We start from the raw sequence: 128515 nt of genomic DNA, 5'->3' as shown, positions 1-128515 counted from the left end.
GTATATCATATTCTGCCTCAATGACCACTGCAAATAATTGAATGGCATCCAATAATTCTGAGGAAAATGAAGGACAAACATGTAAACTACAAAAACAAACCCAAAGATAGGAACTCATCCTTTCCGTCTGCACTCTCATCATCATTATCAACTTGCTCAAATCCTGGTCTTCATCCTCATAATAAATGCAGAATTCATCACTGCCACCACCACCATCATCATCACCATCATCATCCTCACCACCTTTACCATCACCATAACCATCATCACCACCTTTACCATTACCATAACCATCATCACCACCTCCACCATCATCATCCTCACCACCTTTACCATCACCATAACCATCCTCACCACCTCCAACATCATCATCCTCACCACCTTTACCATTACCACCACCATCGTTCCTGTAAAATGTTTCCTCATAATAACCCTAACACTGACTGGGTCCACAACATGAGGCTGATTGGTCGAGTATACACAACATGAGGCTGATTGGTCGAGTATACACAACATGAGGCTGATTGGTCGAGTATACACAACATGAGGCTGATTGGTCGAGTATACACAACATGAGGCTGATTGGTCGAGTATACACAACATGAGGCTGATTGGTCGAGTATAGGTAGCTAGTTGACCCTTTGAACATGGTAACCACCTTACAGAGGACATAGCTTGTTTAGAGAACACTTAGAGCTTCTCCATGCATAAAGAATAAAAAACAGTAGGCCAGTAGTTGACGTGCTCATTTCAATCATATAAAACATATATTCAATTTAAATAGATATCCTTTAGGCTCTGGTATTCAGTTTTGTGGTATATATAATGCTAGTAAAATATGTGTGAATCAATCATTCGGATAGCAATATACACTACAATCAAATCACGATGACAAGATCACAAAAAGCAGCATCACACTAAAGTATAGCCAACAAGGCACTACCCATTCCCCACTATCATTGCTATGTCGTCAGTTGACACTCACATTTGTGCTAAAATAGTATCTCATTCTCTATGTGAGACTCTGGAACCAGCACTGTCACTGCCTCAAGCTTTTTATATGAAGAAATATTTTTACATCATGCAGCACAGGCTAGAGCAAACGCAGTTCATTTCCGACTAAATGAGAGTAACTCAATCAGGGTATTGCTCAGATCATTTGGCTGATGTGGTGATGCCAAAGCAACCCTGTGTGATTTCCCACCACACAGTCTGTCAGAACACATAGATACTGCCTTTAGTCACACAGACAGTAATATGTAGAAGACTCTTGCTCGCTCTCTGTCTCTCTCACACACAGACACACACACAGTTTTATGGTATAATGCTAGTAAAAATATGTCAATTTATCCCTGTGATAGCTCACACATACACACACACGCACACACACACACGCCTGTCAGTCAATGTGTGTATTAATGATTTTGTTGCACAAAAATAAGTTACACACAATTATAATGCAAATAGGGAAACTAGGCTACATCACGATGTTAGCAATAGAAAATTGTATAGATGTATGCTATATGACTTGACACAAAACAGAGAGTAACCTCATCATTGTTGTTTAGTCTGCTAAAATGTCTCAGAATTAAATTAAAATGTTCCTCTAATTTCTCACTGCTGAATCGTGCTTGAATAGGGGTAATGCAACCTAAACGCATTCCTGCATGTTATCAAAAACAGAACAACCACCGAGAAGTGAACACGGACACACGCTTGCGCGGGCGCACACACATGCACGGACGTACGCGCAAACACACAATAGACTATAAAACGCTGCTACGGGCTCATCAATAATGCATTGCACTTCATGTTTATGCAATACACAGGGGGGGAAACGAGCAGAGGGTGTAGTAGATACAAGCTCCCTACATATCACGCCATACTAAAACCATATCTGTAAATAAAACGGTCGAAACGTTAAAGTTTGAATATTTACCGCCGATTGAGAGCGCGTGCAAGAGTGATAAAGATAGAAAAGTGAGTTTCACATAGGCCTACCTGTTAAAGCATTTCCTTTGATTTGGTTTATGCAGGCTTTAAGGCTTCATGATAACACCGCACACAGGATATACAACTGTAGTGCCATGGTGATATGCAAATGATTGGCTCTCGCTGAAGGCAAGTATATTTATTATTCATAAATTACTAATGTTTATGCAAATGATGGTGTACGGAATGACTGAGTAGAGTGGGGGTTGGTAAATTGCTGATTTTCCTCTTTCAATGCATATCTTTCTCAGATACAAGCAAATTAACCAATTTTGCATATATTGCTTTGACTGACTATAGGCTAATTGATTTCCCTTTTATGTTTAGTCTATAGCCTATAATTTCAGTTGGGAAGGATCTGACAAATAAGCAAATAAAATTGTTCTCCAAAAGAGCAAGACTAGGCATCCTCAAAAGAAAATAAAGTCAAATGGAACATTTATTGGAATAATAAAAACGAATTACTATGTGCAGATAGACAACAACTAACCAATCCTCTTAGCTGATGCTCAGTTTTTGCCCAATTGAATAGCCTACCACTGGGTATGTTAAGTTCGACTTTAGCCAAGAAGATAGGTGTGGATACATACAAAAACTACCAATCTTTACATTTTTACCATTCTTCTTGGCTTCTCTCGCTCTCTCTCTCTCTCTGTGTCCTTTACAAAAAAAGATTGCCGTTTTGAAACTACAGTAAAAGTGCAGTAACTGCAGTCGACTGTGGTATTTTGGACGCAGTTATTGCAGAATAACTGCAGTTATACTGCAGATACACAGCTAAATTACTGCAGTAAAATTATACTGTGTGTGTGTGAGAGAGACAGGGTAAGGTTTAAGAGGACTGCTCTAGATGTAACTTAGTAAATCAGGCACACTCCAATTAGTATGGTACTGTATGTTAAGTTTGGTATGGAATGTATTCATTTGTGGACATTATCATCCATTTCGTACGATATGTTGCAAATTACAATTTGTTTGATATGTTACGAATTACAATTCATATATGTTTAGAATTTGAAAAATGTTGTGGCTAACATTAGCTGGGGCAAGGTGGCCAGTGGTGGAAAAAGTGCCCAACTGTCATACTTGAGTGAAAGTAAAGATACCTTAATAGAAAATGACTCAAGTAAAGTCACACAGTAAAATACTACTTGAGTAAAAGTCTACAAGTATTTGGTTTTAAATATACTTAAGTATCAAAAGTAAATGTAATTGAAAAAACGCACTAAAATATCAAAGGTATATGGGAGGGGCACACTGCAACACTCAGACATAATTTACAAATGAAGCATGTATTTAGTGAGTCTGCCAGATCAGAGTCAGTAGGAATTACCAGGGATGTTCTCTTGATAAGTGCGTAAATTTGACCATTTTCCTGTCCTGCTAAACATTCAAAATGTAACATGTACTTTTGGGTGTCAGGGAAAATGTATGGAGTAAAAAGTACATTATTTTCTTTAGGAATGTTGTGAAGTAAAAGTAAAAGTTGACAAAAAAATATAAATAGTAAAGTACAGATACCCCAAAAACTACTTAAGTAGTACTTTAAAGTAGTTTTACTTAAGTACTTTACACCACTGTAGGTGGCTAACACTTGCGTTAGCAAAGTGGCTAATGTTACCTAGGCAGCTAACACTATCTAGGCTATGTGTTAGGGCTAAGGGTCAGGGGATGGGTTAGCTAACATGCTAAGTAGTTGCTAAGTTGCTAATTGGCAAAAATGCGAAAGTTGTCCGTGATGAGATTCGAACACATCTTCCAATGTGGTTGCTCAGTGGGAGGGATGTCCTTTCTTCCAGCCTCTGTCATTCTGTGCGTATTATATTTGTTTTGTTTATTATAATACAAAATGTTAAATAACTTACCAACATTAGACATGTCTAACAAAACAAAACTAAGGTTTAAACAAGAAAATACTTCAATGCACATTGAAATAACAAAACTAACAAAGAGAACGACCGAAAACAGTTCTGGCTGGTGCAGACACACAACAAAAAACACAAAACAATCACTCACGAAACACAATAGAAAACAGGCTACCTAAATATGGTTCTCAATCAGGGACAATGATTGACAGCTGCCTCTGATTGAGAACCATACCAGGCCAAACACAGAAATAGCAAATCATAGAAAAAATAACATAGACAACCCACCCAACTCACGCCCTGACCATACTAAAACAAAGACATAACAAAAGAACTAAGGTCAGAACGTGACAATACTAAATACATACAAAAAAGAAAAGATATATATAAATAACAAAAAATATCTAAAATATTATTATTATTATTTTTTTAAATAATGACAATTCTAGTGTAATTGTATACACAGACAAAAATCTCATTATACTGATTCAGGAAGATGTTATTTTTGTTATTCGTAACAAGACGATTAAGTTCAATCAAAAATATTTGTAATTTTGTAATATAATTCTGGAATTATTATTATTAAAAATATTATTATTTTTGTTTGTGTATGAAGCAACAATAATAAAAAAAGGCACACGAATTTCAATGGTGTTGTTATCCTTGCAATAGTAACATATCCTTCATGTCAAAACCATGGGTAGTGTTCAAAAAGGTAAATAATTATTCTGCAAGGTTTTCACAAAAATCTATCACAGTTTTACATTCATAGAATAAGTGAGTCAGATTATTTTTAGCAGAAAACACAGATATCATCAATAGCCACAAACATAGAATTACATGGATGTATCTTATGTTGAATCTTAAAGTGCAATTCCTTAAATTTGTTTGGTAAACAATATTTGTATGGCATCAACCAAGCTTTTTTTCCAGACAATGTCCTGATTGAGTGGTGTCTTACTCTTTAAAATACATTACACAAATTCTTGATATTTGAGAATGTAACTGAATTAACTTTAAAAATATTAATTTATTCTTAAAATACTATACATGCTTTATATACTGTAATTATGTAATACAATTTATGAACAAAAACATATTTTGCAACACATTACTGCAAGATATCCATTTGTCCACCCTGTTACGTGTACATGGATAACAGGGTGGACCATAACAGGGTGGACATTTTGAGAAAAAATGTGCAACTATGCTCCAAGTGATTGTGATGAAGCTAGGATAATGGTTGCCACTTGAAAAGGAATTTGCATTGTTTGACAAATATATTTTGAAATTATTAACGTCTTTTGTAATTTTGCTTAACAGGATGGACATGTTATGCTTTCCCACATCATATAATGAAAATGTAATAGTATGAAATATTGATACTCACCAGGTTCACCAGTTGTTTTCCCGCAAAGGAAGTGACATCATTTCCTGTTTGTGATCTCATTTTAGAAAATATACAGTAGGGCAAAAAAGTCTTTAGTCAGCCACCAATTGTGCAAGTTCTCCCACTTAAAAAGATGAGAGAGGCCTGTAATTTTCATCATAGGTACACTTCAACTATGACAGACAAAATGAGAAAAAAAATCCAGAAAATCACATTGTAGGATTTTTTATGAATTTATTTGCAAATTATGGTGGAAAATAAGTATTTGGTCACCTACAAACAAGCATGATTTCTGGCTCTCACAGACGTGTAACTTCTTCTTTAAGAGGCTCCTCTGTCCTCCACTAGTTACCTATATTAATGGCACCTATTTGAACTTGTTATCAGTATAAAAGACACCTGTCCACAACCTCAAACAGTCACACTCCAAACTCCACTATGGCCAAGACCAAAGAGCTGTCAAAGGACACCAGAAACAAAATTGTAGACCTGCACCAGGTTGGGAAGACTGAATCTGCAATAGGTAAGCAGCTTGGTTTGAATAAATCAACTGTAGGAGCAATTATTAGGAAATGGAAGACATACAAGACCACTGATAATCTCCCTCGATCTGGGGCTCCACGCAAGATCTCACCCCATGGGGTCAAAATGATCACAAGAACGGTGAGCAAAAATCCCAGAACCACACGGGGGGACATAGTGAATGACCTGCAGAGAGCTGGGACCAAAGTAGCAAAGCCTACCATCAGTAACATACTACGCCACCAGGGACTCAAATCCTGCTTAAGCCAGTACATGTCCAGACCCATCTGAAGTTTGCTCGAGAGCATTTGGATGATCCAGAAGAAGATTGGGAGAATGTCATATGGTCAGATGAAACCAAAATATAACTTTTTGGTAAAAACTCAACTCGTTGTGTTTGGAGGACAAAGAATGCTGAGTTGCATCCAAAGAACACCATACCTACTGTGAAACATGGGGGTGGAAACATCATGCTTTGGGGCTGTTTTTCTGCAAAGGGACCAGGACGACTGATCCGTGTAAAGGAAAGAATGAATGGGGCCATGTATCATGAGATTTTGAGTGAAACCCTCCTTCCATCAGCAAGGGCATTGAAGATGAAACGTGGCTGGGTCTTTCAGCATGACAATGATCCCAAACAAACCACCCGGGCAACGAAGGAGTGGCTTCGTTAGAAGCATTTCAAGGTCCTGGAGTGGCCTAGCCTGTCTCCACATCTCAACCCCATAGACAATCTTTGGAGGGAGATGAAAGTCCGTGTTGCCCAGCAACAAATATCACTGCTCTAGAGGAGATCTGCATGGAGGAATGGGCCAAAATACCAGCAACAGTGTGCGAAAACCTTGTGAAGACTTACAGAAAACGTTTGACCTCTGTCATTGCCAACAAAGGGTATATAGCAAAGTATTGAGATACACTTTTGTTATTGACCAAATACTTATTTTCCACCATAATTTGCAAATAAATTCATTAAACATCCTCAATGTGATTTTCTGGATTTTTTCTCCTAATTTTGTCTGTCATAGTTGAAGTGCACCTAATGATGAAAATTACAGGCCTCTGTCATCTTTTTAAGTGGGAGAACTTGCACAATTGGTGGCTGACTAAATACTTTTTTTGCCCCACTGTATATTGTATTTTAATGTCAAAATATATAAAATATATATAAGTGCCAGTAACCACAATGTAACCTGGTGGACATTGACTGAGGATGTACAGAAAATAGTCAATAGTCTTATAAAAAGTGCAGCATTTAACACAAAAGTCTATACATAAGATAACATTTAATGAAGAAAATTAGAAAATTAGGAAATGCTTTTTTAAATGTATATATTTTTTTCCAATCTCGTTGAAGTTGATTGAGCAGCACTTAGGACATTGCTTCAAACGTTTTCTGTAAGTCTTCACAAGGTTTTCGCACACTGTTGCTGGTATTTCCTGTTTGGCCCTGTCCGGGGGTGTCCTCGGATGGGGCCACAGTGTCTCCTGACCCCTCCTGTCTCAGCCTCCAGTATTTATGCTGCAGTAGTTTATGTGTCAGGGGGCTGGGGTCAGTTTGTTATATCTGGAGTACTTCTCCTGTCCAATTCGGCATCCTGTGTGAATCTAAGTGTGCGTTCTCTAATTCTCTCCTTCTCTCTCTCGTAGGACCTGAGCCCTAGGACCATGCCCCAGGACTACCTGACATGATGACTCCTTGCTGTCCCCAGTCCACCTGGCCGTGCAGCTGCTCCAGTTTCAACTGTTCTGCCTTATTATTATTCGACCATGCTGGTCATTTATGAACATTTGAACATCTTGGCCATGTTCTGTTATAATCTCCACCCGGCACAGCCGGAAGAGGACTGGCCACCCCACATATGCTCTCTCTAATTCTCTTTCTTTCTCTCTCTCGGAGGACCTGAGCCCTAGGACCATGCCCCAGGACTACCTGACATGATGACTCCTTGCTGTCCCCAGTCCACCTGGCCGTGCTGCTGCTCCAGTTTCAACTGTTCTGCCTTATTATTATTCGACCATGCTGGTCATTTATGAACATTTGAACATCTTGGCCATGTTCTGTTATAATCTCTACCCGGCACAGCCAGAAGAGGACTGGCCACCCCACATAGCCTGGTTCCTCTCTAGGTTTCTTCCTAGGTTTTGGCCTTTCTAGGGAGTTTTTCCTAACCACCGTGCTTCTACACCTGCATTGCTTGCTGTTTGGGGTTTTAGGCTGGGTTTCTGTACAGCACTTTGAGATATCAGCTGATGTACGAAGGGCTATATAAATAAATTTGATTTGATTTGCTTCCTTCCACTGAAATAAAAGAGTCTAAAATGTATAAAATGTAGTTTAAAGTCTATGTCATTATGCTTCTATTGTCATGAAGGCATACACACATGGATCCTTTTGAAATTTTATCAAGTGTATATCTTTTATATACAATTTTGAATGATTTATCTTGAGGACAAAAAAATAACACTTTTAGTGATATTGACCCACAAGCAAGAATATTACCCTTGCTGTCGAAAACACCAAGAGCAAAGTCAATATTCCTCTCATGCCAGCTCGGGTAGAACAATTACTTATGTCTGAATTATTCCTCAAAAAATAGCTTTATGTGGGAAACTTCATTCCCAAGATGGTAAAACTAAATGCATGCTCTTCAACCGATCGCTGCCTGCACCTGCCCGCCTGTCCAACATCACTACTGTGGATGGCCCTGACTTAGAATATGTGGACAACTATAAATACCTAGGTGTCTGGTTAGACTGTAAACTCTCCTTCAAGACTCATATTAAGCATCTCCAATCCAAAATTAAAACTAGAATTGGCTTCCTATTTCGCAACAAAGCATCCTTCACTCATGCTGCCAAACATACCCTTGTAAAACTGACCATCCTACCAATCCTCGACTTCGGCGATGTCATTTATAAAATAGCCTCCAATACCCTACTCAATAAATTGGATGCAGTCTATCACAGTGCCATCTGTTTTGTCACCAAAGCCCCATATACTACCCACCACTGAGACCTGTACGCTCTCGTTGGCTGGCCCTCGCTTCATACTCGTCGCCAAACCCACTGGCTCCAGGTCATCTACAAAACCCTGCTAGGTAAAGTCCCCCTTTATTTCAGCTCGCTCTTCACCATAGCGGCACCCACCTGTAGCACGCGCTCCAGCAGGTATATCTCTCTGGTCACCCCCAAAACCAATTCTTCCTTTGGCCGCCTCTCAATGACTGGAATGAACTACAAAAATCTCCGAAACTGGGAACACTTATCGCCCTCACTAGCTTTAAGCACCAGCTGTCAGAGCAGCTCACAGATTACTGCACTTGTACATAGCCCATCTATAATTTAGCCCAAACAACTACCTCTTTCCCTACTGTATTTATTTAGCTCCTTTGCAACCCATTATTTCTATCTCTACTTTGCACATTCTTCCACTGCAAATCTACCATTCCAGTGTTTTACTTGCTATATTGTATTTACTTCACCACCATGGCCCTTTTTTTGCCTTTACCTCCCTTATCTCACCTCACTTGCTCACATTGTATATAGACTTATTTTTCTACTGTATTATTGACTTTATTTTTGTTTTACTCCATGTGTAATTCTGTGTTGTTGTATGTGTCGAACTGCTTTGCTTTTTCTTGGCCAGGTCGCAGTTGTAAATGAGAACTTGTTCTCAACTTGCCTACCTGGTTAAATAAAGGTAACATTAAAAATAAATAAAAATAAACACATTGTTTGGAATGACATACCAAATTGATTCTGTATTGACCAAACATCTTTTCAACAAATTGGTCTTGAAAGTGTTATTTCCTGTTTGTGATCTCATTTTAGAAAATATACAGTAGGGCAAAAAAGTATTTAGTCAGCCACCAATTGTGCAAGTTCTCCCACTTAAAAAGATGAGAGAGGCCTGTAATTTTCATCATAGGTACACTTCAACTATGACAGACAAAATGAGAAAAAAAAAATCCAGGATTGTAGGATTTTTTATAAATTTACTTTGTTATATACCCTTTGTTGGCAATGACAGAGGTCAAACGTTTTCTGTAAGTCTTCACAAGGTTTCCACACACTGTTGCTGGTATTTTGGCCCATTCCTCCATGCAGATCTACTCTAGAGTAGTGATGTTTTGGGGCTGTTGCTGGGCAACACAGACGTTCAACTCCCTCCAAAGATTTTCTTTGGGGTTGAGTTCTGGAGACTGGCTAGGCCACTCCAGGACCTTGAAATGCTTCTTACGAAGCCACTCCTTCGTTGCCCGGGCGTTGTGTTTGGGATCATTGTCATGCTGAAAGACCCAGCCACGTTTCATCTTCAATGCCCTTGCTGATGGAAGGAGGTTTTCACTCAAAATCTCACGATACATGGCCCCATTCATTCTTTCCTTTACACGGATCAGTCGTCCTGGTCCCTTTGCATAAAAACAGCCCCAAAGCATGATGTTTCCACCCCCATGCTTCACAGTAGGTATGGTGTTCTTTGGATGCAACTCAGCATTCTTTGTCCTCCAAACACGACGAGTTGAGTTTTTACCAAAAAGTTATATTTTGGGTATATAGCAAAGTATTGATATAAACTTTTGTTATTGACCAAATACTTATTTTCCACCATTATTTGCAAATAAATTCATAAAAAATCCTACAATGTGATTTTCTGGATATTTTTTCTCATTTTGTCTGTCATAGTTGAAGTGTACCTATGATGAAAATTACAGGCCTCTCTCATCTTTTTAAGTGGGATGTAAAAAACGCCCCCTAACTAATTCAACTAGGAATACAACATGCTGCTCACATTTCCACACGTTTATTAGCTTTGGAAAGCGAACCGTGAAAATAAGACATGTGCAATGTTGTGCGCTATTTTTCCAACATTGTGACACTTATTTGGAGTCTTTGGCTCAAGTGGTTTGAAAGCGCGAATATCCTACTTGAAACTGTTTTTGTTTTTTTACCTCGGTGAATTAAGATTATTTTAGAGCTACCATGCATTTGGGAGACCCAGCCCAGTTTGCTTCATTGAACTATCTAATAACGTTTTCAATTTTACAGGCAATGTACTGTCCCATGCTATTTTTGGTGGCTAAAAAATTTGCTAGCTTGCTAGGTAACTTACCTTGAACATGTCATGTTTGGTGTCAGTATCTTCGAATCAATGACATCCTGACAACCTACATGTTCTGTTATGTGCAGAGCTTTACCATGTTTCACAATAGCTCACAGAGAAAGTTCTGGACATTCCACAATGAAGAAAGTATGAAACTGAGATGAACCCAACCGGGAAATATTGCAACAAAATGCTCACCAGTGGGAAGGTAAAATTATTTGTAGCATGTTACATTACATGTGATAATGAGTCACATTGTCTAGTTTTTTTTTTGCACTACAACTTTATGATTATATTTGCCACCTCCCAATGTTGTCATCTCTCATCCTTTCCTTTATCCCTTCCTTTAAAAAGCCTAGGGTTAGTGACTCTCATGAGGAGGACATCCTCTTCAGGCACTATGAGAAGAGACTGCTTGACTTCTGCAATGCTTTCAAGCCTGTGATGCCCAAGTCTGTTGTGGTATGTATTTTGTAAAGGTACACCTAATCACTCATGGAAATATACTGCATGTAAACCCAGAGAATCTGTAGGGACTGAATGGGATGCATAGGATAAGGCAGCAGTAGTTATAGTGTTTGTCTTCACTGGTTATTTGGACTAATCAAGATTTCGCAGTTGTTGGCATCTTTTGAATGTTTAAACAGAAGGAGACATTATGCCCATAACTTGCAAAGAGAGAAGGTCTCCATCTCTTCTCTTAACATGGACCCAGAACTTACTTGAGCAGCTGACCAATTATGTGAGGCTTTAGTACACCGTAAATCCGACCTAACCGGTTTTATGTAAGAGATTAACATTGCAATCATCAACAGGATACAGCCATCATGTATTTCCGGAGATTTTACCTGAACAACTCACTAATGGATACCACCCCAGAACAATCATGTGAGTGAGTAGTCAAGGGCTTGATTTTGACTAGTACTCCTATATTCTTATATTAAGAAATACAGTATATAGGCTCCTCTAATTACTTCTATTCAGGTAGCTACAGATACACTTGATTTCTGAACTAACCTCCATGTTTCTCTCCTCCCTATGCTCTCTTCACAACTTTTCCTTCCTCTGCTCTATTGTTTTGCTAACTTCCCACTCTTTTCATCCCACCTCTTCCCTGGCTTACCTCTTTTTTTCTCTCTTTCAGGCTGACCTGTAGGTGGATGACTTTAACGTGTCCAGCACCCAGTTTGTGGGGGATCTTGTGCAAGAGTGCGGCCGGACAGGAGGGCTCTGGAGCAGATCTTGGAGTATGTGCTCCTTCTCATTCAGCAGCTCAACTTCCACCTGGTGGTACACACCATTTACAGACTGATGGAGGGCCTGCTCATAGACCTCAAGGTGGGTGGATGGAAATGGAGATACCTACCAGGTCATTGAAGCTCAGTAGAGATACAGCAGATGAACATAACCTAATGAAGTCTGTTGCTGAGATTTAAAGACCGATTTTGCGGACTTGTAGGTGTGTTAAATCTGTACGAATAGAAAACCAAGCAGGTTAGGCTTCAGATAACTGCCGTGTATTGGTGACCTTTACCTCAGACAAGACACCCTCTTCTGGAGAACCCAGAGTCTCTGAGGAAGAGTGCTGATGGCTTCCTGACTCGGGCCACCCTGACGGACACTGGCCTGCTGTTTCCCCCATCTGAGATCGCCATGACGGCCATCCTGAACAGTGCTTCGCAGGCCGGCCTCAGCATGGAGAGGTAGCCAGCACCAGGGCTCTGTTCTAGACAAGAGCATGGCTCCGTTTCAGGGGATGAGGGCTGAAATGGAATGAGGCCCTAGCCAACATGGCCTCAGGACTGCAAGTGGCAACTAACATACTTTCATAGTGTATTGTAAAGCAGGGTAGTAATTCTCACGTTTTCATTCAATACAGTAATCTACGTTTCAAACTAGTTTTGTTTTCCACTTTGTTATAGCTATCTGACAGAATGTATGGGACTGAAGGAGGACAAAGAGACTCTTAAAGATGTACGATGCGATGATTCCAATTCCAACCACAAGGTGGAAAGCTTGATCAAATTTGACTGCAAATCAAAATTATACAAATGCTATTCATGGTGTTTCACAGACAATAATTTTCTTTTCACACAGGGATAAAAACTCATGAAGAAACATGAATTTCTGAAACAAGAGGTGAACGCTTACAAAATGAAGCTTTATTTATTTTTTACCTTAGTTTGGTAAATATTTTCTTAACTCTTCTTGAACTGCACTGTTGGTTAAGGGCTTGTTAGTAAGCATTTCATGGTAAGGTCTACACTTGTATTCGGCGCATGTGACATAAAGTTTGATTTGGAGAGGGCCCATGCTGACTTTGGCACAAACGCCAACGTGTATGTTCGTAAACACGGAGTATACAAAACATGCTCTTTCCATGACATAGCCTGACCAGGTGAATCCAACTGAAAGCTAGGATCTCTTATTGATGTCACTTGTTAAATCCACTTCAATCAGTATAGATGAAGGGTAGGAGACAGGATTGTGACAGGATTTAACATAAAGATGTTAAAGACTTGAGACATGGATTGTGTATGTGTGCCATTCGGAGGGTGAATTGGCAAGACAAAAGATTTAAGTGCCTTTGAACGGAGGTATAGTAGTAGGTGCCAGTCATATCGATTTGTGTCAAGAACTACAACGCTGCTGGGTTTTTCCACACTCAACAGTTTCTTGTGTGTATCAAGAATGGTCCACCAACCAACCAAAGGACATCCAGCCAACTGTGGGAAGCATTGTTGCCAACATGGGCCAGCATCCCTGTGGAACGCTTTCGACACCTTGTAGAGTCCATGACCTGACGATTGAGGCTGTTCTGAGGGCAAAAGGGGGTGCAACTCAATATTAGGAAGGTGTTCCTCATGTTTGATATACTCAGTGTATTGAGTTAATGAATGAATCTGTCGGTTACAAACACATGTAATTGTTGCATTGCGCAAAAAGAGTGTATACTTACATGGGTGCACTACCACACAACTGGGGAGGTAGAAATGATCAGCTGACTTATGTTCATTTTGTGTGATAGGAATGGCTGTCAGGTAAGGAGAAGATATTTTGTTAAAGACCACTTCAGAGTAAATAGTCTTGCACAAATGAAGCAATACCTTTTTCCAAACATACTAACAGTTTTATTTAGCCAGGTCAAACAAGTGTATCTAAGATGCAAAATATTCACAGTTCTGTCTATCAGGTAGAAAAATCTAAAATGAACACATCCGCTATATGAAATGAAGAGGAAGCAGAACAGTTACATTTGTACATTTTGAAGAGAGGAGTTGTCACCCATATCGATAGTCTAGTCTATGAACACTTGAGTCAGGTCTGTGTAATCTTCAGTACATCTAAACTGAGAAACTACAGGTTATCGGCTCCAAGTCTCTGACTTTGAGCTGTTTGGAAAAGCAGACGATGGTTGAACAAAATCAACCAGTTCTCATCCAAATGACAGGGTGATGAATCTGGGCTTGGCCTGCACAGAAGTTCTCTGTATGATCTTGGTTAGTGTATTGCCAAGGAAGGTGGGTTAGTGAGGGTTACATTGATGTTGCAATTATATTAAAGCTTCTGTTGATGAGCCCAGGCTTAAAAGGGAAGATTTCTCAGTTCCTTTAGTTTCTCAGGCCCAGACATCAGGTTCGTTTCACAGGTTACATTCACAGGTTACAAATAGGTCCTACAAACTGTTAAGCTATGACACAAATATGAACCTATAGTACAACTCCATTTCGCAGTCATACATACACAAACACTGGTTTTGTCATATAAGCCTAAGTGTATCCTATCAACAGGTAAAGCAGCTTATAAAATATATAGCTAGTAGCTTCAGTGATGTGTATATGTACATATACACTGCTCAAAAAAATAAAGGGAACACTTAAACAACACGATGTAACTCCAAGTCAATCTCACTTCTGTGAAATCAAACTGTCCACTTAGGAAGCAACACTGATTGACAATAAATTTCACATGCTGTTGTGCAAATGGAATAGACAACAGGTGGAAATTATAGGCAATTAGCAAGACACCCCCAATAAAGGAGTGGTTCTGCAGGTGGTGACCACAAATCACTTCTCAGTTCCTATGCTTCCTGGCTGACGTTTTGGTCACTTTTGAGTGCTGGCAGTGCTTTCACTCTACTGGTAGCATGAGACGGAGTCTACAACCCACACAAGTGGCTCAGGTAGTGCAGCTCATCCAGGATGACACATCAATGCGAGCTGTGGCAAGAAGGTTTGCTGTGTCTGTCAGCGTAGTGTCCAGAGCATGGAGGCGCTACCAGGAGACAGGCCAGTACATCAGGAGACGTGGAGGAGGCCGTAGGAGGGCAACAACCCAGCAGCAGGACCGCTACCTCCACCTTTGTGCAAGGAGGAGCACTGCCAGAGCCCTGCAAAATGACCTCCAACAGGCCATAAATGTGCATGTGTCTTGCTCAAACGGTCAGAAACAGACTCCATGAGGATGGTAATGAGGGCCTGACGTCCACAGGTGGGGGTTGTGCTTACAGCCCAACACCGTGCAGGACGTTTGGCATTTGCCAGAGAACACCAAGATTGGCAAATTCGCCACTGGCGCCCTGTGCTCTTCACAGATGAAAGCAGGTTCTGAGCATATGTGACAGAGTCTGGAGACGCCGTGGAGAACGTTCTGCTGCCTGCAACATCCTCCAGCATGACCGGTTTGGCGGTGGGTCAGTCATGGTGTGGGGTGGCATTTCTTTGGTGGGCCGTACAGCCCTCCATGTGCTCACCAGAGGTAGCCTGACTGCCATTAGGTACCGAGATGAGATCCTCAGACCCCTTGCGAGACCATATGCTGGTGTGGTTGGCCCTGGGTTCCTCCTAATGCAAGACAATGCTAGACCTCATGTGGCTGGAGTGTCAGCAGTTCCTGCAAGAGGAAGGCATTGTTGCTATGGACTGGCCCGCCCGTTCCCCAGACCTGAATCCAATTGAACACATCTCATGTCTCGCTCCATCTACCAACGCCACGTTGCACCACAGACTGTCCAGGAGTTGGCGGATGCTTTAGTCCAGGTCTGGGAGGAGATTCCTCAGGAGGAGCATGCCCAGGCGTTGTAGGGAGGTCATACAGGCACGTGGAGGCCACACACACTACATAGCCTAATTTTGACTTGTTTTAAGGACATTACATCAAAGTTGGATCAGCCTGTTGTGTGGTTTTCCACTTTAATTTTGAGTGTGACTCCAAATCCAGACCTCCATGGGTTGATAAATTTGATTTCCATTGATAATTTTTGTGTGATTTTGTTGTCAGCACATTCAACTACGTAAAGAAAAAAGTATTTAAGAATATTTCATTCATTCAGATCTAGGATGTTATTTTAGTGTTCCCTTTATTTTTTTGAGCAGTGTATATACACACATACAGTACCAGTCAAAAGTTTGGACACACCTACTCATTCCAGGATTTTTCTTTATTTTTCCTGTTTTCTACAATGTAGAATAATAGTGACGACATTAAAACTATGAAATAACACAAATGGAATCATGTAGTAAGCAAAAAAAGTGTTCAACAAATCAAAATGTATGTTATTCTTCCAAGTAGCCACCCTTTTCCTTGATAGCTTTGCACACTCTTGGCATTCTCTCAACCAGCTTCATGAGTTAGTCACCTGGCATGCATTTCAATTAACAGGTGTGCCTTGTAAAAAGGAATTTCTTTCCTTCTTAATGCGTTTGAGCCAATCAGTTGTGTTGTGACAAGGTAGAGATGGTATACAGAAAATGGTCTTTTACTAAATAGGGCTAAATCCAAATTATGGCAAGAACATCTCAAATACGGTAAACAAAGAGAAACGACAGTCCTTCATTACTTTGACACATGAAGGTCAGTCAATCCAGGAAAATGTCAAGAATTTTGAAAGTTTCAACAACTACAGTCGCAAAAACCATCAAGCTCTATAATGAAATTGGCTCTCATGAGGACCGCCACAGGAAAGGAAAACCCAGAGTTACCTCGGCTACAGAGGATACGTTCATTAGAGTTAACTGCACCTCAGATTGGTCGAATTGCTAAAAAGAAACCACTACTAAAGGACACCAATAAGACTTGCTTGGGTCAAGAAACATGAGCAATGGACATTAGATGGGGGAAATCTGTCCTCTGGTTGGATGAGTCCAAATTTGAGATTTTTGGTTCCAACCGCTGTTTCTTTGTGAGACACAGAGTAGGTGAACGGATGATCTCCGCATGTGTGGTTTCCACCGTGAAGCATCGAGGAAGTGGTGTGGGGGTGCATTGCAGGTGACGCTGTCAGTGATTTATTTAGAATTCAAGGCACAATTAACCAGCATGGCTACCACAGCATTCTGCAGCGATACGCCATCCCATCTGGTTTGCACTTAGTGGGACTATAATTTGTTTTTCAACAGAACAATGACCCAACACATCTCCAGGCTGTGTAAGGGCTATTTGACCAAGGAGAGTGATGGAGTGCTGCATCAGCTGACCTTGCCTCCAATTGAGATGATTTGGACCGCAGAGTGAAGGAAAAGCAGCCAATAAGTGCTCAGCATATGTGGGAACTCCTTCAAGATTGTTGGAAGAGCATTCTAGGTGTAGTTGGTTGAGAATGCCAAAGGTGTGCAAAGCAGTCATAAAGGTGACTACTTTGAAAATATTTAACACTTTTCTGGTTACAACACGATTCCATGTGTTTGTTGAATAGTGAAGACACCTAAACTATGTAGAAAATAGTAAAAACAAAGAAACCCCTTGAATGAGTAGGTGTCCAAACCTTTGACTGGCACTGTGTGTGTGTGTGTGCGCGCGCATATATGCCAGTGTGGACTGTAAAGCAGCCATTGTGGAGATAGGAAGAGGTTGGGTTGTAAAATCAAGTGAAGTAGTGGTGTGTAGAAAGGGAGTTAAGGCTTTCTTGGATCAGTGCTACATTAGATTTCCCTGAAGGTCGTTGTTATCGCTACGGTGCTTTGGCTAGCCCGACCCAAGGTCCTTCAGGAAGGTTCCACTGTTGACAAGGAGGCTAAATGTGTAGGGACCTCAAGGGTTCAAGTCAGGACAAAGGCCAAACCAGTCAACATACAGGAGATAGTCCAGTTTATAGTTCTCTGTAAGCTATATAACTCTGCCATGTAGGCCAAGTCTTCAAAGTGTCCTCTTGTCTGATTTGGCCCTCAAGCTTGAATATAGTTCAGGTTAGCATTGGGTAAGGAGTTACTCATTATTAACCAGTGTCTGTTCAAGGGCTTTGGGACTGGCAAGAGATTCCCAGATCCAGTCAGTCACATTCCCATTGCAGGACTCAGTCGGCCATAATGGATCATAATGTCCAGAAAGCTACATGCTCAATACAAAACCACCTAGCTTTTCGGTCCAGCGCTCCATGCCAGTACATGGCTGACTGACCTCGTCCCATTGGTAAAAATCACATTACCTGGATGATGGCAGCCAATGCCATGATGGTGCACTCAGTCCTGCAAGACAAAGTGCACACTGTTGAGGACTGTACATCAGTTACATCTTAATGCCATTTATTGACCATGCCACCATAACCCCTTCCACATCCATCCTGCTATGAACTCTGGACGGTCACGTCACACGGTGTTTACCATGGAGCGGTCATGACAGATGTACACTAGACAACAGGGGGGGGGGGGGGGTGCATGACTTGAAGGGATGATCATGGAGGTGCAAACAAGGAAAACAGAGGTTCTTAAAAACATATTCCAGCAGACTGAACTCCATGATTGACATTGCTTCAGTCCAGTCAAAGCCCACAGCTTACACAGGTCAACAATACTACATGTACCACCCGATTGTGCACTAACATCAGAAAACGTACAAATATATATTTTCTTTTTTTACAGGAAAAGAAAGGATACGAGGATGATCATGTAGTGAAAGAGCCCCAGATGACAGAAGTTGAGTCAAAACCACTTCACATTTTTGCTACCAGTGCCTCATGATTTACAGGTCATTAAATAGCTCTGTTTAATAGGAGCGGACTGATGAAGATCTGGATGACCTATGAATGATGCAAACAATGTTTTCATTTTTGTTTTTCACCCAACCCCCTGTTGTCACTGAAGGACTGTCAGCAATACTGGCCAATAGTCTCACAGGTCTACCCAATGTGTGCAAGATTCAACAACGAGAGAAGATTTAGATAGTATTATCTTTGAGGACATACATGATGCTTTTTCAAAAGGTCTCGTCTTCTGTAAGATACATGTTTTATTGGGTGTCAACTTTGAAATGCAAATGTGTTTTTAAATGACTTATGTAGTAAAAATGTGTATATTCCATGGGCATAACATCACTAGGCTCGGAGCACAGTGAATTTGCCAACATTAATTTGCCATACTTCAATACCCATTTTTGAAAAGTTATGATACAAGGCTGTTCTTACATCTCAAACCTGGATTTCTAGGCCATAACACAGAGCAGACAGCCCTGAAGGCACTTTAACAATCACTAATTACCTGGGGAAGAACGACTCCATTATCTACTTTACAAAACAACTTTAATAAGTGCATGCATGTCTGATACAATCTGTACTATTCAAAGATTTACTGCTGTAAACATTAACTTTATTTGTATTTATTCTGCATCTTGTCTGGCATTGAGAAGTTAAGGAAGAGTGAACCAAACAATCAAAATGTGATACAATTGGAAGGAAAAAACAAACAAACAGTTTCAACTATATACTCATGATTCCAGCAAGATTTTTTTTTTAATAGATAAAATAAACATACTTTCTGCAAGAATCTCCGGACAAAAATACAGAAAGAACCCCCAAATACTGGAGACAAATAGAAACGCTAGTTTCAGCACTTTGTGGACATTGTCACAACCATAACAGTAAAAAGCATTACAGGGTTGACTGTCGCTTCTTCATGTCAGTTGACTTTCCTCATATTGAGCAGGGAGATAGATATACTTTGGCAAACTGTGCTGTGTGGAAAAACATGTCTTGGGCATGTGAAGCTTTACTTTGAAATCAAATCTTTGACCCTCTTGATGAAGGGGAATGATACGCATACATGTACCCAAGTCACAGAATCATGAACACTGTTTTCAGAAAAAAAAAAAAAAAAACATTTCCTGCGCATACAGCAGTCTGGTGCAAGTTGAGTTTTTTTGTTTTGTTTAGGTACTGCGTTGGTTCGGTTTCCTGCTGCTTTCATTGCATAGCTCTCCTGGCATGGCAATGTGGTGGGTGGGACTGTTGTAGGAGGAGATGGGAGATGGAGGGGTGCCATGGTAATGATTGGAGCATGCTGGGTCAGGTCCCCTGTGTGTCTCTGTGCAGGGAGACAAAGGGAGAGAGCAAGAGAGAGAGAGGAGGAGTGCTGTACTACCTGTTGCTGTTGGACATGGCATAGTGATCTTGTTTCTGCTGAAGGAGCTCAGTGATGGCCAGCAGCTTTTTCAGCACGTGCTACAAAGAGAGTAAACAAGCGAGACAGAGCCATGGTTTACAATCACGACGACATGGCATGTTTCTGTAACTACTGTCATATTAAAAGGGGAAATCAGCAGTTGTACCAATAAAGTGTACACCCTGCCCATTTTGCTAAAAAGCAGAGGGATAGCCTGGAGAAATGTAACCACTAAAATTCAGACACGGATGCAAGGAATGACCATCCGTGATAACATGGTTAAAACTATAATGTTGATTTGAGGCTATATAGTGTTTGTTTACATTTGCCTTGTTTACACACATTGGAGTGAAATAAGCTTAAATGTTTTGGGTTCTGATGGGGTATGACAGTTGAACTAAGCTCATGAGGAATGTGTAAGTTACGATTCCGCTCTTGCCGAGGTTGATTCCTTGATCCACCTCTATGTAGATGACACCATTCTGTATACATCTGGCCCTTCTTTGGACACTTAACAAATCTCCAAACGAGCTTCAATGTCATACAACACCACTTCCGTGGCCTCCAACTGCTCTTAAATGCAAGTAAAACTAAATGCATGCTCTTCAACCGATCGCTGCCTGCACCCGCCTGCCCGACTAGCATCACTACTCTGGACGGTTCTGACTTAGAATATGTGGACAACTACAAATACCTAGGTGTCTGGCTAGACTGTAAACTCCCCTTCCGGACTCATTAAGCATCTCCAATCCAAAATTAAATCTGGAATCGGCTTCCTATTTCACAACAAAGCCTCCTTCACTCACGCTGCCAAACATACCCTCATAAAACTGACTATCCTACCGATCCTCGACTTCGGCAATTTCCTTTACAAAATAGCCTCTACTCTACTCAGCAAACTGGATGCAGCCTATTACAGTGCCATCCGTTTTGTCACCAAAGCCACATATACTACCCACCACTATGACCTGTATGCTCTCGTCGGCTGGCCCTTGCTACATATTCGTCGCCAGACGAGTTCAAACAGGTGCAGTTAATACAGTTGATGAGTGGAGAACAGGAGGTCTTCTTAAAGAAAAACTAACAGGTCTGTGAGAGCTGGAATTCTTACTGGTGGTAGGTGATCAAATACTTATGTCATGCAATAAAATGCAAATTAATTACTTAAGAATCATACAATGTGATTTTCTGGATTTTTGTTTTAGATTACGTCTCTCACAGTTGAAGTGTACCTATGATAAATTACAGACCTCTACATGCTTTGTAAGTAGAAAAACCTGCAAAATCGGGAGTGTATCAAACACTTATTCTCCCCACTATCTCTCTCACTAACTTTAAGCATCAGCTATCTGTGCAGCTTACCGATCACTGCAGCTGTACACAGACCATCTGTAAATAGCCCATCCAACTACATACCTCATCCCCATAGTTTTATTTACTTTTTGCACACCAGTATTTCTACTTGTACATCATCATCTGCACATCTATCACTCCAGTGTTAATTTGCTAAATTGTAATTACTATGGCCTATTTATTGCCTTAACCCCTTAACATTTGCACACACTGTACAGACTTAATTTTGTTATTGACTGTACGTTTGTTTATTCCATGTGTAACTCTGTGTTGTTGGTGTCACACTGCTTTGCTTTATCTTGGCCAGGTTGCAGTTATAAATGAGAACTTGTTCTCAACTGGCCTACCTGGTTAATAAAAGGTAGAGAAAAATTCAAGAATCTATTTAATTGAGAAATCCCAAAATGGGTGAAACAGATTGTCCCTTTAACATAGCCGTTCTTGCCTTTCAATCACTGGTTAAATACACTACATGAGCAAAAGTATGTGGACACCTGTCGAACATCTATTCCAAAATCATGGGCATTAATATGGAGTTGGCCCCCATTTTGCTGCTATTATAGCCTGCACTCTTCTGGGAAGGCTTTCCACTAGATGTTGTTACTTGATTCCATTCAGCCACAAGAGCATTAGTGAGGTTGGGCAGTGATGTTGGGCGATTAGGCTCATCTCAGTCGGCGTTCCAATTCATCCCAAAGGTGTTCGATGGGATTGAGGTCGGGGATCTGTGCAGGCCAGTCAAGTTCTTCCACACATCTGTTAGATGTCTAGAATGTCATTGTATGCTGTTGCGTTAAGATTTCCTTTCTCTGGAACTAAGGGGCCTAGCCCAAACCATGAAAAGCAGCCCCAGACCACCTCCAAACTTTACAGTTGGCACTACGCATACCAGGCAGATTTGCCAAATACAGATTAGTCTGTTGGACTGCCTGATGGTGAAGTATGATTCATCATGCCGGAGAACACATTTCCACTGCTCCAGAGTCCAATGGCAGCAAACTTTACCCCACTCCAGCTTGGTATTGCGCATGGTGATCTTAAGCTTGTGTGCAGCTTCTTGGCCATGGAAACCCATTTCACGAAGCTCCCGACGAACAGTTCTTGTGCTGACGTTGCTTCCAAAAGGCAGTTTGGAACTTGGTAGTGAGTGTTGCAACCGAGAACAGACAATTCTTATGCACTACGCACTCGGTAGTCCCGTTCTGTAAGCATGTGTGGCGTACCACTTCACAGCTGAAAAGTTGCTGCTCCTAAACGTCTCCACTTGACAACAACAGCACTTAGAGTTGGCTAACTGACTTGTTGGAAAGGCGGCATTCTATGGTGGTGCCACATTGAAAGTCACTGAGCTTGAAAGTAAGGCCATTCTACCGCCAATGTCTATGGAGATTGCAAGGCTGTGTGCTCGATTCTATACACCTGTCAGCAAAGGATGTGGTTGAAATAGCCAAATCCACTCATTTGAAGGGGTGTCCACATACCTTTGTATATACAGTGCCTTGCGAAAGTATTCGGCCCCCTTGAACTTTGCGACCTTTTGCCACATTTCAGGCTTCAAACATAAAGATATAAAACTGTATTTTTTTGTGAAGAATCAACAACAAGTGGGACACAATCATGAAGCGGAACGACATTTATTGGATATTTCAAACTTTTTTAACAAATCAAAAACGGAAAAATTGGGCGTGCAAAATTATTCAGCCCCCTTAAGTTAATACTTTGTAGCGCCACCTTTTGCTGCGATTACAGCTGTAAGTCGCTTGGGGTATGTCTATCAGTTTTGCACATCGAGAGACTGAAATTTTTTCCCATTCCTCCTTGCAAAACAGCTTGAGCTCAGTGAGGTTGGATGGAGAGCATTTGTGAACAGCAGTTTTCAGTTCTTTCCACAGATTCTCGATTGGATTCAGGTCTGGACTTTGACTTGGCCATTCTAACACCTGGATATGTTTATTTTTGAACCATTCCATTGTAGATTTTGCTTTATGTTTTGGATCATTGTCTTGTTGGAAGACAAATCTCCGTCCCAGTCTCAGGTCTTTTGCAGACTCCATCAGGTTTTCTTCCAGAATGGTCCTGTATTTGGCTCCATCCATCTTCCCATCAATTTTAACCATCTTCCCTGTCCCTGCTGAAGAAAAGCAGGCCCAAACCATGATGCTGCCACCACCATGTTTGACAGTGGGTATGGTGTGGTCAGGGTGATGAGCTGTGTTGCTTTTACGCCAAACATAACATTTTGCATTGTTGCCAAAAATTTCAATTTTGGTTTCATCTGACCAGAGCACCTTCTTCCACATGTTTGGTGTGTCTCCCAGGTGGCTTGTGGCAAACTTTAAACAACACTTTTTATGGATATCTTTAAGAAATGGCTTTCTTCTTGCCACTCTTCCATAAAGGCCAGATTTGTGCAATATACGACTGATTGTTGTCCTATGGACAGAGTCTCCCACCTCAGCTGTAGATCTCTGCAGTTCATCCAGAGTGATCATGGGCCTCTTGGCTGCATCTCTGATCAGTCTTCTCCTTGTATGAGCTGAAAGTTTAGAGGGACGGCCAGGTCTTGGTAGATTTGCAGTGGTCTGATACTCCTTCCATTTCAATATTATCGCTTGCACAGTGCTCCTTGGGATGTTTAAAGCTTGGGAAATCTTTTTGTATCCAAATCCGGCTTTAAACTACTTCACAACAGTATCTCGGACCTGCCTGGTGTGTTACTTGTTCTTCATGATGCTCTCTGCGCTTTTAACGGACCTCTGAGACTATCACATTGCAGGTGCATTTATACGGAGACTTGATTACACACAGGTGGATTGTATTTATCATCATTAGTCATTTAGGTCAACATTGGATCATTCAGAGATCCTCACTGAACTTCTGGAGAGAGTTTGCTGCACTGAAAGTAAAGGGGCTGAATAATTTTGCACGCCCAATTTTTCAGTTTTTGATTTGTTAAAAAAAGTTTGAAATATCCAATAAATGTCGTTCCACTTCATGATTGTGTCCCACTTGTTGTTGATTCTTCACAAAAAATACAGCTTTATATCTTTATGTTTGAAGCCTGAAATGTGGCAAAAGGTCGCAAAGTTCAAGGGGGCCGAATACTTTCGCAAGGCACTGTATAGTGTACATATCTACCTCAATCACTCCAATATCCCTGCACATTGTAAATATGGTATTGGAACTGACCCTGTATATAGCTTCTTCCTTTCTCGTGTTCTTATTTCTATTTCTCATGTTTTTTATTCTGCTATTTGTAGTAATGCTATTTGTAGTAATGATGATTAATGATAATGATTACTGCATTGTTGGGTTTTCAGCTTGCAAAAGCTTGCAAGAAAGGCATTTCACTGTTCTAGTGCATGTGACATTAAAACTTTACACACCTGCTGTGCTCCCCTCTCGTTGCTCAAGGTGCGGAGGTCGTCTGAGTGTGAGACACAGATCTCATGCAGGGCAGCAAGGTCACGGGACAGGTCTGTCCTAAAGTGCTCTGTAGCGTCAGGGAGGTCAGGGACATTCTAGAAAGGACACATGCACACACATTAATGTCGTCCCTAGACATTGGGAGAGAATTGCTATGACGTTTACAAGTACTTAAGAGTTCAAATGATGTCTAAAGGAAATGAAAACAGGTAACCTACACCCAACTCATCCAAAAACATGATCATCCTATGTTTGTTGTTTTTGATGAAGGGGTTCACTCCCTCCATGTAGGGCTCCTGGATTGAAAAGAGGAACACTCCATTACTTTCTGACATACAGATGGTAAAGTTATGAATGGGCGAGTCTGTTTTGCATGGCCACATGTCTTGGGTAGGTGGAGATTTCACTTGAGCCCAATGGAATGGTGTGAAATGTACAAACTCCAGCCCCCACGCCATGCCTAATAAACTCTCCCAATATTATAACTACTGTTCCATGAACCAGGTACAACACAAAGCTGTGAAGGATTACACTTTGGTTTGCCTGTGCTTAGATGACACAGGGATAGAAACGTCCCCACACTGAAAAGCGTAGGAGATTTAAGGAGGTCTTACCTTAGCACCAAACTCCACCAGGTTAGCCAGGTTCTGGACAGACTTGGCAACCAGAGTGAGGGTACGTCCCGCTGTTGCAGAGGGAGGGTCTACACAAAAAACAAAACAATTGAACACACACGGATATTAAGTAATGTATGGACATCATACTGTTCATTCCAAGCTAAGCAATAATCAATTTCTGAAATACATCGAAGGGTTAACTTTTTATGGCTGCAGGGGCAGTATTGAGTAGCTTGAATGAAAGGTGCCCATATCAAAACGGCCTGCTCCTCAGTCATAGTAGCTAATATTTGCATATTATTATTAGTATTGGATAGAAAACACTGACGTTTCTAAAACTGTTTGAATGATGTCTGTGAGTATAACAGCACTCATACCGGCAGGCAAAATCCTGAGTTGAAATCAAAACAGGAAGTCAGAAATCTGAGCTTGAGTCCCCAATGAAATCCCCTTGAGATATGAATGATGTTGCACTGCCTAGGGGTTCCACTAGATGTCAACCATTAATAGAAATTATAATGATTATTATGTTGTTGTGGGAGTGAATGAGAGAAGAATATATCAGATGTCCATCAAGCAGCCAATTTGTGATGGTGCTTTTTCCTCATGGTAGTCACTTGCGTTCCATTGCTCACAAACCCAAGAAGGAATACTCCGTTTGGAACTTTATTGAAGTTATGTTAAAAACATCCTAATGATTGATTCTGTACTTAGTTTGAAATGTTTATTCGACCGGTAATATCACTTTTTGAAGTTTTTGTCCGATATAACGCTGACCAGAATTAGCGTTTGGATATGTATACCAAACGCTCTAACAAAAGGTATTTGGACATAAATAATGGACATTTTCAAACAAAACAAATATTTATTGTGGACCTGGGATTCCTGGAGTGCTTTCTGATGTAGATCAAAGGTAAGGGAATATTTATCATGTAATTTCTTGTTTATGTTGACGCCATCTTTGCGGCTGTGGTGTTTTTACTTTTGAGCGCAGTCTCAGATTATTGCATGCGTTTCTTATTCCGTAAAGTTTTTTTGAAATGTGACACAGCGGTTGCATTGAGAGGTATATCTATAATTCCATGTATTATCATCTACATTTATGATGAGCATTTCTGTTGAATGATGTGGCTGTGCAAAATCACTTGATGTTTTTGGAACTAGTGAATCTAACACACCAATGTAAACTCAGATTTTTTTTATATAAATATGAACTTTATCCTATGAGTGTCATCTGATGAAGATAATTCAAGGTTAGTGATTAATTTTATCTTTATTTCTGGTTTTTGTGAATGCTATATTTTTCTGGAAAATGGCTGTGCTTATTGTGGTTTGGTGGAGACTTAACATACGGTAATCGTTTGTAGTGCTTTCGCTGAAAAGCCTATTTGAAATTGGACACTTGTGGGATTAACAAGGAAAATAGCTTTAAAATTATATAAGACACATGTATGTATGTTTTAGGAATTGTAATTATGAGATTTGTGGTTTGAACTTGGCGCCCTCTATTTTCACTGGTAGTTGTCATATCGATCCGGGAATCGGCATTGCAGCCATAACAGGTTAAGCTCACCAGTGATGATGTTGAACATTCTTGGGTTGAGGATGGCAGGACAGATCAGTCTCAGGAACACAAAGCCACTGGAATAGCCAAACAAGAAATCAGTACTTCAAATCAAAATTGTATTCATCACATGTAGAACTTTGTTAAATGTTCCCAATAGAGCTCCCCCTTGACCAAGGGCTTCACCATTCCAGTTCTCTGCGATGCCTATACATGAGGATTTCAGATCGCAAAGTAGAGTTATGGTGTCTATAGTTAGTTACCTGACCACCCGGGTTCTCATAGTGGTGTTGGGCCATTTCTGCTGCACTGACTTCTGTAGACACCCATAGATATATCGTAGAGTTCTGAAAGGGTCAATGAGAGAGAAATGTGAATACTGGAATATGACTTAAATATACTGTATACACGTCAAACTACCCTATGGATCTACTTTCATGTTTTCAGTTAATTTGTTGGTTTGTCCAATGACATAATAAATTGATTGTACAACAGAAGAACGTCATGATATAAGGTTCAAACTATGGAAATGGTTTCTTACTGGCAGTGTATATTTTACTGGCAGAAAATTAATGGCGGTGGGTGGTGGTACTCTAACCCAATGTTACTTTTCCCTTAACCTCAAACTATACCCAACCTTATTCTGACCCTCATTCCAAAACCTAACGTAAGTGATTTCGACCCCTATGTCTAAACTTAAGTTTGTGTTCTGCTGGTCGAATATACACTTCCTTACTTATTAGGGTTGGGCCGATGAACGATGTCATCGGGTGTCGACAATGATTGACAGCCATCATCGATGGGGACGTCATCGTCGATGACAGATGAAAGCCTATTTACACTTGACAAAGCAGAACAGTACAGACACAGTGAAATGTTTTAATTCTAGTCAAATGATCAACTGGGATTGATTCGTCTTTTTGCTAGTCCAAATAAACGAGTCACGATCGACGATATGACTAAAGTTCGTATATCACCCAACCCTAATATCACATGTGGATGGTTCCCGTGTTAGTTTGTTGGTATATGCACCGTGAACGTGGTGTGTGTGCTTACGGGGGCAGGATCTCAGCCGCCATGAAGATCTTCTCCACCAGCTCAGACAGGATTAGGAGGAGGTGGGCCAGGTTCAGATGCACATCCTCATTCTTCTCCAGTTTGGAGGGGTTCAGCTAGAGGGAGGGAGAGAGAAAGAGATGTTTCATCATAGACATACACTGAGTGTACAAAACATTATGAACACCTGCTCTTTCTATGACAGACTGACCAGGTGAAAGCTATGATCCCTTACTGACGTCACTTGTTAAATCCACTTCAAAATCAGTGTAGATGAAGGGAAGGAAAGGTTTGAGGCTGTTCTGATGCAGAAGGCGGTGCAACTCAATATTAGGAAGGTGTTACATGAGACCTCTTTCACTAGAGTAGGATTTGATGTTGAATGCAACTGTACACGATCAATGTTAAATGTCACAGTGTGTAATGTCCTCTGTCCCAGAAGAGATTTTCAGAGTCCTGCGGGATCACAACAGAAACTGGAGAATGCCAAGCAGGAACCAAAGTTGAATCTGTGTCATGTCTTCTGGGTAGCCAAAGTACTAATATGATGTTACAAATGCAGAGTGCTCCTTTCCACTCAGGAGATAACATGAATAAATAGCTGGGTTGGAGCCCATACACTTCTCAGCTGAAAGAGTTATGACTAACGTAACTTTACAGATGTTGCCCAAACTATTTTACAAGCCAAAACAGATACAGTAGATAGAGGTAGCCTTGTTTTTGTTTAGCCCAAGCTCTAAGTATGAAAAGCCTTTCTGCATAAATAGAAAGTGTGTGTTTACCTCGCAGGACTGCTTGCTCTCCATGATCTTGAGGATTGTATCTTTGAGGGCGTGGTGGACGAAGGGTGTGGCCGTGGCCTTCATGTACTGCTCCATCAGCGTGCTGGCCAGAGTGGTCGCTCGGAACAGGGTTGTCGCCTCGTCTGGGAAACGTCAGAGAGGGGGGACTTCTCGTCAGCCAACGGTGTGTGTGTGTGTGTCTGTCTGTCATAGCTTTCATGTTGAAATCATACTAACACAATCTGCCTCCAAGCATCTACAAATGGAGATACTTCAGGATGATAAAGACCCAGCCAAAGGGAAATGCTATGTCACTAAAATAGAATGATGTCACTAGAACAATAGAATATCTGTAAATATTCATCTCAATACCCTCCATGTTGATCTCTCGGTCATTGAGTGTCCTGAGTAAGGGGGCCTCTGTCCTCTCGTGTCTGAAGATGCGCAGCAGGATGCTGGCCAGCAGGGTGCGGTCCTGCCCACACACATGGGCCAGAGCATAGATCACATGGAACTCCTTCAGCAGGATCAGCTGAGGGACACGGACAGACAGACCGAAGGACAGACTCGGGTCAGTGACACGATGTAAAAACAAGTGGGCGATCATTTTCCACGTATCTTTTCCAGGACACATACACTATGTAACCAACTGCTGATCCTTGTTTTGGATGTCTCACTGAGTATGTGTATTAAATCAAATTGTATTGGTCACATACACATATTTAGCAGATGTTATGTCAGGTGTAGTGAAATGCTGGTGTTTCTAGCTCCAACAGTGCAGTAGTTTCTAAGAATTTGAAAAACACAAATCTAAGAAAAATTGAATTAAGAAATACATATTAGCTTGAACAATATCAGTGGCATTGACTAACAAAGTAGAATAGAATACAGTACATATGAGAAGAGTAAAGCAGTATGTAAACATTACTATAGGGACTAGTGTTCCATTATTAAAGTAGCCAGTGATTCCAAGTCTATGTAGATAAGGCAGCAGGGTGGTGTAACCAGGTAACTGCAAATCCTTGTTTTGGATGTCTCACTGAGTGTGTGCTGGTCATTATACCTGTTGGAGCTGGAAACAAGCCTTTTGCTGCACCTGCGATAACATCTGCAAAACTGTGTACACGACCAATAAACTTTGATTTGACTTAATCCTACATTGATGAAATCCTGAATTATCTTCATTAGTAGGGTATGTCTGACCTCTTTGAACTCGCTGTACTCCTCCTCAGGCATGATTTTCTCCATGGAGTAGCGGGCTCGGACCCTCAGAGAGCCCGGCTCGATGCCCTTCAGAGGCACGTGTGAGCTCAGAGGGAACCACTCGTCTATCATCTGGCCCTTCTGTAGGCGGCTCAGCTGGCAACGCATGAACACTGAGGCAGAGGGAGAGAGAGATGGAGTGGAACACAGGGGCACTAACACACTGCCGCAAGTCATTTCTCATATCGATATGGGATTATAAAAGGAGAGGGTTTGAGATGGCTAGTCCAAGTAGAACGATGACTCACAGATGTCACTTTCTTTACTCTTCTTTGTCTTATTGCTCAGGCTGATTTCAAACCTGTTGATTTCACTCGACAAGTCACTGAGGGGAATCCAAAAAATGTCAGTCAATGTAAGGAACCCAAACATGATAGCTAATCATTGTATCAATGCAATAGTATGGACATATTACTAAGTGCAGTGAGAAGTTATGATATAAGTTAAAGTATATGAAAGCCAAATACAAAATGTCCATTTCACACTAAATTGCCATTGAATGGAGTTGTAATTGGGACTGACTCAAAGATGAACTCTTCTGTGAAGACGGGGTTCTGGCCCTCTCGGGGGTGGGTCTTGGCCACCTGCACATTGTTCAGGTAGATGTTGCAGTAGGGGTTGGTGAAGTGCTTCACAGGCAGCTTGTGGGCCTCCTCCACATACAGGACCAGGCTGCTCACCTGATGGGACACACACACACACCAGGACGACAAACAGTCAGGGTTTCTGATGCCTCAGCTGGCTGGAGTAAGGTGCATGGAACACCACAGTAGCGGGTTTGAATCTCGCATTGGGTCACATACTATGCCATTATCCAAAGTGGCTTGTATCAAATGAATATATTGGTAAACAATCTTAAAAAAAAAAGATGATTGATGCATAGGGTTTGTTCTTTGGGAAGTTGAGGCCCAACTTGCATTTCAAGATTCAATACTGTATTGCCAAATCAAACAAATGTGGTATGAATTTGATTTACTATGCATACGTGGCAAATGCATTTTCTGAAATGCACAATGCAAACAGCATTTGACTGGAATTGCCAGTGTTTGTACCTGTCGGAGCCGCTTGTTGGGAGTGGGCTGGGTGGGTTTCCTAAGGTTACTGCAGAACGTGTGCAGACATTTCATCCAGTCCTACAGAGAGGAAAGAACACTGTAATACTAAAGAAAGGTGTGATTGGGACAGAACATCCAGACAGACAAACAGAGGGATCGGTACAAACCTGTGCCTGTTCAGGAGTCTCGCCAGCGAAGTAGAATATGTACTGTTCCTCACTAAAGTGCTGGACCACAACTTGGAAACAGTTTGGTCTGCAAACAGGACAGCCAGGCATTACTGAACAAGTATGTGCCCAATCGAATGTATCCAATTGATCAAACTCAGAATTTATCAAATTCAGACTGCGGAGAACTAAGTACAAAACTCAGCACAACACGGCAACAAAAATAAAATAAAAAAATACATTTGACATTTTGCTCTTATCCAGAGTGAATTACAATTAATGCATTCATCTTAAGATAGCTAGCTGAGACAACCACATAATCAGTTGTAGTAAGTACATTTTCCCTCCGTAAAGTAGCTATTGTTATTTTGCAATGATTCGTTCTTGTCAATGTCCACTCAGATCAACGTGTGTCTCACCTGCCAAACAGACTGTCGTGCACACCGTACACGGAACACACACTCAGGTCAATCAGACCTTTGGGTTTGGTGGCTCTCTTTTCACTCTCAAAGTAGATGAGCTGGGCGTCGTTCCCCTCCAGGATGAAGTAGAGGTTCTTCCACCGCTTACCTTTGCCTGGAGATGGTGAGAGGGTTAGGAATGATAGAAGACGTCAGGCCAATTTCCAAATTCTCTCTCATCTGCATGCACTTCTTCACTCCCTCAAGTTTATGGAGGAGTTTACACCATATTTAACACACTAGTCCTTTCCTTTTAAATATGGGGGGGTGGTATACCAGTGACCACTTCAGGGAGAAGTAAGAGTAATGGAAACAGGCTAAGGTCTAGATTACATTTGCAGATATTTGAGGTTCCATTCTCTGTATAAAAATCAAGAGTAAAAACATATTGGTACCTTTGTTACCAACTCAGTGGCCTTGCGGTTAGAGTGTCTGCCCTGAGATTGGAAGGTTGTGAGCCGAGCCATACCAAAAAAACGGGACCTGATGAGTCTCTACTTGGCACTCAGCATAAATGAGATAGATTGGGGGTAAGGCCCTGTGATAGACTAGCGCCTTGTCCAGGGGGTATACTTGTACATCAAGCTGCCTCACGTTTTAGAAACAGGCTCCTGTCCTATGAACCGTTCCGGTTTGCAAGCAAAGGCTCATACAAGGCTACTTACAGTTGAAGTCGGAAGTTTACATACAACTTAGACAAACACATTTACACTCAGTTTCACAATTTCTGACATTTAATCCTAGTAAAAATGCCCCATCTTAGGATCACCACTTCATTTTAAGAATGTGAAATGTCAGAATAATAGTAGAGTGATTGATTTCAGCTTTTATTTCTTTCATCACATTCTCAGTGGGTCAGAAGTTTACATGCACTCAATTAGTATTTGGTAGCATTGCCTTTACATTGTTTAACTTGGGTCAAACGCTTCAGGTAGCCTTCCACAAGCTCCCCACAATAAGTTGGGTGAATTTTGGCCCAGTCCTCCTGACGTAACTCAGTCAGGTTCGTATGCCTCCTTGCTCACACACGCCTTTTCAGTTCTGCCCACAAATGTTTTATAGGATTGAGGTCAGGGCTTTGTGATGGCTACTTCAATACCTTGACTTTGTTGTCCTTAAGCCATTTTGCCACAACTCTGGAAGTATGCTTGGGGTCATTGTCCATTTGGAAGACCCATTTGCGACCAAGCTTTAACTTCCTGACTGATGTCTTGAGATGTTGCTTCAATAATATCCACATCATTTTTCTTCCTCATGATGCCATCTATTTTGTGAAGTGCCCCGGTCCCTCCAGCATTAAAACACCCCCACAACATGATGCTGCCACTCTTGTGCTTCACGGTTGGGATGGTGTTCTTTGGCTTGCAAGTCGCCCCCTTTTTCCTCCAAACATAACGATGGTCATTATGGCCAAACAGTTATTTTTTTGTTTCATCAGACCAGAGGAAATTTCTCCAAAAAGTACAATCTCTGTCCCCATGTGCAGTTGCAAACCATAATCTGGCTTTTTTACGGCGGTTTTGGAGCAGTGGCTTCTTCCTTGCTGAGCGGCCTTTCAGGTTATGTCGATAAAGGACTCGTTTTACTGTGGATATAGATATATTTGTTTCCTCCAGCATCTTCACAAGGTCCTTTGCTGTTGTTCTGGGATTGATTTGCACTTTTCGCACCACAGTACGTTCATCTCTGGGAGACAGAACGCCTCTCCTTCCTGAGCGGTATGACGGCTGTGTGGTCCCATGGTGTTTAAACAATAGTACGCACAGATGAACATGGTCATCTTCAGGTGTTTGGTAATTGCCACCAGACTTGGAGGTCTACAATTGTTTTTCTGAGGTCTTGGCTGATTTCTTTAGATATTCCCATGATGTCAAGCAAAGAGGCACTGAGTTTGAAGGTAGGCCTTGAAATACATCCACAGGTACACCTCCAATCAGAAGCTTCTAAAGCCATGACATCATTTTCTGGAATTTTCCAAGCTGTTTAAAGGCACAGCAACTGGTTGCATCAATGCCTGGTACGGCAATTGCTCGGGCCTCCATCCGCAAGGCACGACAGAGAGTAGTGCGTACGGCCCAGTACATCACTGGGGCTAAGCTGCCTGCCATCCAGGACCTCTACACCAGGAAGTGTCAGAGGAAGGCCCTAAAAATGGTCAAAAACCCCAGCCATAGACTGTTCTCTCTACTACCGCATGACAAGCAGTACCAGAGTGCCAAGTCTAGGACAAAAAGGCTTCTCAACAGTTTTTACCCCCAAGCCATAAGACTCCTGAACAGGTAATCAAATGGCTACCCGGACTATTTGCAATGTGTGCCTCCCAAACCCCTCTTTACGCTGCTGCTACTCTGTTTATCATATATGCAGTCACTAACTATACATTCATGTACACACTACCTCAATTTGGCAGACCAACCAGTGCTCCCGCACATTGGCTAACCGGGATATCTGCATTGTGTCCCGCCACCCCCTTCTTTACGCTACTGCTACTCTCTGTTCATCATATATGCATAGTCACTTTAACCACATCTACATGTACATATTCAAATCAGCCATACAAACCGGTGTCTGTATGTACTTTGCTACTTTTATAGCCTCGCTACTGTATATAGCCTGTATTTTTACTGTTGTTTTATTTCTTTACTTACCCATTGTTCACCTAATACCTTTTTTTCACTATTGGTTAGAGCCTGTAAGTAAGCATTTCAATGTTGTATTCGGTATTCGTGACAAATAAACTTTGATTTGACTTTGTGCATGTAAACTTCTGACCCACTGGAATTGTGACGCAGTGAATTATAAGTAAAATAATCTGTAAATTACTTGTGTCATGCACAAAGTAGATGTCCTAACTGACTTGCCAAAACTATAGTTTGTTAAGAAGAAATTTGTGGAGTGGTTGAAAAACGAGTTAATGACTACAACCTAAGTATGCAAACTTCCAACTTCAACTATACCTTTGTTGAATAGGAGGTAGCCTTTCTTGACAATGTTTTTGTAGAACGCATCTTTCGTTTTCCGTCTGATAGTGTTATAGATCTCCTTGCCGTCCACCAACTCTGAGAGCACTTGTTCCTGGTGCTGAAATACAAACATGAATGTCAATTAAAAAACACAATTAAATGAAATACATGTAAATCTATAGCTTTCTCAAAGTGATATGATAGGGGTTGCACAACTATGGAGGTCTCTGAACTCAGGCTTACCTGAACCGAAACAGCATCTTTCAGGTTGTAGCCCTCTACAATCTGCTCCTTCTTATAATGGTCCACAATGTCATCAACACTGTCAAAGAGAGAGAGAGAGAGAGAGAGAGAGAGAGGAGAGACTGAGCACAGCAGTTATTTCTACTGACCAGCAGTGACCATCATAACGCTTCAGACTTAATAGTATTTAGTACTTTCTGTATAAGCTACATTTCTATGTGGGACTGTAAACCTGGATATCACAACATCTTTATACAATTATAGGTAAGGCCACAGGGTTTTCCTAACCAGTTATTTTCTGATTCTATTGAATGCCTGCCTCATGGTTGATGGTTACTGCACTGGGAGACAGAATGAGCCCCCGTCACACATACCTGTTATAGTACCTCCCCCCCATCATGTACTGATTGTTGGGGGTGGGGCATATCTTAAACCTTTGGATGTTCTCATTAGTGCGAAAAAACAGTGAGTAATCCCCGGGTGTGTTGTCTGACGGCCGGACCAGGAAGCTGCACACTTGACCAACTAAATGAAAGAGAGCGAGAGAAACTCACTGATATTGTTGGCATTAACATGTTTAGTATTGATGTTTTACTACCAATACATTATCGGAACATATATTTCGGCAACAGAATATTTTGTTGATAACAAGAGCACATAGAAATGGGAATGTAACTCCCACTGTGCAGAGAGTATACCCATCATCAGAAGGTTATAGTGAGGATCATGTAATATGTAAAGTATAGTGGTACCTGTCATCAGAAGGTTATAGGCCTCCTGTTTGCTGATCTTGCCGTGATACCAGCTAAAGACAGGATGGACCATTGGAGAGTGTAGAGGGAAAGAAAACCGACAGATCAATATGTGCTGGGTTAAAAAGGGGCAGTGAGGGGTTTCAGAAGGGTCGGATCAGTCTAGGATGATGAATCACAACTTGATAGATCCTGTTGGACTTGGTCAATTGTGACATCAGAAAGCAAACTTAGTCTGAATTAATTAACTGAAAAAATAAATAAATTGATGCTTGATTTGTGAAATGTATTTTTCACATTCTATAGTCCGTCGTCGGGAGGCTGGCAAACAAAATAAACATACATATGTCCCCTTTCATACCTAATACCAGCCGGATTGTGTTTGTATCAGAGTCACAAACTACATCATAGACTTCACTGAGCCGCATGGATGCAAACATGGACTATGTCACTAACGACGTATGCTGTATACACTAGAGGTCGACCAATTATGATTTTTCAACGCTGATACCGATTATTGGAGGACCAAAAAGGCCGATACCGATTAAATCGGCCGATTTTTAATTTGCAATAATGACAATTGCAACAATACTGAATGAACACTTATTTTAACTTCATATAATACATCAATAAAATCAATTTAACCTCAAATAAATAATGAAACGTGTTCAATTTGGTTTAAATAATGCAAAAACAAAGTGTTGGAGAAGAAAGTAAAAGTGCAATATGTGCCATGTAAGAAAGCTAACGTTTAAGTTCCTTGCTCAGAACATGAGAACATATGAAAGCTGGTGGTTCCTTTTAAAATGAGTCTTCAATATTCCCAAGTAAGAAGTTTTAGGTTGTAATTATAGGACTATTTCCCTCTATACCATTTGTACCATGCGCTAACTTAGCTAGCCATTTCACTTCGGTTACACCAGCCTCGTCTCGGGAGTTGATAGGCTTGAAGTCATAAACAGCGCAATGCTTGACGCACAACAAAGAGCTGCTGGCAAAACACAAAGAAAGTGCTGTTTGAATGAATGTTTACATGCCTGCTTCTGCCTACCACCGCTCAGGTAGATACTTAGATGCTTCTATGCTCAGTCAGATTATATGCAACGCAGGACACGCTAGATTGATAATTTCTATTACTATCAACCATGTGCAGTTAACTAGTGATTATGATTGATTGATTTTATAAGATAAGTTTAATGCTAGCTAGCAACTTACCTTGGCTTACTGCATTCGCGTAACAGGCAGTCTTCTTGTGGAGTGCAACGAGAGAGAGGAAGGTCGTTATAGCGTTGGACTAGTTAACTATAAGGTTGCCAGATTGGATCTCCCGAGCTGACAGGGTGAAAATCTGTCATTCTGCCCCTGAACGAGGCAGTTAACCCACCATTCCTAGGCAGTAGGCTGTTCTTAACTTACTTGCCTAGTTAAATAAAAAAAAAAAAAAACGGCCAAATCAGTGCCCAAAAATACCGATTTCTGACTGTTATGAAAACTTGAAATCGACCCTAATTTAAAAAAAAAAAAAATAAATAAAAATAAAAAATCGTCCATTCCGATTAAATCGGTCGACCTCACGTATACACCACACTCCCCTTCACAACAGGAAAACATATGTTGGATAGAAGATATTGTAACCATGGGTTGCGTGCAGAGGCAGCCAGAAGGTGGGGATATAATGAACTTCCAATGATATTTTTAGACAACCTATGAACCATTTTAAGAAATGAAGCTCTCCTATTGAGTTGATGTTCTCTCTGTGTGTGTGTGTGTGTGTGTATGTGTGTGTGAGTGAGTGAGGGGGGGGGTGTTGGATAGTATGGCCACCTAGGAGAATAAAAATAAACTTACACTTTGCCCTCATGTGGGTCCTCCTCCCGTCCCTGAAAACAAGAACAATGTCAGTTCAACCAATCAGTGGAGCAGTTATGACAAATTTAAAAGACAGAAAATACTTATAAAATGGCTACCATTGCCACCTGGGTTAACAAAAAACATGTAACGTTTAAAAAAAAAGGTCGAAGGCGTTTTCAAATGGCAAACCACAACAGTTTCCCAAATGGTACCATATTTACTTTAGTAGTGCACAACATAGTGTACCGTTTGGGGCACAATGAATGGTGTCTGGTTAGGGCTGATCTTAAGCCTTTAACTCACCACCTCCTCCACTAGATCCTCTACAATGAGGCCCTGCTCCTCTGTCCTCACGTTGGTCACCCACATCCAGCCGTCATCCAGTTCATTGTGAACGATAAACATGTCCCCTTTCAGGAAGCTGACGGACAGGAGAGGAGGAACAGGTCAATGTTTTGCTACACATGTACTTACACTTGCGTCTCCTTTTACACAAAAAATAACACGCTTTTCCTCAATAATGATTGTCTATTTAGTTAAGAGATCTAAAGGCTGTGGGGGTTCCTTGAGGCTTTACAGCTAATTGCCGACTGAACTAGTATGTGGACACCCCTTTAAATTAGTGTATTCGACTATTTCAGTCACACCTGTCAGGTGTATAAAAATGGAGCACACATCCATGCAATCTCCATAGACAAACATTGGCTGTAGAATGACTGAAGAACTCAGACTTTCAACGTGGCACCGTCATTAGATCCCACCTTTCCAACAACTCAGTTTGTCAAATTTCTGCCCTGCTAGAGCTTCCTCGGTTAACTGTAGGTGCTGTTATTGTGAAATGGAAACATCTAGGAGCAACAACGGCTCAGCCGTGAAGTGGTAGGCCACACAAGCTCACAGAGCGAGTGCTGAAGCATCTGCAAGCAACGTCAGCACAAGAACTGTTCGTCGAGAGCTGCATGAAATGGGTTCCCATGGCCGAGCAGCTGAACCCAAGCCTAATATCACCATGCTCAATGCCAGCACACACCCTGTCGGCTGGAGTGGTGTAAAGCTTGCCACCATTGGAGCAGTGGAAACACGTTCTCTGGAGTGATGAATCACGCTCCACCATCTGGTAGACAGACAAATCGGTTTGGCGCATGCCAGGAGAACTACCTGTCCAAATGCATGGTGGCAACTATAAAGTTTGGTGGCTATTTCTCATGGGTCGGGCTAGGTCTCTTCGTTCCAGTGAAGGGAAATCTTAAAGCAACAGCATACAATGACATTCTAGACATTTCTGTGCTTCCAACTTTGTGGCAACAGTTTAGGGCAGGCTCTTTCCTGTTTTAGCATGACTATGCCACCCGTGCACAAAGTAAGGTCCACACAGAAGTGGTTTGTCAAGATCGGTGGAAAAACTTGACTGGCCTACACAGAGCCCTGACATCAACCCCATCGAACACCTTAGGGATGAATTGGAATGCTGACTGCGAGCCAGGTCTAATCGCACAATATCAGTGGCCGACCTCACTAATGCGCATGGCTAAATGGAAGCAAGTTCCTGCAGCAATGTTTGGGTGTAGTAGCACCAATTCACCACAAGGTGTCTCCTTTAAGCTACACTGTAAAGAAAGATTGCATGGTTCTATCCAGTCAGCTAAGACTGAGCTAGCAGTATCTCTGTGTTAAGGCTTGGATTCAGAAAGACGTTTCTCATGATCTGACAAAGGATAGCCAGACTCACCTGTTAGTGTGTTGGGTCTTGCTAAATGACAGGAAGAGGTCTGTTTTGTCAGTCCTCTCCTTCAACAAGGCACTCACATTCCATAAAATGTGTCTTTGTAGGTTTTACCTGATCTCATCGGTCTCTGGCACTTTGGTGTATGGAAGAATGGCTCTCACTCGCCTCCTGTCCTCTACAGGCTACACACATAAGCACAGACAGACACAAGCACACTATTAAAAAAACTGCACTATTAACCAATGCTTCCAATAAAATCTTCAAACCCTCCCCTCAGCAATCCAAATGAAAGTATTTGACTAGACACCCTCCAGGACACCTCTCATTAGTATTTTCCTGGCTTCTCGCTCTCTCTCGATAGTTATGAAATATGGCCTGGGGTGTAGGGGAAGTTGGGACAGATATCTCCCAGATACAGTGTCTTCAGAAAGTATTCATACCACTTGCCTTGTTCCACATTTTGTTGTGTTACAGCCTGAAAACATTTTTTATTAAAATAGATTTTTTTCCTCTCTCACTATGACTATGTGGATTTCTGCCCACTTGTCAAAACATGCACAATGTCTAATCTGGCCATATTTTAAAATGTATTTTCCTTTTAGCCATTTCTTTCTAGAAGCATTATACTGAACTACTATATTATTCTACAGCTCCTTTGTTAGCAGTAAGCTACTGTTTATAGTTGATGCCCAGTTTGGTAGGAAAATGTTTGTATGGAAAGATTTGTGTAAATTGGTTCCACACATACATGTGGTTATTTTCCTGTCTCTAGCCTACTAGAGTGAAATGTTATTTGCATTTATTTTTTTAGTATTACTTTAGTGCTTTGTTGCAACTAGGATGCATATTTTGGAATACTTCTTATTCTGTACAGGCTTCCTTTTCACTGTCAATTAGGTTAGTACTGTGTAGTAACTGCAATATTGTTGATCCATCCTCAGTTCTATCACAGCCATTAAACTCTGTTTTAAAGTCACCATTGGCCTCATGGTAAAATCCCTGAGCGGTATCATAACTCTCCGGCAACTGAGTTAGGAAGGACGCTTGTATCTTTGTAGTGACTGGGTGTATTGATAGCCCATCCAAAGTGTAAATAATAACTTCACCATGCTCAAAGGGATGTTCAATGTCTGCTTTTTAAATCTTTACCAAATCTTTACCTTTTAACTAGGCTAGTGAGTTAAGAACAAATTCTTATTTACAATGATGGCCTACCAAAAAGGTCTCCTGCGTGGACAGGGGCTGGGATTTTTTTTTAAATAAGACAAACATCACGACAAGAGAGACAACACTACATAAAGAGAGACCTAAGACAACAACCCAGCATGGTAGCATCACAAAACATGGTACACACATTATTGGCTACAGACAACAGCACAAAGGGCAAGAAATTAGAGAAAACAATACACCACGTGAAGTAGCCACAACTGTTAGGTTACCAATAGGTGCCCTTTTTTGCGAGGCATTGAAAAACCTCCCTGGTCTTTAGGGTTGGTTCTGTGTTTGAAATTCCTTGCTCGACTGGGGGACCTTACAGATAATTGCGTGGGTGGGGTATAGAGATGAAGTAGTCAAAAATAAAATGTTAAACACAGAGTGAGTCAACTTATTTAAGTTATGCAAATGTTTACTCCTGAACTTATTTAGGCTTGCCATAACAAAGAGGTTGAATACTGATTGACCCAAGACATTTACGTAAACATTTCTAAAAACATAATTCTACTTTGACATTATTGGGTGTTGTGTAGGCCAAATTTAATACATTTTAAATCCAGCCTATAACTACTAAATGTTAAGTCAAGGGGTGTGAACACTTTGAAGGTACTGTACATTGAGTATGTAGGGGGGGGGGAGTCTTACCTCCGTTTCTACTCTTGAGCGTAATGGAATCTTACCTCTGGGGGAGCCACGGGTGATAGCAGCTTTTCACCTTTCAACAGGCAAGACACATAGCTGTAATAACCAATCAGGTCCGACAGGGACGAGAACCGGCGCCCGCCAATGTAATAGTCTCCACACATGGCGATTATCCTGTAAACATGCACAGATACACAGAGCACAATATCAAATTGATTCGCTAAGCAAAATGTGCTGTGTGCAGAAAATATTAAGTATGAAAATAAAGGCCTAAATTCAATTGTCAGTTTGAACAATTAAAAATCAGCAGAAATAAGTTTGCTACACTTTCCACAAATTCAACTCAAACCATCAAAAAGTACAAGAGCAGAACAGCACAGTGCTAAAATTAGGCCCAGTTGCCCTGGGATCTGTGAAACAAAAAGGAGAACAGATGCATTAAACTATCATGACTCAACTGATTATAGTCGGGTGTGAAATTACTCCAGTAATGATGACAATGGCATGATTAAAGTCTTGGCGAGCCAAGCTAACAGTGGGGAGCCTAGAATAATCCTTCAGTTGCAGCCCATCTGTTGAGCAAATCTCTGTCTGACTAATGTACAGTAGATTAGACACCATTCAAGGACATCTTCCCATGGTTAGGCTATTGTTTAACCTTGCCTTCCTAATACCATTCCACAAGGGTTTCCAGCATCAACGCTATCATGTCTCTAAAGAAATGCTGTGAATGAGATGCCATCATTTCCCCATACGTTATTCAGTCATCTATTGAAATGCTTGGTGTTGATCTGGTCCAGGCGCGGGTGATGTCATGAATGCAGGCCGGGCCTTATCGACAGATATAACGAACTGGAATGAATACAGTTGAATGTACAGTGCACACACCCTGAAGGTATTAATAAATATGCCATTTAGCAAACGCTTTTATCCAAAGCGACTTGCATACATTTTACGTATGGGCCGTCCCGGAAATTTAACCCACTATCCTGGCGTTACAAGTGCTATGCTCTACCAAATGAGCTACAAAAGGACCCCACAGTATTTTGGACACAGAGCCAAGATAGGGCAGACAGAACTGCTATTTGTGGATGGCTGCATGCATGTTCTGACTAACATCACTCTCACAGCCATCCAAAGCACAGAAAACTTCACACACCATGAGTGCTGTGAAAAGGTCATTACTTCTCCACATTTCAGTAGATGTGAGTGGGTAGTGTTGTCAGGGGCTAATGTCTGATGGAGACACAATACTAAGATAAGGGGGTGTTTTTTTTAACACCTTTATTTAACTAGGCAAGTCCGTTAAGAACAAATTCTTATTTACAATGACGGCCTACCGGGGAACAGTGGGTTAACTACCTTGTTCAGGGGCAGAACAGATTTTTACCTTGTCAGCTTGGGAATTAAATCCACACCCTTTCGGGTTACAGGCCAAACGATCTAACCACTAGGCTACCTGAGCCCCAAAAGGTAATGAGGGGATGGAGGTAATGTCCTGCCTGCTGGTAATCGGAAGCATGGTTGCCGGGCCGTCCACCCATGCACCCCTCTGTCAAAGACAAGTCTCACCTTCACCCACACACTTGCCCCAAAGGAGCCAGCAATGGGATCCTGAATGCTATGTCTAACATCTGCATTGGCTCACTTTCTGTTCTGTGATGCAGGCTGTTAAGAGACATGGTGGCTAAGGCTATAAACTTAGACTCAGTGGTTTGTGCAGTATTCATAGTGTCTGTATCTGTAACCCACAGGGATAGGTCAAGGGATAGCAGTTCATTTCTTGTTTGGGTCTCGAGCTGAAAAAGTTTAAGAACCATGGGACTACAAACAAAGGTTTGTAGCCTACGATATACAGGTCATGGAGACTTCTGTGTCTGTGCGATTGACCTGCGTCATGACTAATGCATTGTGAATTAATTAACTCCGTGTGTGTGTGTATGCTTTGACTGACCTGAAATGGTTGACCACGCTGGTCAAGCTGAGGAAGGACAGGACAAAGGAGCCGGGACGGCGGTCACTCTCCCTGATGAGGTAGCTGCCAGGAGTCTTGGCCTGCCGCAACCGCTCCTCAGCAATGGTCCGGTCCAGCTTCCCATGGTACCACCTAAAACAAAGGGAGGGAGGGAGGGACGGGCATCGTCAACCTTGGATACCTAGGCCTACATGTACACCATTTTGCCCTCTGTATTCAGCTCGCAATATTACACATTTCTCTCTCTCTGGGAGACATTGTCAACACTAAGGCTGTGTTCTATGAAGCACACCACCTGAGAGAACTCGAGCGGGAAGGGACATACACACAGTAACACAAAGTCTATGTAGGCTTGTGGCACAGCGTGACATTAGCCAGAATGTGATTCAAACACTTAAATTCAAAAACAAAAATGGAACACTTCTGTGATGCAAAAATAATCGTCCTAATAGCTGTGCAAGTTCAAATTTGGTTCACTTTGTAAAACAATATGAATAATAAATAAAATCACTGAATTTATGATTAACTGTGCTGCAGTGTCATTCATAAATTGACTTACCACATTCATCCAAATACCCACTCCATTGTTCACCCCATCCATCATTAGCTTAGGCTATTCCATTCAGTCACATGAACGCTTTCAGTTCCCAACATCTCAAACCATTCTCAGTTTGTTACAGTCATCCGCTCCCACACAGACTCAATGGAGTCACATATTCAATGGACATTTTACTCATTGGTCCATCATTAGTAATCCTTCAGTGGTTAACACTCATTCATCCATGTCTCCTAAAAAAAAAAAAAAAAAAAAAAAAAAGTCTGATTCAAGAGTTTTATAAATTAGATCATTTCTTTACTAATCCTCATTCATAAAACCCTAACAACCACACAGGGATTCTTTGTGACTGATTCAAGGCAAACAAATAGGCCAAGCCTGCTGGTCAAAATAACCCTGTACTCGGCTGGGTCTGTTATGTTATAGTCTTGACTTGGGACTAGGCTTTGTTTTGGGGTTCTTGGTCTCGCAGAGATCGTAGTATACGGCCTTACTCTTGGACTTGATAGAATGCTCTTGTCTAGTCTACATAAAACTAGATAAGACTAAAATGCCAGCAAACTATGCTAGCCAAAACAAGGAGGGATCACCACTATTCATGTTATGCGTTTAAAAAGACACCACTGAGTTTGAGTGTCTAGGACTCTAGGGTCAATTCTCAAGTCAACAGCGAGTGTGAGCATAACATTACATAGACATCTTCTGAAATATTAAGCTCGTAAGAAACTGCACCAAGATTTTACCCTCTCGTCTACCTATATAGAGCAGCCACTAAAACAGGCGAGAGGAGAGTGGAACGGAGCGTAAACGGCAAAAGCTTTTTAAGCTTCAGCCGCACCATTAAAGGCAGGCCGCTTTTTTAGTCAAACAGAAGCTTTTCTACCACTGGTTAAAGCTTCACAGGTCACCGACTTAACGTTCCCGCCAGATGGGTGAAACATTTACACATTGGCCCAGATTTTGGGCTAACACCACAGAACAGGGGGAGATGAATGGGTTGTCACAGTTATTTTCAAACAAGACTTTAAGTGCTCCCATCTGGTTTAGAGGAGCAGGGGTATGCTATTGTAAAAAAAATGAAAAATAAAATGATAGCGATGAAGTCTGGTGTGGGGGTAGTAGGTGTGCTGTGGACGGGGAAAAAGGCCAGTGGAGCTCCTGGGAGGGGGTTAAGAGACTGGCAGGCTGAAGGTTTTGTTTGATGGAGAGACTGAGGAAGACAGATGTGAGAAGTGAGCGTATGATTGAGAGACTGCTAAATAGTTGACATATCTGTATTGACCCTTTTTGCACTAACTCCTTTGACTCATCACATACTCTGCTGCTACTGTTTATTATCTATCCTGTTGCCTAGTCACTTTACCTCTACCTATATGTACATATCTACCTCAATTAACTTGTACTCTGTACCCCGTCATGTTTATAGGGGCATGGATACATCAGTCAGCATGGAGACTGACTATAGTACAATGCCTACAAAAAGTGGGGTGGAAGATACATGTTGGCCTGAACCAACAGTACTGCTGTTGAATTGGATGTTCAGGTCTTCACTTAGCATCTTTCCAACATCTGCCTAAACTAAAAAGGTGTATATATTGAAAAGATGGGTTTATCAAGTGTCTAAGCAAGCCTAAGCCTACTGTAAATTTCAAACTCTGAAAGATATGCTAAAATTGATTCATGATTATTCTCATTTCAAATGCATCTTTCCTAGTGTATAGAGAACCATATTATTCACCCAACATTTGCATAGAGCAAATATCCTGCCCGTCTCGATCTGAAACAACGACAACACAATAACAGCAGAGGAAAGAGTCTGATCCAGGGGTGAGTCATTTGGTGTTTGCCTACACACAGTCTGCTTTGTAGCTCGGGGTCAAAAAATATCAGCACAACCGGGGTTGTGATTCCACTAAAGACGCAGCAGCTCCAGGCTTTTTTCCTCTCCATCTCCACTGTTGGTCACGGTTGTTTCTTTCATTATTTATTTATCCAGCAACTATTAACCCCTCAGCCTGTAAAGGGAACAACACATGGCTTGCCAACACATGCATTACCTGCACCATGAGATATGTACACAGAGCATCCTCTCATCATCATATTTTACAGGCCAGAAGACAGCGGGGGTTCCATCCGGAGGAAGCAGAGAGAGAGAGCTGTGCATGGATTGACTTCATTATTAAACCTTCCAGTGAGGATAGGGTCAAAGGATTCCTCTATAAAAATGGTCCACAGTAATCTCAGTGCTGCTGTGCAGATTCACAGGGAGTGGAGTGTTAATGCTAAGGCAGGTGGGTTCCTACAGTGAAACTCCCCATGACTGTGTGTCTTTCTTCCTGAGCGGAGCTGTACCGGCCAGCTGTGGCTTGGACAGACGTCCAGGTTTGCTAAACTACATTGTCGCTGCACTGGAGAGAATTTAAATTGCCTTAGATCAGAACTGTCTGTATAGCTGTTATTGTCACGATGGTGTCCGATGGTGGCTGTGTGAGTAGAAAGAGATGGCTGATTAGCCATGGGGCAACGGTGTGAATGTTTTTTGGGCTAATTTTCTTGCATACATTCTAAAAGTGCAACTCTTGCAAATATTAGATTATTATTGAATAATTTCAGTGTTCCTTTTTATAGTGTTAGACCGATGCTTGTCATATTTTTCATTGCAACACCTGTCATAAGGTGTTCCACTCCCACCACGTCTGAAACCGCTTGTGTGCGTAAGTTTATTCATTGAGAGATGAGCACGTAGAAACACTTTCCATTTGCCATATTTAAAATTAAAAATGTCTATATATATATATATATATATATTCCATGACCTATGTGCAGTAACCAGTTAGAAGTTACTCAAGCTACTGCATAGTCATTTTCAAAGCAACAAAAGCATGGAAACTAAGCAATGTTTTATCAAAATTAAGTTGTTACACCCTATGACAATGCAGTCCTCACTAATGTACAAGCTTATTTTTTATATAGGTGTAAGTTAGAGCATTTTGGGGGATGGGGGAGGCGGGGGTTAGCCAGGGTGTTGTGATGAATGGGGTATGAACATAAACCATGACAGCAGCGATAGGACACGCTAGTTTTATCAGCCTGAGGAATGCCTCGTTGTGTCAGTGCATGAATCAAGAGCAGCACAATGAAGCTCTGCTCTGGCTGTTCCTACTGGCAGCTACTAGTTTAACCCTTAAGCACTACCTCTTAAAAAAAATAAAATAAGGCTGCTCTGTATCCTACATACTGTGCACTAAAAGAACAAACTAAACTTGTCAACAATAAAACTGACTGGTCATGCAAACATGACTGTCCTTCACCTAATAGGCTAGGTAAAAAGCAAAACAAACCTCCACCCACCCACACAGTGGAAGCAGGCACTCTCCTCGCAGAGTCTAGGCACCCCTTTCTCACAGGAAGCACAGGTACAGGGAGTTACATCACATGACAGCAGGCAACAGAGGCTCCTTCACTTCAACAACATGATAGAAGAGGGCCTCCATTTCAAGCACATGACATATGCAGCTGGCACAAAGTGAAAAAGCAAGACTAATTTAATGCAAAGTCAGAAATTCACACCGCTCATGAGAAAGAGGAAGAGAGTTGGGTAGATTTAGTGTTGAGGACTAGATGGGAGGCTCCTATCTGAAACCCACAGAGAGCGTTCACACACAGCATAGTGCGGGCAGACAGAGTTAGTGGCTGCTGTAATGACGTGTCTTGACAGTTGCGGAAGGAAACATAGCAAGCAAATTATTTAAAATCCTCCATTTGAGTCAGTGTGTATCGCATATAGCCAGTACACTAGTGTATCCTGAGAGGATTAACCAATACAAAATGTTTTTTTCCCCCCTCAATTAGCTGAGTGAAGAATATAACAGTTTTGACCTTCGAAACCAATGTGCAAGAGTATTCAGGGCAATATGAACAAGCTGAAATCCTGAAATTCTCTCAAAAGTATTTCTGAAATCTATATAGAACAAACAGACTATTGCATTAGATTCCCAGGGTGCTGACGTTCACCATAGCAATTTTCAGACCATTCAGAGTGTTCCATTTGGACTGACAACCTGTGGAAGGGTTTCTGCCACAGGAGGCTACAGGCTGAGAACTGTAATTTTTCATAAAAAAACTACCTCCCTCCGAAGCTGCTGAGATGGTGTCTAGTCACATGCAGCTTTAGTGAGGCACATCAAGGTTCACCTCTGACTAAATGTTTTAGGTGTAGACCGACCTAGCTTATATTTTCACATCAAATATGGCCATGTAAAAACTCTAGCATTTAGGCTACCCAATTTCATTAGACTACTCACTGAAAACATTATTTGGCAGGACCAATGTGAGATTCCTCTACAGATGGCCTTACACAATTAGATTATTTGTAGTTCAAAATAGCCACTTTAAAGGAAGAGGTTTCAAAATTATTTTTGGGGAAAGTATTTCACAGCTTGAACCCTCAAATTGTGCCAGGCTCCTCAAATCAAATTGATGAATCAGAAATGCATCTGTGTTTGAGCATTCAGGACATGACCTCTGGTTAGCCCTGGACGGATGGAGTGGAGGGCAGGAAGGAGAGAGGGACAGGGACGAGACCTCTCGATTTCCAAGGGCCACATCTCTAGGGCTGAGACGGCAGACTCAGCTTGTTAATGTTCGATTGAGGAATGACCATTTATATCTGGCCCTAGTTCTCATGTGCATTCCCTCTCCTGTTTTTCCCCATTCCTCCTCTCACAATGGATGCCACCATGCTAAAATATCTCAGAAGATGTCAAGTCACTCCTTATCAGCGTCAACAAGTAATGAAACTGCACCACTTTAGATCAGCGATGCACCTCAGCTGAGCTGCCAGCGGTCATGAGGGGAAACGAGCCAATCACGCTTTCCCCCCACGATTGGGATTGTCCTCCTTAACTGGTACCCACAAGGTCTAGCAAACATACAGCTTAGAGCTGAGCAAAATGCCTGCGATAAGTGATTAATATGGTCAGTGTCAATAATATTTGGTTTATCATCCAATCTCTAACATTGCCTATTTCATTATTAAACTTCAACTGTTTTCTTTAGTGGTCATCAATTTGAGTTAGGAGTTTGCTTTATTCCAATGTAAAATAAAAGTTTTTCATGTGCAATTTTCGAAAAAACAAAAATGTGACATTTGGAGCCATATTCAAATGAAATGGGGAGAATGTAGCTTGTCATAATATGAATGAAGACTAGAAAAACTCAAAGGAGCATCAAGTTGTAAGTACAGGAGGAGAACCTAGGGAACATATGCTACATCATTATATAGATCGCAATTTGTCTAGATCAATGGAGCCAATTAATGTGGACTCCAACAATCGATCAATGAAATATAGAATCATAGCATTAACTCACCCAAACAAAAAGCAAAGCCTTACAAATTATATTTAGGGGAATAAGATATGGGTAATTCCAAGAACCCTACACTGTCTGGTAGAGATGAATAACAAAGAGAGAGAAAAGAGATTGTGCATAATCATGCACCTCAGTCTCCTGTCCTACCAGCCTGTTAGGAAAGTAAGGAGGGCTGGATGGCTAGGTGCCACACTTACGCGGAGTTCACTCTCTGCTGCATCTCCTGGTCTATCCCGCTCTCTCACAAGGAGTTCCCGCTCCACTGATGCGGATTGTTCTGCTGCCGAGGAAAACGTTGAGTTGGAGTGACTAGGGTCTGTGTGCTCCGGTGCGGAAAGCAATGCAAACACAACTCTAAATCCATCTGTGCCATGCTATGAACCTGCCGTCCAGGTAAAGTAATCTCCGTACTCTAGGGTCAGTAAGCAGAAACCAAAGGAGGAAGAGGGCTACTGGAATGGACCTCACATAATATGCTGGAAGTGATGCTAAGTGATTTAAAAAAATATATATATTCTGATCAGTTGTCCAGTTTCCTTAATCGTCTAAACACTGAGGGAAGAGGTTTGTCATACAGGATGAGGAGGCTGAGTCCGTCTGCATCTTCAAGCCAAGCAGAAAGGATGAATCTCTCTCCATTTCCCTCGCTCTCTGGAGCCTAAAATAAAGCCACGCATCATGAGCACGCAGCCTATAGGTTTAATGAGAAGTGGGGCAGTGGTGGTAAGGAGTGGTATCACACGAGTGAGGTTGCATGGCAACAACACACATAATCCCATGACCTCTGGGTGCTTATGTGAACGGCTTACATACAACCACACCTGAAGCTAGCGGTGTGCATGGTTCAAAACACACTCACCCTGATATTCTGTATTGGTTACAAACCCCGGGATTATTTAGGTAAACGTACAAAACGCCACAGCTTCAAAACACTGCATGGATTTATGCACTAACCAGACCCTTCAACTTGTCTCTAACCAATTTTTTTGCTCCCTTTTCCAGTGGGGGAAAAGGGAGCAGCTGTGAAAATGCTCTATTTTTCTTCACACAAGGAATGTCACAGCTTGCTACCCTCAGTCAGAACGAGAGTGACAGCACACGGACTTGTTTGACGCACACTAGGGATGGGCATTTGAAAGTGATATTTTTGGGATATATTCAGATAATTGAAATACATGTGTTTTAAAGAAAAATAAAAACTGGGGGGGTAAACTTCAAATGGAGTATTGCTCCTGCAACTCGAGAGCCGATCTGCTGAAACAAGCAAAGTGCAGCACAGGGGTGGGGGGAGGGGCAAGAGAGGAGTAGGGGCCGGTGTGTGGCATGGAAGTAGAGTGCCCGTCTTGACTGCATCAAATCATTGACTTGCCTAGTTAAATAAAGGTTCAATAAAAAGAAAATAGTAAAGCTACAGTAGCCAGCTAAGTTAACCAGCTAGCTAGCTAAAGTAGCAAGGCTATTTTGCTGCACTCCCCAGCCAATGTCGACAACAATGTCTACAACAACTCCAGCCTACTACTCATTTAGCCAACTTAATTACAATTTAAAATTCCATTTTGTATTTATTAGAAATCTCCCACTTCACTTGCTAAACAGGGATCTTCTGACTATATCGCTGTTTTGATTGGCCGACAACACAGCTACACGTATGAAACGTATGTAGGCTACCAGCATGCGTTTCATGATTTATTTTTATAAAAAAGGAGCACACTAGGCTTGGATAATATACAGATTTTCATATTGTCATACAGTCCTCAGTAGTCGCACACACGGGGCGCTAAAAAGGCTCCAAAAAAGCCCCTCGGGCCTCGATTACCAGAATGAGAACAAAATAGGCACAAACTAATAGCGACATCAGATTCGGTTAGTTAAATGCTAACGAGCGAAAACAGAACAAAATAAGATTAAAAAATTAGATAAAATACGTAACGTTCCGTATTTCACTGAAAGTATAAACGTTCTGTTTTCGAAATGATAGGTCAGTAATATGGTCAAATACGGAAACTAAGGCTCGTATTTCGGTGTATTATATTATAATAAAGTCTTTGATTTGATAGAACAGTCTGACTGAGTGGTGGTAGGCAGCAGCAGGCTCGTAAGCATTCATTCAAACAGCACTTTCCTGCATTTGCCCACAGCTCTTCGCTCTGCTGCAAACATTGCGCTGTTTATGACTTCAAGCCTATCAACTCCCGAGACTAGGCTGGCAATACTAAAGTACCTATTAGAACATCCAATAGTCAAAGGTATATGAAATACAAATGGTGTAGAGAGAAATAGTCCTATAATAACTGCAACCTAAAAACTTTTTACCTGGGAATATTGAAGACTCGTGTTAAAAGGAACCATCAGCCTTCATATGTTCTGAGCAAGGAACTTGAAACGTTAGCTTTTTTACATGGCACATATTGCACTTTTACTTTCTTCTCCAACACTTTGTTTTTGCATTATATAAACCAAATTGAACAGGTTTCATTATTTATTTGATTGGTGTACAGTCGTGGCCAAAAGTTGAGAATGACAGATATGAATTTTCAAAGTCTGCATGATGACAATTTGCATATACTCCAGAATGATCAGATGAATTGCAATTCATTGCAAAGTCCCTCTTTGCCATGCAAATGAACTGAATCCAATTTTTTCGCCCCCACTGCATTTCAGCCCTGCCACAAAAGGACCAGCTGACATGTCAGTGATTCTCTCATTAACACAGGTGTGATTGTTGACGAGGACAAGGCTGGAGCTCACTCCATGCTGATTGAGTTCGAATAACAGACTGGAAGCTTTAAAAAGGAGGGTGGTGCTTGGAATCATTGTTCTTCCTCTGTCAACAATGGTTACCTGCAAGGAAACATGTGTAGTCATCATTGCTTTGCACAAAGAGGGCTTCACAGACAAGGATATTGCTGCCAGTAAGATTGCACCTAAATCAACCATTTAAATAGATCATCAAGAGCTTCAAGGAGAGCGGTTCAATTGTTGTGAAGGCTTCAGGGCGCCCAAGAAAGTCCAGCAAGCGCCAGCTGCGGGATCGGGGCACCACCAGTACAGAGCTTGCTCAGGAATGGCAGCAGGCAGGTGTGAGTGCATCTGCACACACAGTGAGGCAAAGACTTTGAGTATGGCCTGCTGTCAAGAAGGGCAGCAAAGAAGCCACTTCTCTTTAGGAAAAACATCAGGGATTGACTGATATTCTGCAAAAGGTACAGGGATTGGACTGCCGAGGACTGGGGTAAAGTCATTTTCTCTGATGAATCCCCTTTCCAATTGTTTGGGGAATCCGGAAAAAAGCTTGTCCGGAGAAGACAAGGTGAGCGCTACCATCAGTCCTGTGTCATGCCAACAGTAAAGCATCCTGACACCATTCATGTGTGGGGTTGCTTCTCAGCTAAGGGAGTGGGCTCACTCATAGTTTTGCCAAAGAACACACCATGAATAAAGAAATGGTACCAACACATCTTCCGAGAGCAACTTCTCCCAACCATCCAGGAACAGTTTGTGATGAACAATGTCTTTTCCAGCATGATGAACACCTTGCCATAAGGCAAAAGTGATAACTAAGTGGCTCAGTGAACAAAACATTGATATTTTAATTGACAGCATGCCAGGGCAGATTGCAGAGGTCTTGAAAAAGAAGGGTCAACACTGCAAATATTGACTCTTTGCATCAACTTCATGTAAATTATCACTAAAAGCCTTTGACACTTATGAAATGCTTGTAATTATACTTCTGTATTCCATAGTAACATCTGACAAAAATATCTAAATCACTGAAGCAGCAAACTTTGTTAATTCAGTATTGTTGTAATTATTACAAATGTATAAAAAAATCTGCCGATTTCAATCGGTATTGGCCTTTTTCGGTACTCCAATATCGGTATTGAAAAATCATAAAAAAGGTTGACTACTCTGTAGCGCCTTACGGTCGGATGCCGAGCAGTTGCCATACCAGGCGGTGATGCAACCGGTCAGGATGCTCTTGATGGTGCAGCTGTAGAAGTTTTTTGGAGGGAACCACACCAAATCTTTTCAGTCTCCTGAGTGGGAAAAGGTGTTGTGCCCTCGTCACGACTGTCTTGGTGTGTTAGGACAATGATAGTTTGTTGGTGATATGGACAACAAGGAACTTGAAGCTCTCAACCTGCTCCACTGCAGTCCCGTTGATGAGAATGGGGGCTGGTTCAGCCCTCCTTTTCCTGTAGTCCACAATCAGCTCCTTTGTCTTGTTGACATTGAGGGAGAAGTTGTTGTCCTGGCAGTGTGGCCTCCCCTCCCTATAGGCTACCTAATCATTGTCGGTGATCAGGCCTACCACTGATGTGTCATCAGCGAACTTAACGATGGTGTTGGAGTCATGCTTGGCCACGCAGTCGTGGGTGAACAGGGAATACAGGAGGGGACTAAGCTCGCACCCCTGAGGGGCCCCCATGTTGAAGATCAGTGTGGCAGATGTGTTACTGATTGCACGTCATTTCCGGTCACAACTTGCAGACTTGTTTTCGAGTTGCTGTGCGTTTTGTTGCCAACCTATTTTGCTACCTGACAACATATATATTCCCCCCCAACTTTTTCACTCCGGACGCTTTATCTGGACACGATTCGTCAGGACCTCCAACAGCCGAAGCTAAGTAGTAACATTAACATGCCTTCTAATTGCAGTCGCTGTACTCGCCTTACGGCGAGGATAGCTGTGCTACAAGCCCGGCTTCAGACGCAATCGTTAGGCAAGGGTAATTTCAGTGTAGGAAAGGATGAAACAGCGTCTGTGCCACCAGTAAGTACAGATAGTAGTATAAATTCCCTGGCACAGTCCCCGCAGCCGGACAACTTTCTCACGGTTTCTGGAAGGAAATGCGGTAGGAACGCTCAACTGGTGTCGCTCATTCAGCCGACAGAAACTTTCAACCGGTTTTCCCCATTAAGCAGCGAGTCGGAGTCAGAGGCCGAGTCTTCTCTGGTCTTTACTCCTCCCGTTACGGGGTCTGAGACGCCGAAGCTTCCCACCATTAGCTCTGACAAATTGAAAACTCTAGTCATTGGCGACTCCATTACCCGCAGTATTAGACTTAAAACGAATCATCCAGCGATCATACACTGTTTACCGGGGGGCAGGGCTATCGACGTTAAGGCTAATCTGAAGATGGTGCTGGCTAAAGCTAAAACTGGCGAGTGTAGAGAGTATAGAGATATTGTTATCCACGTCGGCACCAACGATGTTAGGATGAAACAGTCAGAGATCACCAAGCGCAACATAGCTTCTGCGTGTAAGTCAGCTATAAAGATGTGTCGGCATCGAGTAATTGTCTCTGGCCCCCTCCCAGTTAGGGGGAGTGATGAGCTCTACAGCAGAGTCTCACAACTCAATCGCTGGTTGAAAACTGTTTTCTGCCCCTCCCAAAAGTTAGAATTTGTAGATCATTGGCCCTCTTTCTGGGACTCACCCACAAACAGGACCAAGCCTGACCTGCTGAGGAGTGACGGACTCCATCCAAGCTGGAGGGGTGCTCTCATCTTATCTACCAACATAGACAGGGCTCTAACTCCTCTAGCTCCACAATGAAATAGGGTGCAGGCCAGGCAGCAGGCTGTTAGCCAGCCTGCCAGCATAGTGGAGTCTGCCACTAGCACAGTCAGTGTAGTCAGCTCAGCTATCACCATTGAGACCGTGTCTGTGCCTCAACCTAGGTTGGGCAAAACTAAACATGGCGGTGTTCGCATTAGCAATCTCACTAGGATAAAGACCACCTCCATTCCTGTCATTATTGAAAGAGATCATGATACCTCACATCTCAAAATAGGGCTACTTAATGTTAGATCCCTTACTTCAAAGACAATTATAGTCAATGAACTAATCACTGATCATAATCTTGATGTGATTGGCCTGACTGAAACACGGCTTAAGCCTAGTAGTCATAGCAGATAATATTCTAATCTTTGGTGACTTTAATATTCACATGGAAAAGTCCACAGACCCACTCCAAAAGGCTTTCGGAGCCATCATCGACTCAGTGGGTTTTGTCCAACATGTCTCTGGACCCACTCACTGTCACAGTCATATGCTGGACCTAGTTTTGTCCCATGGAATAAATGTTGTGGATCTTAATGTTTTTCCTCATAATCCTGGACTATCAGACCACCATTTTATTACGTTTGCAATTGCAACAAATAATCTGCTCAGACCCCAACCAAGGAACATCAAAAGTCGTGCTATAAATTCACAGACAACACAAAGATTCCTTGATGTCCTTCCAGATTCCCTCTGTCTATCCAATGACGCCAGAGGACAAACATCAGTTAACCACCTAACTGAGGAACTCAATTTAACCTTGCGCAATACCCTAGATGCAGTTGCACCCCTAAAAACTAAAAACATTTCTCATAAGAAACTAGCTCCCTGGTACACAGAAAATAACCGAGCTCTGAAGCAAGCTTCCAGAAAATTGGAACGGAAATGGCGCCACACCAAACTGGAAGTCTTCCGACGAGCTTGGAAAGACAGTACCGTGCAGTACCGAAGAGCCCTTACTGCTGCTCGATGATCCTATTTTTCTAACTTAATTGAGGAAAATAAGAACAATCCGAAATTCCTTTTTGATACTGTCGCAAAACTAACTAAAAAGCAGCATTCCCCAAGAGAGGATGACTTTCATTATAGCAGTGATAAATTCATGAAGTTCTTTGAGGAAAAAATTATGATTATGAGAAAGCAAATTACAGACTCCGCCTTAAATCTGCGTATTCCTTCAAAGCTCAGTTGTCCTGAGTCTGCACAACTCTGCCAGGACCTAGGATCAAGAGAGACGCTCAAGTGTTTTAGTACTATATCTCTTGACACAATGATGAAAATAATCATGGCCTCTAAACCTTCAAGCTGCATACTGGACCCTATTCCAACTAAACTACTGAAAGAGCTGCTTCCTGTGCTTGGCCCTCCTATGTTGAACATAATAAACGGCTCTCTATCCACCGGATGTGTACCAAGCTCACTAAAAGTGGCAGTAATAAAGCCTCTCTTGAAAAAGCCAAACCTTGACACAGAAAATATAAAAAATGAATCGGCCTATATCGAATCTTCAATTCCTCTCAAAGATTTTAGAAAAGGCTGTTGCGCAGCAACTCACTCCTGTCCTGAAGACAAACAATGTATACAAAATGCTTCAGTCTGGTTTTAGACCCCATCGTAGCACTGAGACGGCACTTGTGAAGGTGGTAAATTACATTTTAATGGCATCGGACCGAGGCTCTGCATCTGTCCTCGTGCTCCTAGACCTTAGTGCTGCTTTTGACACCATCGATCACTACATTCTTTTGGAGAGATTGGAAACCCAAATTGGTCTACACGGTCAAGTTCTGTACTGGTTTAGATCTTCTGTCGGAAAGATATCAGTTTGTCTCTGTGAATGGTTTGTCCTCTGACAAATCAACTGTAAATTTCGGTGTTCCTCAAGGTTCCGTTTTAGGACCACTATTGTTTTCACTATATATTTTACCTCTTGGGGATGTTATTCGAAAACATAATGTTAACTTTCACTGCTATGCGGATGACACACAGCTGTACATTTCAATGAAACATGGTGAAGCCCCAAAATTGCCCTTGCTAGAAGCATGTGTTTCAGACATAAGGAAGTGGATGGCAGCAAACTTTCTACTTTTAAACTCGGACAAAACAGAGATGCTTGTTCTAGGTCCCAAGAAACAAAGATATCTTCTGTTGAATCTGACAATTAATCTTAATGGTTGTACAGTCGTCTCAAATAAAACTGTGAAGGAACTCGGCGTTACTCTGGACCCTGATCTCTCTTTTGAAGAACATATCAAGACCATTTCAAGGACAGCTTTTTTCCATCTACGTAACATTGCAAAAATCAGAAACTTTCTGTCCAAAAATGATGCAGAAAAATTAATCCATGCTTTTGTCACTTCTAGGTTAGACTACTGCAATGCTCTACTTTCCGGCTACCCGGATAAAGCACTAAATAAACTTCAGTTAGTGCTAAATACGGCTGCTAGAATCCTGACTAGAACCAAAAAATTTGATCATATTACTCCAGTGCTAGCCTCACTACACTGGCTTGCTGTCAAAGCAAGGGCTGATTTCAAGGTTTTATTGCTAAACTACAAAGCATTACATGGGCTTGCTCCTACCTATCTCTCTGATTTGGTCCTGCCGTACATACCTACACGTACGCTACGGTCACAAGACGCAGGCCTCATAAGTGTCCTTAGAATTTCTAAGCAAACAGCAGGAGGCAGGGCTTTCTCCTATAGAGCTCCATTTTTATGGAACGGTCTGCCTACCCATGTCAGAGACGCAAACTCGGTCTCAACCTTTAAGTCTTTACTGAAGACTCATCTCTTCAGTGGGTCATATGATTGAGTGTAGTCTGGCCCAGGAGTGGGAAGGTGAACGGAAAGGCTCTGGAGCAACGAACCGCCCTTGCTGTCTCCTATTACAGGGGCTGAGTCACTGGCTTACTGGGGCTCTCTCATGCCGTCCCTGGAAGTGGTGTGTCACCTGAGTGGGTTGATTCACTGATGTGGTCATCCTGTCTGGGTTGGCGCCCCCCCTTGGGTTGTGCCATGTTGGAGATCTTTGTGGGCTATACTCAGCTTTGTCTCAGGATGGTAAGTTGGTGGTTGAAGATATCCCTCTAGTGGTGTGGGGGCTGTGCTTTGGGGTTATATCCTTCCTGTTTGGCCCTGTCCGGGGGTGTCCTCAGATGGGGCCACAGTGTCTCCTGACCCCTCCTGTCTCAGCCTCCAGTATTTATGCTGCAGTAGTTTATGTGTCGGGGGGCTGGGGTCAGTTTGTTATATCTGGAGTACTTCTCCTGTCCAATTCGGTGTCCTGTGTGAATCTAAGTGTGTGTTCTCTAATTCTCTCCTTCTCTCTCTCTTTCTTTCTCTCAGAGGACCTGAGCCTTAGGACCATGCCCCAGGACTACCTGACATGATGACTACTTACTGTCCCCAGTCCACCTGGCCGTGCTGCTGCTCCAGTTTCAACTGTTCTGCCTTATTATTATTCGACCATGCTGGTCATTTATGAACATTTGAACATCTTGGCCATGTTCTGTTATAATCTCTACCCAGCACAGCCAGAAGAGGACTGGCCACCCCACATAGCCTGGTTCCTCTATGTTTCTTCCTCGGTTTTGGCCTTTCTAGGGAGTTTTTCCTAACCACCGTGCTTCTACACCTGCATTGCTTGCTGTTTGGGGTTTTAGGCTGGGTTTCTGTACAGCACTTTGAGATATCAGCTGATGTACAAAGGGCTATATAAATAAATTTGATTTTGATTTGATTACCTACCCTTACCAACTGGGGGTGACCCATCAGGTAGTACAGGATCCAGTTGCAGAGGGAGGTGTTTAGTCCCAGGGTCCTTAGCTTCGTGATGATCTTTGTGGGCACTATGGTGTTGAACGCTGAGCTGTCAATGAACAGCATTCTCATATAGGTGTTCCTTTTGTCCAGGTGGGAAAGGGCAGTGTGGAGTGTGATTGAAATTGTGTCATCTCTGGATCTGTTGGGGCGGTATGCGAATTGGAGTGTGTCTAGGGTTTCCGGGATGAAGGTGTTGATGTGAGTCATGACCAGCCTTTCAAAGCACTTCATGGTTACCGACATGAGTGCTATGGGCTGGTCGTCATTTAGGTAGGTCATCTTTGCTTTGTTGGGCACAGGGACTATGGTGGTCTGTTTGAAACATGTGGTTATTACAGACTTGGTCAGGGAGAGGTTGAAAATGTCAGTTGGTCCGCGCATGCTCAGAGTACACTTCCTGGTAAGCTGTCTGGCCCCGCAACCTTGTGAATGTTGACCTGTTTAAAAGGTCTTGCTCACATTGCCTACGGAGAGGGTGATCAGACAGTCATCCAGATCATATCAAGCAGTATAGTCTTTAACACACCACCCATTGGCAACTATCAACTTTTAATTTCCAGCAAGGGACATGTCTTTTTACTCACATTCAGCCACACAACATACATTGGCATAATTGTCACTAATTGACACGGGTGGAGGGTGAAGTCTTTAGATGCCAGTCTGAATGTTGCCCCATATCCATCACAGTGCCCACACTGGAAACAAATATACAACCTTATGGTTGCTAATCAGATTCCCTGGAATAACAAACCTCCCCAGAGCTTTTGACCCATATATCAGCGGGCTATTAGAGTTCCAAGGGCTTTGCTCCTCCTCCAAAAATGACTAGTAATCATGTCCCATCTGATTTAATTGACAATGGGCGAATGAGGGAAGAACACCCTGAGGATTGTTCTCTCGCTCTCAAACTCGGAGGAAGTGTTTCAGTGAGGTCATACGTTTGATTAGTCATAGTTAGGTAAAATATTCAGTAGCTAAATGAGTTTGTTCTGTGACAATGGAGAGTAAAAGTTCTGAAAAGGAAGGATAAAAAATAAAATCCCAAACTATTGTAGAATGCCTGAAGATCCTGTGGAGGCCACAATGAGAAGCTCAGAAGTCTTGAAAACAGGATGCAGGAGATAAAAAGGCAGGCCAGTGTGGGTATGGAGGGGCATGACAGAACATTACATAACATGCAGAAAATGCATGGAAACTGTATGCTTTATCAATGCAGTGTTTGACCAAATATGAACAATACCATTATTGCACTGATGTATGCATTTAGTTTGCAAGACGACAAAAACATAAGAATGTAGCTACAACCGAGAGGACTGTCAACCACCATCCCGGCATTTAGTTTTAGAGTGGTGTCTTGTGGCCTTTCAGCATTGCAGCAATTTCAAAAGCTTAGACCAAGGAAATTAGGCTACATTAATAAAGGTTCTCATAGGCCCAAGCTAATTCTAATTGTTGGGATCACCACTCAGCAAATCTGTGTAATTACTGAGACTTTTTTTAAATTAGTGTGTGTATTGTTATAAAAAAAGAACTGTAGTATTTGGCTCTAAAGATAAGCGGCTGCGTCTCAGCAAAGGGATAGGTGTGTAACTTTATCCTCGTGCAATTAGGAATTCCACCAGTGCCAACTTTCAAAAAGGCAATTAGGAAGCGTGGGTGCTCAACTAGCACTTCACAAAGAGACATTTTCATGACCAACTGCTTATCTGGTGGTTTTTATTGGGGGGGGGGGGGGGTTTATGACTAAATCCTCTAATCTTCGTGGAAACAGAATCAGCAGCTTGTTTCGAGGTACCCTGTTTGTTTTAGCTCAGGCACTGGGCTGGCGTGAATGAGTCTGCTGCTGGTTACGTTGCTCTCCCTCTCCATGGCATTCTACAAAGTGCTAAGTTAAGCACCTCTAAATGAACATGAGAATTAAAGACTATAGCTTCTGACAGTCTCCAGCGATGATGAACCTATGCTGCAAATACCAGGTCACCTCAGAAGTGGCCTTCTATGATAACATTTTAGCAAGACATTCTCCAGTGAAGTAGGCCAGGTATTGTATTTACTCATCACCAGGAATACTGGTCAAATGTAGGCTATTGGGCCTAGCCTACATGAGTTTTCAAATGTGTTTATTAAGATACCACACAATGGGTTGATTTAACCTCACCAAAACTGTGTTAAGTTTACTGACTCTTGGGCTATGCACCGTGTACTTTGACCGACTGCCTTTAGAATCAGACTACGTATCATCCATGGGACGGCACCACTGCTTCAGACAGTCAAACCTGCAAAGCTCCAGTCAACAGCCCTCTGTCACAGTGGATCACTGCCACATGTGGAGGAGACCCGCATCTTAATTGGGTCATCATTTAAACTGTCCTCAAGGGTGGTCCATTAGGCTCCCAGGGAAGTAAGGGTATGCAGCACTGAGTGTGACATTGTAAAGAGTCACCTATGGACTTGTGTGTAGATGGTGTGCATTCCAATTAGCGAATTAAAACATTAGCTAAAATGTATTAGGGCCTCAACTATAATGTGTCAATGAAACTGCTATATTTCGCTCTGTAGTGGATCTGTGGTGATAGGCTTCATTGAAAATAAATATAAATCACTCAATAGGACAAATGACTTGATACGAAACTGTTTTGTTCTGGTATTTGGTGTTATATGACAAGATGAGGTGGGGTAATTTGTAACCACTGGCACAGCATCTCACACCACATGCTAGTTTGCAGCAGCCAGGTCACCACAGCTCAACCAACACACACCATATTAAGATATACAATACCAGATAAAGAAGAGGAACTTGTGTTGCATCAGACTCCAATCGTGTGAAATGTCTCACATTTAGTCAGTGCAGTGGACTGATGAGTGGCTGGTTAATATATATAAAAAAATTTAACACCTCACTACCCAGGTTTCCATCCAACCATGTCATGCAGATTAATTACCTGACTAGGGCTCCAAATACAAGTTAGGAGCACCAGAAAATACCCATTTAAAAATATACTTTTTTAAATTGATATACAGCCTTTATTGGGCCTATATCAATTAGTTACTTTTGAAGCAGGCTGTGCCCTAGAACCTAATATATAACTGTAAATAGTACATCACTGGGGCTAAGCTGCCTGCCATCCAGGACCTCTACACCAGGCAGTGTCAGAGGAAGGCCCTTTAACCCACTTTAACCATACCTACCACGTACATACTACCTCAATTAGCCCGACTAACCAGTGCCGGTATATAGCCTCGCTGTTATCCTTCACTGTTTTTTTATTTATTTACTTATCTATTGTTCACCTAATACCTATTTTTTTACTTAAATTTCACTGTTGGTTAGGGCCTGTAAGGAAGAATTTCACTGTAAGGTTGTATTCGGCGCACCTGACAAATAAACTTCGATTTGAAATACATTAGTTTATTAGGAAAGGTAAATTGTTAATATGAATACCTGTCACAGAAATTAGTAAGTCATTTGTGGAATATTAGGTTTCTATATTATGTAAAAATAACTATTTTCCTATTGAGATACATTACATAGACAAAGTGTAAATGTCATGTTTGTGATGGGAACGCATTTTATATTCATGTCTATGATCATTGGTCTCCGGAAGAACAAGCTATACCTTTTGCTTTCTTTCTGTGCCCCCAAATGTTTGCATATGCTGGTAAATGTACCAGGGTGTTAGCTAGCCAGCCAGCCAGCCAGCCAATGAGGTAAAATGACTGAACAAAGTATAAACAAACAGTTAACGACACGCAAGTAGTTTTAGAACAGCACACATGGTTTATGAATATATTGAATCTGCACTTTTTTTTCTAGTGCACTTGGATAAAAAAAATAAAACAGCAAATCCTTATTACAACAATTATAAAATCTGAGATTTTCCTTCCTAGTCTCACAGTACACCCAAAATAAAACTCCTGGTCGCACAGCAAAATATTTAGTAAAATAAAAATTGGTTGCACTATATATCTGACGTATTAAAAAAAAGACTGGGCTGATGGAAACAAGAAATGTCAGTACAATTTAATAAAATGTCGACAGAATGTTGTCCTTCAACATGGTGGGATCTTTTAGTTAATTCGGCGAGAAATGGCATTGGGAATGCCTTAATGCTCAAATATTGATATAATAACCATCATATTAAGGTAAACTTGGAGTCACGTGAAGATATGTTGTCAGGTCCTCCCACTAAAGATGAAATAAGTTATGAGTCCCTTCACAGGGTGATGAAAGTCCACAGTGATGAGCATGATGCTCCTTTCCAATAGAGGAAATTATTTTGGTGACACGATGATCAGCTGCCATTTGACAAATCAAAATTCTCACTTTTATCATAATAATTCCCGATGTAGGTTAGCCTACCGGTACTATTTGAGTGCTGTTGGCAAGAACATATGTGCCAAGACCAGAGTGCATATATGCTATTTAACACAACAGTTTGTGACAAAACTAAAATAGGTAGTGTTGAAAATGCAATGGAAACACATTGAACTTTAGATTTTTATTCAGAACATAACTTACGCAACTAAAGTACCTTCTATGCACTAAATCATCACGCAATGCTTTATATCCGCAACAAGTCAGTTTGGTGGAAACACACCACTGGTGGGAAAGTGCATGTTTTCTTTATGCAGATTTTAGAATAAGTGCATGAAAATATGTCACCAATTGGATGGAAACCTAGACATTGTGGAAAACGGGGGGGGGGGGGGGGGGGGGGTGATAAGAGGTGGGGATCCATAAGAGGTGATTTCACACTCCAGACCCAGTTATTTCCATATCTCACAGCGTGAGGCCAGAAATGATAAAGCTCAGCACTTCACTAATGAGACAAAAGCGAGTGCCACACACACACTACAAAGATATATAGGCTAATATGATTGTGTAGGGAAACCCAATATGTTGAATCCCCCACAATGGATAGTCCTACTGCAGCAACACTGACACAAAATCCTGCAGCAGCAGACTGGCTACCCTTACTCAGGAGCGGGATGTGAGAGGAATTATTATTCCATTAGAAAACATTTCCATTGAATATGGTTATGACCACATGATTTGTGTGGTTAAAAAAGAAAACCCTAATTTGTGGCCAGAACAATGAATATAAAAAGATTTATTGACACGTGCTGGATAGATTTCAAATCTGCTACACCTGCCGCATTACAATGATTCTGGGAATTACAGTATCAGTCAAAAGTTCAGACACACCTACTCAAGGGTTATTCTTTATTTGTACCATTTTCTACATTGTAGAAAAGTGAAGACATCAAACTATGAAATAACACATACGGAATCATAAAGTAATATATTTTTTTAAAGTGTTAAACAAATCAAACTATATTTTCTATTTGAGATTATTCAAAGTAGCCACCCTTGCCTTGATGACAGCTTTGCACACTCTTAGCATTCTCTCAACCGGCTACACCTGGAATGCTTTTCCAACAGTCTTGAAGGAGTTCCCACATTTTCCTTCACTCTACAGTCCAACTCATCTCAAACCATCTCAATTGGGTTGAGGTTGGGTGATTGTGGAGGCCAGGTCATCTGATGCAGCATTCCATCACTCTCCTTGGTCAAATAGCTCTTACACAGCCTGGAGGTGTGTTGGGTCATTGTCCTGTTGAAAAACAAATGATAGTCCCACTAAGCCCAAACCAGATGGGACGGCATACCGCTGCAGAATGCTGTGGTAGCCATACTGGTTAAGTGTGCCTTGAATTCTAAATAAATCACTGACTGTCACCAGAAAAGCACCCCCACCCCTCTTCCTCCATGCTTCACAGTGGGAACCAAACATGCGGAGATCATCCGTTCATCTACTCTGCGTCTCCCAAAGACAAATTTGGACTCATCCGACCAAAGGACAGATTTCCCACGTCTAAATGTCCACTCTTGTTTATTGGCCCAAGTATGCATCTTCTTATTAGTGTCCTTTAGTAGAGGTATCTCTGCAGCAATTTGACCATGAAGGCCTGATTCACACAATCTCCTCTGAACAGTTGATGTTGAGATATGTCTGTTGCTTGAAGCATTTATTTGGGCTGCAATTTCTGAGGCTGGTATCTAATGAACTTATCCTCTTCAGCAAAGGTAACTCTGGGTCTTCCTTTCCTGTGGCAGTCCTCATGAGAGCCAGTTTCATCATAGCACTTGATGGTTTTTGCGACTGCATTTGAAAAAAATGAAATGATGAAATGTTCCAGATTGACTGACCTCCATGTCTTACATTAATGATGGACTGTTGTTTCTCTTTGCTTATTTGAGCCATCTTTGGAATACCAACCCAACCGTACCTTGTCACAACACAACTGGCTCAAACGCATTAAGGAAAGAAATTCCACAAATTAACAAGGCACACCTGTTTATTGAAATGCATTCCAGGTGAAGCTGGTTGAGAGAATGCCAAGCGTGTGCAAAGCTGTCATCATGGCTCGCTACTTTGAAGAATCTCAAATATAGTTTGATTTGTTTAACACTTTTGGTTACTACCGGATTCCATGCATGTAATTCATAGTCATAGTTTGTGTCTTCACTATTATTCTAAAATGTAGAAAATAGTTTTTTTTTTTAGAAAAACCCCTTGAATGAGTAGGTGTCCAAACTTTTGACTGGTACTATATATTGCATTCATAATTGTATACAAACAAACTGGCTGAGTTGGGAGAATAATCTAACCTGTAGGTATGCAAATATTTCTCAACATTATGAGATGGAAATTGTTTTCAGGACAGGTTCATGCATTATTCACTACATGGCTAGATTGATGATCAACAGCCTGAACCCCCTCATTCAATTTGACTGCCTACCTGCCATTTGGGGCATGTTATAAAACTGCAGTATTCAATAATTTGAATAGATACTAGAGCACTGGTGGTGGATGCATCAGGAAGGAAATATACCCAGGACGGTTCAATAAAACCCTCTTTTAGATTGTTAGCTAGGTGTCAATGAACAATATAACAATTTGAGTGAATATGAAAAGTCCTTACTGGTTTGTGGGCGGCGCTGAGAGCGGGAAGACCACCTCCTCTTCCTCATATTCTGGTCCATCCTGCATCTCGCTTTCATCCACAGTGCCGAGTCCCCCGTAGCCTGTGGGCAGCAGAGGTGGTGGTGGTGGTAGTGGGGGGAAGACACTGGCCCCGTCTGGACCCGCCGAGGTGGGTGATATCCGGCTGCCGGGCCCCTCTGAGGTGGGGGAGTAGCACACACCGCCAATGGTCCCTGAGCTTGTTCCTTGACAAATTGCGTGTCCACCACCACCATTCCCTGTAGCGGACAAGACTGGTCCGGTAATATCTCCTCCAGTTACGGGGTAAATCATACTCATATCAGGGAGGGCGTCCGGGGAGCTGTTCGACTGGTAGCGGGAGTTTGGTGCTGATCGCTGGCCAAAATCAGTGACCCGCACTCTGGTCTGATTGGGATAAAACGGAAAATGGGCCGTCTCGGGGCCTCCGCCGCCTGCCACCCCTGTCGAGACAGAGCCCGTGTCCTCACTACTGGCCTCCGCAGCTATCATTTTAAGGAAAATGTGTAGAGGGGAATATGTCAAGAAGGGAACCTGCCCTCCCCCTCTAGTCTTGAAGCACTCCTTCACTGTTCGGGTTATTAAAAACACCACCAAAGTTTATTGGAAAACAACACGTTTAGTCAGCTAGCTTAGCTAACGTTAGTCGCTAGCAAAACGCTGCTGTAGCTAGCGAACACTGCTCACTCACTAGCTAACTAACGTTAGCTACTGCAGAGACACTTGATGAATTATGGCTATGTCTTCATTGTTTCATGAATTTAAAGTTCAGTGAGAATTGATGTTTTGAAAATAACGTTTAAATACCTTAAGGGAGAAGCAGATGTCGTATTTATTTCCTTTTTCCCTTGTCCTGCCTGCTCCTTCGGCAGCCAGCAGCCCACTTGTCAGGGAGTGTTGTTTTATTGTCACTGCCTGTGTTAAATCCCGTATTTTTGCTTTTGTTGTTTTGTTCCTACGGAGTTCCCAAACTGTCTCCTCTGTCACCTGAGCCTCTGGTGGACTTAATTTACCCAATGTAGCCCAGCAGGTGAGAAAATTACAGCAATTCTTTCTTGCGTAACTTCTCTTTTCTTTCTCGATTACGGGGCTGATGGCTTGCTGCCGCCGATGTTCGTTCGCTCTCTCTCTTCTCGCTTGGCGCGTGCAAGCTCACGCGCAGGCCCAGCCAAGCGAGTACCGAGTAAAACCACCACACGAGCTTCACCCATGATATCTGGCATTGTATCCTATCGGTGGTCAAGAAATCTGAAAGAGGTAGTTGTACTATTCAATTTACTCTATTATGTTCCGTTTTTAATCTAGAATAGTTTATTGTTTTCAGGAGGAAATTATTTTCCACACGCTTATATCAAACAAACCAACATAGGCAATAATTAAGCAATAAGGCCCGAGTGGGTGTGGTATATGGCCAATATACCACGGCAAAGGGCTGTTCTTCGCACGACGCAACGCGGATTATCACAAACCCCCGATGTGCCTTATCGCTATTATAAACTGTTTACCAATGTAAGTTAAGCAGTAAAAATAAGTGTTTTGTCATACCTCTGATATACCACGGCTGTCAGTCAACCAGCATTCAGGACTCAAACCACCCAGTTTATAAATTAAATGTAGGCCTACTGGTATTTTTATTTTATTTATCCCTTATTTCACCAGGGACATGGACTGAGAACACATTCTCATTTACAGGGACGACCTGGGGAATAGTTACAGGGGAGAGGAGGGGAAGCCAAGTCTTTTCAATAAGACATTTTGTCAGAAGTATCCCCCCAAATCTATAAATGATTAATATCTCAAAATCTAGAAATTATTCATATATTTGTATTTATTATTATTGTTATTATTTTTATTACCTTCTGATTTAAAACACAACCAAGCTAGCACATTTGGTTCATTGGAAGTTGTGGGAATGTACGTTTTTGGATTCTCATTGGTTCTGGGAACGAAGCCATACGTTTCCTGATCGATAAAACAGAATGTTTTTTTTAAACGTTCTGAGAACGAAAGTAAAAATGTAGCCTCTTATGGGAACTTTCATTTTTAGGTTGCAGGGAGTTTCTGAGAACGTTTTACTATGGTTTCTTTCCTGGGAAGTTCTATTAACGTTCTGATCATTTTTTTAATATATTATTTGAAGATAATTAAATAGCATTCTCAGAACATTCTCTAAATGTTGTATTTGTATTTATTAACAATCCCCATTAGCTGCTGCCAAGGCAGCAGATACTCCTCCTGGGGTCCAGCAACATTAAGGAAGTTATATACACAATTTAAAATATTACAACACATTACATTTTATAACCCTTTACCCAATACATGTAGTGTGTTCCCTCAGGCCACTACTCCACTATCACATATTTACAATACAACATCCATGTGTACATGTGTGTAGAGTGTCTTATCATGTGTATGTGTGTCTGTGCCTGTGTGTGTGTATGTGTGTGTCTCTTCACAGTCCCCGCTGTTCCATAAGTTGTATTTCTTTCAGTTTTTTTTACATCTGATTCTACTGCTTGCATCAGTTACCTGATGTGGAATAGAGTTCCTTGTAGCCATGGCTCTATGTAGTACTGTGCACCTCCCATAGTCTGGACTTGAGGATTGTGAAGAGACCTTTGGTAGCATATCTTGTTGTTCCCAAACTTTTTATAGTCCCGTACCCCTTCAAACATTTAACCTCCAGCTGGGTACCCCTTCTAGCACCAGGTTCAGCGCACTCTCAAATGTTGTTTTTTGCCATCATTGTAAGCCTGCCACACACACACTATATGATACATTTATTAAACATAAGAATGAGTGTGAGTTTTTGTTACATCCTGGCTTGTGGGAGGTGACAACAAACTCTTATAGGACCAGGGCACAAATAATAATCAATAATTTTGCTATTTATTTGGCCATCTTACATATAAAACTTTTGTTCATCGAAAATTTTGAATAACTCACCTCAGGTAAATGAGAAGGGTGTGCTTGAAAGGATACACATAACTCTGCAATGTTGGGTTGTATTGGAGTCAGTCTCAGTCTTAAATCATTTTCCACACACAGTCTGTGCCTGTATTTAGTTTTCATGCTATTGAGTGCCGAGAATCCACTCTTACATAGGTACGTGGTTGCAAAGGGCATCCCTGTCTTAACAGTGCGACGTGCCAAGGCAGGATACTCTGAGCGCAGCCCAATCCAGAAATCTGACAGTGGCTTCTGATTAAATTACATTTTACTGAACTGCTTGTTGCAATTTTGATGAGGCTCTCTTGTTCAGATATCGGTAAGTGGACTGGAGGCAGGGCATGAAAGGGATAACGAATCCAGTTGTTTGTGTCATCCGCTTCGGGAAAGTACCTGCGTAATTGCGCACCCAACTCACTCAGGTGCTTTACTATATCACCTTTGACATTGTCCGTAAGCTTGAGTTCATTTGCACACAAAAAAATAATGTAATGATGGATAGACCTGTGTGTTGTCCTTGTTAATGCAGACAGAGAAGAGCTCCAACTTCTTAATCATAGCCTCAATTTTGTCCCACACATTGAATAAATCTTATTTTTTCTCAATTTCCGCCTGAATGACGTGCCCAAGGTAAATTGCCTGTTGCTCAGGCCCTGAAGCCAGGATATATATATAATTGGTACCACTGGAAAGAAAACAATGAGGTGTGTAGAAATGTTAAAATAACGCAGGAGAATATAAAATAGATATGGTAGGAGAAAATCCATAGGAAAAAAAAAAATCAACCAGATTTTCTTTGTTGAGAGACCATCATCTTAGAATGTCAAGTGTAAGGTCATATGGAAAATTAGCTCCCTGGATGCAATTCCTATGGCTTCCACAGGTTGTCAGCAGTCTATGTTTAAGGTTTCAGGCTTGTAACTTCAAAAGCGAATAAGAAATATCAGTTTTAGTACAGGGACACAGTCTTGGAAATGTATGTTTGCGCGTGCCATGAAGACAGGACGCACCTGCTAAAATCGGTTTCCTATTGAACATACCTTGTTCTCTAAGAAGTATTATAGTTTGATTACATTTTAGGGTATCTGTGGAGTAAATAGAAACTTATTTTGATTTGTGGAGACAAAGTTTAGGGGTAGATTTTTGGATTCGTTTCTCTGCATGTTGAACGAGTGGATTACTCAACTCGATGGCGCCAACTAAACATACTTTTTGGGATAGAAAGAAAGATTTTATCTAACAAAACGACACTTCATGTTTTAGCTGGGACCCTTTGGATGACAAATCAGAGGAAAATATTCAAAAAGTAAGTGAATATTTAATCGCTATTTGTGAATTTATGAAACTTGTGCCGGTGGAAAAATATTTTGATGTGGGGCGCCGTCCTCAAACAATCGCATGGCATGTTTTTGCTGTAATAGTTACTGTAAATCAGAAAGTGCAGTTAGATTAACAATAACTTAAGCTTTCAAGCGATATAAGACACTTATATGTACCTACATTTTTAATATCCATAATTTAAAGATTATTTATTTGAATTGCGCTCCCTCCAGTTTCACCGCTCGCGGGACACCTATCCCAAAAAGGATAAAGTTGCTGAGAGTCCCTGTAATCCTAGATTCAGATCATTCAGGCGAGAAAAACATCACCTAGATAGGCCAGTCATGTGAGAAACTCGTCATCATGTCAGACAAGTGTACCCAAGTGGCGTCGGGAGCAACTGCTTGCATGCGCGTTACCACTCCACTACGTCTTCCTGTCATGGCTTTTGCGCCATCAGTACAGATACCAACACATCTTGACCACCAAAGTCCATTTGATGTCACAAAGCTGTCCAGTACTTAAAAACATATCCTTTCCTTTTGTCCTGGTTTGCAGAAGATGATGTCTTCCTTACTTGACCTCATAAACATAGTGGACATACACCAGGAGCTGTGCCAGATCTGTTGACTCATCCAGCTGTAACGCATAGAATTCACTGACTTGTATGCGAATTAGGAATTGTTTCAAAACATCTCCTGCCATGTCACTGATGCGATGTGAAACAGTTTGATGAAAGCATTGTTTGTATATATTTTTTTGCTTTTTCCCCAAGCATTGTCCCAGCCATATCCGCGGCAGCAGGAATAATTAAGTCCTCCACAATAGTATGGGACTTGCCTGTCCTAGCCACTCGGTAGCTCACCATATAAGACACTTCTAGCCCGTCTTATTAATGGTGTCTGTTGCTTTTATACATGTCTTACTACTCGAAGGTCATCTTTATTCTCCCTCCAAAAACTCCCGTGGCTTATTTTTCAAATATGCATGTTTTGTTTCTAAATGTCTGCACAAGATAGTACTTTTGCACATATAACACACTGTGGCTGAGGAAAGACACTACTCCCAATATAAGTTAACCCCAAATCAATGTAGTTCTCATCATATTTGCGCCTCTTCGATGGTCCAACGTCCCTGTCTGTTGTTCGGTGCTTTCCCGGGTAAGGGGGCAGTAGCTCTTTGGCTGCATCAGATTCACAACTGTCAGTGTCCATGCTAGCTGGGCTAACAACAAATGTAGAATTACTGATGCTAGCTTTGCATGTGTTCGTGGAAGCAGAGCAACTTGTGTCGTCGACAGGTGCATGTGTAGTACTGCTGGTAGTTTTCGAGCAAACTGAATGAGCAGCAGCTACGTTTGGCTACATACGGACCGTTAGTGGAATTCCCACGAGAGAGTAACGGTTAATGTGATTGGATGTTCATTATTTGACTAGGCTACCTGTATTTGACATTGTGTTGTTATTTCGCTGAACACTAGATGGTTTAATTTCATTTTTGGCAGTGAAACGAGGCTACTCAGGCGAGAATAAAACCTCACCCAAATGTATAGCCCCGATGGAAAATATAGATGTGGTCTGTTTGAAAATCTGAAGAATTTTAATTTTTTTGAAAAACATTTTTTAAATGTATTATAAAAAAGTGAATCACATTTTTATTTGACATACTCCCGACAGCATTGCACGAACCCCTGGGGGTAGTCATTGTCTCCTCCACTTTGAGCCATGAGAGATGTACACGCATGTTATTAACATTAGCTCTCCGTGTGCATTTAAGGGCCAGCCTTGCTTCCCTGTTCTGAGCCATTTGTAATTTTCCGAGGTCCCTCTTCATGGCACCAGACCATACGACTGAACAGTAGTTCTGGTGCGACAAAACTAGAGCCTGTATGACCTGACTTGTTGATAGTGTTGTTAAAAAGGCAGAGCAGTGCTTTATTATGGACAGACTTCTCCCCATCTTAGCTACTGTTGTATCAACATGTTTTGACCATGACCGTTTACAATCCAGCTTTACTCCAAGCAGTTTAATCACTTCAACTTGCTCGATTTCCACATTATTGATTACAAGATTTAATTGAGGTTTAGGATTTAGTGAATGATTTGTCTCAAATACAATGCCTTAGTTTTTGAAATATTTAGGACTAACTTATTCTTTGCCACCCATTCTGAAACTAACTTCAGCTTTTTGTTAAGTGTTGCAGTGATTTCACTCACTGTAGTAGCTGATGTGTATAGTGTTGAGTCATCCGCATACACAGACACACAGGCTTTACTCAAAGGCCGGTGGAATGTCATTAGTCAAGACTGAAAAAAGTAAGGAACCTAGACAGCTGCCCTGGGGAATTCCTGATTCTACATGGATTTTGATAAAGAGGCTTCCATTAAAGAATGCCCTCTGTGTTCTGTTAGACAGGTAACTTTTTTTCCACAATATAGCAGGGGTTGTAAAGCCATAACACATACATTTTTCCAACAGCAGACTATGATCGATAATGTCAAAAGCCGCACTGAAGTCTAACAAAACAGCCCCCACAATCTTTTCATCATCAGTTTTTCTCAGCCAAACATCAGTCATCAAGTGCCATGCTTGTTGAATGTCCTTCCCTAAAGTCTGGTTGTCAATTTGTTTACAGTAAAATAGCATTGTATCTGGTCAAACACAACTTTTCCAAAAAGTTTATTAAGGGTTGGTAACAGGCCGATTGGTCTGCTACTTAAGCCAGTAAAGGGGGCGTTTACTCTTATTGTGTAGCAAAATTACTTTAGCTTCCCTCCAGTCCTGAGGGCACACTTTCTAGTAGGCTTAGATTGAAGATATGGCAAATAGGAGTGGCAATATCGTCCACTATTACCCTCAGTAATTTTCCATCCAAGTTTTCACTTCTTCCACATTCACTTTACAGAAGAAAAAATTGCAATGCTTGTCTTTCATAGTTTGATCAGTTATAGTTCGGTGTGTATTGTCAGCATCTGTTGCTGGCATGTCATGTCTAAGTTTGCTACGAAATCATAAAAGTCATTGTCAATATCAGTGGGTTTTGTGATGATTCAATGAATGATGGAGCTGAGTTTGCATTTTTGACCAACATTTCATTTAAGGTTCTGCAAAGCTTTTTACTATCATTCTATGTAATTCATCTTTTTTTCATAGTAAAGTTTCTTCTTTTTATTCAGTTTAGTCACATGACTTTTCATTTTGCAGACCTGCACAAGTCCCCTAGCCAGTTATGGAGGACTAAAAGTCTGCTGAACGTTCAATGCCAAGATTTCGGGAGGGCACAGGGACAGATATTATGGGGTGTTTGTTGGTGTCAAGCAGAGACCCAATCAGTTCTTTAAAAAAATCAATTTCAACTTTTTATTCAGGAACTGAGACATTTCTCACCATTGAACTGCCCAATACAATGGTCAGAGAAGGGGATGGAGAAATCCACCCATTCCTACCAAATCCACCCATTCCCACACAATTAGTTCAATCTTTCACAGGCCCACGAGAAGTAGGATAGCATACACCCTGTGCTCCCAGTGATAGGTCCAGACCTCCCACAGCAGGCAATGCCCTGTCAGATCCAGAGAGGGAAAGGAGCCGAACTCAATGATGACGCCATTGCTGGAGTCAGCGTAGTTGGAGTCAGCACAACCGTCTCAGGCACAGGCAGTCCTAGTGATGAAGGCTCTGGTACAGTAGATCAGTCACCAGTGCAGCGATGCTATTCCTTATGTCAATCTGCTCTGAATCTCTTGCAGACACTGAATCCGCTTAGCAGCATGCTGCTGCCTTCACTTTCCACAACTTGTGACATGGGACCTGCGCTGATTGGAACAATCCTCGTGCTGATCTCCATCTACTACACTACAACCTGGAGGAGGAGAAGCAGATGGAGAAACTTCGTTGGCAGACAAGTTCCAGGTAGCACAGGCCATTCGGATATGGACAGATGACAAGGAAGGGATACATCCATCAGGCCCGAGCGGCGACCAGCCAAAGGGGTTGAGAACGAGAAAGTTACAAATATGTTTCCCCCATAGGTTTGTGCAGAATTGAAATTAGCTTTCTAAGGATCGCCACCTCATTTCTGTAATCCTCTGCAAGCAAACAATTGCCGCATTGGAACTCTGGATTGTCAACCCTGTCCCAGACAAGAGCGTAATTAACACAGCTTTTACAGCGCTGGAAGTGTTTGTTAGCTATTCCAGGTGAAGCGGGCTCCATTGCAACCTTGCTGGGTAGTTGGTAGCAGGTGTTAACACAAACATGAAAAAAAAGAAGTTTATAAACAACTGGTCGAAACTGCAGGTCAAGGCACAGGAGGCAACTGAGTTTGTGAATGTTTTAACAGAAATCTCAAGGTTATTTGGAGGTTTTTGAGTAACTTTCACTGAATGTTTCAATAAGACTTTTAAATGCGCTGCTTTAATAACTGTTTTGAACTCGAAGCACATATAGGACACATGGAAATTAATTTACTTAGGCATTAGTATGCAAACAATTTTTTGTGACACAGCGTCAGTGAGATGGAAAGCTATGGGCCCTGTTTCAGAAAACGGGTTTCGTGAAAACTCAGTGGACTCACAGTTGAAGGAAGCTCTGGGGTTTCGGTTTCAGAAAGCAAATTCAGATGAACTCCGAGTCAGTGTCACTATGGCAACATACTCTGTAAAGTTAACCTGCTCGCTGGCAGGTTGTCTTCAACTAACCCAGAGTTTCTCCTCCTCTTTAGCTGAAGCCTGCAGACTGAAGAAGGTGTCAGACATGGTGTGTCCTTTTCTTGAAGAGCCAGTTGATATTGAAGCACAAATACTCCAGAGTAATGTGACTCTGCACTGAAGCGTTTACTGTACACATTTGTGGTGTTCCCAAGTCACAGACCCACAAGACTCAAAGAGTTCTAGGTATCAGTCTAAGCAATAATTTATTTAGTATGAAGCTTTGGGACTTGAAGGACTAATCAGTTAATTTGATATATTTTAGGGTTTCCCGGTGATTGGCTGCATAGATGGTACTCATATTCCCACCTCAGCTCCTTCAGTAAATGAAGGAGATTATGTGAATAGGAAGTCTTTCCACATCATTAATGTGCAGGTAGGCCTCAATAGTAGCCTTAAGTATTCCAAATGAAATATACTTCACAATACAGCTACTACAACTAATTAGTGTTCTGCACTGTGAAGATCATATGTGATGCAGCCTATATCATCAGCAATGTGGAAGCAAAGTGGCCTGGGTATGACTCACACATTTTTGTGAGTGTACACTGACCGCTAGATTTGCCCATGGTGAGTTATACATCTGTATCCTATTATAATCAATATTCTGTTTCCTCCTATTGCAACTGAAAATGTAAACTTGTATGATCATAGGAGAGTTTGATGGTTACCTGCTCAGTGACAGAGGGTACCCCTGCCAGCCCTTTTTGCTGACCCCTTACCCTGATCCTGAGCCCATCCCACAGCAACGTTATAACTTGGCTCACTACAGGACACGAGCCAGGGTAGAGATGACCATTGGGATGCTCAAGGCCCAGTTCCAGTTCCTTCGTAGGCTCAGGGTCACCCCACTAGCCTGTTCAACCTCTTTCGTGTAGTCTAAGATTCCCAAAGATTGGAAAGCAGCTGCGGTCATACCCCTCTTCAAAGGGGGGGGACACTCTTGACCCAATCTGCTACAGACCTATATCTATCCTACCCTGCCTTTCTAAGGTCTTCGAAAGCCAAGTCAACAAACAGATTACCAACCATTTCGAATCCCACCATACCTTCTCCGCTATGCAATCTGGTTTCAGAGCTGGTCATGGGTGCACCTCAACCACGCTCAATCGGAGGGCCTGTTGTCCGGGCCTCTGGCAGTCTCTATGGGGGTGCCACAGGGTTCAATTCTTGGACCGACTCTCTTCTCTGTATACATCAATGATGTCACTCTTGCTGCTGGCGAGTCTCTGATCCACTTCTACGCAGACGACACCATTCTGTATACTTCTGGCCCTTCTTTGGACTCTGTTAACAACCCTCCAGACGAGCTTCATTGCCATACAACTCTCCTTCCGTGGCCTCCAATTGCTCTTAAATACAAGTAAAACTAAATGCATGCTCTTCAACCGATCGCTGCCTGCACCTGCCCGCCCGTCCAACATCACTACTCTGGACGGTTCTGTCTTAGAATATGTGGACAACTACAAATACCTAGGTGTCTGGTTAGACTAAACTTCCAGACTCACATCAAACATCTCCAATCCAATGTAAAAATCTAGAATTGGCTTCCTATTTCGCAACAAAGCCTCCTTCACTCATGCTGCCAAACATACCCTTGTAAAACTGACCATCCTACAGATCGACAACGTCATTTACAAAATAGGCTCCAATACCCTACTCAATAAATTGGATGCAGTCTATCACAGTCTATCACAGTGCCATCCATTTTGTCACCAAAGCCCCAAAGCCCCTGGTTCCGGTTCCGGGTTGGAGCGAGCGGTCGCATCTACACTTCGGTCCGCAGGTAGTATAACTTTTCATTACATTTTCATTACATTTCATTATAGTACAACGGTTTGATTTGTCTAATCTTAGCAATTTCTTCTTAGCTAGCTACATAGCCGTCTTTGTATCAAAGATAATTGCGTAATTATCGTATTTCGTCGTCCTAACGTAGTCTACACTGCTATCTGCCCAGCAGCTAGCTAAGCAGCTAGCTAACGTCCACCGTCCACCAGCACTGTAGAAACTATTACACTCAACTGAACGACTCGATTAGTGTAGTGTTAGCTAGCTACATAGTTGTCTTTGCTGTCTTCGTATCCAAGATAATTGTGTAGTTTAGAGTGTGTAGACTTAGAGTGATTATCGTAATTTACCGAGGTTAGCTAGCCAGCTATTTGTCGTCCTTAACGTAGGAGATACTGCTAGCTAGCTAGCCAACAGCTAGCCAACCTCTACCGAATAGAACTTCAACTACCCGGTCAACATTCCGCTTCGCTCCACAGGTAGTATCACATTTTCATTTCACTTCATTACAGTACAACGGTTTGATTTGTTTGATCGTAGCTAGCTAGCTACATAGCCGTCTTTGTATCAAAGACAATTGTGTAGTCTAGAGCGATTTTCTAGGTTAGCTAGCCAGCTATTGTCGTTCTTTTAACGTAATGTAACGCAATCAACACTGCTAGCTAGCCAGCTAGCCCCGAATAGCAGCACTGTAGAAACTATTACACTCGACGGAACGACTTGATTAGTGTAGTGTCAACAACGCAGCCACTGCCAGCTAGCCTACAAAGTCAACAACGCAGCCACTGCCAGCTAGCCTACTCCAGCAGTACTGTATCATTTCAATCATTTTAGTCAATAAGATTCTTGCTACGTAAGCTTAACTTTCTGAACATTCGAGACGTGTAGTCCACTTGTCATTCCAATCTCCTTTGCATTAGCGTAGCCTCTTCTGTAGCCTGTCAACTATGTGTCTATCTATCCCTGTTCTCTCCTCTCTGCACAGACCATACAAACGCTCCACACCGCGTGGCCGCGGCCACCTAATCTGGTGGTCCCAGCGCGCACGACCCACGTGGAGTTCCAGGTCTCCGGTAGCCTCTGGAACTGCCGATCTGCGGCCAACAAGGCAGAGTTCATCTCAGCCTATGCCTCCCTCCAGTCCCTCGACTTCTTGGCACTGACGGAAACATGAATCACCACAGATAACACTGCTACTCCTACTGCTCTCTCTTCGTCCGCCCACGTGTTCTCGCACACCCCGAGAGCTTCTGGTCAGCGGGGTGGTGGCACCGGGATCCTCATCTCTCCCAAGTGGTCATTCTCTCTTTCTCCCCTTACCCATCTGTCTATCGCCTCCTTTGAATTCCATGCTGTCACAGTTACCAGCCCTTTCAAGCTTAACATCCTTATCATTTATCGCCCTCCAGGTTCCCTCGGAGAGTTCATCAATGAGCTTGATGCCTTGATAAGCTCCTTTCCTGAGGACGGCTCACCTCTCACAGTCCTGGGCGACTTTAACCTCCCCACGTCTACCTTTGACTCATTCCTCTCTGCCTCCTTCTTTCCACTCCTCTCCTCTTTTGACCTCACCCTCTCACCTTCCCCCTACTCACAAGGCAGGCAATACGCTCGACCTCATCTTTACTAGATGCTGTTCTTCCACTAACCTCATTGCAACTCCCCTCCAAGTCTCCGACCACTACCTTGTATCCTTTTCCCTCTCGCTCTCATCCAACACTTCCCACACTGCCCCTACTTGGATGGTATCGCGCCGTCCCAACCTTCGCTCTCTCCCCCCGCTACTCTCTCCTCTTCCATCCTATCATCTCTTCCCTCTGCTCATACCTTCTCCAACCTATCTCCTGATTCTGCCTCCTCAACCCTCCTCTCTTCCCTTTCTGCATCCTTTGACTCTCTATGTCCCCTATCCTCCAGGCCGGCTCGGTCCTCCCCTCCCGCTCCGTGGCTCGACGACTCATTGCGAGCTCACAGAACAGAGCTCCGGGCAGCCGAGCGGAAATGGAGGAAAACTCGCCTCCCTGCGGACCTGGCATCCTTTCACTCCCTCCTCTCTACATTTTCCTCCTCTGTCTCTGCTGCTAAAGCCACTTTCTACCACTCTAAATTCCAAGCATCTGCCTCTAACCCTAGGAAGCTCTTTGCCACCTTCTCCTCCCTCCTGAATCCTCCTCCCCCCTCCCCCCTCCTCCCTCTCTGCAGATGACTTCGTCAACCATTTTGAAAAGAAGGTCGACGACATCCGATCCTCGTTTGTTAAGTCAAACGACACCGCTGGTTCTGCTCACACTGCCCTACCCTGTGCTCTGACCTCTTTCTCCCCTCTCTCTCCAGATGAAATCTCGCTTCTTGTGACGGCCGGCCGCCCAACAATCTGCCCGCTTGACCCTATCCCCTCCTCTCTTCTCCAGACCATTTCCGGAGACCTTCTCCCTTACCTCACCTCGCTCATCAACTCATCCCTGACCGCTGGCTACGTCCCTTCCGTCTTCAAGAGAGCGAGAGTTGCACCCCTTCTGAAAAAACCTACACTCGATCCCTCCGATGTCAACAACTACAGACCAGTATCCCTTCTTTCTTTTCTCTCCAAAACTCTTGAACGTGCCGTCCTTGGCCAGCTCTCCCGCTATCTCTCTCAGAATGACCTTGATCCAAATCAGTCAGGTTTCAAGACTAGTCATTCAACTGAGACTGCTCTTCTCTGTATCACGGAGGCGCTCCACACTGCTAAAGCTAACTCTCTCTCCTCTGCTCTCATCCTTCTAGACCTATCGGCTGCCTTCGATACTGTGAACCATCAGATCCTCCTCTCAACCCTCTCCGAGTTGGGCATCTCCGGCGCGGCCCACGCTTGGATTGCGTCCTACCTGACAGGTCGCTCCTACCAGGTGGCGTGGCGAGAATCTGTCTCCTCGCCACGCGCTCTCACCACTGGTGTCCCCCAGGGCTCTGTTCTAGGCCCTCTCCTATTCTCGCTATACACCAAGTCACTTGGCTCTGTCATAACCTCACATGGTCTCTCCTATCATTGCTATGCAGACGACACACAATTAATCTTCTCCTTTCCCCCTTCTGATGACCAGGTGGCGAATCGCATCTCTGCATGTCTGGCAGACATATCAGTGTGGATGACGGATCACCACCTCAAGCTGAACCTCGGCAAGACGGAGCTGCTCTTCCTCCCGGGGGAGGACTGCCCGTTCCATGATCTCGCCATCACGGTTGACAACTCCATTGTGTCCTCCTCCCAGAGCGCTAAGAACCTTGGCGTGATCCTGGACAACACCCTGTCGTTCTCAACTAACATCAGGGCGGTGGCCCGTTCCTGTAGGTTCATGCTCTACAACATCCGCAGAGTACGACCCTGCCTCACACAGGAAGCGGCGCAGGTCCTAATCCAGGCACTTGTCATCTCCCGTCTGGATTACTGCAACTCGCTGTTGGCTGGGCTCCCTGCCTGTGCCATTAAACCCCTACAACTCATCCAGAACGCCGCAGCCCGTCTGGTGTTCAACCTTCCCAAGTTCTCTCACGTCACCCCGCTCCTCCGCTCTCTCCACTGGCTTCCAGTTGAAGCTCGCATCCGCTACAAGACCATGGTGCTTGCCTACGGAGCTGTGAGGGGAACGGCACCGCAGTACCTCCAGGCTCTGATCAGGCCCTACACCCAAACAAGGGCACTGCGTTCATCCACCTCTGGCCTGCTCGCCTCCCTACCACTGAGGAAGTACAGTTCCCGCTCAGCCCAGTCAAAACTGTTCGCTGCTCTGGCCCCCCAATGGTGGAACAAACTCCCTCACGACGCCAGGACAGCGGAGTCAATCACCACCTTCCGGAGACACCTGAAACCCCACCTCTTCAAGGAATACCTAGGATAGGATAAGTTATCCTTCTCACCCCCCTTAAATGATTTAGATGCACTATTGTAAAGTGGCTGTTCCACTGGATGTCAGAAGGTGAATTCACCAATTTGTAAGTCGCTCTGGATAAGAGCGTCTGCTAAATGACTTAAATGTAATGTAAATGTATATACTACCCACCACTGCGACCTGTATGCTCTCGCTGGCTGGCCCTCGCTTCATACTCGTCGCCAAACCCACTGGCTCCAGGTCATCTACAAGACCATGCTAGGTAAAGTCCCCCCTTATCTCACCTCGCTGGTCACCATAGCAGCACCCACCTGTAGCATGCGCTCCAGCAGGTATATCTCTGGTCACCCCCAAAACCAATTCTTACTTTGGCCGCCTCGCCTTCCAGTTCTCTGCTGCCAATGACTGGAACGAACTGAAAAAAAAATAAAAAATCTCTGAAACTGGAAACACTTATCCCCCTCACTAGCTTTAAGCACCAGCTGGCAGAGCAGCTCACAGATTACGGCACCTGTACATAGCCCAAACTACTACCTCTCCCCTTACTGTATTTATTTAGCTCCTTTGCACCCCCATTATTTCTCTACTTTGCACATTCTTCCACTGCAAATCTACCATTCCAGTGTTTTTTTTTTACTTGCTATATTGTATTTACTTCGCCACCATGGCCTTTTTTTGCCTTTACCTCCCATTGTATATAGACTAAATTTTTCTACTGTATGTTTGTTTTACTCCACGTGTAACTTCTGTCGAACTGCTTTGTTTATCTTGGCCAGGTCGCAATTGTAAATGAGAACTTGTTCTCAACTTGCCTACCTGGTTAAATAAAATAATACATTTAAAAAAGGGCGTGTGACATGTGTGATTCTCCACAACATTAGAGAACAATGTCTTACTCAATCAGTGAATGATCCTGACCACCCCGCTGACGCACGAGATGGAAGAGCAGTCAGAGGCACAATATGCTGCCATCATTTCTGATTGACCCATCACCTCCCCAGTGTCAAATAAAGACAGTATTCCTTTTTATGAAGTCTTTATTTTCTGCGAGTACAAATACAGTAGTTCATATTTTTTATGTTGTTCAAACAAAACTTATTTTCCAGCAGTTGTATTTCTATCTTTTGCATCTGCAGCCTTGTGGACAATTTCTAAATTTCAATTTGTTTCTCTAAGTACACCTTGCACAGTAGTTTCACACAGAGCTATAGGAACACAAAAAATGACATTAAGTTCCACAGTGCCAGGTCTACTTGGGTTCATTGTAAGTCATGGGTCAATGCTGAACAACATCTTACTGAGGTAAGTTGAACCGTGGAGGTGGATGGACCCTCTTCCTCATTGTAATTTACAGAATTGCTCTGTTAGAGAAAAATAAGGTGGAAGTTCAATTATGGTAGAACACTATCAACAGTTAGCTGTTATTTGAGGTGTAAACCTCAATAGGCCTCACTGTATTTCCCCCCTCTTTGTTGCAGCTGACAAGGTGTCTTCATCATCCTCCTGTAATGAAAATGAACCATTTTGGGGTTGTACTCTAACCCATCATGAAAAATCTGGGGAGTATTAAGAGTACTTAAAACTGCATAGAGGTCAGTTACGGCAGAAGGCTCCACCAGACATTACACCGTCAGTAACTGGTAGAAGATTAGACAGTTAAATAATAACTTTACCCAGAAGTGCCCCACCTAATTTGAATTTAGTTTTTACAACAGGTCACATCAATTTTTCAAATATGTAATGCTGAGTCACCTTAAAATGGATTATGATATCTGAAGGACAACTAAGAATCTGAAAAAGTAACAGCAGTCAATTACAAAGAATTGTACCGATACAAGAAACTCAGTGTGTCAAGTTATGTCTAAGATGGGTGGTAGCGCCACTGAAGTAACACTGGCAAAAGGATGAATGTACATATACACCGTTAATTTAAATAATTAACCTTTTATGTAGGCCTTTCTAGGGGGTGGTTGGGTCAGATGAGCTTCCTCCAGAGACACCTTCAGCAATAGGTCACCCACTGTTTTGATTGAGGGCCCCCACCGGTTCTTCATCCCTCAGCCTTTTTTGTATTGGCTATAATGGAGGTCAAATCTGTCCAGTAAACACACATTTGGAGACTTGTATGTATAAAAGGCATTTAGGTGTTACTTTTAACTATACAATATTAAATACTTGGTGTTGGGATGGCTGAAAATCTCACTTTTTTTGCTTAGAAAATTTCACTAACTACTTAAAATATATCACATGTTGAATGTAATCTCTAAATGCTGTTTAATTCGGTAGGCTAAACAACATCAATTACTTGTAATGAAATTACACCTTACCCGTTTGAAGGAAATTTTTATATTTCCTATTCAGTTGCTGCCAAGTACATTTTGTGCCTGTTGGGTTGCACCTGCATAAATGTTAACACACACACACTATAAATGTTGAATAAGTGGAACACTCGAGATAAAAAAAATTAACACTCACGCATTGACTCGGTCAGCAATTTTCTGCCACACCAGCTCACATTCTTTTTCTGCTGCTACTGTATTGTTTTTTTTTAAATATATACCCATATTCCGCATACACATTCATTAATATATAACTCCACTGGGGAGAAGTAGGAAGTTTGAGCCCTTTTCTCTCCTGTTTTCATGATGAATCATGTTATCTGCGTTCTCAGAGTTGATTGAACTAATTGTTATCACCTGTTCTGAAACTGAAAACTCTTGAGTTTGACAGCTGAGTTAATCAACCCAGAGTTCAGGTTTAAACCTGCTTTCTGAAACAGGGCTCTGATCTTCTATTGTCTATCGATGGAACTAGTCCACTGCAACACCAGGATGGAGCTAGCATACGCATAGAAAACGGTTCATTAGTCTATTCAAACAGACCCCATTTCAAAGGAAACAAGCACTCATTAATATCAGATGTGGCCAATTTAAGTGTGATCACACCTCAACACACTTAAAGCTACAATCACTTTTTGGGCGACCAGACCAAATTCGCATAGAAATGTGTATTAAAATGTGTGATCTGTCATTTTCATCAAAAGCCAGTCTTAGAAGTGGTAGATCTGTTCTATGTAAGCAATTTCATGCTTAAATTTATTTTTTTAGTCTTTTACTTTCAGTTTTGTACTCCAGCTTCAAACAGCTAAAAATACATTATTTTTGGTAATGGAAAATATATTTCACAGCGGTTTAGATGGTACAATGATCCTCTACACAATCACTGCTTGTTTTGTCACATAAACTATTAGAATTTTAGCAACCTGGAAATGGCAGGGTGATTACTGCATGGTATATGATATTTTTAGCTAGATAGAGGATAGAGAGAGAGTTTTGTTGAAGCTGAGAATGGGATGCATCTGTCATTATTTTTTAGAACGTTTGAACATTACTATTGTTTTCTTCTCTTCTGAGAACGGAATTTATGTTTTTAAATAATATTCTTAGAATGTTCTCTGAATGTTACTCAAGTTTTCTGAAATTCCACAGAAGAATGTTCTCTGAACATTTTGAGAGCATGACTATATATTGAATCATAAGGAAACCAGTAGAAAAAGTTTTGCAGAAGTACTGATATTCCCACAGAAGAACTTTTCTTAACATCTGAATGCAAAATAACCATAGGACAAACACACTCTCACCAAGGTCTAAGAAACATATGGTTCTCAGAATGTTATGTGCTAGCTGGTTATGGTTCATGTGATATGAGGGATGATGGTCTTTACAAAAATCTGTAACATTGCTATCATGCTTTATGGCAGTTGTCATCAGGTGTTACAGATAGTAGACTACAAATATCTGTTGAGCTTGAGGATTTTTTTTTGAATTTGCATTGATATTGTGTTCCTCATCCTTCCTTAAAAAAAGCTGCCATCTTGGTGAGTTTTTCTTTCATTGTTTTTGACAATTTGAGCTTCCCTATTCTTTTTGACCATGCCTGAGTGGATGTTTCCCGATTTGACTAACAAAGCATAAATGTAATGTAGTCATGGGAACCGGGAAGCTGCTGCCTGTGCATCTGTGTGTCATCTCATTTAACCTTCTAATGACCATGTCAATACACATTAGCTAAATGTCTGAGTACCATGTCGTTTAAGTTATGGCCATGCACTTAATTACGTAGGCCTGAAAATTAGGCATCAAAAACATGCTCTATCTAAAAAATGTATTTGCTGTTGAGGTTCAGACACCACATTTTCAGTCCTCAATGTCTGACGTGATTATGTTTACTGCCATCATCTAGACAATGTTTTGTTTAAAATAACCCCTCAGCAGCAACTAGGCTAGTCCATCATACTTTCTCAGACACTGTGCTGTTTTATCAATTTAACTTTAGAGTGCTGTAGATCTGTAGAAGCATAGAGGAGCTAAAAGGCCAAGTGTGATTAATTTTGACGGTGTGAGGTGACATCGAATAACTTTCTCACCCACTCGGCGGGATGTGATTGGCCTAGTGGCATACACTGTGCGACGGCCGCATGCTAAGTTGGAGGAAGTTGCCTCAAGACATTGATCTTAGGGCAGTTTTGTGTCTTTCTCCTGAATGATTAAGAATAGGATTTGGGTAGGTAAGCTGTTCTTTAATCTACAACTTTTACCCGGAGTGACAGGCTTCAGAAGTGGGCGGTGGCCTCTTGTGGCGCTCCTCTCACCACTTCCTGTTGTGCCCTCTGGGCTTCTGTCTACCATGACCTTTCTTCCCACCACCACAATGTTGCTGCTCTGTCTGAGAGCCACTGACACACATACAGCATTAAGCATGTATTGGTGTCACCACTTCTCTCTTTTCATTGCTAAAGGTTCATTGCTAAAGGTTTTCTCTATCTTTGACTCAATTTCTCTGTATCCCTCGTTCTCTCATCTCTCATTCCCCCTCAGAGAGAGAGCGAGAGAGAGTAAGTACTGGGTGACACTTTTTGGAGAAATGTCTTTTGGTCTGATGAAACAAAAATAGAACTGTTTGGCCATGATGACCATCGTTATGTTTGGAGGAAAAAGGGGGGCGCTTGCAAGCCAAAGAATACCATCCCAATCCTGATGCACAGGGGTGGCAGCATCATGTGCAGGAGGGACTGGTGCACTTTACAAAATAGACGGCATCAAGAGAATGGAAAATTATGTGGCTATATTAAAGCAACATCTCAAGACATCAGTCAGGAAATTAAAGCTTGTTCGCAAATGGGTCTTGCAAATGGACAATGACTCCAAGCATACTTCCAAAATTGTGGTAAAATGGCTTAAAGACAGCAAAGTCAATGTATTGGAGTGGCCATCACAAAGACCTGACCTCAATCCTATAGAACATTTGTGGGCAGAACTGAAAAGCGTGTGCGAGCATGGAGGCCTACAAACCTGACTCAGTTACACAAGCTCAGGAGGAATGGGCCAAAATTCCCCAAATGTATTGTGGGATGCTTGTGGAAGGCTACCTGAAATGTTTGACTCAAGTTAAACAATTTAAAGGCAGCGCTACCAAGTGCTGTCTCGTCCCCTGCTGTCTAGCCCCCTGCTGTCTCATCCCCTGCTGTCCTATCCCCCTGCTGTCTCGTCCACTGCTGTCTCGTCCCCGGCTGTCTCGTCCCCTGCTGTCTAGCCCCCTGCTGTCTCGTCCCCTGCTGTCTCGCCCCCTGCTCTCTAGCGCCCTGCTGTCTCGCCCCCTGTTGTCTAGCCCCCAGCTGTCTCGTCCCCTGTTGTTTAGCCCCCTGCTGTCTCACCCCCTGCTGTCTCGTCCCCTGTTGTCTCGTCCCCTGCTGTCTCGTCCCCTGCTGTCTCACCCCCTGCTGTCTTTCCCCCTGCTCTCTATCCCCCTGCTGTCTATCCCCCTGCTGTCTCACACCTGCTGTCTTTCCCCCTGCTCTCTATCCCCCTGCTGTCTCACCCCCTGCTGTCTATCCCCCTGCTGTCTCACCCCCTGCTGTCTATCCCCTGCTCTATCCCCTGCTGTCTCACCCCCTGCTGTCTTTCCCCCCTGCTGTCTTTCCCCTGTCTGCTGTCTATCTATCCCCCTGCTGTCTATCCCCCTCCCCCCTGCTGTCTTTCCCCCCCTGCTGTCTTTCCCCCCCTACTGTCTATCCCCCTGCTGTCTATCCCCCTGCTGTCTATCCCCCTGCTGTCTATCCCCCTGCTGTCTATCCCCCTGCTGTCTATCCCCCTGCCCCCCCCCTGCTGTCTCACCCCCTGCTGTCTATCCCCCTGCTGTCTATCCCTGTCTCACCCCCTGCTGTCTATCCCCCTGCTGTCTTTCCCCCTGCTGTCTATCCCCTGCTCTCATCCCCTGCTGTCCTATCCCCCTGCTGTCTATCCCCCTGCTGTCTTTCCCCTGCTGTCTATCCCCCTGCTGTCTCGTCCCCTGCTGTCTCACCCCCTGCTCTCTAGCGCCCTGCTGTCTCGCCCCTGTTGTCTAGCCCCCTGCTGTCTGTCCCCTGTTGTTTAGCCCCCTGCTGTCTCACCCCCTGCTGTCTCGTCCCCTGTGTCTCACCCCCCTGCTGTCTATCCCCCTGCTGTCTCATCCCCTGCTGTCTTTCCCCTGCTCTCTATCCCCCTGCTGTCTATCCCCCTGCTGTCTCCACCTGCTGTCTTTCCCCCTGCTATCTCATCCCCCTGCTGTCTCACCCCCTGCTGTCTATCCCCCTGCTGTCTCACCCCCTGCTGTCTATCGCCCTGCTCTCTATCCCCCTGCTGTCTCACCCCCTGCTGTCTTTCCCCCTGCTGTCTATCCCCCTGCTGTCTTTCCCTGCTGTCTTTCCCCCTGCTGTCCCCCCTGCTGTCTATCCCCCTGCTGTCTATCCCCCTGCTGTCTTTCCCCCTGCTGTCTATCCCCCTGCTGTCTATCCCCCTGCTGTCTATCCCCCTGCTGTCTTTCCCCCTGCTGTCTATACCCCTGCTGCCTTTCCCCCTGCTGTCTATCCCCCTGCTGTCTTTCCCCCTGCTGTCTATCCCCCTGCTGGCTCGTCCCCTGCTGTCTCACCCCCTGCTGTCTATCCCCCTGCTGTCTCGTCCCCTGCTGTCTATCCCCCTGCTGTCTATCCCCCTGCTGTCTCGTCCCCTGCTGTCTCACCCCCTGCTGTCTATCCCCCTGCTGGCTCATCCCCTGCTGTCTCACCCCCTGTCTGTCTCGTAAAGGCCCCCAAGTGCTGTCTCGTCCCTGCTGTCTAGCCCCCTGACTGTCTCATCCCCTGCTGTCCTATCCCCCTGCTGTCTCGTCCACTGCTGTCTCGTCCCCCTGGCTGTCTCGTCCCCTGCTGTCTAGCCCCCTGCTGTCTCGTCCCCTGCTGTCTCGCCCCTGCTCTCTAGCGCCCTGCTGTCTCGCCCCCTGTTGTCTAGCCCCCAGCTGTCTCGTCCCTGTTGTTTAGCCCCCTGCTGTCTCACCCCCTGCTGTCTCGTCCCCTGTCTCGTCCCCTGCTGTCTCGTCCCCTGCTGTCTCACCCCCTGCTGTCTTTCCCCTGCTCTCTATCCCCTGCTGTCTATCCCCCTGCTGTCTCACCCTGCTGTCTTTCCCCCTGCTTTCCCCCTGCTGTCTATCCCCCTGCTGTCTATCCCCTGCTGTCTATCCCCCTGCTGTCTCATCCCCCTGCTGTCTCACCCCCTGCTGTCTTTCCCCCTGCTGTCTATCCCCCTGCTGTCTTTCCCCTGCTGTCTTTTCCCCCTGTCTTTCCCCTGCTGTCTTTCCCCTGCTGTCTCTTCCCCTGCTGTCTATCCCCCTGCTGTCTATCCCCCTGCTGTCTATCCCCTGCTGTCTATCCCCTGCTGTCTTTCCCCTGCTGCTGTCTATACCCCTGCTGCCTTTCCCCCTGCTGTCTATCCCCCTGCTGTCTTTCCCCCTGCTGTCTATCCCCCTGCTGGCTCGTCCCCTGCTGTCTCACCCCCTGCTGTCTGTCCCCCTGCTGTCCCCCTGCTGTCTATCCCCCTGCTGTCTATCCCCCTGCTGTCTATCCCCTGCTGTCTATCCCCCTGCTGTCTATCCCCCTGCTGTCTTTCCCCCTGCTGTCTATCCCCTGCTGCCTTTCCCCCTGCTGTCTATCCCCCTGCTGTCTTTCCCCTGCTGTCTATCCCCCTGCTGTCTCGTCCCCTGCTGTCTCACCCCCTGCTGTCTCATCCCCAGCTGTCTCGTCCCCTGCTGTCTATCCCCTGCTGTCTATCCCCCTGCTGTCTCGTCCCCTGCTGTCTCACCCCCTGCTGTCTATCCCCCTGCTGGCTCATCCCCTGCTGTCTCACCCCCTGCTGTCTATCCCCCTGCTCTCCCCCCTGCTGTCTTTCCCCCTGCTATCTCACCCCCTGCTGGTCTATCCCCCTACTGTCTTGCCCCCTGCAGTCTCGCACCCTGCCGTCTCGCCCCCTGCCGTCTCGTCCCCTGCTGCATCGCCCACTGCTGTCTAGTCCACTGCAGTCTCGTCCCCTGCTGTCTAAGCCCCCTGCCGTCTCGCCCCCTGCCGTCTCTCCCCCTGCGATTTAGCCTCCTTCCATCTCGCCCCCTGCCGTCTCGGCCCCTGCCGTCTACCCCCGCCCCTGCCCCCGCTGTTTAGCCACCCGCTGTTTCACCCCCTGCTGTCTCTCCCCCTGCTGTCTCACCCCCTGCTGTCTCACCCCCTGCTGTCTCGTCCCCTGCTGTCTCGTCCCCTGCTGTCTCGTCCCCTGCTGTCTCGTCCCCTGCTGTCTCATCCCCTGCTGTCTCGTCCCCTGCTGTCTTGTCCCCCTGATATCTCGTCCCCTGCTATCTCCCCTGCTATCTCTATCCCCTGCTGTCTCGTCCCCTGCTGTCTCTTCCCCTGCTGTCTCTTCCCCTGCTGTCTCTTCCCCTGCTGTGTATCCCCCTGTCTGTCCCCTGCTGTCTCGTCCCTGCTGTCTCGTCCCCCTGCTGTCTCACCCCTGCTGTCTATCCCCCTGCTGTCTCGTCCCCTGCTGTCTTTCCCCCTGCTGTCTATCCCCTGCTGTCTATCCCCTGCTGTCTATCCCCCTGCTGTCTATCCCCCTGCTGTCTCGTCCCCTGCTGTCTCGTCCCCTGCTGTCTCTTCCCCTGCTGTCTCTTCCCCTGCTGTCTCTTCCCCTGCTGTATCCCCTGCTGTCTCGTCCCCTGCTGTCTCGTCCCCTGCTGTCTCGTCCCCTGCTGTCTCGTCCCCTGCTGTCTCGTCCCCTGCTGTCTATCCCCCTGCTGTCTATCCCCCTGCTGTCTATCCCCCTGCTGTCTATCCCCCTGCTGTCTATCCCCCATCCCCCCGCTGTATCCCCCTGCTCTCTATCCCCCTGCTGTCTTTCCCCCTGCTGTCTTTCCCCTGCTGTCTATCCCCTGCTGTCTCGCCCCCTTGTCTCACCCCCTGCTGTCTCACCCCTGCTGTCTATCCCCCTGCTGTCTTTCCCCCTGCTGTCTCAACCCCTGCTGTCTCACCCCTGCTGTCTATCCCCCTGCTGTCTATCCCCCTGCTGTCTATCCCCCTGCAGTCTCACCCCCTGCTGTCTATCCCCTGCTGTCTATCCCCCTGCTGTCTATCCCCCTGCTGTCTTTCCCCCTGCTGTCTCACCCCCTGATGTCTATCCCCCAGCTGTCTATCCCCCTGCCGTCTCCCCCTGCGATTTAGCCTCCTTCCATCTCGCCCCCTGCCGTCTCGGCCCCTGCCGTCCCCCCGCCTCTCGCCCCCGCTGTTTAGCCCCTGCTGTCACCCCCTGCCGTCTCCCCCCTGCTGTCTCACCCCCTGCTGTCTCACCCCCTGCTGTCTCGTCCCCTGCTGTCTCATCCCCTGCTGTCTCGTCCCCTGCTGTCTTGTCCCCCTGATATCTCGTCCCCTGCTATCTCGTCCCCTGCTATCTCGTCCCCTGCTGTCTTGTCCCCTGCTGTCTCTTCCCCTGCTGTCTCTTCCCCTGCTGTCTCTTCCCCTGCTGTCTATCCCCCTGCTGTCTCGTCCCCTGCTGTCTCGTCCCCTGCTGTCTCGTCCCCTGCTGTCTCGTCCCCTGCTGTCTATCCCCCTGCTGTCTATCCCCCTGCTGTCTCGTCCCCTGCTGTCTTTCCCCCTGCTGTCTATCCCCCTGCTGTCTATCCCCCTGCTGTCTATCCCCCTGCTGTCTATCCCCCTGCTGTCTCGTCCCCTGCTGTCTCATCCCCCTGCTGTCTATCCCCCTGCTGGCTCGTCCCCTGCATCCACCCCCTGCTGTCTATCCCCTGCTCTCTATCCCCTGCTGTCTTTCCCCCTGCTGTCTATCCCCCTGCTGTCTTTCCCCCTGCTGTCTCAACCCCTGCTGTCTCACCCCCTGCTGTCTATCCCCCTGCTGTCTATCCCCCTGCTGTCTCGTCCCCTGCTGTCTATCCCCCTGCTGTCTATCCCCCTGCTGTCTATCCCCCTGCTGTCTCACCCCCTGATGTCTATCCCCCAGCTGTCTATCCCCCTGCTGTCTTTCCCCCTGCTGTCTGGTCCTCTGCTGTCTATCCCCCTGCTGTCTCACCCCCTGATGTCTATCCCCCTGCTGTCTTTCCCCCTGCTGTCTCGTCCCCTGCTGTCTATCCCCCTGCTGTCTCATCCCCTGCTGTCTCGTCCCCTGCTGTCTCGTCCCCCTGCTGTCTCGTCCCCTGCTGTCTCATCCCCTGCTGTCTTGTCCCCCTGCTGTCTCGTCCCCTGCTATCTCGTCCCCTGCTGTCTCGTCCCCTGCTTTCACTTCCCCTGCTGTCTCTTCCCCTGCTGTCTATCCCCCTGTTGTCTCTCCCCCTGCTGTCTCGCCCACTGCTGTCTCGCCCCCTGCTGTCTAGCCCCTTGCTGTCTCGCCCACTGCTTTCTAGCCCCCTGCTGTCTCGCCCACTGCTGTCTAAGCCCCCTGCTGTCTAGCCCCCTGCTGTCTCGCCCCCTGCTTGCTGATCTAATGCTGATTACCATCCACTTATTTTCTTCTACTCCCATTCCTCTGAAAGACTGCTAGCGTGGGAAATGGCTCCAGACACAGCCACTGAGAGGGTTTGGACGTTCACGGACGTTGTGAAAAGATATACCACCACTCAGGATGAGGCCATGGCCACCTTCTCCTCCCATGGGTCAACTAGGGAGCCCTGAATGTGTTCATGAGTAAAGAAGGCATCGGTTTTATCTTCCCTCTGTAACACAGAAGTCCAGTGAACTGTAAACCCGACAGCTTGATTTGACAAGCCCCCATGTAGAAGCCAGACCATTTCTGATACACGCACACACGCACACACACGCACACACACAAATTCAATGCATCAACATGCACAACAAATAGATGCTTGAATGGACAACAAAGCCCCATGTATTTGTGGCTTGCGCTTTGGCTAATGCTCCAGCAAACATGGTGAGACCTGGCAGCCCCCAGGCCCCATGTGTAGTTTGGCCTGGTTTGGTGGTGTAATCTGGGGTAGCATAATCAGGATTTCCTATACCTGTGCCTGTGTGGTTGTGTCCTGTAGAGCCTCCCAGGTTGAAGATAATTAGATTCCAGGCAGGATCTGGCTAATCACCTTTCACTGGAAGACAGACTGTGTGGAAGAGGACCAACACCTGCTGAGAAGTGGAGAACTCTCCACTCATTCTCACTGATGGACAGAGGAACTCATGAGTTAAAACCTGGAAGGGGTTAGTAGAGACTGAGAGAGCAGGGTGGTTGGATTCTGACAGGCAGCCAGAGGGTATGTGAAGGAGTGCGAGGGCAGACAGAGTCACCGTTCTGCTCTGTTTCACAGGAACTGGGTTGTCAGATGTGACTGGGCACTGATTTGAGAGTAGCAGGAGCTTGACAGTGCAGAGATGTTATCATTCATATTCAATACTGTATCAGAAGGCTTCATTCAGCAGACCTCTCCATTAAAGACATTTTGAAGCACCATTCAAGGTTGATTTCCATGGAATGGTCTCAATAGTAGCTACTACCAAGCAAAACATCCCTGGGATGATCCAGCTTGTGCATGGCAGAACTCAGTTAAGACTGGCAACATTCTGACATTCATCAAACACTCTAGTATGTCTCTGACATCCTTCATGTCTGTTTTAAGTGCCTAGGTAAGTGGTGGACATCTGAAGGGGAATCCTCTATACACACATTGACACATCGTCTCCAAGCCTCTGGACCGCTGCCCTTTGTCAGTTGCCTTTTCCTCTCTAAATGAATGGGGGGCACCGGCACCAGGACTCTGAATAATTCAGTCCATTAGCATAACACTTTAACAGAGACTGAGTGACGCACGAGGGTTGGCGTGAGAGTGGGTTTTTAGGGAGGAAACGACTTGGTTCTTCAACATTACTGTCCAGGGACCTATACAAACGTGCCATGTCCAATGTTAACCGCCTGCTTAAAAATAAATGCTATGTGCACTTTCGATTACAGAATGAAGGAGTGCTATGAAACTTTAATCAGTAGGCTAGTCCTCCACCGACAAACGCATATGGATGAGTTCCTTCGATGTGTGTGCTGAAGAAGATCGTGCAAGGACAGATGGACGTGTTCAAAAAGCCACTCTCACGCACACGCACGCACGCACGCACGCACGCACGCACGCACGCACGCACGCACGCACACACACACACACACACACACACACACACACACACACACACACACACACACACACACACACACACACACACACAACTCCACACATTCTCTACTATTGTACACACACACAATGGCTCTCCGTCATGCATCCATAGCATTACATCTTACCTTTACATCATGTTGATCATTTTTATCTTCATTGTTCATTGCCAAGACTGCTTATGTTACCTACCGAAAGCAGAAAAGTATACTCAGTTAATAGTCTACTACTGTATTCTCTACAAAACTCCACTACTGTATTCTCTACTATTGTACTCTCTACAACACTTTACTACTGTACTCTATAGTACACTCTACTACTGTTCTCTCTTCTACACTCTAATACTGTATTCTACTACTGTATTCTACTACTGTACTCTCTACTACACTCTACTACACTCTACTACACTCTACTACACTCTACTACACTCTACTACTGTACTCTCTAGTGCTGTACTATCTAGTATACTCAACTACTCTACTCTCCACTACTGTATTCTACTACTTTACTCTCTACTACACTCCACTACTGTATTCTACTACCGTACTCTCTGCTACTGTATTCTATGCTACTGTATTCTATGCTACTGTACTCTACTACTGTACCTGCTACTACTGTACCTGCTACTACTGTACCTGCTACTACTGTACTCTCCACTACTGTACTCTCCACTACTGTACTCTCTACTACTGTACTCTCTACTACACTTCACTACTGTACTCTCTACTACACTTCACTACTGTATTCTCTACGCCTGTACTCTCTACTACTCTATTTATTTATTTATTTTAATTTTACCTTTATTTTACTAGGCAAGTCAGTTAAGAACAAATTCTGACAGTAGGTGCGGTAGAGCGAGAGAGTCAAAAAACAGCAGGTCCGGGACAAGGTAGGACGTCCGGTGAACAGGTCAGTCCTCCATAGCCGCAGGCAGAACATTTAAAACTGGAGCAGCAGCACGACCACATGGACTGGGGACAGCAAGGAGTCACGAGGCCAGGTAGTCCTGAGGCATGGTCCCAGGCTCAGGTCCTCCGAGAGAAGAGAGAGAGAAAGAGAATAAGAGGGAGCATACTTAAATTCATACAGGACACCAGATGAGACAGGATAAATACTCCAAATATAACAGACTGACCCTAGCCCCCCGACACATAAACTACTGCAGCATAAATACTGGAGGATGAGACAGGAGGGGTCGGGAGACACTGTGGCCCCGTCCGACGATACCCCCGGACAGGGCCAACCAGGCAGGATATAACCACACCCACTTTGCCAAAGCACAGCCCCCACACCACTAGAGGCCTCACTTTGCTCACCAGGGGGTGGGAACAGTTCCTTCTGTCCCTCACATGCCTCAACAGCAAGACCTGTGTGTGTGTGTGTGTGTGTGTGTGTGTGTGTGTGTGTGTGTGTGTGTGTGTGTGTGTGAAAGAGAGATATTAGGAATAAGGGTATATGGGCCTGTAAATGTATAGTTTTTAATATACTGTGTACGCGTGTGAGTTCATGAATTTATGAGTGCGTACTATTGTGTGAGTGTGTACTACTGTGTGAGTGTGTACTACTGTGTGAGTGAGTATTACTGTGTGAGTGTGTACTACTGTGTGAGTGTGTACTACTGTGTGAGTGTGTATTACTGTGTGAGTGTGTACTACTGTCTGAGTGTGTATTACTGTGTGAGTGTGCATCATTGTGTAAGTGTGTACTAATTTGTGAGTGTGTACTACTGTGTGAGAGTGTATTACTGTGTGAGTGTGTACTACTGTGTAAGTGTGTATTACTGTGTGAGTGTGTACTACTGTGTGAGTGTGTACTACTGTGTGAGTGTGTACTACTGTGTGAGTGTGTATTACTGTGTGAGTGTGTACTACTGTGTGAGTGTGTATTACTGTGTGAGTGTGCATCACTGTGTAAGTGTGTACTAATGTGTGATTTGTGTATAACTGTGTAAGTGTGTATTATTGCGTGAGTGGTCCCCACTCTCCTAATTGGGTTGGAGGAAGCCCTCTACTGCTGCACTATCACAGAGGCCCCGCACTCCTTGTGTCATACAGATATGATTGTGTCGGAGAACGTAAGACGCAGGCTGCTGCTCCGCACCTCCCACAATCCCCTGAGGGGATGGGGGAAGCAGATGGGGATACTTCTGTGTTATTAGTGGATCACCGGAGGGTGTGTGTGTGTGTGTGTGTGTGTGTGTGTGTGTGTGTGTGTGTGTGTGTGTGTGTGTGTGTGTGTGTGTGTGTGTGTGTGTGTGTGTGTGTGTGCGTGCGTGTGTGTGTGTGTGTGTGTGTGTGTGTGTGTGTGTGTGTGTGTGTGTGTGTGCGCGTGCGTGCATCCAGTCCAAGCGATTAGGCAGAAGGTCTCTAATATAATTAGGCTTTTTCTGACGGACACCGCAAACCTCTGTTCAGCCATTTTGTCTTGTAATTTTCAGTGAGTTTGAGCAGAAGGAATCTCACTGTAAAGTACACCCACTTTCACTGGGCAGACTGGACAGCTGTTTCTCTTTTTGGGAAGGGGTTGGTGGGAGGATTGCAGCTGCCACTTGATGGCACATATGGGCAGCAGGGTGGTGGGACCGGGTAGAGGGGGAGGCACATGGCTCCCCCAGTCAGTCACCCCTATGAGAGGGACGACAGATTGGAGGAACTGGGCTGAGGTCCACGAGGCATCTGCTTCAGCGTGTGGTACGAAAGAGGACACTGTCCAAATACAGAAAGAGAGAGCAAAAGAGAAAAAGGAAGAGAGGTTGTGACAGCAGAGGAGGCTGTTTTACAGTCAGACAAAGCCGCACAAGGCAGAACAAGGCCTGTTACAGTTAAAGATGGAAGTTTACATACACCTTAGCCAAACACATTTAAACTCAGTTTTTTTAAAATATATTTTCTTACAATTCCTGACATTTCATCCAATTAAAAAGGATCTGTCTTCTGTCAGTTAGGATCACCACTTTATTTTAAGAATGTGAAATGTCAGAATAATAGTAGAGATAATGATTTATTTCAGTTTTTATTTATTTCATCACATCCCCAGTGGGTCAGAAGTTTACATACACTACATTAGTATTTGGTAGCATTGCCTTTAAATTGTTTAACTTGGGTCAAACGTTTCGGGTAGCCTTCCACAAGCTTCCCACAATAAGTTGGGAGAATTTTGGCCCATTCCTCCTGACAGAGCTGGTGTAACTGAGTCAGGTTTGTAGGCCTCCTTGCTCACACACGCTTTTTCAGTTTTGCCCACAAATGTTCTATAGGATTGAGATCAGGGCTTGGTGATGGCCACTCCAATACCTTGACTTAGTCGTCCTTAAGCCATTTTGCCACAACTTTGGAAGTATGCTTGAGGTCATTGTTCATGTGGAATTTCCGACCAAGCTTGAACTGATGTCAATTAGCCTATCAGAAGCTTCTAAAGCCATGATATCATTTTCTGGAATTTTCCAAGCTGTTTAAAGGCACAGTCAACTTAGTGTATGTAAAAAATTATAAATAAAATAATATGTCTGTCAACATTTGCTGGACAAATTACTTGTGTCATGCACGAAGTAGATGTCCTAAACGACTTGAAAAAACTAAAGTTTGTAAACAAGACATTTGTGGAGTGGTTGAAAAACACATTTTAATGACTCCAACTTAAGTGTATGTAAACTTCCGACTTCAACAGTTTACATACATTGTGCCTTTAAACAGCTTGGAAAATTCCAGAAAAGTATGTCATGGCTTTAGAAGCTTCTGATAAGCTAATTGACAAAATTTGAGTCAAATGGAGGTGTAGGAAAAAGGAAACCGCACACTGCTCTTGATAGTATCACCGATCTTTGTATCTGCCACACGGCCTTCGTCAGAGCTTTTGGGATTTTTGAAAGTTGCACCATTATGTGGACCTGGCCCCACCCACATCCGTTCTACACATCGAAGGGGGGTGGAGGCAAAGGCAAAATAAATAAGTGCTACCAAATATAACAATGTGCGTTTCATAAATATTACAAAATGGTATAAATAAGGTGTATTAAACACGTCTGTAAATGAGGACATAGCAAGTTTTCATTAGTCATAGGGTACAAATCAAATCAAATCAAATGTATTTGTCACATACACATGGTTAGCAGATGTTAATGCAAGTGTAGCGAAATGCTTGTGCTTCTCGTTCCGACAATGCGGTAATAACCAATAAGTAATCTAGCTAACAATTCCAAAACTACTACCTTATAGACTCAAGTGTAAGGGGATAAAGAATATGTACATAAGGATATATGAATGAGTGATGGTACAGAGCGGCATAGGCAAGATACAGTAAATGGTATCGAGTACAGTATATACATATGAGATGAGTATGTAAACAAAGTGACATAGTTAAAGTCGCTAGTGATACATGTATTACATAAAGATGCAGTAGATGATATAGAGTACAGTGTATACATATGAGATGAATGATGTAGGGTATGTAAACATTATATTAGGTAGCATTGTTTAAAGTGGCTAGTGATATATTTTACATCATTTCCCATCAATTCCCATTATTAAAGTGGCTGGAGTTGAGTCAGTGTCAGTGTGTTGGCAGCAGCCACTCAATGTTAGTGGTGGCTGTTTAACAGTCTGATGGCCTTGAGATAGAAGCTGTTTTTCAGTCTCTCGGTCCCAGCTTTGATGCACCTGTACTGACCTCGCCTTCTGGATGATAGCGGGGTGAACAGGCAGTGGCTCGGGTGGTTGTTGTCCTTGATGATCTTTATGGCCTTCCTGTGACATCGGGTGGTGTAGGTGTCCTGGAGGGTAGGTAGTTTACCCCCTTTGATGCGTTGTGCAGACCTCACTACCCTCTGGAGAACCTTACGGTTGTGGGCGGAGCAGTTGCCGTACCAGGCGGTGATACAACCCGCCAGGATGCTCTCGATTGTGCATCTGTAGAAGTTTGTGAGTGCTACATCATACGAAAAACGTTAGAATAATCTACAAGAGACAAATATTTCATGTTCAAATTCACAACATAACATACATAGGCATTTTATCATTACGTCCTTTAGGAAATAATGTCTGGAGGGTGAAAATCCCAAAACATTCTCTTTTACTCAGAGTATTATCAATGTCTCCTCCGCTGTCTGATATCTTAACTTTCTCTATGCCACAGAATCTAAAGGTGTAAATGTCATGCTTCAGGTCATTGAAATGTACAGCGACTGGATAATCCCTGTCATTTCTCCTGATTGAACTTTTATGTTCACTAATTCTCTGTTTGAGAGAGCGGGTGGTTTTACCGACATAACAGAGCCCACATGGACATTTAATAATATTTATTTATTTTTATTTCACCTTTATTTAACCAGGTAGGCTAGTTGAGAACAAGTTCTCATTTGCAACTGCGACCTGGCCAAGATAAAGCATAGCAGTGTAAAAAGACAACACAGAGTTACACATGGAGTAAACAATTAACAAGTCAATAACACAGTAGAAGGAAAAAAGGGAGTCTATATACATTGTGTGCAAAAGGCATGAGGAGGTAGGCGTATAATTACAATTTTGCAGATTAACTCTGGAGTGATAAATGATCAGATGGTCATGTACAGGTAGAGATATTGGTGTGCAAAAGAGCAGAAAAGTAAATAAATAAAAACAGTATGGGGATGAGGTAGGTAAAATTGGGTGGGCTATTTACCGATAGGCTATGTACAGCTGCAGCGATCGGTTAGCTGCTCAGATAGCATATGTTTGAAGTTGGTGAGGGAGATAAAAGTCTCCAACTTCAGCGATTTTTGCAATTCGTTCCAGTCACAGGCAGCAGAGAACTGGAATGAAAGGCGGCCAAATGAGGTGTTGGCTTTAGGGATGATCAGTGAGATACACCTGCTGGAGCGCGTGCTACGGGTGGGTGTTGCCATCGTGACCAATGAACTGAGATAAGGCGGAGCTTTACCTAGCATGTACTTGTAGATGACCTGGAGCCAGTGGGTCTGGCGACGAATATGTAGCGAGGGCCAGTCGACTAGAGCATACAGGTCGCAGTGGTGGGTGGTATAAGGTGCGTTAGTGACAAAACGGATGGCACTGTGATAAACTGCATCCAGTTTGCTGAGTAGAGTGTTGGAAGCAATTTTGTAGATGACATCGCCAAAGTCGAGGATCGGTAGGATAGTCAGTTTTACTAGGGTAAGTTTGGCGGCGTGAGTGAAGGAGGCTTTGTTGCGGAATAGAAAGCCGACTCTAGATTTGATTTTCGATTGGAGATGTTTGATATGAGTCTGGAAGGAGAGTTTCCAGTCTAACCAGACACCTAGGTACTTATAGATGTCCACATATTCAAGGTCGGGAACCATCCAAGGTGGTGATGCTAGTCAGGCGTGCGGGTGCAGGCACCAAACGGTTGAAAAGCATGCATTTGGTTTTACTAGCGTTTAAGAGCAATTGGAGGCCACGGAAGGAGTGTTGTATGGCATTGAAGCTTGTTTGGAGGTTAGATAGCACAGTGTCCAAGGACGGGCCGGAGGTATATAGAATGGTGTCGTCTGCATAGAGGTGGATCAGGGAATCGCCCGCAGCAAGAGCAACATCATTGATATATACAGAGAAAAGAGTCGGCCCGAGAATTGAACCCTGTGGCACCCTCATAGAGACTGCCAGAGGACCGGACAGCATGCCCTCCGATTTGACACACTGAACTCTTTCTGCAAAGTAGTTGGTGAACCAGGCAAGGCAGTCATCAGAAAAACCGAGGCTACTGAGTCTGCCGATAAGAATATGGTGATTGACAGAGTCGAAAGCCTTGGCAAGGTCGATGAAGACGGCTGCACAGTAGTCTTTTATCGATGGCAGTTATGTTATCGTTTAGTACCTTGAGCGTGGCTGAGGTGCACCCGTGACCGGCTCGGAAACCAGATTGCACAGCGGAGAAGGTACGGTGGGATTCGAGATGGTCAGTGACCTGTTTGTTGACTTGGATTTCAAAGACCTTAGATAGGCAGGGCAGGATGGATATAGGTCTGTAGCAGTTTGGGTCCAGGGTGTCTCCCCCTTTGAAGAGGGGATGACTGCGGCAGCTTTCCAATCCTTGGGGATCTCAGACGATATGAAAGAGAGGTTGAACAGGCTGGTAATAGGGGTTGCGACAATGGCGGCAGATAGTTTCAGAAATAGAGGGTCCAGATTGTCAAGCCCAGCTGATTTGTATGGGTCCAGGTTTTGCAGCTCTTTCAGAACATCTGCTATCTGGATTTGGGTAAAGGAGAACCTGGAGAGGCTTGGGCGAGTAGCTGCGGAGGGGGCGGAGCTGTTGGCCGAGGTTGGAGTAGCCAGGCGGAAGGCATGGCCAGCCGTTGAGAAATGCTTGTTGAAGTTTTCGATAATCATGGATTTATCGGTGGTGACCGTGTTACCTAGCCTCAGTGCAGTGGGCAGCTGGGAGGAGGTGCTCTTGTTCTCCATGGACTTCACAGTGTCCCAGAACCTTTTGGAGTTGGAGCTACAGGATGCAAATTTCTGCCTGAAGAAGCTGGCCTTCGCTTTCCTGACTGACTGTGTGTATTGGTTCCTGACTTCCCTGAACAGTTGCATATCGGGGGGACTATTATAAATAACATGGGTGGTGGAACACGTAATAATGTCATTTATTTGGAACCGTTTTCCTGTGTGTGGGTGGCAGAAATATTCACACTTTATCATGTTGTTGCACTGTACGCATCCTCTGCATTCATAGCTACCATTTGGTAGAGGGCATAAAAGAGCTTGGCTAATTTTATTTTGTGGCTGGCAGTTGGCGTGAACCAATTTATCGCGTAAATTGCGACCTCTCCTATACACAATACGTGGTGGATATTTAAATTCAGCCGGCAAAGCTGGGTCCTATGATAAAATATGCCAGTGTTTCTTGACCTCCCACTTTTCGCGAATTCAAAGTATATGTAGTTGTGAACATTACAGAGTGTTCTTTGGCTTTAGCGGGTCTTTTTTGTAGCAGTTCATCTCGTGTTTTTTTCAATGCCAAATGATGAGCTTCATCCACACCTTGTGAGGGATAGCCTTTTCTTAGAAACCTCATGTGCATCTCCGCTGCTTTTTCTAGATAATCCTCTGTGGACTGGCATATACGGCTCAGTCTGAAAAACTGGCTTCTTGGAAGTCCTCTTTTTAATGGCTCAGTGTGGAAGCTGTCACTCTGTAATAGAGTATTTATGTCCGTTTCTTTTCTGTACAGAGTTGTAAATAGGGTTCCATTTGATTTCGCAATCCACATATCGAGATAGTGAACACGTTGAGTGTCACGTTCAATAGTGAATTTGAGATTTGGGTCAGTGTCATTGAGTAGTGCCATAAAATCTGACAATTCTTCTTCAGTTCATTCCCATATACAATAAATGTTGTCAACATATTGATACCCCTTCAGGACTTTATTCAAAAATGGATTCTCGTTTACATTATTAACAAAACGTTCTTCAAAAAGACCCATATAGAGGTTAGCATAACTTGGAGCGAATGTAGAGCCCATCGATGTTCCATTCGTTTGTAGGTAGTATTCATCATCAAACCTGAAATAGTTGTACATCAAAACATATTCAGCCAGTTCTAGAATGAAGTTTGTTGGTGGATATTCATTAGTATCTCTGTCTCCCAAATAGTGTGCTGGTGCTGCCAGCCCCCCCACATGGGGAATGCTGGTATATAGACACTCGACATCTAATGTGACCAAAATACATTCTTCTTTTAAACCCATAATTGTCAAATGGAGGTGTACCTGTGGGTGTATTTCAAGGCCTACCTTCAAACTCAGTGCCTCTTTGCTTGACATTATAGGAAAATGAAAAGAAATCAGCCATGACCTCAGGAAAACAATTGTAGATCTCTACAAGTCTGGTTCATCCTTGATAGCAATTTCCAAACACCTGAAGATACCACATTCATCTGTACAAACAATAGTATGCAAGTATAAACACATGGGACCACACCACATGTCTCCTGGAGATGAACGCACTTTGGTGTGAAAAGTGCAAATCAATCCCAGAGCAACAGCAAAGGACGTGAAGATGCTGGAGGAAAAATTTACAAAAGTATCTATATACACAGTAAAACCAGTCCTATATCGACATAACCGCATATAAGGCCCTGCCCCGCCCCCCTCTCGGAAAAGCTGACCACGACTCCATTTTGCTGATACCTGCCTACAGACAAAAACTAAAAAAAGAAGCTCCCAAGCTGAGGTCTGTCCAACGCTGGTCTGACCAAGCTGACTCCACACTCCAAGACTGCTTCCATCACGTGGACTGGGACATGTTTCGTATTGCGTCAGATAACAACATTGACGAATACGCTGATTCGGTGTGCGAGTTCATTAGAACGTGCGTTGAAGATGTCGTTCCCATAGCAATGATTAAAACATTCCCTAACCAGAAACCGTGGATTGATGGCAGCATTCGCGTGAAACTGAAAGCGCGAACCACTGCTTTCAATCAGGGCAAGGTGTCTGGTAACATGACTGAATAAAAACAGTGCAGCTATTCCCTCCGTAAGGCTATCAAACAAGCTAAGCGTCAGTACAGAGACAAAGTAGAATCTCAATTCAACGGCTCAGACACAAGAGGCATGTAGCAGGGTCTACAGTCAATCACGGACTACAGAAAGAAATCCAGCCCAGTCACGGACCAGGATGTCTTGCTCCCAGGCAGACTAAATAACTTTTTTGCCCATTTTGAGGACAATACAGTGCCACTGACACGGCCTGCAACGGAAACATGCGGTCTCTCCTTCACTGCAGCCGAGGTGAGTAAAACATTTAAACGTGTTAACCCTCGCAAGGCAGCAGGCCCAGACGGCATCCCCAGCCGCGCCCTCAGAGCATGCGCAGACCAGCTGGCTGGTGTGTTTACGGACATATTCAATCAATCCCTATACCAGTCTGCTGTTCCCACATGCTTCAAGAGGGCCACCATTGTTCCTGTTCCCAAGAAAGCTAAGGTAACTGAGCTAAACGACTACCGCCCCGTAGCACTCACTTCCGTCATCATGAAGTGCTTTGAGAGACTAGTCAAGGACCATATCACCTCCACCCTACCCGACACCCTAGACCCATTCCAATTTGCTTACCGCCCAAATAGGTCCACAGACGATGCAATCTCAACCACACTGCACACTGCCCTAACCCATCTGAACAAGAGGAATACCTATGTGAGAATGCTGTTCATCGACTACAGCTCGGCATTCAACACCATAGTAACCTCCAAGCTCGTCATCAAGCTCGAGACCCTGGGTCTCGACCCCGCCCTGTGCAACTGGGTACTGGACTTCCTGACGGGCCACCCCCAGGTGGTGAGGGTAGGTAACAACATCTCCTCCCCGCTGATCCTCAACACTGGGGCCCCACAAGGGTGCGTTCTGAGCCCTCTCCTGTACTCCCTGTTCACCCACGACTGCGTGGCCACGCACGCCTCCAACTCAATCATCAAGTTTGCGGACGACACAACAGTGGTAGGCTTGATTACCAACAACGACGAGACGGCCTACAGGGAGGAGGTGAGGGCCCTCGGAGTGTGGTGTCAGGAAAATAACCTCACACTCAACGTCAACAAAACTAAGGAGATGATTGTGGACTTCAGGAAACAGCAGAGGGAACACCCCCCTATCCACATCGATGGAACAGTAGTGGAGAGAGTAGCAAGTTTTAAATTCCTCGGCATACACATCACAGACAAACTGAATTGGTCCACTCACACAGACAGCATCGTGAAGAAGGCGCAGCAGCGCCTCTTCAACCTCAGGAGGCTGAAGAAATTCGGCTTGTCACCAAAAGCACTCACAAACTTCTACAGATGCACAATCGAGAGCATCCTGGCGGGCTGTATCACCGCCTGGTACGGCAACTGCTCCGCCCTCAACCGTAAGGCTCTCCAGAGGGTAGTGAGGTCTGCACAACGCATCACCGGGGGCAAACTACCTGCCCTCCAGGACACCTACACCACCCGATGTTACAGGAAGGCCATAAAGATCATCAAGGACATCAACCACCCGAGCCACTGCCTGTTCACCCCGCTATCATCCAGAAGGCGAGGTCAGTACAGGTGCATCAAAGCTGGGACCGAGAGACTGAAAAACAGCTTCTATCTCAAGGCCATCAGACTGTTAAACAGCCACCACTAACATTGAGTGGCTGCTGCCAACACACTGACACTGACTCAACTCCAGCCACTTTAATAATGGGAATTGATGGGAAATGATGTAAATATATCACTAGCCACTTTAAACAATGCTACCTTATATAATGTTACTTTCCCTACATTATTCATCTCATATGCATACATATATATACTGTACTCTATATCATCGACTGCATCCTTATGTAATACATGTATCACTAGCCACTTTAACTATGCCACTTTGTTTACATACTCATCTCATATGTATATACTGTACTCGATATCATCTACTGTATCTTGCCTATGCTGCTCTGTACCATCACTCATTCACATATCCTTATGTACATATTCTTTATCCCCTTACACTGTGTATAAGACAGTAGTTTAGGAATTGTTAGTTAGATTACTTGTTGGTTATTACTGCATTGTCGGAACTAGAAGTACAAGCATTTCGATACACTCGCATTAACATCTGCTAACCATGTGTATGTGACAAATAAAATTTGATTTGATTTGATTTAACCTGAAAGGCTGTTGAGCAAGGAAGAAACCACTGCTTCAAACCCGCCATAAAAAGGCGAGACTAAGGTTTGCTACTGCACATGAGGACAAAGATTGTACTTTTTGGAGAAATGTCATCTGGTCTAATGAAACAAAAATAGAACTGTTTGGCCATAATGACCATTTCTATGTTTGGAGGAAAAAGGGGGAGGCTTGCAAGCCGAAGAACACCATCCCAACCTGTAAAGCACTCGAGTGTCAGTATCATGTTGTGAGGGTGCTTTGCTGCAGGAGGGACTGGTGCACTTCACAAAATAGATGGCACCATGAGGAAGAAAAATATGTGGATATATTGAAGCAACATCTCAAGACATCAGTTCAAGCTTGGTCGGAAATGGGACTTCCAAATGGACAATGACCCCAAGCAGACTTCCAAAGTTGTGGCAAAATGGCTTAAGGACAACAAAGTCAAGGTATTTGAGTGGCCATCACAAAGCCCTGACCTCAATTCTATAGAAATTTTGTGGGAAGAACTGAAAAAGCGTGTGCGAGCAAGGAGGCCTACAAACCTGACTCAGTTACACCAGCTTTGTCAGGAGGAATGGGCCACAATTCACCCAACTTATTGTGGGAAGCTTGTGGAAGGCTACCCAAAACGTTTGACCCAAGTAACACAATTTAAAGGCAATGCTAATAAATTCTAATTGAGTGTATATAAACTTCTGACCCACTGGGAATGTGATGAAAGAAATAAAACCTGAAATAAATCATTCTCTCTACTATTATTCTGACATTTCACATTCTCAAAATAAAGATCCTAACTGACCGAAGACAGAGCATTTTTACTAAGATTAAATGTCAGGAATTGTGAAAAACTGAGTTTAAATGTAGTTTAAATGTATTTAACTAAGGTGTATGTAAACTTTCGACTTCAACTGTAGTTGCAATAACACAAATTTAGACTTTTTCATGTAGATTCAGAATCAATGACTCAGTTTTCAGGATTTCAGTTTCCCTTGACAACAGCCCTGCAGCCCTGCATCTATGCATTCTTCAGGTCATTGTAAACTGCCTGGCTGTTTATGGCAACATATGATGTCTGCTATTTTTTTTGTCAAAGCATCACAGACTATATATAGACAGAAGCACCACAATGAACATCCCAGGACCATCAGTGAGAACAGCCTATAGGCAGACAGAAGCACCACAATGAACATCCCAGACCATCAGTGAGAACAGCCGAGGGCAGACAGTCTCCTGAATCTCATGTATCCTTCACACAGTTATTTGAGTCTCTTTCGGTTTCACACCAGCTAACGCAACATGTGAATGTCTTTAGAGGGCTGCATAGATAACAAGATAAATGAGATAATGTAATTTAACCCCACTAACAGCCACTCGCACATAACACCAGCTTATTATGAGAGTCATCACACTAAAAAGAGAGGTGTCAAAGCAAATTACACGTGTGAGCATGGTTAATGAACGTTCATTGGGAAGGATCGTGTGAACATGGTTAATGAACGTTCATTGGGAAGGATCGTGTGAACATGGTTAATGAACGTTCATTGGGAAGGATCGTGTGAACATGGTTAATGAACGTTCATTGGGAAGGATCGTGTGAACATGGTTAATGAACGTTCATTGGGAAGGATCGTGTGAACATGGTTAATGAACGTTCATTGGGAAGGATCGTGTGAGCATGGTTAATGAACGTTCATTGGGAAGGATCGTGTGAACATGGTTAATGAACGTTCATTGGGAAGGATCGTGTGAACATGGTTAATGAACGTTCATTGGGAAGGATCGTGTGAACGTGGTTAATGAACGTTCATTGGGAAGGATCGTGTGAACGTGGTTAATGAACGTTCATTGGGAAGGATCGTGTGAACATGGTTAATGAACGTTCATTGGGAAGGATCGTGTGAAATGAACGTGGTTAATGAAGGTTCATTGGGAAGGATCGTGTGAACATGGTTAATAAAGGTTCATTGGGAAGGATCGTGTGAACATGGTTAATGAACGTTCATTGGGAAGGATCGTGTGAACATGGTTAATGAACGTTCATTGGGAAGGATTGTGTGAACATGGTTAATGAAGTTTCATTGGAAAGGATTGTGTGAATGTGGTTAATGAACGTTCATTGGGAAGGATCGTTTGAGCATGGTTAATGAACGTTCATTGGGAAGGATCGTTAAGTGGTTTGGAGGGTTTGGGGATAGTCATTCCTGTCTGTTTGTATGAATATGTAAGCAAGGCTTTCATGTTTCATGTTTTTGTTTCCATGCTGCAGTAGGATTTGCTGTGTTTGTATGTAGGGCTATATTATTCACTGTAAGACAGTAAATGGAAGGTTTCATGGAAGAAACAAGTGTACATTTGCTTTGTAAATGCATAGGCATTATGTCTGATTGGTTACACTTAGATTACTGTGTAATTATTCCTGTAAATAAAGTGTCACAAGTATTGTAACTACTCATTATTACTGTCACGCCCTGACCATAGAGATACTTTTAATTCTCTATTTTGGTTAGGTCGGGGTGTGACCTGGGGGGGGTTACTTAAGGTTAGGGTTATGATGGCTGAAGTAGAGAAGAATGCGTGTATGCTTAGTATTTATGTTTGAAGATGTTTATGATTGTAAGAGTGTATGTGCGTGCGTGTGTGCTGTATGTATATATGTATTTCCTCTGATATTTAGCATGGCGGCATGTCTTATAACCTACCCTGTTTGAAAATGCTGTTGTCCAGATGGACTCTTATGGGAAGTCAGAGCACTCAAGCACGAATAGAATGATATCTGATACCAATCCATAGCCAAACAGACTACTCTACCATCTAATGGAGTAAAGCAATAAGCCACTGAACTAGTCAGATGCAAGCTTTATGGATTAGCTTTCCACAGATTTTTACTATTTTGCCGTGACCCAACTGTCCGAGGGTATCTCAGGCGGAGTTGGGATATACAAAAAACACTTTCTAATTCACACATGTCCCTTAATACACACTTGAATATGTGTGAAATAGGACAAATATAAAATAGAAGCACTCACCAAATTTTTGTTTATTATTATCATTATTTCGAGGTACTAAGTATGATTTTGACACTGAAACTTTCAGAGTTAAGTACTGTGCATGGCTTTCCATCTTTGAGTTGTATTACAACCCAATTTAATTCCTCATGTAGGATCAATATGTGGAAGAAACACACACACACACACACACACACACACACACACACACACACACACACACACACACACACACACACACACACACACACACACACACACACACACACACACACACACACACACACACACACACACACACACACACACACACACACACACACACACACACACACACACACACACACACTTGAGGTTGATGGCATTATCAGATGATATCACCCTGGCATCACTAGTCAGGGCGGTTCCTCTTCCCGTCTGGAGATGCCATGGGAGATGGACAGCATCACTATGGGGGCTAATGACAGGGGTCATTATGAAAAGCACTTCCTGCTAAATGTTTACTATGCACAAATATCAGCACTGATATTGTTGATTAATTCACAGAAAGAGCAAGATCAAGAGGGAGAGAGAGAGAAAGAGAGAGGGAGCATTTGTCCTAGCAGGCCCAGAGCAAAAATGTATCATCTTATATGTAGCTCACATATGACAGAGAAAATGATGACCCCCTCTGAGATGCAGCAAACGGTGACTCGTGATCGATACAGTTTCAATGAGGCTATTGCATTCATCAGGAGCAGCTGACAACAGGAGACGGCCTGCTTCACCACCCAGTCAATTAGGAGGCTCTGCGAGCAACAATTGTGGCATCATCCCCCACAACAGGCTGATGATGTCATGATGTCATCTCCCCTGTGCTCAGACATCTCAGCACGAGTCAATGGCTTCTCACTGGTCAAGGGAGCAACTATCCCTCCTTCTTTCCTCTCTCTCTCTCATTTTTTCTGAACACATCTTTCTAAATCTCTGTTTCTCTCCCTCTCTCCTTCCATTTCTCTCTCCATCCCTCTACCTCTCCACACACACCTCCCATCTTCCCCTCAACTCTCTTTTCCCTCCAGTCCCCTCTGGCCACAGTGCAATGTGTATTGCAATCTGCGGCCCATCCACCTCCCTCCCCCACTACCCCTACCTCCTGCCCCTACCTCTCCCTCCTGCTTTTAGGCCCTTGTGTTTTATTCATGGCCTCCATATGTCTCCTGTCAAGTCACATCAGGTCCACAGGAAGACAGAGTGTAAATAATGGAGAGTCCCCAAAGAGATGTTCAACGCTGGCCATCCCAGCTCTCCGGCACACTCTCTTGTAGAGAGGGGACGGACGCAACACTCTGTCTCTGTCTCTCTCTACCCCCTCTCTTTCTCTCTCCTCTCTCATTCTCTCTTCTCTCTCTTTCTCTCTCTCTCTCTCTTCTTTTGTTCTCTCTACCCCTCTCTCTCTTCTCTCATTCTCTCTACTCCCTCTCTCTCTCGTTCTCTCTACCTCTCTCTCTCGTTCTCTCTAACCCTCTCTCTCTTCTTTCGTTCTCTCTACTCCCTCTCTCTCGTTCTCTCTACCTCTCTCTCGTTCTCTCTAACCCTCTCTCTCTCTCGTTCTCTCATTCTCTCTACCCCTCTCTCTCTCTTCTCTCGTTCTCTCTACTCCCTCTCTCTCTCATTCTCTCTACCTCTCTCTCTCATTCTCTCTAACCCTCTCTCTCGTTCTCTCGTTCTCTCTACCCCCCTACTCTCGTTCTCTCCACCCCCTTTCTTTCTCTCTCATTCTCTTGTTCTATAATATATAGAGTGAAGGTTAACCTGGGATGTGTAGACATAACGAAATCCCCATATATAAGAAGATTGTGGGTCTATAATATACCTACTGTGCGACATCTCTGTGTACATCTTTTCACTGTCTCAGATCTCGTATAGAGTAATGGCTGTGTCTGTAGAAGGCAGGTAGTCTAGAGGATTAAGAGGCGAGCCAGCAACTGGAGGGTTGCTGGTATTAAATCGCAGATGCCATCGCTTGCCATTGTGCCCTTGAGCAAGGCACTTAACCCCCAACAACAACTGCTCCATGGGCGCTGTAGTATGGCAGTCCCACACTCCAACCTGATCTTAAGCTTCTCTCTCTCTCTTGACATGTGATAATACGGTCCTGTGTGTCACAATCTAAATCAACAGACACATGTTGTGTGCAGACATGCACTAATTCCCACACCAGAGACACACACACACTGACACACATCTATTTGTGTCACATTCTGTATCTATGTCACGTGTATAATACACACACATCCACAAACATTGGAAAGTAGCTGAAATATAACATTGCATATAAAACACTATCTCTTGCATACATTAGATAAAGTAATGCCATGCCATGTCATAAACTAAACAAAACAGCTTATTGTGTCATTGTCAACACACATAGCTTAATGTATTCACTATACTAGTTTTATTTTTTAGAAGTGTTTTTAAATTATAGTTTTTGCACAAAAGAAAACAAGTAATAAACAACAATACAGATAAATAATAAAATAAAACAATGTGCAGGTTGGAAGCCCAAGGGTTTATTTATAAAAAAACACAACACAAAAAAACAATATTCATTATAAAAATATGTTTTGGTTTTTTAAAACAGATAACAAAACCTACCATTTATAAATGTATAAATTAATTGATCAGTAATCATGTTTTGTTTAAATGTGTGTGGGCATGTGACTGTGTGAGAGTTAGGCTATATGGAGGAGATTACTGAGTAGTTTGGTCCATCAGGCTGACCCCCAGCTTGAAGTTATTGAATGATGATGATTCAAGACTACGGTACCGTTGTATGTAGTATAAAGTCAGGAAGCAAGCCTGCTGAACCAAACCACCAATCTTTCTGATGATACTTACAGATTTCATCACTTTGCTGCAGACAAATTGAATATGATATTTCCAGGATACCTTTTCATAAACTAAAACTCAGAGGAATCTAGTACATTTGTCTTGTCCATTCCCACCAATTGAGATTATTTTTTATATATTTTTTTAATATATATATATTTTTTACAATATTTCTTATTCTTACTAGTGAATACAATAAAGTTAGATTTTTTTGTTGACTTAAAGATAATTTGTTTATCTGGAACCATTCAGAAAATTTGTCCATAACTGTGTTGGCTTCCTTAATAACTGAATAAAATGATTGTGTGATGAAATCAAATTGGTATCATCAGCGAAGAGAATGGGAAGCACAGTAATACATGTCTATAACACTCTATAACACTTCAAATAACCATTAATACTGTACTGCACCGCAACTGATGTAATGACCACGACCCATAAATCCAATTAGTGTAACATCCAGCCATCACCAGAATCTTAAACATAGATAACCTTTTAGTATTCTAGTGACATGATCAGTGGCAGGGGTGCTGTGAAGGAGCAGTCCATCAATGATAGTCTATGGGATCCAAAATTAAGACACCTAATGAAATTCATTGATCAATGTTTTTTCCTTCTTGACTAACACATGGGGAAATCAGGCCAGGGCTGAGGAGTGTGTGTGTGTGTGACACCCCCCCCCCCCTCTTCCATCCCCACAGCGTGGCCCAGGAGACAAACACTAACCTGATGATGAAGTGGTTGTAGTGCATTGTGAACTAGTCCCCTTGGTCTTGATGGAGGAGGAGTTTTGTGCCTCCAGATGTTTGTGTTGGGCACTAATCCAATATGGAAGGAAGTCGGGACAGGATCCTCATCGCTCACTCTAAGAATCCTCCATTGTCAATTTGCAGGGGCTCAGACAAGTTAATGGCCTACTAGACATATGATATACCGTACAGACTACATCATGAATCCAATGATGTAATGTACAGACGGGTTAGCCAATAATATATAGAGTGAAGGTTAACCTGTGATGTGTAGACATAACGAAATCCCCTTATATAAGAAGATTGTGGGCCTATAATATACCGACTGTGGGAAATCTCTGTGTATATCTTTTCACTGTCTCAGATCACTGTACAGAGTAATGGATGTGACTGTAGAAGGCAGGTAGCCTAGCGGATTAAGAGGCGAGCCAGAAACTGGAGGGTTGCCAGCTCAAATCCCTGGTCTGAAAGTAAAATAATCTGTTGGGAAGTGAGCTGGCAACCGGAGGGTTGCTTGTATTAAATCGCAGATGCCATCGCTTGCCGTTGTGCCCTTGAGCAAGGCACTTAACCCCCCACAACAACCTGATCTTAAGCTTAATGAATGGAACTCCCTTCTGAGCAGTTGTCAAACTATATATTGTGTGTGTGCATAGCCTCCAGGGGCACACATTCCCTGTAGCCCCCTGACACATTCACTACATGACCAAAGGTATGTGGACACCTGCTCATCGAACATCTCATTCCAAAATCATGGGCATTCATTTTTTATTTAACTAGGCAAATCAGTTAATAACATGAACAAACCCTAACCCGGACGACGCTGTGCCAATTGTGTGGCGCCCTATGCAACTCCCAATCACGGCCGGTTGTGATACAGCCTGAAATCGAACCAGGGTCTGTAGTGATGCCTCTAGCACTGAGATGCAGTGCCTTAGACCGCTGCGCCACTTGGGAGGGCAAGTTCCATGTAGAACTTAATGTGGAGTTGGTCCCCCCTTTGCTGCTATAACAGCCTCCACTCTTCTGGGAAGACTTTCCACTAGATGTTGGAACATTGCTGAGGGGACTTGCGTCCATTCAGCCTCAAGATCATTAGTGTGGTAGGGCACTGATGTTGGGTGATTAGCCCAAATGTGTTCAATGAGGTTGAGGTCAGGGCTCATTGCAGACCAGTCGTTTTTCCACACCGATCTCAAAAAACCATGTCTGTATGGACGTTAAGCGTTAAGATGGAACTAATGGACCTGAACCATGAAAAACAGCCCCAGACCATTATTCCTCCACCACAAAACTTTACAGTTGGCACTATGCATTGGGGCAGCTAGCGTTTCCTGGCATCCACCAAATCCAGATTCGTCCGTTGGACTGACAGATTGTGAAGCGTGATTCATAACTCCAGAGAATGCGTTTCCACTGCTCCAGAGTCCAATGGTGGCGAGCATTACACTACTCCAGCTGACGCTTGGCATTGCGCATGGTGATCTTAGGTTTGTGTGTGGCTGCTTGGCCATGGAAACCCATCTCATTAACTTCATGCGACGAGCAATCCCGTATCCGGGATCCTATTTATAGCCTCAAGCTCATTAGCATAACGCAACGTTAACTATTCATAAAAATCGCAAATGAAATGAAATAAATATATTTGCTCTCAAGCTAAGCCTTTTGTTAACAACACTGTCATCTCAGATTTTCAAAATATGCTATTGAACTATAGCTAAACAAGCATTTGTGTAAGAGTATTGATAGCTAGCATAGCTATATGCCTAGAATTCAGCCGGCAACGTTTTCACAAAAACAAGAAAAGCATTCAAATAAAATCATTTACCTTTGAAGAACTTCAGATGTTTTCAATGAGGAGACTCTCAGTCAGATAGCAAATGTTCAGTTTTTCAAAGAAGATTATTTGTGTAGGACAAATCGCTCCGTTTTGTTCATCACTTTGGGTAAAAAAAAAACGAAAATTAAGTCATTACAACGCAAACTTTTTCCCAAATTAACTCCATAATATCGACAGAAACATGGCAAACGTTGTTTAGAATCAAACCTCAAGGTGTTTTTCACATATCTATCGATGATAAATCATTCGTGGCAGTTGGCTTTCTCCTCTGAAGCAAATGCAAACGCGCATGGAGCTGGAGATTACGCAATAATTTCGGAGGAGGACACCGGGCGGACACCTGGTAAATGTAGTCTCTTATGGTCAATCTTCCAATGATATGCCTACAAATACGTCACAATGCTGCAGACACCTTGGGGAAACGACAGAAAGTGCAGGCTCATTCCTTGCGCATTCACAGCCATATAAGGAGACATTGGAACACAGCGCATTCAAAATCTGGACCATTTCCTGTATGAAATTTCATCTTGGTTTCGCCTGTAGCATTAGTTCTGGGGCACTCACAGATAATATCTTTGCAGTTTTGGAAACGTCAGAGTGTTTTCTTTCCAAAGCTGTCAATTACATGCATGGTCGAGCATCTTTTCGTGACAAAATATCTTGTTTAAAACGGGAACTAAAAGAGCGACCCCTATCTCTAAGAAGTTTTAAGCTCCTGACGGACGGTCCTTGAGCTGACGTTTCTGCCAGAGGCAGTTTGGAATTTGGTTGCAACTGTGTTGCAAATGAGGACAGATGATTTTTATGCACTATGCGCTTCAGCACTCAGCAGTCCTGTTCTGTGAGCTTGTGTGGTCTATCACATCCCGGCTGAGCCATTGTTGCTCCTAGACGTCTCCACTTCACAATAACAGCACTTACAATTGACCCGGGCAGCTCTAGCAGGGTAGAAATTTGATGAACTGACTTGTTGGAAAGGAGGCATCCTATGACTGTGCCACGTTGAAAGTCACTGAGCTCTTCAGTAAGGCCATTCTACTGCCAATGTTTGTCTATGGAGATTGCATTTTTTGAATCAGCTGTGTAGCGGTACTGGAAACTTTACACATCAATATCATAGAGTACACTCATAGAAAAAAGGGTTCTAAAACGGTTCTTTGGCTGGAAAACCCTTTTTGCTTCCAGGTAGAACTCTTTTGGGTTCCATGTAGAACCCCCTGTGTAAAGGGTTTACCTGGAACCAAAAATGGTTCTTCAAAGGGTTCTCCTATGGGGACAGCTAAAGAACCCTTTAGGTTCTAAATAGTACCTTTTTTTTCTAAGAGTGTATGTTGATGTTCCCGCTGGGGCCACCCATTCAAAACCCATTCAAAACCCATTCAAAACATGTATGCACGCATAACTGTAAGTCACTTTCGATATAATTGGCAGCTAAATGGCATACATTGTTATTAAATTATTATTTATTTTATATGATATAATTATATTATTTATGTTAATTTGTCATGGTTTGTTAAATTAAGTTTATACATGGCAACAAACCATCTCTTATTTTTCTCATTAAGTTCTCAAACAACATTATTTAGATCATGTCTTGTTTGAGATGTCCATCTCTTTAGTTAATTAAGTAAAAGGATAAATACATCCAAGTATGAATAATGTAAGATCATTTTAGCTTAACACAGATTAGATTGAAGAACCTTCCGGACAACATGGAGCTAACGGTTGAACATACTTTCTTACAGAAGCAAAATAAGACGAAATATGCGTTGTGCTTAATTGTGATGAAGTTATACCTCAACAGAACGGCTCCCATTGGTAAAAAGACTAACAGACAAATGAGATGTGGTGGTTGTGTATTAGCTGGAATAATCATTATGGGTTAGACATCACTGTGAGAAATATTTCCACTGCAGGTGGGAAAATAGGACAAGCCATTATGAGACCACAGGCTGAATATTCATCAGGATACCCATGGAATAGTTTCAACAACTATGATTCAATTAAAAAAAATTCAAACCATCTAATTGAGTTCATGTGTTAACCCTCAGATGGAGGAGACGTCTCCAGCCAACAACAGGCATCATCATGTCTGATAACGACAAAGCTTTTCTCTGGTAGTATTACACTGAATAAGTTGAAATATGACAGATTAGGGAAACAAACAAATAAACCAACTATAGAGGTTGTAAACCAGCTTGTTAATGAAACTGTACTGATGTGATTCTCAGACTGGGGCAGGCGATTTTGACCTCACATAATGATGTTTGGACATTTCTAAATTTGAATGCTCTTTTCGCAAGTTCCTTTCTTAACTGAGGTTAGGAGCACTTTTTAGAAGCGTGTGGAAATTGCACTGCAATTAGAGAGATCGTTCTCTCTCTCTCTCTCTCTCTAACCCTCGAGCGATTTTGTCGGCCTAGAAGTTGGAATACTTTCAGCTTCCCTGATTAAACGATTGCATTAATTCATATTGAATATTTAAAAAATTATGGTTCCCCTCCAAGCACCCCCAAATGTAATGATGTAAAGCGGAATTGAGACATTCCATTAAATCCTGCTCGTGTTGTGTACATGAATTAAGGGAAATCCCTGATGTGGCTTTTGGCTTTTTGTCTTCAAAGAGGATGAAGGTTTGCTTCCGGATCAGCAGGTATGGTTTTGTCATTACTGACTAGACAGGAACTATTTTTATCCACCCTTTCCCAGTGTCTTCCAAAATTAAGTGCAGTCTCAGTGCTATGATGGGGTCTAAAACCAGACTGAAGCATTTCGTATACATTGTTTGTCTTCAGGAAGGTAGTGAGTTGCTGCGCAACAGCCTTTTCTAAAATTTTTGAGAGGAATGGAAGATTCGATATAGGCCGATTAGTTTTTTATATTTTCTTGGTCAAGGTTTGGCTTTTTCAAGAGAGGCTTTATTACTGACACTTTTAGTGAGTTTGGTACACATACGGTGGATAGGGAGCCATTTATTATGTTCAACATAGGAGGGCCAAGCACAGGAAGCAGCTCTTTCAGTAGTTTAGTTGGAATAGGGTCCAGTATGCAGCTTGAAGGTTTAGAGGCCATGATTATTTTCATCATTGTGTCAAGAGATATAGTACTAAAACACTTGAGCGTCTCTCTTGATCCTAGGTCCAGGCAGAGTTGTGCAGACTCAGGACAACTGAGCTTTGAAGGAATACGCAGATCCGTAATTTGATCTTTTCCTCAAAGATGTTCATGAATTTATTACTGCTGAAGTGAAAGCCATCCTCACTTGGGGAATGCTGCTTTTTAGTTAGCTTTGCGACAGTATCAAAAATAAATTTCGGATTGTTCTTATTTTCCTCAATTAAGTTGAAAAAAATAGGATGATCGAGCAGCAGTAAGGGCTCTTCGATACTGCACAGTACTGTCTTTCCAAGCTTGTCGGAAGACTTCCAGTTTGCTGTGGCGCAAAGAGAGAGAGAGAGAGCGAGAGAGAGAGAGAGAGAGAGAGAGAGAGAGAGAGAGAGAGAGAGAGAGAGAGAGAGAGAGAGAGAGAGATAGAGATACATACTTTACATCAAGGGCGACCAGGAAAATAGGTATGGGACATCAAGTCAAATTTGTCTAGCCCTGGCTCTTTTCCTTGGCCTGGCTACCTCTCTGACCTTTTTTCATTGGTGTCCGTATTAATGTCATAGTAACACACATACTGTATATTCCTGCTCTGTCATCTCAAGAGAGCCACAGATAAATATACTTCCAGCACCAGGAAATATGCTTAATGATACATAGACAGTTGGACTTTCAGAAGCCAGTCTCTTGTTCTCTAGTGTCCCGTGACAGGTTAATCCAGGCTCTCTGGTCTGGAACACTTCTTTCCGTACATCCCCAAGCCAGGGGCATCCAAGAGCATCTTTATCAGAGGCCATAATGAGTATAAGAGTTCTGCATTCAGCTGTGGAGCCCCAGGGCCTGTTGCTTTTCCAAGCTGAGCTTCCTATCTGGTCCTATTTAGTGAGTTGAAAAAAAGGCACAATGCACATCAACAAATAAGCAGAGAGCAGGCTATTCTTAGGAGGCCAGGGGACGGCCTGTTGCTAGGGACAGGAACATTCTGTGGGCTCCGTTTCTTTCTGTTGAGATCTAATATGACTCAATAGAGTAGTATGTAGTACATACTAATGGTGTAGCTGCAAATAGTAATGTAAATATAATAATATAAATATAATTAAGGCCTATGTTATGTCTAAGGCCAATGGAAAGGATTCCTCACTAAGGCCATAGAACCAGAAGTGTAGGAGTGGAAAAGTGACTCTGCAGATGAGTGTCTTTCCTTATAGCCCAACATCATAATCTCTGTTATCATGTGTTAAATTCCTATGTGATGTACTGTCAAAGAACCTGGAGTCTCGAAAATGGAGGAATAGTGTGTTTAAAGTACCCTCTTGAGGTCAGATGTTGTAATGCACCTAATTTAGCCACCCTCAGAGAGCTCCTGGATGGAGACGTGAATAGGGAAACAACCGAAGGTATATCCATTTTTTTTACCCAATAAAATAGCATTTCACTCTGATAATGGTACTTCAATGTATAATATTAAAGAACAAATATTTCACTTCACAAGAACAAAATTATTCTGATCTGTAAGAGTGCCAGTTCTAATCTGATTATTAAATATTTCAATCAATTACTTGTGTTTGCGTTGAGTTCTTATAGAAACCTCAATTTGCAGAGAGCAGGAAGTCAGACAATGCTGACGTGAAGCTATTAATGGAAACAGTACACAGTTGTGTATGTGCATGACACTGTCACAAAGACCATGTTGATGGGATACATGTCATCCTCAGTGACAACAGTCATAATGGTGACAGTGTGTGTGCCACAGTGCTTCTGGTCTGTACAAACAAGCACTTATTGTAATTTGCTGTGTTGCTCATTCACAGTATATAATAGCCATAAATAAAGGGCCGCTGGAAGAAAGAAAAAACATGTACACACACACAGGCACGCGCGCACACACACACACACACTTCTTTGTATTTGTCTATTGATAACAATGTCCTCTATTTGTAACATAATCACATTTATGTTATACCAGAATATGTATCATTACCAATGTACTGTACTTCATAACAACTTTCTTTCCACCTCACAATATTGCACAACATAGTTTGTCCAACAGAGGTCACTATAACATTAGGGAAGAGAAACACCTGGCCCTGCGAATATGGTTAGTGCTATCCGGGAACCTTGGGACGTCGCTACCCTAAACCTTAACCCGAACCTTAACCCCTACCCTTAGCCTAACCCTAACCATTTTAAATATCAACTTCAATTGGATAGGGATGTCCCAAGGATCAGGATATATATCTTTTGTTTATCACTATGGCAATAGCTTCCAGGAACTACACAATATTTACATCTTACAGTTATTCATAAGATAAGGAAAAAAACAACAATATGTACATAACACTGCACATAACACAGTTTTTGTCCTCAAACCTTTATGGAAAGACCCATACACTATGTGCCTCTCACATCCATTTATTATAACAATACATAGATACAAGTTGGATCTTCATCAAGGTGAACAGCTTGGCAGGCATACATCCTCTACTGCTCATAGGACAAATAGAAGCACCCACCGAATTATTAGTGTTATTATCATACAGCAAAACCAATCAGCGACAGTCTGAATTTGTTGTTGAGAAGGCAAGCATTTTTCAATCACAATCTTGATACAATGTCACAAAAAGGATTTAATCAACAACGTTCACTCATCCCAAACCAATGTGAACAACCACATCTGACACGTCAGCTATATACCTCTTCTTTACTTACTACAGAAAACACATCCATTTCCAAGGTAAATATTTTATAATTATCATGCCTATGCTGGCCTCTCATGGTCTTTACCTTTGTAATCAAACAAAGCAAGACAATCCCATTGGAGAAGCAATGCCAGGACTGAAGCAAATACCAAACCATTCCGAGCCCAGCTTTAGGTACACAGGCGTGATGTTCTCACCACTGGGGAACGATGAGAGAAAAAAGGACAGACATGACTTCCCATTCAGTTGACTGGTCCAGGCCTGCCCGGATCCCCACAGCCAGCATGGAGTGGCAAGCTCCGCAGCCGGAAATAAAGGTCATTTTACAAATGCTTAATTAAATGACAAATGTTATTTATGATTCCTTGGCACAGGAAACCTTTCCTGGGCCACTGAACTGGGAAGTGTTGGTGTTGGTCTCTCTCTCTCTCTCTCTTTCTATCACTCTCTAACACCCTCCACCATCTGCTATTCTCATAGTTTCCTGTCCTCCCATGTTCCACCTCCCCATTCCCCCTCTCTGTAACTCTGTTCCTGTGTTTAAATATTCTCTCTCTCTCTCTCTCTCTCTCTCTCTCTCTCTCTCTCTCTCTCTCTCTCTAACTCTCTCTCTCTCTCTCTCTCTCTCTTCTCTCTCTCTCTCTCTCTCTCTCTCTCTCTCTCTCTCTCTCTCTCTCTCTCTCTCTCTCTCTCTCTCTCTCTCTCTCTCTCTCTCTCTCTCTCTCTCTCTCTCTCTCTCTCTCTCTCTCTCTCTCTCTCTCTCTCTCTCTCTCTCTCTCTCTCTCTCTCTCTCTCTCTCTCTCTCTCTCTCTCTCTCTCTCTCTCTCATGTTGTGCTGAGTTGTGTGTCTGGAAAACACTGGGGACTTAGAGCAATGATTCATCTGTTTCATTAAAGAGCTGAGTGTGCAGGGCTGAACGCTCGCTGCTCCAGCCTGTGCCAGGGCTCTTGAACACTGCTCCAGATGACTCACAAATGTCCCAGCCTCCACCAGCCCACTGCCCGTGACCCTGCAACCTTCTGAAGGGAGTGATACATCGAGTGGGAAAATTGGATGGACACAGCTAAGGTCAAGTGAAATTCCCAGGTATAGTTTATTAGCTGGATAAAATGTTAATCATACACTTTTAGATGGGGGGTGGAGTGGTTGCTTTCATGCCAGTCGGGAACAAGTAGATAAATCTGTTCACATTTGCAGGAACACAGCACTTCATCAAACCCTGACCAGTCCTATGCATTTCACCACTGTACTTTATCTCTGAAATAAAAAGGCAAGACTTTAGTTCTTTCTTTCTTTCTTTCTTTCTTTCTTTCTTTCTTTCTTTCTTTCTTTCTTTCTTTCTTTCTTTCTTATGTTCTTTCTTATGTTCTTTCTTATGTTCTTTCTGATGTTCTTTCCCTCAGTAGTTTTACTCAATGAGAACCAGCCCCTTGTGATTGATTGATATTATATTGAACTGCCTGTTGTTTCAGCACCATTGAGTCTAGGCAGAGTTACAAACCAAGATTACAACAATGATTGTATTTACATTTTTTTTATAGAAGGTGCTGTAATAACTGAAGTTCTCTGTCGGGTTCATGCGGCGTGTTTCGTGCCATTAGCCACATTCAGAAAGACAAATTGAATGCATTATCACCCGTCGAATGTTCATTATTATTGGTATAATGAAGTGGCTTGTGTTTGTGGCGCTCCTGAAATTGATTATGTTGTACATCACACCGTTCAGGGGATGATGCTTTTTCCACAACCCCATAAGTCATTTTTGGGACTGCTTGGCGGTTATTAATGTCTTTGTGTGATGTGGAGCTGAAACGGCTCTGGCTGCTCTGCTTGGATATGACGGGCCGCATAGACGTCGGCTTGAGTGTGGTGGCTTCCTGTTCAATCATCTGTAGACCATTAGACGTAGGTGGTTGGATTCTTCCCACATGTTGCATAGGAAGAAGGTACAACCATTAGCCTCTCGAACAAGTGAAGTGCCACTTGTCTTCTGGAAAAGGATCATATTATACAACCAGAGTAAAACTATGCATCAAGCAAATCTGGGTTCATGGTGAGTAGGGAAAGAGATGGTCAAGTATGCCAATGAATCCATTTCAGATTCTTATTCCCCTATTCCATTGTATTGCAAGGCACACTGTAAACATAGCGCAGGCTTACTCCCAACCAGAAAGGTTTTTGCTGGAAATACAATAATTACACAATAACACATTCTATTGTAACACAAATTGTTCTGTAACATGTAAAAAAAAATAAGTGCATTCACAACCACCTCAAAAGCTAATTAGGAGTGCATTTTACTTCCTAAATAAATTTCAAATGTATTGGAAACAGGTTACCAAGTCAATTCACATGCCATGGACAGTGATGACCCGTCATTCAGGGCAGAGCTGTTTAGCTTAAAAAATATATATCTACTTTGTTGCATTTTTTGCATGTTATTTGGGCATTAATACATGTCACATAACAGTTTGCAAACAATGTGAAAAAATGTATTTATTGAGTTAATAAAGCCGCATACAAACATGGTCTCCTTTATGATTCTTAAGTAATGCAGCTCCGAAACGCAGGTGTTTCAGCCTAACTAAGTGCTTTCTGTGGTGGAGGGGCAGCCAGCGAAAAATACAGAGCGCAGGAGTTTGTCATCTTCTCTAGTTGCGCTGTGATTGGCTCAGTGTTCTGTCACTCATGGGGACACTACATCACCGCAAAATCTACAGGGAGAGCTACATAGTTCAAGCCCCCTTGTATGCTGCCATAGATTTACATTAGAGGTGCCCATCCAAGAAGGTTCAAGGTCATTGGCCACAGATAAAATTATATCAAATCATGTTACATCTACCATAGCTTTGATTGGGCTAATCATGTCAACATCATACTTTCAAAATCTTAGCTAGCAAGCTAGACAAGCAGTCATCATGAACTGCAGCGACAATCTACTGGCAAATCCTTTTCAATCCTTGTCATATGAAGAGAAATTATAGATAAAACGTGTCGTTGCTCATGGGCCATTGGACAAACATTACACAACAAGTTGGAAATCGCAAATTCAATAATGAGTGGTTTGGAAGGAATCAGTGGCTAACTGTAAATGTTGCAAAGCAATCACTATTTTGCTTCCCCTGTTTGGTATTTGTTGGACAGAGTGTGTGGTCCAATTCTGGGTTTAAGGTTCTCTTTTCCAAGCTTAAAAGGATAAACATTCACACACAACACCATGGACCACAAAAGGTTGAATACATTGGCCATGCTGTCAATCCAGAATGACTTCTGCCAGGTATAAAACAACTGGAAACTCTTAACTGGGAAATGTCAGACTTCCAAGACAACTGGGAACTCAGAAAAAAACTAGCTTTGACTGGGAAAATACGTTTTGAACGGTCATCCAACTCGGAATTCCAAGTTGGGAAGACCTGAAGATCACTGACATCATGGTTAGATTTATTTTCATTTTTATCCAAGTTCCCAGTTGTCTTGAAAGCACCATAAATCCAGAGAATGACAGACAAAGTTTCATGACAAACCTTGTCCACAAGAAGGACTGCCGCACCACCTTCCTGTTCAAGTGAGTACAGCACAACGGTGAGTCCAAAAATGTATTGTATGTTGCTGCATAAATGATGTAATATGCCAAGGAGATATGTATTTAAAAAAATATTTCACCTTTATTTAACTAGGTAGGCCTGTTGAGAACAAGTTCTCATTTACAACTGCGATCTGGCCAAGATAAAACAAAGCAGTGCGACAAAAACAACAACACAGAGTTACACATAAACAAACGTACAGTCAATAACACAATAGAAGCATCTATGTACAGTGTGTGCAAATGTAGAAGAGTAGGGAGGTAAGGCAATAAATAGGCCATAGAGCGAAATAATTACAATTTAGCAAATTAACATTAAAGTGATAGATGTGCAGATGATGATGTGCAAGTAGAGATACTGGGGTGCAAAAGAGCAAGAGGATAAGTAACAATATGGGGATGAGGTAGTTGGGTGTGTTATTTACAGATTGGCTGTGTACAGGTATAGTGATCGGTAAGCTTCACTGACAGCTGATAGTTAAAGTTAGAGATGGAGAAATAAGACTCCAGCTTCGGTGATTTTTGCAATTCGTTCCAGTCATTGGCAGCAGAGAACTGGAAGGAAATATACCTACTACAGCGCGTGCTATGGGTGGGTGTTGTTATGGTGACAAGTGAGATAAGGCAGAGCTTTACCTAGCAAATACTTATAGATGACCTGGAGCCAGTGGGTTTGGAGACGAATATGTAGTGAGGGTCAGCCAACGAGAGCATACAGGTCGCAGTGATGGGTAGTATATGGGACTTTGGTGACAAAATGGATGGCACTGTGATAGACTACATCCAGTTTGCTGAGTAGAGTGTTTGAGCCTATTTTGTAAATGACATCGCCAAAGTCAAGGATTGGTAGGATAGTCAGTTTTATGAGGGTATGTTAGTCAGCATGAGTGAAGGAGGATTGGAGATGCTTAATGTGAGTCTGGAAGGAGAGTTTACAGTCTAACCAGACACCAAGGTATTTGTAGTTGTCCACATATTCCAAGTCGTGTAGTAGTGATGCTAGTCAAGTGGGAGGGTGCGGGAAGAGCATGCACTTAGTTTTACTAGCCTTTAAAAGCAGTTGCAGGCCACGGAAGGAGTGTTGTATGGCATTGAAGCTCATTTGGAGGTTTGTTAGCACAGTGTCCAAAGAAGGGCCAGATGTATACAGGATGGTGTTGTCTGCATAGAGGTGGATAAGAGAATCGCCAACAGCAATAGCGACATCACTGATATATACAGAGAATTGTCGGCCTGAGAATTCAACCCTGTGGCACCCCCATAGAGGCTTCCAGAGGTCCGGACAACAACCCTTCTGATTTGACATACTGAACTCTATCAGAGACGTAGTTGGTGAACCAGGCAAGTCAGTCATTTGAGAAGCCAACGCTATTGAGTCTGCCGATAAGAATGCAGTGATTGACAGAGTCGAAAGCCTTGGCCAGGTCAATGAAGAAAGTAAAGTACTGTCTTTTATCGATGGAAGTGATGATATCGTTTAGGACCTTTAGCGTGGCTGAGGTGCACCCATGACCAGCTCTGAAACCAGATTGCATAGCGGAGAAGGTACGGCGGGATTCGAACTGGTCGGTGATCTGTTTGTTAACTTGGCTGTTGAAGATTTTCAAAATTCAGGGCAGGATGGAAATAGGTCCATAAGAGTCTGAGTCTGGAGTGTCTCCCCCTTTGAAGAGGGGGATGACCGCGGCAGCTTTCCAATCTTTGGGGATCTCAGACGATAGGAAAGAGAGGTTGAACAGGCTAGAAATAGGGGTTGCAACAATTTCGGCTGATCATTTTAGAAAGTGAGGGTTCAGATTGTCTAGGCCTGCTGATTTGAAGGGATCCAGATTTTGCAGCTCTTTTAGAACATCAGCTGTCCGTATTTGGGTGAAGGAGAAGCGGGGGAGAGGTGGGGGCTTGGTCAAGTTGCTGCAGGGGGTGCTGAGATGTTGGCTGGGATAGGGGTAGCCAGCTGGAAGAAATGACCAGCCGTAGAAAAATGCTTATTGAAATGATCGATTATCGTATTCGGTGGTGACAGTATTTCCTAGCCTCAGTGCAGTGGGCAGCTGGTAGGAGGTGCTCTTATTCTCCATGGACTTTACAGTGTCCCAAATATCTTTGGAATTATTGCTATAGGGTGCACATTTCTGTTTGAAAAAGCTAGCCTTAGCTTTCCTAACTGACTCGGTATATTGGTTCCTGACTTCCCTGAAAAGTTCCAAATCGCGGGTGCTATTCGATGCTAATGCAGAACGTCACAGGATGTTTTTGTGCTGGTCAAGGGCAGTCAAGTCTGGGGTGAACCAAGGGCTATATCTGTTCTTAGTTCTACATTTTTTTGAATGGGGCATGCTTATTTAAGATGGTGAGGAAAGCAGATTTGAAGAGCAATCAGGCACCCTCTGCAGACCGGATGAGGTCAATATCCTTCCAGGATACCCGGGCCAGGTCGATAAGAAAGGTCTGCTCGCTGAAATGTTTTAGTGAGTGTTTGACAATGATTTTTGGTGGTCCTTTGACCGCGGACCAATTACGCATGCAGGCAATGAGTAAGTGATCACTGAGATCCTGGTTGAAGACAGCAGAGGTGTATTTAGAGGGCATGTTGGTCAGGATGATTTTTAAGAGGGTGCCCATGGTTACGGATTTAGGGTTGTACCTGGTAGGTTCCTTGATAATTTGTGTGAGATTGAGGGCATCTGGCTTAGATTGTAGGACGGCTGGGGTGTTAAGCATGTCCCAGTTTAGGTCACCTAACAGTTTGAACTCTGAAGATAGATGGGGGACAATCAATTCACATATGGTGTCCAGGGCACAGCTGGGGGCTGAAGGTGGTCTATAACAAGTGGCAACGGTGAGAGACTTGTTTCTGTAAAGGAGTTTGTTTTTTAAAGTAGAAGCTCGAAATGTTTGGGCACAGATCTTGATAGTATGAAAGAACTCTGCAGGCTAGCTCTGCAGTAGATTGCAACACCGCCCCCTTTGGCAGTTCTATCTTGGCGGAAAATGTTATAGTTAGGGATGGAAATTTCTGGATATTTGGTGGGCTTCCTAAGGCAGGATTCAGACACGGCTAGGACATCCGGTTTGTCAGAGTATGTTAAAGTGGTGAATAAAACAAACTTAGGGAGGAGGCTTCTAATGTTAACATGCATTAAACCAAGGCTTTTACGGTTACCAAAGTCAACAAATGATAGCGCCTGGAGAATAGGAGTGGTGCTGGGGTCTGCAGGGCCTGGGTTAACCTCTACATCACCAGAGGAACAGAAGAGGAGTAGGATAAGGGTAAGGCTAAAGGCTATTAGAACTGGTTGTCTTGTGCGTTCGGAACAGAGAGTAAAAGGAGCAGATTTCAGGGTGTGGAAGAATAGATTCAAGGCATAATTTACAGACAAGGGGATGGTAGGATGTGAGTACAGTGGAGATAAACCTAGGCATTGAGTGACAATGAGAGAGGTTTTGTCTCTAGAGGCACCATTTAAGCCAGGTGAGGTCACCGTATGTGTGGGGGGTGGAACAAAAGGGCTAGCTAAGGCATATTGAGTAGGGCTGGAGACTCTACAGTGAAATAAGACAATAATCACAAACCAAAACAGCAATAGACAAGGCATATTGACATTCAGGAGAGGCATGTGTAGCCAAGTGATCATAGGGTCCAGTGAGTAGCAATAGATGAGTCAGGGAGCCAATTCAGTAGTCGCTATTACGCTAGGCGAGCTGGAGATACGGCGATACAGACAGCTAGCAGGCCGGGGCTGGCAGATTGGCTTCCAGGTAGGTCGCAACAGAAGAGCTTGTTGTTACGTCGGCAGACCAGTCTTTTTGGATCGGCGGGGCTCCGTGTCGGCAGTAAAGTGTCCAGGCCAATTGGCAAAAGAGGTATTGTAGCCCAACAATTGGCTGATGGACCTCTTCGGCTAGCCAGGAGATGGACCTAGCTCAAGGCTAGCTCCAGGCTAACTGGTGCTTGCTTTGGGACAGAGACGTTAGCCAGGAATAGCAACTCGGATAGCAGCTAGCTAGCTGCGATGATCCGATATAAAGGTTCAGAGCTTGCAGTAGGAATCCGGAGATAAAGCATTCCAATATGCTCTGGGTTGATATCGTGCTGTGCAGACTGGCAGGAATTGACCGTGCTGAGGCTGGCTGATGTCTGAGTTAACAGTGATGACCACTAGCAGTAGCTAACTGACTACTAGCTAGTAGCTAGTTAGAGCCCCCATCAGAAGCTAGCCAGCTAAAAGTATAAAACATAGCAGATCCGTACGACATTGGTTGAGGCAGGTTTCAGGAGAGTATGTTCAGTCCGTAGTTTGAAATTGAGGTTAAAAATATATACGAAATACATACGAAGAAAACAATATATACACGGGACAGGACAGGACGGGATAAGACAAAACAGACGTCTGACTGCTACACCATCTTGTATACTGTAACTAAGAAAGTAATACTAAGTGTATATTGTGTAGTAAGCTGTTAGTAGCCCATATACCTCACACTAATAATTTTGTCCCTTTCCCCTTCATAACTTCACCTACTGTTCTGGTTTGGGGGTGCACGTGTGCCTATAGACTGTTTAAGAGAAATATCATCATTGAATATTGTAAAAGCGTTCATTGTCTGCTTATATGCCCCCTTTATATATCATATGGTTCTGACATGGTGTGCAGGGAGAATACTGTGAGAACGGCCCATGTTCTGAATTCTGTCGCTGTACATTTCAAAAGTCCCGAACAAATAGTTATATTGACTATGTCCGTCTTAGCTTGGTCCTTAATGTCTTAATCTAAATTAAGGATGGCCTCTTATCCTCTCTTTGTTCCCTTATACCATAGTTTGTACATCTCAATTGTCAGTAGAAACCACATTTGTTTAAAACTTATTCGGGATCGGTGTCCCCTTCCATGGGATGGTTGAGCTAACGTAGGCTAATGCAATTAGCATGAGGTTGTATGTAACAATACAATTTCCCAGGACATAGACATATCTGATATTGGCAGAAAGCTTAAAACCTCTTAAGGCGAGGGCACTATTTTCATTTTTGGAAAAATAACGTTCCCAAAGTAAACGGGCTATTTCTCAGGACCAGATGCTAGAATAAGCATATAACAGCTTAGGATAGAAAACACTCTAAAGTTTCCAAAACTGTAAAAATATTGTCTGTGAGTATAACAGAACTAATATCGCAGGCAAAAGCCTGAGAAAAATCCAATCAGGAAGTGACTCTTATTTTGAAACCTCTGCTTTCCTATGCATCCCTATTGCCCATTGAAAGGGATATCAACCAGATTCCTTTTTCCATGGCTTCCCTAATGTCTCTACAGTCACTAGACATAGATTCAAAGCCAATTGTCCCGGTTGATATATTATCGAATAGATATTTGAAAAACACCTTGAGGATTGATTTTAAAAAACGTTTGCCATGTTTCTGTCGATATTATGGATCTAATTTGTCGTGACCGCAATTTCCGGTGGATTTCTCAACAAAACGTGATTTTAAAAAATTTTTTTATTTTTATTTCACCTTTATTTAACCAGGTAGGCTAGTTGAGAACAAGTTCTCATTTACAACTGCGACCTGGCCAAGATAAAGCATAGCAGTGTGAAAAGACAACACAGAGTTACACATGGAGTAAACAATTAACAAGTCAATAACACAGTAGAAAAAAAGGGGAGTCTATATACAATGTGTGCAAAAGGCATGAGGAGGTAGGCGAATAATTACAATATTGCAGAATTAACACTGGATTGATAAATGATCATGTACAGGTAGAGATATTGGTGTGCAAAAGAGCAGAAAAGTAAATAAATAAAAACTGTGGGGATGAGGTAGGTGAAAATGGGTGGGCTATTTACCAATAGATTATGTACAGCTGCAGCGATCGGTTAGCTGCTCAGATAGCTGATGTTTGAAGTTGGTGAGGGAGATAAATAAGAAAATGAGGTATTTTGGCTATAAAAATAATCTTTATGGAACAAAATTAACATTTGCTGTCTAACTGGGAGTCTCGTGAGTGAAAACATCCAAATCTCATCAAAGGTAAACAATTTAATTTGATTGCTTTTCTGATTTTCGTGACCAAGCTTCCTGCTGCTAGCTGGACATACTGTTATGCTAGGTTATCGATAAACTTAAAACTGTAAAGCATAATTTCAAAATCTGAGATGACAGGGTGA

The 128515-nt window shown here is 43.2% G+C and overlaps 1 protein-coding gene and 1 pseudogene across 3 annotated transcripts; one reads left to right on the top strand and one right to left on the bottom strand.

Annotated features, from left to right (window-relative positions):
- The first annotated feature begins 10968 nt into the window (after positions 1–10968).
- LOC135521720 (cyclin-H-like) lies at positions 10969–18893 on the top strand (annotated as a pseudogene).
- A 470-nt stretch (positions 18894–19363) lies between these two features.
- On the bottom strand, positions 19364–66851 carry LOC135521447 (ras GTPase-activating protein 1-like). 3 transcript variants are annotated; one of them, XM_064947316.1, is made up of 27 exons: positions 66504–66851; positions 65656–66265; positions 43335–43487; positions 41419–41554; positions 39635–39705; positions 38101–38218; positions 37795–37826; positions 35947–35999; positions 35569–35719; positions 35195–35273; positions 34946–35069; positions 31947–32103; positions 31528–31615; positions 31358–31438; positions 30828–30985; positions 30554–30630; positions 30246–30418; positions 29415–29574; positions 29043–29185; positions 28261–28376; positions 27941–28045; positions 27468–27551; positions 27214–27281; positions 25638–25726; positions 25242–25319; positions 24984–25118; positions 19364–20303 (listed from the first exon to the last, which is right to left on the bottom strand). In XM_064947316.1, the coding sequence occupies exons 2-27, from the start codon at positions 66186–66188 to the stop codon at positions 20220–20222; spliced, it is 3246 nt and encodes a 1081-aa protein (XP_064803388.1). In that variant the 5' UTR covers positions 66189–66265; positions 66504–66851; the 3' UTR covers positions 19364–20219. The 3 variants fall into 3 exon arrangements, with proteins under 3 accessions (XP_064803388.1, XP_064803414.1, XP_064803377.1); XM_064947342.1 differs by having other exon boundaries at positions 65656–66181; XM_064947305.1 differs by having other exon boundaries at positions 65656–66851.
- Between the last annotated feature and the right edge of the window lie 61664 nt (positions 66852–128515).

Source organism: Oncorhynchus masou, chromosome 1 (genome assembly GCF_036934945.1).
Source record: "Oncorhynchus masou masou isolate Uvic2021 chromosome 1, UVic_Omas_1.1, whole genome shotgun sequence".
NCBI lineage: Eukaryota > Metazoa > Chordata > Actinopteri > Salmoniformes > Salmonidae > Oncorhynchus > Oncorhynchus masou.
Note: the sequence above shows the minus strand (reverse complement) of the source record. Positions and strands in the feature narration are given on the sequence as shown.

What these genes read in the sequence shown, in the direction of transcription:
- LOC135521447 (XM_064947305.1), bottom strand. Translation starts at nt 66,188, where the DNA reads ATGATAGCTGCGGAGGCCAGTAGTGAGGACACGGGCTCTGTCTCGACA. An exon ending in CTATAACCTTCTGATGACAG is followed by an intron (nt 35,720 to 35,946) that starts GTACCACTATAC and finishes TCTTTCATTTAG; the next exon opens with TTGGTCAAGTGTGCAGCTTC. An exon ending in CCGAGAGATCAACATGGAGG is followed by an intron (nt 29,186 to 29,414) that starts GTATTGAGATGA and finishes GACGTTTCCCAG; the next exon opens with ACGAGGCGACAACCCTGTTC.